At 37.1% G+C, this 144,179-nt stretch overlaps 1 protein-coding gene across 2 annotated transcripts; it reads left to right on the top strand.

Moving 5' to 3' along the window:
- Positions 1-77,546: 77,546 nt before the first annotated feature.
- Positions 77,547-132,596, top strand: STAM2 (signal transducing adaptor molecule 2). Of its 2 annotated transcripts, none has more exons than XM_057745438.1 (14): positions 77,547-77,748; positions 101,074-101,158; positions 102,138-102,213; positions 102,323-102,421; positions 103,339-103,485; positions 105,044-105,113; positions 105,724-105,910; positions 112,618-112,712; positions 114,671-114,753; positions 114,885-114,972; positions 115,964-116,018; positions 125,397-125,550; positions 128,361-128,530; positions 129,971-132,596. In XM_057745438.1, exons 1-14 carry the CDS (start codon positions 77,709-77,711, stop codon positions 130,200-130,202), a joined length of 1,581 nt encoding a protein of 526 aa, XP_057601421.1. In that variant the 5' UTR covers positions 77,547-77,708; the 3' UTR covers positions 130,203-132,596. The 2 variants fall into 2 exon arrangements, with proteins under 2 accessions (XP_057601421.1, XP_057601422.1); XM_057745439.1 differs by having other exon boundaries at positions 77,571-77,748; positions 114,674-114,753.
- Positions 132,597-144,179: the final 11,583 nt, after the last annotated feature.

Genomic DNA, 144,179 nt, shown 5'->3' with positions numbered 1-144,179 from the left:
ACACTTTTTTAAAATTAATTAATTAATTAATTTACTTTATTGGCTGTGTTGGGTCTTCATTGCTGCACACAGTCTTTCTCTAGTTGTGGCGAGTAGGGGCTACTCTTCGTTGTGGTGTGTGGGCTCCTTATTGTGGTGGCCTCTCTTGTTGTGGAGCATGGGCTCTAGGCACATGGGCTTCAGCAGTTGTGGCACATGGTATCAGTAGTTGTGGCTCATGGGCTCTAGAGCGCAGGCTCAATAGCTGTGGCACATGGGCTTAGTTGCTCTGTGGCATGTGGTGTCTTCCTGGGGCAGGGATCAAACCCGTATACCCTGCATTGGTAGGCAGATTCTTAACCACTGCACCACCTAGGAAGTCCTGCATGGGCTTCTCATTGTGGGGGCTTTTCTTGTTGTGGAGCATGGGCTCTAGGCACCCAGGCATCGGTAGTTGCGGCCCGCGGGCTCTAGGACACACGGGATTCAGTATTTGCGGCACGCATGCTCAGTAGTTGTGGCTCATGGGCTCTAGAACGCAGACAGTAGTTGTGGCACACAAGCTTAGTTGCACCACAGCATGTGGGATCTTCCCGGACCAGGGGTTGAACCTGTGTCCCCTGCATTGGCAGGCAGATTCTTAACCACCGAGCCACCATGGAAGTCCCCATTCATTTGTTGATGGGCATTTAGTTTGCTTCCATGTCTTGGCTATTGTAAATAGTGTTGCAATGAACATTATTGGGGTGCGTGTATCTTCATGAATTAGAGTTTTTGTCTTTTCCAGATATCGCCCAGGAGTGGGACTGCTGGATCATATGGTAACTCTATTTTTAGTTTTTTAAGGAACTCCATACTGTTTTCCATAGTGGCTGCACCAATTTACATTCCCACAATGTAGGAGGGTTCCCTTTTCTCCACACCCGCTCCAGCATTTATTAGTTGTAGACTTTTTGATGATGGCCATTCTGACTGGTGTGAGTTGATATCTCACTGTGGTTTTGATTTGCATTTCTCTAATAATTACTGATGTTGAGAATCTTTTCGTGTGCCTGTTGGCCATCTGTATGTAAATAGACTTTATTCTTAAAAGTAGTTTTAGATTTACAGAAAAATTGAGCAGAAAGTACATAGTTTCCTTGTATCCCCTGCCCGCACACATGCTATTCTTTTTCAATTATCTTCACAGCATCTTCATAAAATAGATGAACCTCTTAATCCCTATACTATTTTTTGAGAAAACATGGCACAGAATTACGGTACAGAATTTTGAGAATCAAAGCTTTGGTTTAAAGCAGTAAAACTGAAAATTGAGTTAATGTTTCCTAAGCTTCAGCCACTCAAGTTCCACCTCACAGATTCAGTGATATTCACATTTCATGGTTACTTTATCAGTGTAGTGCTTTTCTTTAAACCTATTCACCTTTTTACTTAAATGAATTTGTTTATAAAAACTCATTGAATTTTACCCTTTAAATATGTACAGTCTACTGTACATAAATCATAACACAATAAATTCAACGAAAGAGAGAAGATGAAATTCCCAAATATTTTCTTTCAAAAATCATATTGCTAGTTATAAATTAGTGGTGACTTCTTAGTTTTTAACCCTTCAGTGTATTTTTAAAAGAACTTTATGTTCTAACTCTTATCTATTAACAATTTTTGCTTGCAAATGTAATCTAATTCCTTCGGAGAACAGGAGAAAATAGGTATTAGTGTGAATCAGAAAATCAAAAGCTATTGTATTATAAGAATTTAAAAATTATCTTCCAAGAAGAAATGCATTCATTTAAATAGAGACTCTGTCTATTCCATAATTAGGAAGGCAATTGTAAAAATCGATGCAGAACTTAACAATTAAGAGTAAGTTTGCACATGCCTACCACCTGAATCAATTCATAGAAGTACGCCTGTCACAGTTCGGGAATAATGATTTCCTTCAGCATTCCCAGCAGTTTTTCTGCTACAATACTACCGATTGACGGTGTCCACAACGTGGCACTTTCCCGTGGTTATAAGGAATCATTTTAAAGGCTTTGACATAGACCAGGCAGAACATGAGTTAGCCCCAGTATCCTCATCCACTACCTGTCATTTCACCTCATCTTCTCCCACTTATGGTGATAACTCATTTATAGACAAAGCAACTGAAGCTAGGAAAATCAGGGGTCTACCTAATTTACGCAGCCTGAAGGAAAGCCAGGACCCCTCCTTCTATCCCAGCACTCTTTGTGGTTTACCACAGGACCTCTCCAACCTTCAAACTGAGATCATCAAACAATAGGTCATAGACATTAAGGGAAACAGGAGATTAAAACAAAAGTTAGAATATTCTCTTGCAAACGAGCACCAACATAAAAAACTGAGAAGTGTCTTCTCAAACAGTTACCCTATGGACAGCAAGAATGGAGACCAGTGTTTCCCAAAGTCTAGGACATATACACAGATGATTTGGATGGTACATAAATACAAGTACATAGACAACCATAGTGAGGAAGTCACTCTGTTCTGAATTCTATTTTAATCTTTCTGATTATGTCAGAAGAAAAATCATTCTCAAGAGAGAACAGGCATCACACTCAAGGCATTTATCAAGCTGGCACTTAACTGATTAATTGTGTGTGTGTGTGTGTGTGTGTGTGTGTGTGTGTGTGTGTGTGTGTTAGTCTGATCAGGCTGCTATAACAAAATACCATGGACTGGGTGGCTTAAACAACAAGGACTTATTTCTCACAGTTCTGTAGGCTGGGAGGTCCAAGATCAAGCTGCCGGCAGATTTGGTTCTTGGTGAGAGCTTTCTGGCTTGCAGAAAGGTACCTTCTAGATGTATCCTCACATGGCAGGGAGGGTGGGAGAGAGACAGAGAGTGAAAAAGAGGGCGAGCAGGAGAGCACAAGCCCTGGTCTCTTCCTCTTCTTATAAGAACAATGATCCTACCTGGGGGCTCTACCTTCCTGACCTCATCAAAGGTCCCACATCCAGGTATCATCACATTGAGGGTGAGGGCTTCAACAAATGATTTTTTGGGGGACACAAACATTCAATCCATACCATTATATTTTATGGTTACTTTCTATTTATAACAAGTGATTTAAAAGGTTCTTTTTATGGTAGGTGCATACCATTTACCATTTAAATAAACTTATTTAACTAAAAAAGTGAAGTGATTTAAAGAAAACTAAAATAAATAATAGTTCTGATGGCATATGAATATGTCAAAAATGTGAAAGTTGTGTGGGAGTGGCTGCAGTTTGAGAAACACTGGCAAAAGTAAATGAAATTGACATTGGTTTCTGCTATGTGTTTAGTATTCTCCCAAGCATTAAGCATTTGTGATGAAGTTGGGAAAATCGGACAATTAAAACCCAAACTAACTATAAGCGTTTTTTCCTTCTGGAAAATTTTTTACTGGGGGAGGTATCATAACTTATGTTAGTGAGAAAATAAATGTCTGTGCTGTTCATTTCCACAAGCAGAGACTAGTGAGAGAGAAGAAAAAGGAAAGAAGGGAATTTCATCCTTTGGCAACGTTTCTGTGCTTCTAGAGAGAAGGGCAGGAAGCAAATCAACCATTGTTAGGCAGAGTCTGTTAGTGGCTCTGGATATGAACAGTGGAGAAGGAGCCAACGAGGGAAGGAAAGATTAATCGCCTTCCAGTTAATGGGAGGACCCTGATTGTAGGAGCCCCAGAAAATGAATGGAGCAGGGAAAAAAGATATGGCTGCATCTTTCCATTACCCTCAACATACAAACACTTTGGTTTTTTGCTGCTGTTTATCAGGGTGGAGGGTAGTTTGGGGAGGGAGGGGAGGTTAGAGAATGATTGGAGAATGCCTGTCATACCCTATTTATGTATTTATCCAGTCAACAAATGTACTGATCACCCTTTATGGACAAAATGCAAGTGCCAGGCCCTGGCACAGCAGAGGGCAGAGAAAAATAGTCCTGATATCACAGAACTTGCAGCCAAGTAGAAGAATGGCTGTTAAAAACAAACAAACACTGACATATATGAATGCCATGGAAAAAAAGACAAAAAAGTTGGGTTCCGTGAGACAGTGAATAAGGGCTTTCTCGGGTCCTGCCTGCTCACCACTTCAAATCCAAATGGTCTCACTTCCTGTTCAGTGACTGCTGTGGTAACAAGTCCTACAAGAGTGCAATTCAACGGCTCCTCACCCAGGCCCATGCTGCTGGCATCCAGGCTCCTGCCCTGAAGCTTCCCTGGTTGCATGGTGTGGCCTGACTTTGGGAATCTACTCAACATTCATACAGGTGCAACCCAGAGTGTGGGGACCACTGCACACGTGCCTCCACCTTCCTGAAGTCCACTGGCAGGATAGCTTACGACACATTTCATGAGGTTTCTCAGAAGGTCGTGTGAGATTGGGCACCCAGTGGCTCATAACAGTGGCCAACTCCATTACACAGCCTTACATCGTCTCTTCCTCATTCCGTCATTCACCTCCCCCCAGTGGCGTCCTGAACTGGCTCCTACAGGTTGGCGAGAACTGATTGTTAAGTTTCAGATATTTTGCCATTTGGTAGGTAAATAGAGGCATTATTTAAAATTAAATTATATAAACTTAAGATTAAATTATATTAAAAACAAATCTAATAACTATTCAAAATGTGTCACTTCCTAACAATTTTATTCTATTTTATTATTATCTGCGCTCTCCAGGATATTTACATGTATTCTATCTGTTCAGTGGAAAGGCTATGAGGTATGTTATGTTGGATCCCTTGCCACAGGGCACATCATTCAGTGATGCTATTTTAGTAGCTTGATATCAGCCATGAAGGAAATATCTATATCACAAAAATATGTAAATGCTACAAATTAGGATTTGTTTTGCTGATTGTCTAGACTTAAGAAAATGATGGAGAAAATATTAATAATGTAGATTAAACTTAGAAGTATGTCATGTTTCTAGCAATTACATTGTGAATGACACAAAAAATTGTGTTCTAAACCATTATTCAATTCAGCAAAAAAGTCACTCACATCATTTATGAATAAGTAAAGTTGACACACATCTTCCTAGTTTTATTTTCATCCTCCTTGTTCATGCAAATGAATCAACTTTTATATTGCAACTGTACTTTTTTGTCAGTCTCAGACATAGGTTGGCTATGGTTATAAGATTTCAGCAAAAATCAATTAAAGCATTTTGTGAAAATCAGTCCGCTATATGGCATTTACCATGAAGAGCACTGTATATTTTATTTATATTTTGGAAACTATGTACCATACATTATTTAAGTCAATTAAAATGTGTAATAAACCTTTGTACATGTATATGTATGCATATGTTTTTCCTGGAGAGCTGGATGTTAAACATTCATCAGCACCCCATCCTTTCTTATTCACATAAAAGTCTTTATTTTAGACTCTGCTTTGGGAGGAACCAAAGATAAGGCCATTGCAATCAGGTGTGGCTCTAGAAAGCAGACCCTCAGAATGGGAATTTTAAGGTAGATCACTTAACAATAAGATGGCAACTGGCACCCTGTTGCTGGTAGTGTGTTGATGAACTCTGGCGTGCAGTAGCATCACAATCACTAAGACTGTTACTTGTGGTGATGGGATGAAATAAACATGAAAGAAGCAGTGGGTTGTGTGGTAAGTGTAACACCCGAGCAGTATGGGGATCTGGCAATTATAAGGGTTGTTTTCTTGGGTTGGTTTCTTGAAGTTTTCCTGGTTCTACCCATTTGCTAGAGCTTTATTTACAGCTTAGAGGGCCAAAGGTGTAGGAGAGTCCAGTGATCAGCAGCCTCACCTCTTTTCAAGATTGCACTATATTAAAAATAAGTGTTGTTTCAGAGACTTTTAAACATTATAGCATTGAGCTGCCAGCCAAATCTTTTTCAACCAAATGCTCTACAGGAACCAATGGGTACATAGCCAGAAGGTTCTGAGATGCAGTTCATAAGATTCCCAGAAGGTTCTGGGTAATCAAGCAACTCATTGCCCACAGCAGTGGTCAACTCAATCCTGTATCCTGTGCTGGCTTGCCCTTCTTCTTTCTTTCACTCCCCTTTCCTCACTCACACAAAAGCCTTTGTCTCAGGCTCTGCTTTGTGGGGAAACTTGAGCTAAAAAGACATGGGTCTTACTTAGATTGGAAATTAGAAACATATCAACAAAAACCTGAAAGATCAGGTGAGGAAGGCTGAGGGAGTAAAGGAGGTGTCCAAGTTAAGCAAATAGCTTATGTGAAAGTCCTGAAGTGGGAAAGAGCTTGATCTATTCCAGGTGTGGAAAGAAGACCAGTGAGGCTGGAGGAGAGAAAGCAACTGGGGAGAATGCATGAGATGAAGCTGGAGAGTGGGCAGGACCTTGTATTTCTCTCTCACTAGAAATTTCTTTGTCACTAGAAAAACCTCAGTCCACTAAGGTGCCTCCTTTTTTCTCCTTCATTTCTATTTGCAATGTATTCAAAATTAGAGTTGCGATGAGAGCAAAACAGTGAAAATGAAGAAATCCTAGTTCATTTTTTTTTAAACTCTTTATTGGAATATATTTGCTTTACACTCTTGTACCCGTCTCTGAGGTACACCAAAGTCAATCAGCTGCTGGGAAAACTGGACAGCTACATGTAAAAGAATGAAATTAGAACACTTCCTAACACCATACACAAAAATAAACTCAAAATGGATTAAAGACCTACATGTAAGGCCAGACACTATAAAACTCCTAGAGGAAAACATAGGCAGAACACTCTATGACATACATCAAAGCAAGATCCTTTTTGACCCACCTCCTAGAATAATGGAAATAAAATCAAGAATAAACAAATGGAACCTAATGAAACCTAGTTCATTTTTTGGCTCTTCCATTGACTTAATGTGTTACTTTGGACAAATTATAAAAGCTCTACTTTAAAGGGTATGGAGACAATAAAAATCACATGGATAAATGCTCTATGTAAAATACATGATATTACTATTAACATCACAAGTTATGAAGCCTGGGAGGTCAAGGACACAGTCCATGTGTCAGAGATAAATGAAGTAAAACCTGAAAGCATTGTCCAGGGCCAAAAAGGACAGTTCTAGGAAGCCCTACCTTTGCTCACAGCAAAATCACAGAATTAGTGATAGAATTTGGAAACAAACATTCATGATCAAGTGTCTGCTCAGAGCTGAAGGAACCCCAGCCCAAGGCCAGAGGAATGGAAAGCCTTTGACTTCTTCATATTGATAAAGCCAGAATATGTTATAGAACAAGAATATCCCCCCATGGAATGAAATTATCTGTTGTCAGTGATATGAGAAATGGCATAGAGAAAAAAAAATCAGCATTTATAATGCTCTCTCTCTCTTTTTTTCTTTTGTTACTTAAAATACTATTTTGAGTATTTATTGAAATATAATTGCTTTACAATGTTGTGTCAGTTTTTGCTGTACAACAAAGTGAATGAGCTGTATTTATACATATATCCCCATATCCCCTCCCTCCCACGACTCCTTCCTACCCTCCCTATCCCAGCAGATGTAGAGCACTGACATATATAATGCTCTTTTTAAAGCAGTTCCCACCTACACAATACCTTTTAAGCAATTGGTAATTGTGGCCTCCAGCATATACTATGGTGGTTTCACTTTATTTTTGAAAGCCTGCTTTTCTGGCTCATATTTCAGTAGTAGAAATTTATGTGGCCTGAAATATGATGCCAACTAGTACTACCAGGAAGTAGGTCTGTTTCAGAAGCTATCTCATACCCTCAGTGGATATTAAACTCTATGAGGATAAATCATGTGTTCATCTCTTTGTTCCCAGAACTTAGCTTCAAATAGAGTCTGATACTTAGTAAGTCCTCAATGAATATTTGTGGAATGATCTGGGCACTCACATACATTCAGCCTCATCTCCTGCATTCCTTGCCTTGTACTTTTCCTTTAAGCAACAAAGTGTGTAGTTCTCAGTCCTTTGGCCTTGCCTATACTATAACGTTTGCCTTAAATATCCTTCTTCTTCCATCTTCGCCCCTCATCCCTTTGGTTCTACTGCTCATACCAGGCCTTGAAGACATAGTTCAGGGTTGACCAGAAGCCCTTGCTGAGGTTCTCTTCCCCTATGTTCCCTCTACAACTTCTCCACATTGAACTGCCTATTTGTTTCTCTCAAGCTAGTCTGTGGGCCTCTCCCAAACAAAGAACATTTTATTAGCATGGAGTCTGGTACATAGGAAGTGGCCAATAAATGCTGTGGAGTCCAATTAAATTAACTACACAGAAGTTCTTATTACTCCCACCAAGTTCCTAAGAAACTTCCGCAAAATGTTTAACACAAAAGCTCAGCATCCTCTGGACAAGATATTTACTCACTATTGAGCTGTGTTGTTGGTAGGATGACTGGGTACTCCTAAGAGGGGTAATTACTGACACCCTGGCCAGTATGGTAGTTGCTAGTCTTCAAATACGTGGCTATTTAAATTTTTAATTAAAATAATTAAATTTAAATTAAAATTAAAATTTAGTTCCTTAGTTACTCTAACTACATTTTAAGTGCTTAGTAGTAGCTAGTGGCTATTGGATAGACAGCTCAGAATAAACATTTCCATCAATGCAGAATGTTTTGGGGCAGCACTGGTCTAGCCTGTAAGACCCAAAGAAAATAAAAAGCACAACATGCAGTAATTGTTTAGAAAACAATTCGAGGTCATTTTGTAGACCTAATGCCCAATACTGTTTTTCAAAGCGTGTATTAGAAAGTCATTTCTGGCTTCATAAATAGCCCAGGTGCTAAAGCTAGTTTCAGAAAAAAAGCCTAAGGATTATGTTTATAAAACACTGAACCAAGATGACTGTGGGACAAATTTAAATTGTTCCCAAGGCAATAACTTGGGAACTTGGTTACTTAAGCATACTCTGCAACCGAGCATCAACAGTACCCCATATCTTTGTTTCTGATGTCCAAAATCTGAAATTCCATAAATTCACGTAAGAAGCATTTTACAAATCTAGTGGGCTCCTTAAACTGCCTGTCACATAGAGGATACTTAAATACATGTGGGCTGAATGAAAAACTTTTGGGGGAAACAATCCTGATTCATATATCCAGATGTCCTTTGGAATTAAACACAAAGATGTGTAACATGTGACGACTCCTGAGTTGTTTTTGGAAATTCTTTACTGCTCAACTACTTTGTGGGCCAGAACACTATTGAATTTGGCAACACTAAAACTGAAAGCAGAGTCAAACCCCTGGTCTACTTGGAAGCAGTGAGAGGAAGTCTTAGCCACATACTGTCCCTGTCATGATAACAATAAAAAAAATCATAAAGAATACCTTTATATTCAATGACTGTAAAAGACTGGAGGAACAATCTTAAAAATCTAAGAAGATTCTGCATCTGAGATGCTTGCAAAGTGTATTGAAGTTCCTGCTGCTCTTTAAAGAAAGTAAACATGGAAACTGTAGGCCATTAAATATGGGTATTGTTTATAAAAGGCAAACAAACAAAACAAAAAACAAACAACCCCCACCCCCACCCCTGAACTTCATTCAGCAGACCTATATTAAAAGAAAAGATACTGGCTAAACATCAAAAGATTGGCAGATGAATATAATTTCTATGTTGTAAGTTAAAACAAAATGTTTAAAGGTATATATGTAACATTTTGGGGTGATTCTCCACTTTAATCAACTCTCTTTGATTAGTTGATACACAACCAGTCCTAACTCAACTATAGCTGAAAAGCTGTCATCCACTTACACCAACAGCAATGCAAATTAGAGTTCCTTGCTCAGCAAGTGACTGGCATATAATAAAAACTCAAAACATCAGCTAGTATTAACACTATCAGCATTTGATGTCAACTAGGACTAGTAACTGCTGGGACCTGACTTTGACAAATAAGTGCCAAATGACAATTATTAACCACCCCAAATTAATTCAAACTGGATGCAGATCTCAGATTCTTGCCAAAATATAATGGTGCTAATTAGATCATTGGCTTTTCCCTCATTCAATATTAAGGTCTAGGAAAGCTTTGATTGAGCAGAGGAAGGCTTTTTTTTTTTAAAAGAAATCTCATAAAATCTAGTGTGGGCTGGTCTACATTAGATCCTGGAAGAGTTAATAGGGAGGGAAAAAAACCTCCTGAAATAAGTGACTTCAGTCAGAAGCTACAGTCCAGGCATGTTTTTGTAAGAATGCTGTTATAAGGACAATGTGTCTCATTACTGCCTCTCCCTCCAGTCCATTTTTAATTATTGATGTCACTCTTTCCTTCCCTCTCTGCACAAACAAATATCACATTTAAACATTAAGAAGGCTACAGAGACAGTGACTGAATGGAAGGAAGAATGAATGATTTAAAGAAACAGATTTCTAAACCTGGTTAGCCCCTGAGCTACAACTTACTCCCTCACTTTTCTCATGGGCAGGATATTGGGAACTTTGTCATGTCAGAACACTAAACACTATTCACCCCACTGAAGTCAACTCTAAGGACCACAGCAGAGAAGAGAAGCAAAAAAGAAATGTGTATATTGGTGGGTGTGTCCCTGGGTCATCAGCCTCACCTCCCTTCTTTGTCTCATTTTACCCAATAATTCTCTACACATTTTCTTACAGAGTTGGAGCTAGAGTTCATCCTTAAGTGTATGACAACATTATCAATATACGTTTTCCCTGGGGCACGTAATGGGATATTCTAGCCTTTGTATGCACGTCTGGTATTGAGGAAAATGGTAAGAACTTTGTATATGTGTGATATTGATGGACCCTTGAGGTCCTGTGTCACTTTTTTCTTAAAGCAGAAAGCTATCATACAAGAGTTTACCAGAAGATTAGATCTCTAGATCAAACACTTAAATTTTTCAGACATTTGCACTCAAACTTCAAATCAGATGCACAGCAACATCACAGAGGAGGCTCTGCCTGGAATCTGCCGGCCACACTTAGGCACATACATAAACTTGTGGGTGCTCTGGCAGGTCTCAGAGAACACAGGGAAGTGAATGAACCCATCAACTAACTAGGCCAGCTTCCTGGGCTCCTGACTCTTCTGACTTTCTATGCCACAGCCTAACACCTGACTACACACTGTGTCCCCAACTGGGAGTGCATGTGCTTGAGGGTCTCTTACACAGACAGACTGTAAGATTTTTGGAGGCAAGACCATGTCTTATACTTGGTTAATATCCTCTTTTGCGCCCAGCGCAAAATTCAACAAGAGATTGCTAGGTTCTAGAGGAAAACATATCAAATGCACAGAGATGACTGTCATGCTGAATTCAAACAACACTAAAGTCCTTCTTGGCTCAGGTTACCAGCTCTATCACCTTCACAGAGTTTTGATTGGCCCATTGGGGAAGTCTCTCTGCTTCTCCCTCAGACATTGTATTTATGTTTATAATACAAATGACTATAATGTAAAGTGAAGCTAATTCTATAAATTTCCACCACTGCCAGAGTCTGACCCATTTCCACACATTTTATTATTACCTGGGCCAGATGCCAGTGGTGCCAACTGAAAGACCCCAGTCTGACCAGGAGGAGTTAAGCCAGCTCGGATATGGCCCAGTGGCCTCTTTAATGAAATGTCTATGAATAGAGTGAGGGTGAGAAAGCTGGCAGTGGAGAGCTTAACCAAGCTTTTAGGGTCTCAGGATCAAAAACTTAATGCCAGATAATATTCTAAAGATATTGTAACCAGAATTAGAGGATTAATGTTACTTTTTAACCTGGAGAAGCTCAAGCAAACCTGTTCAGCCTCACCCTGATTCTTGAAAATAATAGCTAATATTTATTGGACATTAAGCTATACGTGCTAGTGCTTGAGATACGTATCTCTTGGAAACTTTCTAAACTTTGTGTGTTAGGTACTACTTTTAGTCTCATTTGACAAATAGGAAATAGATGCAAAGATTAATTAATAATATCCCCATGCCACATGGCTGGTTAGTAATGGAGCTGGCACTCAGACTCAGGCAGTCTGACACTATGGTTGGTCCCCCTGACAGTGAGCTGTTTTGCCTCCTTGATGTGCTGCTTCCAGTGAATACAAAGGACTCTCATTTTTCTCTCTTCTGTTACCAGGGCTGTCAATATTCTCTGTAAGGGGCACTTTCAAATGGTTTTGGTTCTTCTACACTTAGCTGAACTTCCTAGCCTCTCGGAATTCCTTGCCATAGCCTGAAGATGGAGGGGGGAGCTGTTCAAAGACCTTGGCCCGTTTACAGGGCACCGCTCATGTGCTTATAATTATTACGGATATAAAAGGGGCCTGGGACAATGGGCTCCTGCCCTCCAGTTATATACAGCCTTGCAAACACAAGTTTCCTCTCATAACTGGAGGACAAGCCAATATATAATCATGTGACAGCATGACCTAGTTGCCTAGGAGAATGGGAGAGTAAGTGGAATAGGGAAATATAAAAAGATTGCCAGGCGGCATTAAGAACCCATTTAAGGTTCGTGTTCGTGTATTCAGAATGAAACCAGTCAGCATGGTGATGGTTTTCTAGCCCTGCTGAGCTATGTGAGTGCAGCTGCACCACAGGTGGAGAGTTAGAACTGTACCTGGATTGGGGTTTTGCTCAGTATCATAAGTAAGAGTTGAAATATATTTAAGGGAGTGATAGTAATGGTTGATCACGGAGGTCACTTATACCAGGTATAGAGGGAAGACATGAGGGATGTGGAGACAGTGAAAAGGTGTCAATAGATTGCAGATCGCAGTGGCTATGAGGATTATTGGAGTCAGGGTATGGGAGGGGCAGCATGAGTCCTGCAGACATGAGTGCTGTGGAAAATCAGAAAAGGTATGATTCATATGGGCCAGAATAGTTGGGGGGAGCTTTCTTTGAGGGTAGTGGGGTTTAGTCTGAGAATAAAGGACAGAGAAGAACTCAAGTTGATTAGACAAAGGATAGAAGATAGAATATTTCAAATTGAGGGCATATCTGAGCAAGGGTATGAGGCCTGGTCTATGAATAATGGATTTAGGAAACAGCAAGGAAATCAGCTTTACTAGGATATAAAGTTTGGGTTGGAGAGTTGGTAGGGCATAAATTTTGATAATCAGTGTTGCAAGAAAATGACTCAGATACAGGATGTACAAGGACTATTTCCATCTTCCAAATATTCCAAAACAAATCTGTACATTTTATTCCTTTGCTTGCAGTGAGTGTGAATAAGGTCTCTGCAATTTAAGTGGACAATATTGCCCCTGTTTGAAAACCTTGTCACACTTTATCAGTAACTTTTCCCCCTGTTTTTAACACCTTCTATTGGCTCCATATGGTGAATTTATGTGTTTGCCTGACAGTGTTCCGTTGAATAATTTAGTGCAGCTAGAGTTGACTGAGGCAAGGATTCAATATACATTTCAAAGCTTCTAAAAACTTAACCAAAAATGTCCAACTACATAGATTTACAGGGCTTCCCTGGTGGCGCAGTGGTTAAGAATCTGCCTGCCAATGCAGGGGACATGGGTTCAAGCCCTGGTCCAGGAAGATCCCACATGCCTCAGAGCAACTAAGCCCGTGAGCCATAAATACGAAGCCTGTGTGCCTAGAGCCCGTGCTCCACAAGAGAAGCTACTGCAGTAAGAAGCCCGCACACTGCAATGAAGAGTAGCCCCTGCTCTCTGCAACTAGAAAAAACCCATGCGCAGCAACAGCAACTCAATGCAGCCAAAAAATAAAAAATAAATAAATTAATTAAAAAAATAAAAATAAAATAGTTTTTAAAAAAAATAGATTTACACAATGACCTAGAGATAGTGATTGCCACTGCCAGTTAAAAACAACCAAACACAAATGATTAAACTTTATATAACTAAAACCAATTCTTCATGTTCCACATCATTCATTCATTCATTCATTCAATATTTTTGAGCACCAACTGTAAACCAAGAACCATGGTAGGTAATGGGGATACAAGAATTAAAAAACACCCCTTTCATATACCCTGAGGAAACCATAATCCAAAAAGAAACATGTGCCACAATGTTCATTGCAGCACTATTTACAATAGCTAGGACATGGAAGCAACCTAAATGCCCATCAACAGGCGAATGGATAAAGAAGATGTGGCACATATATACAGTGGAATATTATGCAGCCATAAAAAGAATGAAATTTAGTTATATGTAGTGAGGTGGATGGACCTAGAGTCTGTCATACAGAGCGAAGTAAGCCAGAAAGAGAAAAACAAATACCATATGCTAACTCATATATATGGAATCTAAAAAATCTGGTACTGATGAACCCAGTGACAGGGCAAGAATAAAGATGCAGTTATAGAGAATGGATTTGAGGACACGGGGCAGCGGGGGGGGAAACTGGGACAAAGTGAGAGAATAGTATTGACATATATACACTACCAAATGTACAGATAGCTAGTAGGAAACTGCTGCATAAAATAGGGAGATCAACTCGATGATGGGTGATGACTTAGAGGGATGGGATAGGGAGGGTGAGAGGGATTCGAGGGAGGGAGGGGATATGGGGATATATGTATAAATACAGATGATTCACTTTGTTGTACAGCAAAAACTGGCACAACAATGTAAAGCAATTATATTCCAATAAAGATTTTTTAAATGAAAAAAACAAAAAACAAAAAACCACAGCCCTTCCCAGGCTAGTGAGCAAGACAAGTGAAAAAGATACTAAGTGCTATGATAGCAGCAAACACAGGAGCAAATAGGAAAAGTTTGCTTACCTGGAAGCAGATGGGAAGCCAAGAAAGATGTCTGAGAAGCACTGGCATCTGAGCTAAGCTTTAAAATTCCAGCAGCAATTATTTAACCAGCTACAAAGCAGCAGAGTGGGTTTCTGGTGGAGGAAGCTGCAAATGCAAAGGCTCAAGTGAGAGAAAAGCTCAACAGAGAGAGTTAAGAGAGCTCCTGAGTAACTCAGTATCTTGGAGGATCAAGTCGGGGATAGTCAGAGAGATGAGCAAGCAGGTTTAAAAGATCATATGTGTTCTGCAGCAGAGGTAACTTGGAGTCATTAATCAAATTTAAGCAAAGGAAACAATTTACAATAGCCAAGACATGGAAGCAACATGTGTCCATCAACAGATGAGTGGATAAATAAGATGTCATATATATACGCTATGGAATATTACTCAGTTGTAAAAAAGAATGAAATATTGCCAGTTGCAGCAACATGGATGGACCTAGAGATTATTCTACTAAGTGAAGTAAGTCTGAAAGAGAAAGACAAAAACCATGATATAATTTATATGTAGAATCTAAAAAATGATACAAATGAATTTATTTATGAAACAGAAACAGGCTCACAGACATAGAAAACAAACTTATGGTTACCAAAGGGGAAGGATGGGGAGGGATGAATTAGGAGTCTGGGATTAATAAATACAAACTATTATATATAAAATTGATAAACAAGGCCCTATGGTATAGCACAGGAAACTATACACAATATCCTGTGTGATAATGTGATAAACCATAACAGAAAAAGAATCTGAAAAAGAATAGATATATACATATAACTGAATCACTTTGCTGAACACCAGAAACTAACACAACATTGTAAATCAACTATACTTAAATATATATATATATATATATATATATATATACAAAATAAAAATAACAATAAATTTTAAGCAAAGGAAGGACACTTTAGAATATGAAATAGAAAGGTCATTCTTCTGACAGGGTGAAAGTTTGGGGCAAGGAAATTAGTTAAGACACTTTCGTAGTCATTCAGTTGAGAATTGAGAGGGCCTTGAACAAATGGGGATGGAGAGGAGCAAATCAATATGACAATTGCTTAGGAAAGAAAGTCTGTTAAGTTTGGTGAATGATAACATAAAAACTAATGGAGAAAAGGTACCAAGTGATATTTTCTATCTTCCAAAGATCTCACTGGGGTATAAAGCCCATCTTTTCCTTACACATATCACTCTAAAAGTGTGAAATTCAAGTAAAAAGTTCAGTCATGAAACTTCTCTTTTATCCATGGGGTCATGAGTTTCCCTGGGTTTGGGCATTGGGTTTGTAGTCTCTGTAGGAAAGTTTGGACAGACTGTCTTTTAAAAAAGGTCTAAATTTATTTGTTAAAGTTATCCTATTTATGATAATTAAAAATAAATTGCCAGTGATCTTTTATATCTTTATTTGCTTTCCATTCGTCAGATCTTCAAAATGCTTTGTGGCCAGAACTAGCAGTCCACCTATACTAAGTAGCTCAGGTATCTTCGTCACCTTCAACAGGATGGAAAAAGAAGAAAGAGCTGAGCTTTCTAACATGTGTTTGATATAATGAAATCACATTTGTCCTCAAAACAGGAATATTGTTGCTTTTTTTATGGTTTGATTTTTTTTAACTAAAAATTCATCCAGATGTGCTTAGATTCCAAATGACAAAAGACATTCATTTCAACCTCTTCAAGTGAAGTGGAGTCACTGTTTGAAGAAAAGATTACAGGATTATGTCTGTGAAGTCTTTTCCACTGGGAACTGAGTGGCAGTTTGGTGGTGACCAAGTGGTTCCACCACATGGCTGGGTCATACCACCCCCACCTTAAACCTAGGGTGGAGCTGACACAGACGGGGTTGACGGGTGGGAAGGAATCACGGGCGAGACAAGGGAAAAGAACAATCTCTCATCTTAAAGAAAGAAAACTTTCCCAGTGCCAACTTTTAAGTTTACAGAGACAACGTGAGATGCGCAGCTGTGAGAAAGGCTGCTTACTTCTCCTGTCACAGTTGCTAGTTGAGTCCTGCCAACTCATCTACTCCTTGTCTGGCTTTTCTCTGCAAACCCCAGGCAAGATGCTGCAGTGCCTGACTGGGAGAGTGATCTCTGTCCCAATGCTGAAGGATGACCAAAATAAACATAGAAAACCAAATCATTGTTTTCGGACTGAAACTCCCACTTTGTTCATTTCAGGCTTCTGGCTTCCTTTTGGAACCACTCTCTTGAGATGCCCAGATGTGGCCTTCTGAGTCTCCTTGTATGAACTTGTTTTTTAAAGTGATATATGCCATCTGTTTGCGAATCTAATAATAGTACTTATTACTGGCTGCAGCTGGAGGATGAATAGAAGTCCAGTACAGGAAAAGAAGATAAAGAACAAACTTAGCTGCATCTAGTGAGGAATTGAAGTTGCTTTAAAATGTATGCTTATAATTCCTTGCCTGATCTGTGATTTGAAAGTTTTAGTATTGTTGTCATAATTTTTCACATGTGGAAAGGACTGGTTAAGTAAGTCTGGAATAAAATTTAAAACTATATTAGGGCCCATAGAAAAATTTTTTTAAACTATTGTTGACCCTTCAATTCTTCCACAGAGTTTTCACTTAAAGTCTAAAGTTGTTGTCTATGCTTCATCCCACTATATTAGGCTAAGAATTATGGTACTTAAGCCTTCCCCAGCTGTTGGGAGAATAGAAAAGCTATGGTCCAGCTGTATCAGTTAGAATACTTTTGGTTGCAAGTAACAGAAAACCATCTCAAATTGGCTTAAGAAAAAAGTAAAATTTATTGGATTATATAACAGATAAGCCTAAGGAGTATCCAGCTTCAGGCATGGCTTGATCAAGATGCTCAAACAATGATGTATGGAATCTTTCTCTCTCTCCAAGTCATAGATCTGCTTTTCTTTTCTTTCATCTGTGTGGTATAAAGATGACTATCAGTAGTCCAAGGCTTGGCAACATCAATAGAAAGAGATCCTATTTCTATATAATCCTTTCACCAATTTTAGGCAAGGCTCTCTTTGGCCTGACTTAGGTCATGTGCCCATTCTTGAACCAACCACACTGGTCAAGGGCTTGAAATGTGGCTAACCTGCTCTCACTGGAGCTGAGCGGGCCTGCTCCACTCAAATCGCAAGGATAGTTAGAGAAGGTGCATGGTTCCCCAAAGGAAAATTGGGTCATTAATACCAAGATGGGAATGGATGCTGCAGCAGGCAGTGTTGGCTGCCTATCCAAAATCCACTTTCCTGGTCTTCCCTGCTAACTGAACCCTGGTTATGTTTAGGTATTTACTCCCCTTCATGAAAAGGTGGGCCCAGGAAAGAGGTAAGGAGTTGGGGATCTGGCCTAGCACACAGTGTCAGAGTCTACGCAGGATGAGGAATGTGTCCTGTTCACAGAACAATACTAACAGCATGTCACAGCCCAAAAGTAGTGAGGTTGGCATCCACGAAAGAATGGGTGGTGATAACTTATGAGAGATTGGTTACATTCAGAGGAATTGATCTAAAAAGTAATATGGTACAAGTAATTGGGGCCAGGTTTCTCATTGTCAGAGAAGGGAGTTAAAGCAAAGGAGAAAAATAGTGAACCTGTGGTGTTTGGATTAGAATTGGAGGTATTTTGTGAATTCATGTTTTTCAACTTATATAGATACAGACAGAAATAAATATAGATGAAATACATGTGTGTGTACACATTTGTATAGCCTAGCTCTGTTCATAGAGAGGCCTGGGAACAGTAATACCCCAGGCAAAGAACAAACTTAATGTTCAGGTTTTATCTTCTGAATACCATTCTCCAAGAAGAGGAACGAAGGTTCCTTATCAATGGCTGATTCCCAGGCGAGGAAAGTACAAGATGAACCTGGGATATCTTGTAGTCCCCAAAAGTAAGAAAATGCTCCAAAAATGGATGAGAGCATTTTGAAGGGACACAGGGACCAACGTTAAAGGGGTCCAAATGGCCAAATCTGTAACAATTTGAGCAACGAAATAAATAACCTTAGTAATGAATTACAGCCCATTGAATAAAATAAGAATTCGCGTGCATACTCCTACAAATAAACAAACAAGGAAGAAGAGACAGTTCTCCTGAACCATTAGCAGAATTCCAACTAATAAATGTAGAAGGAATGGTGAAAACAGAAAATCACCATTTGACAAACATTGCAGTAATAATTGTTTCAGGCAAGAGTCATCAATCAATGCTAAAACAAAACAAAACTATAATAAACCTTTTGCTTACATAGTCTCAAAGTATCTCCCCATAAGTAAGTAACTTAGTAAATATAAATAACTTTACAGAGGAGAAACCTGGCAGACACCACCTGAATCAAGTAATTAAAGTTAAAATTATCCAGGCAGAACATGGGGGTAACAGGTAAGTAAAATGGGTAAAAGGGGTGAAAAGGTACAAACTTCCATTTATAAGTTCTGGGGATGTAATGTACAGCATGGTGACTGCAGTTAATAATACTGTCATGTATATTTGAAAGTTGCTAAGATAGTAGATGTTAAAATTTCTCATCACACACACACACACACGAAAATTACAGGGAGTTCCTTGGTTGCCTAGTGGTCAGGATTCCGGGCTTTCACTGCCATGGCCTAGGTTCAATCCCTGGTCGGGGAACTGAGATCCCACAAGCCGCGTGGCACGGTCAAAAAAAAAACTGCAAACATACATGGTGATTGATGTTAACTAGACTTGTTGTGGTGACTGCTTCATATCATAATGATTTGATATGTGTGTATATACATATATCTCTCAAATCATTATGATGTATACCTGAAACTAATATGTTATATGTTAAATATATCTCAATTTTTTTTAAAAGTTAAAATCACCAGTAATGGGGCAAATCGACATCATAGGTCTCTGATATGATGCACCAAGAAGGACACTACAGCACTTCTGTAGCACTTGGTCCAAAATACACAACATAAACCTACTCATGGGGAAATATCACACAAACCAAAATTAAGGGATATCTGAAAAATAATTGGGCAGGACTCCTCAGAAATGTCAAGGTCAGGAAAATAAAAATTATGGAGTCAAAGATTAAGGGAGGGGCTTCCTTGATGGCGCAGTGGTTAAGAATCCACCTGCCAATGCAGGGGACATGGATTCGATCCCTGATCCAGGAAGATCCCACATGCCACGGAGCCACTAAACCCCTGCACCACAACTATTGAGCCTGCACTTTAGAGCCCGTGAGCCACAACTATTGAGCCCGTGTGCTGCAACAACTGAAGCCCACGCACCTAGAGCCCATGCTCCACAACAAGAGAAGCCATGGCAATGAGGAGCCCACGCACCACAACAAAGAGTAGCCCCAACCTGCCACAACTAGAGAAAGCCTGTGTGCAGCAACAAAGACCCAACACAGCCAATAAATAAATAAACAAACAAATAAATAAATAAAATTTTTAAAAAAAGAATCCACCTGCCAATGCAGGGGACATGGATTTGAGCCCTGATCTGGGAAGATCCCACATGCCTCAGAGCAACTAAGCCCGTGAGCCACAACTACTGAGCCCAAGTGCCACAACTACTGAAACCCACACACCTACACCTAGAGCCCAGGCTCCACAACAAGAGAAACCACTACAATGAGAAGCCCACACACCGCAATAAAGAGTAGCCCCTGCTCTCCGCAACTAGAGAAAGCCCACGCAGCAACAAAGACCCAATGCAACCAATAAAAAATAAATAAATAAATTTATTTTTAAAAAAAGATTATAGGAGACTCTGGACTGAATCTTGGACCAGAAAAGCTTCATTAGTAGGACAACTGGTAAGTTTGAATAAGATCTACAGATGATCTTGGGTATACTGAATTAAGTAAAACCTATTATTAAAATTCATTTTATCTGTTTCTTTTTACCTTTTTAATGTGATTTCTGGAAATTTTTAAATTACATATATGGCTCCCATTATATTTCTTTTTTTTTCTTTAAGAACTTTTATTGAGATACAATTGACACACAATAAACTGCGTATATTTAAAATGCACAGTTTGATTTTTTTTTCTTATTAGTAATGTATATATGGCAATCCCAATCTCTCAATTAATTCCCCCCAACCCCCCGGCTTTCCCCACTTGGCGTCCATATGTTTGTTCTCTACATCTTCGTCTCTGTTTCTGCCTTGCAAACCAGTTGATTTGTACCATTTTTCTATATTCCGCACCATTATATTTCTATTGATCAGCACTGATCTAGATCTTTAACGTCCTCCTGGTACTCAAGAGTCACCCACTCTGAACACCTCCTAGTAACCCTACTGACTTCAGTGGCCAGGAATCAGTCCCTGTGAATGCACTCTGGGGGCCTGTACTGGGCCTAATGGTTGAGTCAGTCCTCAGCAAGGCAGCAGGGTAGAATGCCTCAGTAGTGAGGAATCAGTCTCACTTAGTGGCCCTTGGAGTCATTTATCCTCTTTGCTGTTATTCTTGACGTGCTCATCTAGAAAAAGGGTGAAACATCAGTGGGACTTACCACTGCACAAATGCAGTCAGATGGCCAGGATTCTTGCTCATTTTTCTGCTGCTTGTCCCAGTTAGTACTGTCATAATGGGATAAGCAGTCTTGGACAACAATTAAAAAGTTATTACACCAGAACCTTAGGAGCATGTGTTCCACCAAAATGGTAAGAGCAAGGGGTGGTTCAGGTTATTTCCCCAAAGAATGGAAAGCACTGCTGGTATACCTTAAATAATGTACCAGCACATATGGGGTTAACATTCTTTTTTGTGCCTTTGGTGAACACACTCTCCATGACAGGTCTGAAAGCCAAATTGTTGTGATCCTCAGAAGTAAAAGCTTTCTAGATTTTATCATTTTGACAGGTGAGGCACATCTGCTACAATCAACAATTCCTTAGGACGTTAGTCTCACTACACACGTGATTTAGAAGCATGTCTCCTTTTTCATTAAATTAATTTATTAGGATTCAAATGTCAGTTTGCTGAACAAAGGTTCTGGCAATGTCTATGATATGCTATGAGATTCTTACATAAAAAGGTAGTTTTAGAGGAAGAAAACACTGGTCTAGCTGCTCAGCTGCCAGTACTTCCAGAAAATTTCTTTGTGCTGTTTTTATCCAGGAACTAAAGGAGCAGCTAAAGAAGCATATTGTTTATATTGTAATTATGTCACACTTTACATGCACTCATACAGGTCAATTAAAAGATATCCACCACAGTGATTTCTGTACAACATGGTACAAAAATAAAATATATTTTAGAAGAATCCCAAAGTTATAACATTCACACAGATCTTAGTTTGCCTGAGCCTTTCTGCGTTAACCAGCAGTACTGAGTCCACATGTCAGGGCATGAGAAGTTATAAACCAAGACACAACTCTTCCTCGAGTTTCAATGGTTGTAGGGATGGAGGAAATCTCTCTGGGGAAGGGGCTGATAAGCTCATCTAAGCATCAAGAAAGACCAGCCAAATCAATCACAAAGGAAAAGGAGAATCTCGATTAAGAAAATGGGAGTGCAGGTTTAGAAAAAAAAATTGGGATTCTTCAGATGTTCACATCATTAACTCTGAAGAATTCTATTTTCATTGTCAAAAAGTTGTCATGAGTATTCATTGAGTTTATGGTGTTATTAGTTTGCTTCAACATCTAAAGGGCCTTTGAAACATGTTTGTCTGTTGCACGTGTTTGAGGAGCTTGATTAAAAAAACAAAAAATAAAACAATCACAAACTGGAGAGTTTTTGATCACTGACATGAGGTGTGTCTTCAAAGTGTTTTCTGTGTACTTGAACATTATGATTGAGTTGACTGACCCTGTACTCAATTTCATCATTAGATCAGGTCACTTGACGAAAGGCTTTGGACTGTATTAAAGTGTTGTGTCATGGCCTACATATTATCCAACTTACACCTAGCTCTCTTCTGGACAGAGGGAAAAACCACTTATGGTTTTCATTTGAAATTTTTCAGAAATCAGATTATCCAGATTTCGAAGCTAGTGATGACCAGCTAAAGGCATCATCTTGGAATTCATAAGTATTTACCCTTCTACTTCTACCTAAATTCACGTCATGCATTCCTATTAGCCAAAAACCTGAGCAGAAATCCCCAGAGAAATTTCTCCCATCTTTGTGCTCCAATAAAAACCTATCTATCTCACAATTTCACTGCCACAATGAAAGTTGTGCATAATGTTTTTCCCATAGCAGCTGCCAAAAGTCTCTCCTCTGTTTAATCGAATCTGGAGAGTCCTCCTGCTCCTGCCCTTTCTGTCCTTTGGCACCATGGATACAGATTGCCCTAGAACCATGACTGCCAGACCTCCCTAGGATCCTGGCTGAGTTCAACAGTAATGGAAGCTCCAAGCACAGCAAAGTCACGGGGCCAGGGCTCCACAGGTGACGTTCACAGTGTATAAAGCCATTCTCTAAACATAATCTCATTTTGGTCCAGAGGGTATGGAACAGATTGGTTTCTTTTTTGTGTGTTTCTCTATAACCAGGATCTATATGATCTGATGAAATCCAAAGAGACAATTTTGCCTCATGGGATTTCTTTTAAATGGGGTTTGCTGGGAGGTACGCCAGATGAAGTCCTTTCTTCCACAGTGGATTCAGGGCAGGCAGCAGCAAGCTGACCTTTCCCACCCTTTTCATTCACACAGTTCTAAGAAGAGAACCTACTTTTGTTCCTGGTGCTCATTCAGCCTCAGTCTCTGCTGAGCCTACCAATGAGTGTTAATAATGGTGGCCAGCATTTAAGGTCTGGACATGGGAACACAACTGAGTAGATGGATTCATTTCAGGAGCTAGACTACGAAGAAAGCATCTGATAGAACATGGAGGAAGCAATTCACAAAGCTAAACAATAGCCTGGGGGAGTTAGAGCTTCAAGTTTGGAAACTTCTCTATTAAAGCCTTTTCATATCACATCAATCGACTCATTAAATTTGCCTCAAATTTTATTTGCTACAATTAGAATAGCATAACAAAGACAGATGTTTATTTAAAATTTTCTACAATTGATACGTTTACCTTAAAATACTCAAAAAGACTTGCAGACATTTAAAATTCTATGTTGAATCAGGGTAAAAACTTTGAGACGCTCATGGTTCATTTCATTTGTTCCCACCCTACCACAAGGATGTGTTTAATAAAGAATAGCTATAAATCAATCATCTTTTAAGGAAGGTGACTTTGGAGCCCAGCAAGCTGACATAATTTGCTTTAGGTCAGGCGAACAGTATGATGGCTAGCACTAGAACACCGTCAGGCAAGGTGGAGTGACTGAGTGCATGGGTTTTCACACCAGCCTTGTTAAGTTCAGCTGGCTTACCTTAGGTGATCTACTTAACTTCTCTCTGCCTCAATTTCCCCTTTCTAAAACACGGCTAATAGGAGTTTCTCGCTTAGAGGTTTGCTGTAAAGACTGGACGAGCTATCGTATGTCACGTACCTAGAACAATCCTTGATATGTGCTACGTATTTATTCAACATAAAATGCAATGGGATGGTAAAGACCTTCTGTTTTGCTCCTTATCTACTTATATGATCTTAAAAAAATATTTCTTAGTAACTAATGTGCACAACATTCCTGGGGTGTTGGGTAACTACTGGAGACCCAGGGTAGGATCCAGCTGCTTGTCAGGCAGCATAACTGTGGAGTTGTGACTTATAAAGCCCACTGCATAGTTCCCCAGGCCCACCACCAGAACACACTGCTCACCATAATTACAACAGGCTTTTCATCACCTGGTGTTAATGAGTATCATTGCATCCTTTGATCAGTGTTCTTGCTTCCAAAGATGGAGTCGTAGTTTTGAAATTTTAATTTAAAAGGAAAACAAGCTCTTTGTCTACTGAGCATATATATTATGTAAATGTGACAATTATAGAGCTATAAAGAAGCACACATACATGTTTAATGTGCAAATTAGGTGTGAGAGGGAGCTCTATGGCAACATACAAGGGTCCAAACCTCCTGTTTCAAAACTCCTAACAGAAACTAATGAAATATTTATGTTAGGAGGGCATAGACATCGCATTCACATCTGTATATTCTACCATGAACAGGCAATTTACACACAAATTCACACCCACATATCCATATATCTATATATAAAATATATGATACTTATTCCTGCTTCATTTGTTCTGGACGATGAAAAATAGTCCTTCAAATGAAACATGGAGGAAAAAACTGTGGAATTACTAGGTCATAGTTGAAGAGTATAATCAGGCCCTGGATCATAAACCTAAATTCCAGGTTGTACATATCCTTATCTTCCCACCTAATTTATGTAGATGCGGTTTTGTTTGGTAACTACAATGGTATTTTTGAAGCAATATAAAAAACGTTCAGAGGTGGGTGGGGTATATACATACGTGTCTAATTCAGGAAATCTGGCATGCCACTGCAGGCCACCTCCTTGCTATGAGAGGTATGAATGCTGGGAATTTCCAAGTGCTCTGTGCTTCCTCTCTGACATCCCTGGAGGAGGGGAGGTGTCCAAGTACTCAATAAGGGAAAGCACACATTCCATTGTTCTCATGTTTTCCATGAACGGATGAGTGGATGAGACTTTCAGCCTCTCCCCACCTCCTCACTCACTCTACCTTCTAGAGAAATGACTTGTCTCATTGGTGACTTTTGGCTGCGCCGGGCTCACCCCTTCTGGGATTTCTTGAGGAGCCAGCCTGGCCATGTGACTCTTGCATTCTGGTTTGTCTCCATGATGTGATAACCTTAGCAGGCAGCTTTCTGCAGGAGGAAAGTTCAACCTCTGGGGAAGGTGGGGCATGGGATTGTTAGCAATCGCTTTGGTTACAGATCTAAAGCAGAGGTGCAAATCAGTAATAAAACTGACACTTCTAAAGCTGACATTTTAATCTTCACCTTATCTCTGTGCCTTCGTTCTTACACAGTTTGAATTTAGTCATCTCTGTTTGGACACCTAAAAGGCCCAATACTGCAAAATAAGGAGTTAGGATCATGAAAGTTGCACATGTGCTGCCTCCCTCACCCCTCAATCATTCTGTCACATAGCACCCCTGACCAAAGAGCTGTTGGGTTAAGCAGTGAAGAGAATATAGAACCAATAGAGGAATCCCAGGAAACAGAAGGCCATTGATTCATGGTGAGGAATAGAGGTAATTTTGACTGTGTCTCTGAATGATGCCACCCAAATTCCCTTTGACCTGGTGGAACTTGGCCAAAATACAGTGATGGAAGGACCCATAAAATTTTGAGGGAACTAAACTACCCTTTTGGGAGCCTGATCAAAAACCCATACTATAGATACCGATGGAAAGACTCTCCCAAGTAAATCAGAGGTCTTCCAACAAACATGCCTTCCAGTACTCATGCCTGCGTGTACTTCCTTCTCTTGAATTCTACTGGTTATCACAGAGTAAGCAGGATCCAGTGAAAGTGATGCTGCATGGCTTCCAAGGCTGGACCAACTTCCACCTTGGTCTCTTAGAATGTTCACTCCAGGGAAAGACTGTTATCACAAAAGAACTCTGATTTCCCTGAGACCTTCAAACTATCATGAAACCCAAGCGAGCCACATAGAGGGGCCATGTGAATTGATATTCTCAAGGAGCCTTCAGCTTTAAGCACTCTCAGTCCAGGCACCAAACACGAAGGAAAAAAACTCCCTTGGACTTCCAGTTGAGTCCTCAGAAAACTCCAGCTCCAGCCAACATCTAACTTTAACTGCATAGTGACCCCAAATTAGAATCACCCAGCTGAACCCAGTAAATCCACAGAATTAGGAGACACAAGAATAAATTATTTTAAAAATCATCGATTACTTGGGTAGTCATCTACAGCCTCCACAATATGAGGTATGAAATTGTTTGTAGTAATATCTTTGAGCTACTAAAGCCAGAAGGGATTGTAATGAAGTAGCATCCATGTTTTACCCAATGGATAAGTTTGGATTCTGAGCATGATGTTACTCTTCTCTCCAAAAGGAGCAAAAACAAACAAACCGAAAAACCCACCCTTCTCATCAGAAAACAAAGGGCTCTCATCATGGACCAGCAAATAGAGGAATTCCTGGGAAAGTATGTAACTTGTGGAAAGTATTTTCAGGGAATCTTTGAAAGTTCAAACAATTTTTTAAGAAAAAGAAATATAACTCTTTAAATCCAATACATAAAATGAATTTGGCACAATTCCAGATGGAAACTGAAAACAAGTCTGTAAAAGGTTGTAAGGCTCTGATATAAGAAAAGAATACCCTACCACAGGCCACATTGGAATAGGAAGTAAGCAAAAGAAAGATGCAGGGCATACCATTGAGTTCAAGAGCTTAAGGTTTGGAATCACATGTCTAGATCTGAACCTTGTTACTGCCACTCACCAATGGTATGATCTTGGTCTAGTAACTTAGTCTCTCTGAGTTTATAATCTTAGTACCTAAATAGAAAACTATAAATGAGTATTAAATGAGATGATAAATGCAAAATGCTTACTATCATGCCTAGAATATAGTAGGTTCTTAATACAAAGTAGCAATTATATCACACTCTAATGATTTGAGTTGTTTTGTATATTTTTGCTTGAATAACACAAGAGTCTATTCATCTAAGTGCTTTCACCAGTTTCTTACTGAGGGACAAACTAGAAATTTACATCATAGCTTCACTGTATAATCTTTGTGGACTGTTACATGAAATTATAAATAAAATATATTAGTTAATGTTACTGAAATAAGAAATTCCTGAAAGTTCAGTGATTTAATGTGATAATTTATTTCTTGCTCACCCAGTGCCCCAAAATAGGTACTTCTTATTGATGCACAACACTTCTCCAACTGATGATTCAGGAATCCAGGCTTGTTCCACTTTGTTATTTCGCCATCTTCAATGTAAGACCTCCAAGGGCACTTAGATGAACCAGACAGGGAAAGATTATAGAATACTATTATATATGGGAGGCTTCTAGAGATCAGGCTTGGTTCCACTTCCATTCGCTTTTCCATTAACTAGAAATCAGAAACATGGCTAAACCTAAGTGCAACGGAGCTAGTGGTCTAGCTAAGTGCCCAGGACATTTGATAATTAGATAGTAGTCTCTGCCTCATAAAGTATAGAACCAAAATGACAAATAACTGACATGAACAATAAAAAAGGATAATATATTCTACTGCAAATTGTATATACTTTTTTCCCCTGGTGGGTGGGTGTTCAGTCACTTTCTACTAACACTAACCTTTTTATTTCTAATATAAAGAACACTCTAGATCAAAATGTAGATTCGTAGTCCTGAGCTGACTATCATTATCAAGATTCTGGTGCCCTGAGCAGAAAAAAGACAGGTAACACTTTTAACAGACTGTTGTTTTAACAAGACTTATTTATGTTCAGGTGTCCTAATACATTGCATAAATACCCATGTTAAGGGCCACCCAAGTTTTTATGGAAAAAAAATCCTAAGTATATTTTTCTTCTTGTTTTATTCATTAGTATACCTCCTGAGCAACTAATTTATTGGGATTGGGATTCCATGCATATTTGAGTAGCCATTCATTAGTTCATTATTCTTTTATTAATTTGTTAATTTGCTCATATGAAGTCTCATGAAAGTGTATTGAATTTGATGTTTCACTGACTACATGATGCAGTGACTTCCAGTTTAAAACTTCATGTCTTTGTCTGGAAACACTCAGGCAAACTTAAGATTCTTTCATCCTATTTCTACCTCCTTGAGGGTAACCTAAAACCTCAAGACATCACATATGTAATATCCTGGCATGGAGTAGGAAGATGTGCTTGTCCTTGTGGGTCTTCCTTGAGTTGTTCATTTCACAAGTCTGTTCATTGGCCTCAGTGACTTAAGGGTTCTAGGGACCCTTTTCTGCTGGCTTCTGGGTCCAGTAAGGTCACTCTGTACCCTCCACCCATCACTGAGCCTCTCGAAGTCAGCTGATTACCCTCAGGCTCATCCACTTCAACAGTTACTCTGCCATTCATGTGGCACAGGAGGCTTTCCTGGAATATAGCCTGGGAGGTTTGCAAACTCCCAGGCTATATTCCAGGAAGCCATGTAATAGTAATTCTGCTCCAAGAGTCAACACTTGCCCAATTTATTCTGAGTTTCTCTCTTCAGCCAGCCACCCCCACTTTACATTTCAGAACTTGGCCCAGGACCTTAGACTCTTTCTCAAAGACAATCCATGGCAAACCTTAGTCATGTTCACTCAGCTTTTTTCCCACCACTAGAAGGGGAAAAATGAACTGCCTGTTCTATTTGTGAAGAGATTATTTTTGCCATCATGATGACTTATTTGCCACTCTGGTCTTTTATATAAAGTATTTCTTTTATATAGACTATTCTCTCTCAAACCTGGCTCTTGATCTTCAAATCAAGTTTTTAGAATTAAAAACAATCCACAAAGACAACGCTTCTTTCTGATTCTGTTTCACACAACTCAGAAGTGCTTTAATTTCAGACTACTGCCTTTGTTACGAATTTTTAAAGTATTCTTAAAAGCTTAAAGCCTGGAATTTCACCAATATCTCTCTCTGTGTCACCCCAATCTGGAGGAGAGTGCATATAGAATGTTCTTGGTGCTGCTTGAATGATGTGGAAAGGGCAGGGGTAAATGAGGTGTTTTTTTTTCCCTAATACGTGATTTAATATCAAAATATTTTTCTGCTGCAGAATTATAAAAGATTAATTCATTTTTATAAGCTACAGTTATTGAAAAGAATGAAATAGTATGGAATTATCCATACTATGGGAACTGTCCTGAAAAATTGCAATTGCATGGTTGCCATAAGCTGCATTGTACACGTGTGAGTATTGAGGGAATTCACTGTTTGGGAAAGACCACCAGGGGTCAGAGAAAGCTGTGTAGTTAGCCACTTGGTTACTGCCAGCATATAGCCATGCCAGTCGACAGATGGGCCTTTGCACTCTCTTTAAATTCCATAAAGCAATAAGTTTGTATATGTTAAGTATCATCTCACTAATATTGAATCAATGGTTCTCATATTTATGGCTCAGAAAAATCATCCAGGGAGCTTATTTTAAAATGTATCTTCTTAAGGTGGAAGCAGGGAGGTAGGATGAATTGGGAGGTTGGGACTGACATATATACATTACTATGTATAAAATAGATAACTAATGAGAACCTGCACAGCGAACTCTACTCTGTGCGACCTAAATGGGAAGGAAATCCAAAAACAAGGGGATATATGTATACATACAGCTGATTCACTTTGCTGTACAGTAGAAACTAACACAATATTGTAAAGCAACTATACTCCAATAAAAAGATTTAAAAAAACCCAAAATTTATCTCGTTAAAAAAATTTAGACTCCTGAATTCCATCTCCAGAGATTTATTGAATAAGCCAGGGATGAGACCCACTATGCGGTTTTAACAGATACCCAAGTGATCCCAATTCAGGTGGTCCTCAGACCACATCTTGAGAAACATTATCTCAACTCAGGGAAAGAAAAAGCCCATTCACTCAGCTGCTTTGTATCATATCTGGGACTCCCCTAAACCAGCATCACCAATCACCGCCCACACATGGGTGGCAATGATCCTATGGCTTACCAGGGCTCACTTAGAGCGCCTATCTGCTAGGGAAGGTGGGTGCCCACCCACAATCTCCCATGTAGAATCAGCATCTCAGCACCACCTGTGACTCCAGGATTTGCTTGACATTTTGGCCATCCGGACACAAACACACACAGCAGGTAGTGATAAGATTGCCAAATAAACCGCCTAGACAGCAGCAAGCTTTTGTTCAGCATTCAGCCAGATTTTGTGCCTTGACAATGAGTTATTTTTAGGAATCTGGTTTTCTTCCCATAGGAAGATACTGTCTCTTAATTCGTTCTTTAAAAACTAGTTGTTATATGTGAAATACTCTTGCTGCTACCAAACTCCCCTGAACATTACACTGGGTTCATTTAAATAGAAGATATGATAGGAAGATTATATTTGTCTTCATGAATAAAAGCAGAATAGTGAAGCCATTTATCATTTATCAATGGTGATTTATCATTGTTCAGATTTGTTGTTTTTGTTGCTAGCATTTTTTAAAGGATCAAAATTCACTAGAACAACCTCATAAAATACAGATCTTTCTCCTCATTTACAGCACCAATAACCCCAAAGATATTCAAAGGGCTTTTTATCGTAGTCTAAAGGTGCTACACTTACAAACATTCATCCAGGTGGAACAGACAGAGAACGTTCAAGTTCACTGCGCTGATTCAAATCAGGGGTAGTAATTGGAACCAGGAGAGCTTGTAGGTAAAATATTGGACTGGAATGAAATGTAAAATCTTACAGAGCTTTGTGAAAACACAGTGGTGCTTATTTCAAAGTGCCATACTGGGAGAGGAATTATTTACCATCGCAAGTTACAAATAATGAGGTGAAACAAAACGGGAAGATGTAGGGAGCCTATCTGACTTCCTAGCAGTGAGACTTATTTAATAGTGAGGTATGTTCTGATAAGAAAAAAAAATCCATATCAAATGAAGCATTGAAAACCAGCCTGGGCACTGCACTAAAAAATGTAGTGTGAAATCCTTTCCAAAGGGGAAATACATGGACTAACCCTCAATGCTCCATCTCATTTCAGCATTTTAGGACACAATGTTCCTAAAGAAATTGTTTCTTCCTAATTATATGTCAGCACAGGAAACTACTTAATGCAAAAATTTTCAAAAATTAATTGTAAAATTGCTGTGGTATATAATGAAGGTGGATGTGGTAGAAAACATCTAAGTAATTTAGGCTCAATAGGCGTCCATAATGAGTCACTGGGCTTTTCTGCTGTTAGACTCCACCTCACTGTCCATAATTTCTTTCAGCCTTGTCTCAGTTCCTAGGCTAATTCAAACATCCTGCCCTCTCAACTCCTTCCCCTGCCCCCAGTCTGATGCAACTTTTTTTTTTTAACATACAATAAACTACATATATTTAAAGTGTACAATTTGATTTTTTTCCTTATTAGTAATGTATATATGGCAATCCCAATCTCCCAGTTCATCCCACCCCAACCCCCCACCCCATGCTTTCCCCATTTGGTGTCCATATGTTTGTTCTCTACATCTGTGTCTCTATTTCTGCCTTGCGAACCGGTTGATTTGTACCATTTTTCTATATTCCACATATGTGTGTTAATATATGATATTTGTTTTTCTCTCTCTCACTCACTTCACTCTATATGACAGTCTCTAGGGCCATCCATCTCTCTACAAATGTCCCAAATTCATTCCTTTTTTATGGCTGAGTAATATTCCATCGTATGTATGTACCACATCTTCTTTATCCATTCATCTGTTGATGGACATTTAGGTTGCTTCCATGACCTGGCTATTGTAAATAGTATTGCAGTGAATATTGGGGTGCATGTGTCTTTTTGAATTATGGTTTTCTTTGGGTATATGCCCAGTAGCGGGATTGCTGGATCATATGGTATCTCTATTTTTAGTTTTTCAAGGAACCTCCATACTGTTCTCCATAGTGGCTGTACCAATTTACATTCCCACCAACAGTGCAAGAGCATTCCCTTTTCTCCACACCCTCTCCAGCATTTACTGTTTGTAGATTTTCTGATGATGTTCATTCTAACCAGTGTGAGATGATACCTCATTGTAGTTTTGATTTGCATTTCTCTAATAATTAGTGACGTTGAGCAGCTCTTCATGTGCCTCTTGGCCATCTGTATGTCTTCTTTGGAGAAATGCCTATTTAGGTCTTCTGCCCATTTTTTGATTGGGTTTGTTTTTTTCATATTGAGTTGCATGAACTGTTTATATATTTTGGAGATTAACCCTTTGTCTGTTGATTCGTTTGCAAATATTTTCTCCCATTCTGAGGGTTGTCTTCTCATCTTGCTTATAGTTTCCTTTGCTGTGCAGAAACTTTGAAGTTTCATTAGGTCCCACTTATTTATTTTTGTTTTTATTTCCATTACTCTAGGAGGTGGGTCAGAAAAGATCTTGCTGTGATTTATGTCAAAGAGTGTTCTTCCTATGTTTTTCTCTAGGAGTTTTATAGTGTCTGGCCTTACATTTAGGTCTTTAATCCATTTTGAGTTCATTTTTGTGTATGGTGATGGGGATTGTTCTAATTTCATTCTTTTACATGTAGCTGTCCAGTTTTCCCAGCACCACTTACTGAAGAGGCTGTCTTTTCTCCATTGTATATCCTTGCCTCCTCTGTCATAGATTAGTTGACCATAGTTTATCTCTGGGCTTTCTATCCTGTTCCATTGATCTATATTTCTGTTTTTGTGCCAGTACCATACTGTCTTGATTACCATAGCTTTGTAGTATAGTCTGAAGTCAAGGAGTTTGATTCCTCCAGCTCCATTTTTTTCCCTCAAGATTGCTTTGGCTATTTGGGGTCTTCTGTGTCTCCTTACAAATTTTAGGATTTTTTGTTCTAGTTCTGATGGAACTTAATATTATTAGGCTGGTGGTCTTGAGACTCGGTGACTACTACTACACCCAGGGGTTTGTTGTCCAGATTCTTGGATTCCTGTTCACTGTTCCTTATTGCCATAAGTGGACAACCATGATCACATGTGCCTTATGCCCTAGTCCCAAGTAATGACATCTACTTTTGCTGGCTCTTCCAGATGTTATCACCCTTGGCCCCGGGGCCTTGAACTTATGGGCTAAGTGCTAAACTCTTCCCCCAGTGTCTCCCAAGGCCCTTCTTAAAAGACAATGTACTGTTTCTTTGCAAGAACACCACTTTACTATACCAGAGCAAGGGCCTATTAGGGTACAGTTACAAACATCTAGATCCAACTCTGTAAAGTGGTCTCCATGATCCTTTGTTTTAAATATATTTGCCCACGTCTTTTCAGATTTAGGTCCTGTTCTGCTTTACTAGTCAACAAATCTGGCTTATCCTAATTTCATTTTATATCTCTGCTCTAAGCTCACCTGGATACTGAAGAAATAAATAGTGGATTTACCATGTTCTTAAGGTTCAGTCAAGACTTCAAGTACACTTTACCCAAAATCTTTTACACCATCAGATCCTATCTTGTCTCCAGTGTTCTAACAAGACTGCTCTGTTCTAACTCTGACTCATCCCTTTCTCTGATTCTCCTCTTACTTTGTTATCTCTTCCTCATTTGGATGCCCAGAACCCACCTGTCTTTCACTGGCACCCAATCTCTCCTGGCTGTTTAAAGTATGACTGCCAAAATAGCATATGTAAGCACAAAAATTTCCAAGCCACAATATGAGATACAAGTGTGAGACAAGCAAACTTGAGAGTTAGATGGGAGGAAGGCATCTCTGTGTCTGCACCCCCCCCCCACCGAATTAATTTAGGCCTAAAAAGTCTAGTATAGACCAGAACTTAATTTAATTGGATTTGTCTCAAATATAGATGCTCAAGAAGAAAAATGCAAATGGCCATTTATTACAGTAATGAAACTACACAAAATGCTAACATGCAGGGCTAACAGGGATGAGGGGAAATGAGTGCTTTCATGTAAAGATTAATGGAAATGTCAAGCAGTATGCATTTTGGGGAAAGTAACTTGGCAATATGTATTGAAATTTAAAAGATGCTTACCTTTGACCCAATAATCTCATTTTAACAAATATTTATTGAATGCCTCATCTGTGTTAGGTGCAAGGAAAACCATATTGAGAAAAATGGACAAGTTCTGCCCCTCATGGAGCAAGTACTCATGAAGGAGATAGATAAAGTAATTAAATTACCAAGGAGATGAATGTTACTAAACCACAACTGTGATGCGTGTTATGAAGGAAGTGTACATGATACACATACACAGGGGACCTGATCACGCCTACAGGGCAAGAAAGGCCTCCCTGAGGAAGGAAGATCAAAGAATGAATAGGAGATCACTCGATAAAAGGACAGTAGGAGTTAACTGGGTAAAAAGAAGGGAGAATATTTTAGAGAGAACAGCATGTAGAATAATTTCTTCAATCTATTCATTTTTCACCATGCCCATTCCTACCACCTTAGTCCAACAAGCCAAGCTCATTAGGGTCTTTGCAGTCTTTGTTCTATTTGCCTGGAGTACTATTCCCCATGATCTCTACATGGATGGCTACCTTTTTATTCAAATCTCAACCTTAAGAGAGGCGTTTCTACAGAGGTCTTCCCTGTCCACGCAATAAGGAGGATCCGGTTAGTCATTCTCTCTTATATCAGCTTCAATTTATTCTCAACATAGAAATGAACAATTATCACTATCTGATAAACTGTCTTGTTTATTTTGTGTTTTGTGTGTGTGTGTGTATGTCTTCTCCTACTTTACCCATCTAGAATGTAAGCTCCATTAGAAACAAAAATCTTGCTTGTCTTTCCCAGAGTCTTAATATGAACAAATAAAGATGTTCCGTAGATGGAGAGAACGTGGGAGAACACTGGAGGAACTGAAAGAAGGCTGGTGTGGCTGAAAGGCAGGAAGTGAGGAGGGAAGGTCAGTCTGGTTATAGATGGAAACTTGATTAGAGTGGGGCAAGAGTAGGTGATAGAACTCATTTGGAAGATATTACAATGTCAAGAGAGGGTAGTAACATGAATTAGTTGGGTGGCAGTGGAGATAGGGAGAAATGGATGGATTGAAGAAACATTTAGGAGTAAAACCATGTTTGGTGATGAATTATAAATGGGCAGTTATCCTATTGTGCAAAATTTGGGGTGGTAGTACCATTGAAATAAAATAGAAATTACTGGGGAGGACTGGGTTTGATGGAATTATGAGTTTGGCTTTAGATAAAATGAGTTTGTGGCAGTAGGAGTCTAAGGTTATGAAAAGAGGTATGGAGTAGAAAAATAAAATAAAAGTAATCTAAAAAGTAATAAACTTGTTGCAATATACACTGTTCTGGAATCCAGAGAGTAAGGGTGAAGTTATAAATATAGGTGCCATTCCTGTATACATGGTAATTAAAGCCTTGGTCATTGAATAGGCTGTCTAGAGGTAAAATATAATATGCAAAGAAAAGAGTACCTAGACTAAGCTTGAGGAGGTTGCATGGAGGAAGAGGTGGTGGTGAGGTAGACTGAGAAGGAACAACAAAAGAGGTAGGAGGAAAAGTAGAGAACCTTCTAAGGAACAGAGAGATTGCCCAAGAATGTGCTAAGGAAAAGAAATGTCTCATTGGCTCCAAAATCATGCTGGTTATGGTGACCTTAGCAAGAAATATATGGAGAAATATATCTTACATACATGGGACACAACCACATAAAGCTACATGATATTCCCTGAAATAGTGTTTTCATTAGTGTAAAAGAAAAACATCTATATATATATATATTTTTTTTAAATCTATATTAACAATTTAAATACCAATGGAAAATATCTACCTAGATTATGATACACCCATACACTGGAATGCAACAGTTATTGAAAGTAAGGAAATCTATGTATGATGATATAGAAAGATGTCCAGATATATAAGGGGAAAACCTATGTTACAGATCAATATAGCTAGCCTGATCCATTTTTGTAAAACCTGTGTAGATAGACAGATTGAATAATATAGCTGTATGAAAGGGAAAATTGAAAAGAATTTGTAGCACCAAACTGTAAACAGTGGGTTCTTCTTGGACTACTAATAAATGGTGGGAGCAGAAGGACAGGGATGGGATGAAACTTAAATGATAGGATTGAATTTTTTTTGTGTGTATCTCAATTTTAAAAAATAATTGGTGATGTGCTAAACCTCCCTTTCACTTTGTGATGTAAAAAGATATTTTATAAAAATCTAAACCAATATAAAAGCTGAATCTATAAAATAATTGCTTCCAGAAGTATGTCAGAGAAATGTATAATGTCACATAGGCCAAGAAAGTTCAACTGATATATTCACTAACTGGAGTCTCTTCTAAAGTACAAAACAATTATTTTGTGATTTTACGTCAAATGCTGGACACACCCAACGTGGTGGCCTTCCTTAATAAATATTTCTTTACCTAACACGAATTACCATATTTGTACAAACTTATCATACATCTATGCTCAGTATGCACCTCCTTGGATTAAATAGTTTTGTTCAGCTTATTTTTAAAATTAATGAATAGATTCTATTTTAAAGGAAGCAATTATGAAGAATAGTCCAATATTCATGGTCTTATTAATTTTCCTTTTCTTTGGCATATGTATGGTGTGTGTATATCTGCGGGTTTTGGGGGGACAGATAAATATACAAATGTACATTATATATCTATTTATATTGTGTTGAACCTTGAACAACATGGGTCTGAACTACATGGGTCCACTTATACATGAATTTTTTCAATAGATGCATACTATAGTACCATAAAAATAATGTTTATTCTTCCCTGTTGGGGGCTAAAATATCATGTGCAAACTGTGACTGTTTTTAAAAAATCTTTATATGCTTTAGTCCCAAACAGAATTCTCAATATTTACTTATTCATATAAGTAATAAGTAATTCATATACATAAATACATATTACAAAGCTTAGGCAAATGTGATATATAAGATAGTTTAAGAAGTTTCGTTTAAGGACTTCCCTGGTGGCACAGTTGTTAAGAATCTGCCTGCCAATGCTAAGGGGACATGGGTTTGATCCCTGGTCCAGGAAGATCCCACATGCTGAGGAACAGCTAAGCCCGTGTGCCACAACTACTGAACCTATGCTCTACAGCCCGTGAGCCACAACTACTGAGCCCACGTGCCACAACTACTGAAGCCCACATGCCACAATTACTGAAGCCCACATGCCTAGAGCCTGTGCTCCACAACAAGAGAAGCCACCACAATGAGAAGCCTGCACACTGCAACAAAGAGTAGCTCCTGTTTGCTGCAACTAGAGAAGGCCCGCCTGCAGCAACGAAGACCCAATGCAGCCAATAAATAAATAAATAAATAGAAGTTTCTTTTAACATTTAAGCCCCTTAATTTTAATAAAAAGGAATATGTCACTAATGGTATATTGCTATTTACTGTTTTAATTAATATAATTCAAAAATCAGGATGAATGAATTACAGAACATTCTTAAAATGCTATACAGGCATTCTAAATATATTAAAAAATATTTTCCATAAGCTGCATTTAGTATCATAAGTGGATCATTTGCAAAATGTGTAAAACAGCCTTGATCAAAGTCTACTAAATTTGTGCACTTTGTAACTTAAGAGTAACTTATTAACTTGAGTCACTCTCCATAGTTAAAGCATCTACAAGGTGAAACAAAAAGGAAGCAAGAAAGAACTTTAATGATAGAGAAGTTAAATTTTTTTTCTCATTTCTGTATAATTCACTAAGACTCCATCCGTCTCTATCATGTGATGCTTATACTTTGGATATAAATATAATTTATAATCAAAGTGCACAGAAGCGCACACACAGAGTAATTGAAGTTTTAAAAAGACACAAAAGTAAATATTGATTTCTGATAACACGTAATACCTAAGAATCATCTTGAATATATGAATATAATTGTTTTATTAGGTATCCTTACACTGTAGCTCTTGCAAGCCAAACTACTATTTCAAGCACAAAATCTCAAACATGCTTTTGTAAAATTCTGAAATGTTTAGAAACTCAATACTAAAGCCTAATTTTAAACGTCTTAATATGCCTGTGAGATACTGAGCTGAAACACTAATGAAATTTCTCTTCCATCGCCCTGCCTTTAGGCAATGTCTAGCTAATCATCCCAAAGCCAAGAGATGTTATTTTATTTTTAAATGTCATGATGATTTCACAATCTCCCTTGTAATCTATTCCTGTATTTAAAGTTCTTTTTTCTCAGGAAGCCCTTCTCTAGGGTAAACTAGAAGGAAACAGTAAAACAGACCTAAAAGGACTTTAAAATATTCATTCTTCTTTTATAAACAAAACAGATATTCTCTTAGGGAATTTCACTGCCCTAAGCCAATTAAGAGAGAGTCACCTTCATCAGGTAGATCAAAGTTTTATAAGACTGCACCTCTGGGACAGCCCTTTCCTCTGTGAATGCAAACTTGGCTCACAGTTGCTTGAGAGCCAGGCAGTCATCCCAAGGAACTTTCCTAGAGAGAATCCCAAGGGTGTTCCAAGTTTGCCGCATCTCCCTTGGCTGGGCTCAAGCATCTGCCCTCTCAGGCTTTTCCTGCCTCTTTTGGTCTCTCCTACACCTTCACCATGATCACAGAGATCTCATTACCATAGAAAACAAACAAAAGAAAACACCCTGCAAGTGAAAAACATTATAAAATTTTAATGTCTTGTTTATACTGTCCCCAGGTATGCCCCCAAACTTTCACATTTCTGCTCTGTGTCACTCCTTCCACTACTGACTACCTGATGTACATTTATAAACCCTTGGAATTGGGAATTATTTCTAGAGGGCCCCATTCTATCCCAATCAGATAGACAAACCCCAGCAAACTCAATTACCATTTATTATCATATTAATATACCACCACTCTTATATTTGCAATTTTAAAAAAACACTTTCCTGAGATAAGATCTTATCATAAAAACACTTGGTAAGCCAGAGGGGAAGATTATTTTTGTTCAGAAAGGTGGGTCTCAATATTTTACTCATGGCAATGAGAAACTAAGGAAAGAAAGCATTATCTTTGTAAAAAGCATTAATCTGTCCATGGAAAATGCTAATATGTAACATATACGGAGAGCTATTTGTTACACTTAGTGTGCATTTCATTCCTTTTTAACTTCTGGTTTAGTGTTAATTCCTATTACTTTTATTTCTCAGTGCTAATAAAATTGATGGTGAAAATCTGACAAAGAAAACAGATGGTCCTCCTACAACCCATCAAATCTCTTTATATGTCTTGTTTCCTGAATCCTACATATTTCATTGTTTGATGTAACTGACGGCTTATATCATGGACACAATAGAAATGCCAGATTAATTTTTACTGGAAGGGCATTCTCTCATACTTATGTTAATTATTCATTATAACTTAGAGTAGTCAGATGACAGATTTCTCAGCTGCAGATCAGTAGAATATCTGAGTTCTAGCCCCAGATTTACTATTCAAAAGCCAGGGCAAACCACTCAATATCTCTTAATCATATTCTAATTCAGTAGGTCTATGGTGGTGATTCTGCATTTCTAACAAACTCATTTGATGATGATGCTGGTTCTCAGACCACACTTAGAGCAGCAAGACCTTAGGATATCTGACTCATGTGTATAGATAAAACCAGTTGCACTTATTACACAGTACAACTGCATGGGTAAAATATTAAGTGAGAAAATGTTTGGGAAGTAAAGAACTATGTAAATGGGACATTTTATTAAGATAGTAGCACCTTGCTTTTGAAACAAACTCAATGTGAAAATCTAACTTTGCAAAATAGATCAATAATTAAGAAACAATGAGGGCTTCCTAGGTGGCTCAGTGGTTGAGAATCAGCCTGCCAATGCAGGGGACACGAGTTCAATCTCTGCTCCAGGAAGATCCCACATGCCGCGGAGCAACTAAGCCAGTGCACCACAACTATTGAGCCTGTGCTTTAGAGCCCGTGAGCCACAACAATTGAGCCCATGTGCTGCAACTACTGAAGCCCATGCACCTAGAGCCCGTGCTCTGCAACAAGAGAAGCCACAGCAATGAGGAGCCCACACACCACAACAAAGGGTAGCACCCACTCACTGCAACTAAAAAGAAAGCCCATGCACAGCAAAAAAGACCCAACACAGCCAATAAAATAAATAAATAAATAACCTTTTTAAAAAAATATAAAAAAAAGGAACAATGTACTTTTCTTGATGATTCTTTGCTTTATAAGAAATGTGAAGATGATATTTCTTCAGTTATTGTATCCACTAATGTATTTAAAGTGATCAACATTTTAAAATTATATTTAATGCATAGCTTCTCATGAGCACAAATGTCTCATAAAGCTCTATGCCAATAATTTACCATAAACATAAATCATATCTCCAGTCAGATTCTATTTAATACCTAGATTCAGTGTCTGTCTGTCTGATCTAAAGTCCTAACAGAACTCAATTCAAAGAACTAATCTGACTGTTTTTTTTTCTGCAAATGATGGCAGATGAATGGCAGCTGTAGCATTTTGTGTATGTGAAGAGAGTGTGCATTTATTATTGGATTGAAAGAATTAACACTGGCCAGAGCAGTTAATGTACCACACTAGAAATAATTAATAATTTCTATTTTAGAAAAATAAAAGATTTTAGTGACTCACCAAGGCAATAACTCTTTGTTAATCTGCAAAATTTCTTTATATCAATTTTAAGCCTATATGTAGTCCAATACAGAACTTATAGTAAGATATTAAAAACAAATAGTTCATATATGCAGTTTATTGTATGTCAATTGTATCTCAATAAAAGTTCTTAAAAAAAAAATAGTTCAAGGACTTCCCTGGTGGCGCAAGGGTTACAAATATGTCTGCCAATGCAGGGGACATAGGAAGATCCCACACGCTGTGGAGCAACTAAACCCAAGCACCACAACTACTGAGCCTGCGCTCTACAGCCCACGAGCCACAACTATTGAGCCCTCATGCCACAACCACTGAAGGCTGCTCACCTAGAGCCCATGCTCTGCAACAAAAGAAGCCACAGCAATAAGCCCACACACTGCAATGAAGAGTAGCCCCCGCTCGCCACAACTAGAGAAAGCCTGCGGCAGCAATGAACACCCAACACAGCCAATAAATAAATAAATAAAAATAAATATTAAAAAATTTTTAAATAAATAGTTCAAAATTTGTGAACTGCATGAAGCCCAAATCTAGGCTGATGAAGAAAACAAAAAAGAGAGCACTGAGTGAGTTTAAGAGTGTGTGTGTGTGTGTGTGTGTGTGTGTGTGTGTGTGTGTGTGTGTCTGTTAATGTGTGGACTGATTTTTGCCAGGCACTGTAGGTCTTACAAAGTTACACTGAGGCAATAAATCAATGGAAACAGTACACGGATCACTAAGACTGGTAAGCAGAGAAACTGGAATAAAACTACAGATGTCTTTGATATTGAGGACCAGGAATTGGCATGAAGTATTTATTAAGCTATATCTAAAAATTATACCATCAGTTTGAGTGATATTGTGATTTGGCCTCGGGACAGAAAAACCAAAATAAAAGTAAAAATAAACCCAGTTCTTATTAAATTATTGTATAGTGAAGAAAAGAAATGGTTCCCACAAGTTGTAATTTAAAGAAGAAAAATACATACAGTACATCTTTGCTGCCCTAATTGATCTGAATAGCAATAGCCTGGCACTTTCATCTTATTCCCTTTCCCAGTAAGTAATTGATCAGTTGGAAACATTTTGTAAAACATGGTCTTTTCTTTTTCTGATGTTAATGGCTTCTTGTTTATATGACTGTATGTGGCATTGATTATAAGGACATTTGTTGGATTCTAGTTTTATACTCACACATTTATAGGAACACAGCAAGGATTAGGAGATACTCTATATATTTTCTCAGTTTACTGAGTAGTAAAACCAGGAACAAAGAAATGAGAGAAGTCAGAGATTAGATGCCAATGTAGTGGTTTTGACTGAATCCAGTTCAGGAAGACAGTTAACTGCTTCCAAAAGTATTAAATGAGTCTTGACCATAAAATGTATTTGAGCCATATTTACTAGATATTGAAAACTGCTTGAGGTACACGTATGTTCAGTGAATAGCAGCACTATTCACAGTAGCCAAAAGGAGAAAATAGCCCAAATATCCATCAATAGGTGAATGAATAAACAAACTGCGGTATGTATATACAGTGGAATATTATTCAGCCAGAAAAAAAGAAGTGAAATACTAGTACATGCTACAATGTGGATAAACCTCAAAAGTATTATAAGTGAAAGAAACTAGATGAAAAAGGTCACAATTTTATATGAAATGTTCAAAATAGATAAATCCATAGACACAGAAAGCAGATTAGTGATTAACAGTGGTAGGGAGAGGAGACAATTAGGACTGATGGCTTAACAAGAGGGGTGAACATATTTTAGAACTAAGAGGCAGTGGTTGTACAACATTATGAATATACTAAACGCACTAAATTGTTCACTCTAAAATGCATAATTTTATGTTATGTGAATTTCACTTCTATAAAAACCATTTGAGAACAAACAAAAGTAAGAGTAATTGATTATCACTCAGTGCCTAGTCAGCAGAAAGCCTGAATGACAGTAGGTGTTCAACAAACATTCACTGAGCAATGAGTGAATAAAAAGATTATAATTTCTTGCTAGATGGTCTGTTTTCGGAAAGCCATCTTTCAGATTTTTAGATTTCTTCCCCCTTCTAGAAACAGTGGAACCAGAAAATAGCATTAAAACCATAGAATTTAGAAGGAGAAATGTTAGATGACAGGATGTCTAACCTGGTTACTTTATGAGGCGCACAAGTGTGTCTCACTTTAATTAGATAACACGGCCAGCTAGTCTCATAGACCAGAACCTGAGGCCCCAGACTTCTACTTCTCTCTTTGCTACTCCTCACTGCTTCAGCCAAGACCCAAGATCCCTGAGAAGGGTGGAGGAGGAAAGAGTTGGCCTGACAACGGCTGTAATGAAGTGAGTTTCCTCTGTGGATCAGGACTCAGGCCATATTTGGGTGTGGAGGGAACACAGCTGTACTAAAAAGAGGAAAAGCAAAGCGGGTGGTAAATAAATTATCAAAAGTATTAAATGCAAATATCCCAACAGTGGTTGCAATTCTATTCCCAGTGAGCAAATATTTAGAATTGTAACTCTTTTTCATAAGGGAGTTTAATATTGCTTAAAAGGAAAAAGGAGGAGGTAGGTCCTACTCAAAGCCAAGGAAAATAAATACATGTACACCTCATATAAATTTATTAGAATTATTTGAAATTCTATAAAATTTTAGGATAAAGATCTATTTCAGAGAAAATTTGGCTAAGAATAGTACTTATTATACTCTTGTATTTTGTAATAAGGCGATTTGCTTGAAAGTGAGTTCTTTTTTGATTGCTATCCTTAAAGAATTCCCATTTTTAAAAAGGCAACATGAGGCTTTTCTTATAAGATAATTCAGTGACAATAGAAATTGTAATTAAAAGGAATACGAGACTTTTTTTTAATGCTAAAAAAGAAGTGAACTGAGCTTGTAAATTGTAAGGGGTGTGTGTGTGTGTTAAAGTTCAGTGCTGATGGAAATGTGCCAAGGACTGTAATACTAAGAAGTGGCTTACAGCCAAGTGCCTTTCGTTTTAGAGAAGGCGAGCGCAAGCCAGAGAATGCTCTCAGTACTGGTGGGAGATTATTTGAAATTGAGGGGGTCAGCGTATTTGATGCCCAGGAGCAAAGAGAAACAATGGTTCTCTGATACTTAGGATAGTAATCCCAGCAGAGAAGCCCCATCACCTTTTGTTTCTTTCAGGCAGAAGTGTCTCCAGGTTTTGGCTTAATCTTGGGAGTACTCTAACTTGGAGAAATCATGATATCCTTGGTAGTATGCTGCAAGGCAACCCATGCTTTCTTTGCAAACTCCTTCTTCTATAAACAGACATTATAGAAGGTGGAATTCTATGACTTGATCCTTGTTCAAAGCATCTTGTAAACCATAGCAGCAATAACACTGCAAAATCACTAAGATGAATGCACATTTCTTGTCAGTATACTTATGTATGTTTAATTCTCTTAATTTTCTTTTTTCTTTTGATATCTTTCTTTTTCTTAATATAAAGTCAATTGATTCCATTTTCTGTTTCTTCAAGTCCTCCTTTCCCCTCTACTCTCATTATTAGAATACTTTTCCAGGCCTGATCCTGTAATTGTACATACAATATTTCTTATCCTGGCACATTCCAACCTTAAATATCAAGATCAAAGTTAAAGTCCTGTTTTCAGGATTTTTTTTTTTCATGTCATAAATACTCAGCACAAATCTGACGTTTTCCTAGGCCTAATGCCTATGTTATTTTTTTTCTTTATTTGTATCATTTATAGTCCTGTTTCTATGACTTTCTTTACTGATCTGACCCTCCAATATCTTTTTTTTCCACTGAGAAAAATTTTTACTATTAAAGATTCTTTTGATAGTGCTGTAAAACTCACAGTTTAGTGATTTACATATACTTCTAATTTAGTGATATTATTTGAATTCATCAATTTTTAACATTTAGTTTACCTCCTATTTCTGCAAATTCAGCTCTTATACAGAGCCAGATCTCTGTGTTGCTCAGGGAGCAGTCACCTAAGTCTTTGGGCATTACAGAACAAACACATCAATATCTCTTAGTAGCTACTCATGTCTAGACTTTGCTCCAGAATCTCCTTAGTACTTCAGCTGAGCCTGAAGTCTCCAGTGGGATAAGCTAAGTTCTCTATTGCAGATACTTTTCTGACTCACAATAAACAAGAAAATGTTGGGTGGAAAGATGCCATGACAGCAGAAACAAATATTAGTGGGGAATACTGGAAAAGCAGCCTCTTATAGGCAACAAGGTCAGGAAACAATTAACAATAAGAGGGCAAAACACCACAGACTCACTGTACTTAGAGAGGCTGCTGGGTTCTGCACATGCCTTGTGTTTAGCTTAGATGTGTGGTGAGGCCCTTAATATGCTCAGGGAAACTCCTGAATTTTTTTTTTTTAATCGAAAACTTTAGATGTGAGCATTTCAATGAAGGATAACAAAAACACTTTGGATCTGCAGAAATTCTTTTCTACCAAGAGCTCAAATTACTCTAATACACATTACAGACAAGGACAGGTTAATAAGAGGAAAACCGAGAAGCCTAGAGAAGTAATTGAGTTGACAAAGCAAGTCAGTGGCCAAGATGGAACTAAAATTTAGGTCTTTACATATTTCAGAGAGTTCACAATTATTTGATGAATGTAGAAATATAAAAGTGGAACATAAAACTAATTGGCTAGACGGAGATTCAGAATAAATGCTTTCCACTACTGTTTAGTGCCTACAATACAGGAAAAATAGAATCTGACATATTTCATAAATATTTGGTATTAAGATTTTTATTTAAAAGATTTTATAAAACCATAATGCATTAACAAGATACAAAAGTTTATAAAGCATAACAGCCTTTTTATATTTAAAAAATAAATTTATCATGGTGTTTGTCATATCATTTTATGAAGAGTATTACATAGCTTGTTGAAGCCAAGAAAATCCTATGTGTTTTTTTATAACCATAAAGTACATTAGTTTATTAGGTCAACATTACAAACCAATGCCCAATGTCCAAACATAAAGTTCCCATTTCAATTACATATACTAACTCAAGAATCTGTGAAGACCTTCAAATTTCCCTATGTTCTAAAACAGGGGTTGGCAAATTGCTTATGAAAAGGGCCAGGTAGTAAATATTTTAGGCTTTGCAGGCCTTACAATCTCTGTTTCAAACTCTCAAAGCAGCCATAGATAATATGTAAACAGATAAGTACAACTGTGTTCTAATAAAGCTTTATTTATGGATACTGATATTTGAATTTCATATAATTTTCACATGCTATGAAATATTGGTCTTTGATTTCTTTCTCCAACCATTTGAAAATGCAGAAACCATTCTAAGCTCCAGGATAAATAAAAAACAGAAGTAGGCCAGTTTTGACCCATGTGCCATAGTTTGCCAACCCCTGCTCCAAAATATGTGTTTTTAATACTTATTTAAACTTTTGGCTGAACATTCTCTCAATGACAATGCCACAAAAGTATAATGAAAATGACAACCTTATATAGAATTACTCTAAGAGGCTAATAGAGGAAAAGAACTGAAATTTAAGATAGTAATAACATTTATAGAGAAGAGAATGAGACATTTATGTCATTATGTAAATGTATAACATAAGATAATCTTTACTTAATTAATATAAATAGCCAACTGTTTGAGCAAATTACTAATTCAGTGTAAATGAGCTGGCTGTATAACTGGTTACTTGGCATTCAGTTACTCTGAACATGTTTAATTTCATTTTATTTTTGGTTAAGAATTAAACACATAAAATTTAATATTTTTAAACAAATCCTTTGGGGAACCATTGGCTTCTTAAAAATTATAATAAAAAGGTAAAATAACTGTAAGTGAAAGAACCCTAAATTACTGCCACTTATTCAAATTTTAATTACCTAAAATGGGGCCATGTCTTCTGAAGTATATATTTCATTAAAATTTAACTTGCTTAGTGAAATTTCCAATTATTAACTAATTCAATCATTCTATGCTTGACCCACGATTAGCTGGGAAATTATTTGGTATTTTGTTAGACTTTTAGAGGTTACCGGTTATTACATTTGTGATTTATCAAAATCTGATATTTATTGCTACTTTTACATTATTCCCAGAAAATGCTAGAACCTTAGAGCACTTTTCCAATATTTTGTTTCTCCTAATATACAATCATCATGTATTTTTCTGCATATTATAGGGACCAGAAGTCTTTATGATTACTGTTTATGCAGTAAATACTCATTTATATTTACCCAAACATTTAAATCTCATTGCTTTCACCGCTATTTACATCTCCAATTGCGATCATTTTTTTCTACCCAAAGAATACCCTGTAGTAGTCCCTTTCGTGTAGATGTGCTTATGACTAATTCTCTCATTTTTTGTCTGAAAATGTCTTTATTTCCCCTTAATTATGGAAGAATGCTTTCACTATATATTCTAGTTTGGTTATTATTTTCTTTCAGTGCCTTGAAGTTATTATACCATTGCCTTCTGCCTTCCATTGTTTCTATTTAGACGTTAGCTGTTGGCTCTTAGTCTAGTTATTTCTCCTTTGAAAGCAATCTGTCTTATCCTCTGGCTGCTGGCTCCACACTCCTGGGTAATTAAAAATTTTTTTTCTCTTTATCTTTCCTTTTCATAAATTTTTCTGTAATGGACCTGGTTATGCATTTATTTTGGTTTATCCTGTTCAGAGTTTGTAGGAAGTTTTGAATTTTAAACTTATCTTCCATCAGTTTTTGGACAATTCTCAGCTATTACCTCTTCCAATATTTCTTCTTCTTAGTCTCTCTCCTCTACTTCTGGGATTCAATTATATATATATGTTTTTTTCCCCCACAAATCAAACTTTATGATTCTTACCCTTTCACCTATAATTTCCATCCTTTTGACCCTTTGAGCTTTATTCTCAATAGTCTCTTTTGTTCTAATGTGTCTAATCTGAATTTTAATTCCAGCTATTCATTTTTCATTTCCAGGATTACATTTGGTAACATTTTCAAGAATTTTTTGTTCTATATCTCCAAAAGTTTTCAATATTGTCTTTTACCTTCTTGAACACAGTAAACAAATTTATTTTAAAGCCTATTTCTGATCAATTTAATGGACCCTAGGGCCTGTTTCTGTTCTCTATTGTTTCTGCTGGTTCTCAATTATGTTGTTGTGTTTCCTTGGGTACCTGGTTATTTTTTATTCTGTGCTAGACATTGTACTTGAAAACACTTACAGAGGGGACTTGCTCAAGATGGTGGAATAGGAGAATGCTGAGTCCTCTCCCCATGAACATGTCAAAAATACAACTATGTGGAACAATTCTCACTGAAAACAAACTGGAGACTGGAAGAAAGACTCTTATACAACCAAGGCTGTAGGAAAGGTCCACACAGGGTCAGGTAGGAATGGAAAAAAAGCAATCAGGTTAGGACCTGAACCCCTGGAAGGAGACACAAAGAGGAGAAGGATTACACAGGTTCAGAGATCCTCCCTGGGAAGTGAACAGTTAGAATCACATATTGGGCACCTCAGCTCCAGGGTTTGACACCAGGAAGATGAGTCCCCTTAACTGGTTTGAAAACTAGTGAGCTTAATAGGAGGACTATAAGAAACCCAGGCTCTACTCTCAAATAGTGCACACATGCTTGCTTACTTCCAAGAACAAGGCAGAGGAAGCAGACTGAAATAGCCCAGGACTTGTGCCAGTTCCCCACAACCACCCCAGCAAACATCCCAGCCCACTACACCACCTGCTCTGGCACCTCTAGCTCTGGCGCAGCTCCACACTAGGGAGAAGGCTGCTGTTTGCCAAGGAGAGTATGCAGTTGGCAGGACAAAGTTGGCTTGGACCCAGCATGGCATCCAAACAGGGTGAAGGTGGTCATTACTGGTGTCTGCAGAGGTGACAAATACAGAGCAGCCTCAAGCTCTGACTGGTGTGCTAGGACTGGTAGTGCATGCCCTGGTCCACACTGAATGCCCACTCTGGTCCTTTTTGCTCCAGTGCTGCTTCCCTCCAGGGTGAAGATACCATTGCTGAGGGAGGGAAGAATGCACAGAGGGAACAAAACCAGCTTGGATCCAAACTTCAGGGTTTCTGCTTCAGCACCTTGGGACCTGACCACTTCCCTGATAGGGCAGTGACAGCCACTGAACATAGGAGAAGGCACATCTCACACCTGGCTTTGGCTCTAACCCCTCCATCTCCAGCACCACCTCCCACCAAGGTGATCGCTGCCAGCACACAAGGAGGAAGACATGGCCAGTGCTCATTTCAGATCCAGCTGTCCCACTAAAGTCACCAGACACACACAGACTGCATAGGGATGCTCCCACACAAGGATATACCTTCAAGACTCAGACAGGTAACTGTTTCACCTAATTTCATAGAAAGAGAGAAAATTAAGGAAAATGAGAAGACAGATGGATTTGTTTCAATTGAAAGAACAAGAGATAACCCCTAAAGAAAAAATGACTAAGGAAACAGATAAATAATTTACAAAATAAAGAGTTCAAAACATTAGTAATAAGAATATTAACCGAACTAGGGAAAGAAATAGATGAACACAGTGAGAATTTTAACAAGAAACTAGAAAAGAGTAGAATATAGAATAACTGAAATGAAAAACACACTAGAATGAATTAGATACAGACTAGCTGTACAGAAGGACATATAAGTGATCTGAAGATGGAATAATGAAAATCACCTAATCAGAATAGCAAAAAGAAAAACAAATTTTTAAAAAGAGAAACATTTAAGGGACCTCTAGAACAATCAAGCATACTAACATTCACATTATAGGGGTTCCAGAAGGAGAAGAGAAAGAGAAAGGGATTGAAAATGTATTTGATGACTATGTGGCTGAAAACTTCCCAAACCCGAAGAAGGAAACAGATATATAGGTAGAGAAAGCATATAGAGTCCCAAACAAGATGAATCCAAAGAGACATACACCAAGATATATCATAATTAAAACAGCAAAAGTTAAAGAGAGAATACTAAACACCAAGAGAAAACAAAGAGTCACATACATGGGATCCCCCCATAATGCTATCTCCTGCAGAAGCTTTGAAGGCCAGAAGGGAGTGACATGGTATATTTAAAGTGCTGAAAGGGAAAAAGCTACAAGCTAGGAAATTCTACCCAGCAAGATTATCATTCAGAACTGAAAGAGAGATAAAGAACTTTTCAAACATGCAAAAACCAAAAGAGATCATCAATATTAAACCAACCCTAAGAGAAATGTTAAAGGGTCTTCTTTAAGTGGAAAAGAAAAGGCTACAACAGAAGTAAAAATTTATAGAAAAGGAAAAATCCCACTAGTACAGGCAAATATATAGTAAAGGGTGTGGATCAACCACTTAAATAAGAAAGTATAAAGATTAAAAGACAAAAATTATAAAATCAACTATAACAACAACAAACAGTTAAGGGACGAACATGCAGATACAAAGTATGACATCAAAAACACAAAAAGTGGGGGACGGGAGTAAAAAATGTAGATCATTCAGAACGTGTTTGAACTTAAATGACTATTAATTTAAAACAAGTAGAATAGTTATAGGTCTACATAGATGAACCCCATGGTAACCACAAATCAAAAAACCTACAACAGATACACAAAAACTAGAGAGAGAGGCCCAGAAGCATACCACCAAAGAAAATCATCAGATCACAAGGGAGGAAACTAGAAGAAGAAAAGAAGAGAAAACTACAAAAACAACCAGAAAACAAGTAATAAGATGGCAATAAGTACATACCTATTAATAACCACTTTAAATGTCAATGGACTAAATGCTCCAACAAAAGACATAGGGTGGCTGATTGGATAAAAAAAAACAACACCCATATGCAGCTTACAGGAGACTCACTTCAGAACTAAAGACACACACAGACTAAAAGTGAGGTGATGTAAAAAGATATTCCATACAAATGAAAATGACAAGAAAGCTAACGTACCAGTATTCACATCAGACAAAGCAGACTTTAAAACACAGTCTATAACAAAAGACAAAGAAGGGCATTATACAATGAGAAAGGGATAAATATAAGGAGAGATTGTATTTAACAAATATGTGCATTAATATATATGCATCTAATATATAAGCACTAAATATAAAAAGTACATATTAACAAATATAAAGAAAGAAATTGACAATAATACCATAATAATTGAGAAATTTAACACCTCATTTACATCAATGGACAGATAATCCAGAAAGAAAATCAATAAGGACACAGTGGTCTTAAATGATACAATAGACCAGTTGGACTTAATAGATACCTGCAGGACATTACATCCAAAAACAGTACAATATACATTCTTTTCAAGTGTACATGGAACATTCTCCAAACAGATCACATGCTAGGCCACAAAACAAGCGTCAACAAATTTAAGAGGATAGAAATTAGATCAAGCAATTGTTCTAACCACAATGGTATGAAACTAGGAATCAATTACAGGAAGAAAAATGGGAAAAACACAAACACGTGGAGATTAAACAACATGCTACTAAAAACCGGTGGGTCAATGAAGAAATCAAAGAGGAAGTCAGGAAATACCTCCAGACAAATGAAAATAAAAGCACAACTTTCCAAAATATATAAGCCTATGCAAAAGCAATCCTAAGAGGAAAGTTTACAGTGATACAGGCCCACATCAAGAAACAGGAAAAATCTCAAACAACTTAACATACCATCTAAAGATATCAGGAAAAGAAGAACAAAGCCCAAAGTCAGCAGAAGGAAAGAAATAATAAAGTTCAGAAAATAAATAAATAAAATAGAGGACCCCCTCCCCTCCAAAATAGAAAACATCAATGAAATCAAGAGCTGTTTTTTTGAAATGCTAAACAAAATTAATGTCTTTAGCCATGCTCAAGAAAGAAAGAGAGAGGACCCAAATAAACAAAATAAGAAATGAAAGAGAAGAAATTACAACTGATATCACAGACATAAAAAAATCATAAGGGAATACTAAGAACAGTTACATGTCAACAAATTGGATAACCTGGAAGAAATGCATAGATTTCTGAAAATATACAATCTCCCAAGCCTGAATCAGGAAGAAACAGACAATATGACCAGATTGATTACCAGTAACCAAATTGAGTCAGTAATCAAAAAACTCTCAACAAACAATAACCCAGGACTAGACAGCTTCACAGAGGAATTCTACCAAACATATAAAAAAGAGCTAATACCTGTTCTTCTGAAACTATTCCAAAAAAATTGAAGAGAAGGGAACACTCCCAAATTCATTCTACAAAGCCACAATTACCCTGATACCCAAACCAGACCAAGACACTACAAAAAAAAAAAAAAAGAACAGAAAATTACAGGCCGATATCTCTGATGAATATAGATGCAAAACACCTCAACAAAATATTGGCAAACTGAATTCAACAACATATAAAAAGGATCACACACCATGAGCAAGGGGGATTTATTACAGGAATACAAGGATGATTCAATATCTTCAAATCAATCAATGTGATACACCACATTAACAAAAAGACAGATAAAACTCACACGATCATCTCAATTGATGCTGGAAAAACTTTTGACAAAATTCAACATCTATTCATGATAAAAACTCTCATCAAAGTTGTTAAACAGGAGTATATTCCAACATAATAAAGGCTATATATGACAGACCCACAGCTAACATAATACTCAATGGTGAAAAGCTGAAAGATTTTCCTCTAAAATCAGGAACATGACAAGGATGCTCATTCTCGCCACTTCTACTTAACACAGTATTGGAAGTCCTGGCCACAGCAATCAGAGAAGAAAAAGAAGTAAAACGCATCCAAATTGGAAGAGGGGAAATAAAACTGTCACTGTTGCAGATGACATGATCCTATATACAGAAAACTCTAAAGTCTCCTCCCAAAAGCTATTATTAGAACTAATAAATGAATTTAGTAAAGTTGCAGGATACAAGATTAAGATACAGAAATCTGTTGCTTTTCTATACATTAATAATGAACTATCAGAAAGAGAAAGCAAGAAAACAAACTAGCTTAAAATCATATTAAAAAGAATAAAATAATTAGGAATAAACTTAACCAAGGAGGTGAAATACTTATACCCTGAAAACTATAAGACATTGATGAAGACAACTGAAGGTGATACAAAGAAATGGAAATATATCCCATTTTCATGGATTGGAAAAATTAATATCATTAAAATGGTCACACAGCCCAAAGAAATCTACAGATTTAATGCAATCCATATCAAAATACCCATAACATTTTTCACAGAAGTGGAACAAACAATTTAAAATTTATATGGAAACACAATAGATACAATAGATTGAATAGCCAAACAAATTTTGAGAAGAAAGAACAAAGCTGGAGGTATTATGCTCCCAAACTTCAGACTGTATTACAAAGCTATTAACCATCTGTTCCCACACAAAGTTATCACAATATTATTGACCACATTTCTTATGCCATGTATTACATTCCCATGACTTATTTATTATATAACTGGAGATTTGTACCTTTAAATTCCTACACATATTTCTTTCACCCCACCTACCTTCTTTCCTTCTGCCAACCACCCATTTGTATGCTGTATCTATGAGTCTGTTTTCACTTAATTTTTAATTTTGCATCTTCTTTATCCATTCATTTGTCAATGGACACTTACATTGCTTCCATATCTTGGCTATTGTAAATAATGCTGCAATGAACATTAGAGTATATATACATTTTCCAGTTACTGTTATGGTTTTCTTCAAGCAAATACCCAGCCGTGAAATGGCTGGATCATATGGTATCTCTATTTTTAATTTTTAAGGAAACTCCATACTGTTTTCCATAGTGGTTGCACCACTTTACAATCCCACTGACAGTGCATGAGGTTTTTTTTTTCTCCATATCCTTGCCAACACTTGTTATTTGTTATCTTTTTGATGTTAGCCATTCTGACAGATGTGAGGTCGTTTTAGTTTTAATTTGCATTTTCCTGATGATTAGTGCTGTTGAGTATCTTTTCATGTGTCTGTTGGTTATCTGCATGTCTTCTTCAGAAAAATGTCTGTTCAGGTCCTCTGCCCATTGTTTAATTGGGTTGTGTGTGGGGTTTTTTTTAAGTTGTGTTTCTTTGTATATTTTGGATGTTAACCCCATGGTAGATATGTAATTTGTGAATATATTCTCCCACAAGTAGGCTGCTTTTTCATTTTATTGATAATTTCCTTCATTGTACAAAAGCTTTTTAGTTTGATAAAGTTCCATTTTTTATTTTTGCTTTTGTTTCCCTTGCCCAAGGAGACATATCCAAAAAAAACATTGCTAAGACTGTAAGAAACTGTACTGCCTATATTTATTTTCTACTAGGAGTGTTATGGTTTCTAGTCTTGCATTTAGGTCTTTAGTCCATTTTGAGTTTATTTTTGTATATGGTATGAAAAAATAGCTACATGATTCTTTTGTATGTAGCTGTCCAGTTTTCCCAACACCTTTGTTGAACAGGCTGTCTTTTCCCCATTGTATACTCTTACCTCCTTTGTCATAGGTTAATTGACCATTTAAGTGTGGGATTATTTCTGAGCTCTCAATTCTGTTCTACTGAACTATGTGTCTGTATTTGTGCCAGTACCATACTGCTTTGATTACTTTGGCTTTAAGTATAGTTTGAATCAGGGAATGTAACGGCTTCAGCTTTGTGCTTCTTTCTCAAGATTGTTTTGGCCATTTGGGATCTTTTGTGTTTCCATACAAATTTTTGAATTACTTGTTCTATTTTTGTGAAAAATACTATTGATATTTTGATAGGGATTGCATTGAATCCTGAGGAGAAATGAGAAAAAGAACATAACACAAACACAAACAATATGGTAGAGAAACAGGGCTTTGTACATGTAATGATTTATTACACGATGAAAGTGGGGAAAGGAAGAATTACACAATGAATTATCAGGGATAATTGCTGAATAATTTAAAAAAACAATGTAATTGCTTCTGACCCAATACCAAAATGAATTCTCAGGATCAGAGTTAATGGTAGAAATAAACCATAATAATCTAAGAGAAAGTTGGTCTAGATATTTTTCTGAACTATCAATAGGAAATTCAAAGAAAATATCACAAAATATTAAATGTATTTTCTTCTTTCTTTTATTTTCTATTTATTTTTTTAATCTTCTTTTAAAATACACAAATACATATATAGTGTATATATAGTGTATATGTATATATATAGTATATACATATAGTGTGTGTGTGTATATATATATAAATAATACATCATTTCCATACAACTCAATGGTGAAAAAAAACCTAATTAAAAAATGAGCAGAAGACTTAAATAGATATTTTTTTCAAAGAAGACATACACATGGCCAACAGGCACATGAAAAGATGCTCAACATCACTAATTATTAGAGGTATGCAAATCAAAACTACAGTGAGGGATCACCTCACACTGGTCAGAATGGCTATCATCAAAAAGTCTATAAATAATAAGTTCAGGAGAAGACGTGAAGAAAAGGAAACCCTTCTACACTGTTGGCAGGAACATAAATTGATGCAACCACTATGGAAAACAGTATGGAGTTTCCTTTAAAACAACTACAAATAGAGCTACCATATGATCCAGCAATTCCACTCCTGGGTATATATCTGAAAAAAACAAAAATTCTAATTCAAAAAGATACACAAGCATCCAGTGTTCATGGCAGTGCTATTTACAATAGCCAAGACACAGAAACAACCCAAGTGCCCATCAACAGAGAAAGAAGATGTGGTATATATACATAATGGAATATTACTTAGCCATTAAAAAAAATGAAATATCGCCATTTGCAACATGGAAGGACTCGGAGATTATCATACTAAGTGAAGGAAGTCAGACAGAGAAAGACAAATACCATATGCTATCGTTTATAGGCAGACTCAAAAAAGATGATACACATGAACTTATTTACAAAACAGAAAACAGGCTCACAGACTTAGAGAGTGAAATTTTCCCCCTGGGGGGGAAAGTAGGGGTGGGGGGGAATAGATTGACATGTACACGCTGCTGTACTTTAAAAAAAGGGTTTTTTGGCAAAGAAAATAATGCCTGGAAATTCCTATATCCTGGCAACACACCTCTATTTTCCCAAATAAAGTTACTGCTTACATGTCTTTTATCTGATTTCAACTGGAATATTTTCATGGTGATTATTAGGAGAGACAAAGTGGCACCTGAAATCAGGATTTAACAGCAGAGCTAAGCAAATTGTGAAATTTATACTCCGCTGTAGTTTCCACACATACTTCCTGATTCCCTTTCTCTCCTTTTATAGTGTACGCCTCCTTGACCTCACATCCATTTTAGACTTCATGCTCTCTGTTTTGGAGAACCTCTGATAAATGAATTCACATTAAGATGCCAGAGACCTGAAGTTTTACATCCAGAAATCTTTGTAATTTTAAAATAGCAGTCCCCTCCCATGGAAAACAATATAACTTCAGGCTTATATGGTGAACATATTTCAGGTAAAATTTTGGCACATAAGTTCTGCTTAAAAAGTTAATTAGTTCATCACCCCAGATAATAAAAGAATCACAATTAAGCAATAAACCTAACTATTAAATGTGTAATTTGATATAGCTGTTAAATGATTAAATAAGAAAATACTATCTTCCTAGAAATAAAGATAGCACAGAGAGATGGTTAAAAGTAGAAAGAAAAAAAATTATCATGGTACATTGCCAACACTTTTTCCCCTTAGCAATCAAGAACAAGGTAAAAACAGGTATAAAGGCATGATCACTGAGTGAAGTGTCTTCCCACTTATTCATTAGGAAGAGAGGAGACAACAATGTTGAATTTCTCAAGAAAATCAAATCAGTTGAATCCCAAGGAGTGGATATGGGGGAGAAAATAAATTAGGTTAGTGATCTGTGTTTTCCACTCTGGTGTGTGAAATGGTTTTACACTCTGGTTTTATTTTGAATGTCCATGATTACCAACAAAGTTTTAACATCTTTTCATACATTTGTGAGCCATTTTTGATTCATCTTGGTGAAATTTCTGCTTCTTTCTGTGGGCCACTTTTCTATTGGAGCATTTGTATTTTTCTTATTTAGTCACAGGAATTCTTTAAACATTTTGGACTATTCCTTTGTTGGTTATATATGTTGAAATTATCTTCTCCCAGTTTATGGTCTATCTTTTCACTCTCCTAATATGTCTTTTGATGAAGAAAAGTTCTAAATTTGAATGTAGTTGGTTCATTATTTTTTATACTTCTCTGTTTTGAGAAATCTTTTCCCACTATAATGGTATTATCCAACACTGTCTTCTAAAAGCTTTATTGTATTGCTTTTCTGTGAGGTGTGTTATCCATCTCTTCTGCCTGTGTGGTGGGAGGTAGGGGATGTAATTTCATCCCCCTCTTCTATAGTTATGCAATTGTTCTAGCACTATTTATTGCAAGGCCAATACATTTCTTTGCTCAACTGCAAGATTTGATCATCTCAGTCAAGTATCAAATATCTATATTTGGGCTTTCAATTCTGCTCACTGTTCTTTTTGCCTGTCACTGTGCAAATACCACATCATTTAAAATACTCTAACTTTATTAATTAATTTTATAACCGGTAGGTCAAATTGTTCCACTTGCATTCATCTTCTTCAGGAGGGTTTTGGTTACTACTGATCTTTGCTCTTCCAATTAAAATTTTAGGATTAGTTTGCCCAAATTCAGCAAAAAAGTACTCTGAAATGCTGATTGGAATTTTATTACACCTACAGAGCAGTTTTAGGAGAAAAGACATCATTAAAATATTGAATCTTTTATCAATTAACATGGCTTCTCTCTAATAGTTTAGGGGTTTTTAATATATTTAAATAAAATTTTATGAATTTATCTTATAGATTTTTAACTGTAATATTTATTGCTAGGTACTTAATATTTTTGATGCTGTTATAATAAAATTTTTTTAATTTCCCCCAAATGTGATTTATTTATTTATATTTTTATGCAGGAACAAAGAACACATTAATAATCACAACATAAGTAACTCTTTTAACATTTAACTAATTTCATCATGTAGCTACACATATATAAATATTAAAACCATGTCTATATTATTAAAAAAAAAAAAACTAAAGTGTTTAAATAACCCTACCTGTGGTTTTTATCACTGAGCAACAAATATCTTAGGTTGGTATTTTATATATATAATGAATTTTTAAAATTCATTTTTGAACCATTTGTTGATGGTTTATGCAAATGCAATGTACTGATATTGATGTATTTGGCAATATACTATATTTTGAAATTAATTCTAATAATTAATCCATAGATTACTATGAGTTCTATTACTTTGGAACAATCACATTACCTGCAAAATAATGGACTTTTTGTTTCTTCCTTTTCGTCTCTTTTTCTTTATGCCTTTCTGTGTCTAGGATACCCAGCACACTATTGAATGAAACAGTTATTGTGGCTATCCTTGCCGTTGCCTGATGTCAAGCGTAAGCTTTCACTGTTTCACAAATAAAAATTTGATGTTTTATTTTATGCACACCCTTTGTCAAATATAGAAAGTTCCGTTTCTAGTTTTCTAACAGTTTTATCACAAATAAATGGTTTTATCAAATGCATTCTGTGCATTTATGAAGATAATCATATGATTTTTCTCCATTAAATTGTTAAAGTGGTAAATTAAATCTTGTATTCCTGAAGTTAAACCCAATTTTGTGAGGATGTATTATCTTTTTTAGCTGTATTTGATTTGCTAATAATCTTAGGGGTTTTGCATTTCAATTCACGAATGGTATTGACTTGTAAATTTTCTTTCTCACACTGTCTTTTAAGTTTTTATTTAATTTGCTTTTTTTTTTCTTCCTAGCTTCTACTTAATTTGCTTTTTTTTTCCCTTCCTAGCTTCTTTGGTGATTTCAGACTTTTTTTCTTTTCAAATATGAACTTTCAACAATGTTCATAATCGGTATGTCTTGCTGATTTTTTCCAGTTGTTTTATCAGTTTCTGAAAGATCTAACTGTAATTGTGTTAAAAATCTTCAACTATAATTGCTGAATTGCCTATTTCTCCCTTTTATTTTTTTCAACTTTTGTTTATGAATTACACATATGTTAGGCTGCTTGATATTATTCCCGTTCTTTTTATTTTTAACTCTTTTTTCCTCTCTTCTTCAGACTGAATAATTTCCATTGATCTGTCTCCAAGTTCACTCTTTCCCCTGTCATTTCCATTCTGCTTTAAGTGACTCAATGAAATTTTTATTTCACATATTGACTTCTTCAGTTCTAGAATTTATATTTTATTTATTTTTATACTTTCTATTTCTCTGCTGAATTTCTTATCCTTTCATTCCAATGATATCTTCCTTTACCTCACTGAGCATAGTTAAAATAACTGCTTCAAAGTCTTTGGTATTTCCAACATCTGGGTCATCTGGGATCATCCTTCATTGATTATCTTTTCTCTTACATTTCTTTAATTCTTTGAATGTCAAGAAAATTTGGATCGTATCCTGGATATTGTCAATGTTGTGCTGTGAGATTCAGGACTCTGGATTCTTTCATATTTCTCCAGAGAGTGCTGAGGTTTTGTCATAGCAGTCTACTAATTGGTCAGACTTAAACAGCAAGCTCTTTCTCACCTAGAGTGGCTGGAAGCTCAAATCTCAGTTCAGATCTATCTATTTTAGGGGAACTGCTTGCAGTTTGCCATATGTAGGTGTTGTTCAGAGGTCAGCCTTAGGCAGAGTTTATTCACATGAATTTGGGGTCCCCTTCTTAGGCTCTCTCTTTTCCAGGATTTTGGTCTCATTCTCTGGAAGCCCTTGTTACCTGGGGTTCTGTCTCCTGGCTGCTCAGGACAGAAGGATGGTGGACTTTCTGTGAGGCTCTAGCTGCTCAACATATGCTTCATCTGAACTTACCCCTGGAGCCAAGCTGTGAAAGAACAGGAAATTCACTCCGGGCTGTTCATGTTTTCCAAATTATAATTTCTCTCCCCAATTTGCTGCCTTTTGTTCACTCTGCAGAGCTCTCAGGTAGTTAGTTTTTATATTTTGTTATTTGGTTGGAGTTTCAGTCTGTTAGGAGTTCATTCCTTGGTGCTGGGAGAGAAACTTTCCCATATCTTGTTACCAAGTCCTGTTTTAAGAAGAAATGTTAGCTACATAGACACACAATGTAGTGATGACTGACAGAAGTAAAATATGGCCTGGCACAGCACTATGCAGTGCCACAGCTGGCCAACTGAGTCACTGTCTTTTTAGGCTTGTTCCTAAAGGCAAGAATGACTGTGAATAAACTGGGGATGATTCTGTCATAAGTCTTTCAGATGTCCCTTACAGCATGGTTTATTGTAAATCACTGACTTTCAGTATGGAGAACTAATTCCTCTGAGACAGCCCAGAAATTCTGGCTTTTTCATGGTCATCATGGTCACTGACAGATTTATAACGTTTCAGCAACAATTTCCCAGGGTAGACATCACTTTAATAGTGCTTTACAGGTAGCAGAGGTCATTTACCTCAGAGACCCTTCAAAAGCATTCATCGGTATATTTTTGTTTTGAAGGATAGAAGGGTGAATTGCCTGAAGGCTGTACAAATCACTGTGGTTAATGTGTGGTGGGATAACCAAGGCCCCCAGGAGTACTAATAGCATGTTAGAAGGCATCTAATGACAGACTCTATAGGATGTTGGACATATATTTAAATACCAAACTTGTCAGAAACATTTTTTTTCATTGTTCCAATGTTTACTAACGAAGTCATCTCAGTAAAACTTGGCAAGTCTGAAAATGTTCCAAGATCCTCAAATTGGCCTGTACATCTTGTAATGATAGTTACGGGTAAGAGATGATGTTCATGATTGTAAAGAAGGTTGTGCCCTTTAGATCTCAAATCTTGTTGTGGTCGGGTTTTTTTTTTCTTTCAAACAGGTAGCGCATATCATATTTAAGTATTTTAAAGGAGTGTTTCTCAAAATGCCGCCCAATAACCTCCTGTATTAAAATCTCCTGAGCTGTTGCTAGAAATGCAAATTCCTAACCTTACTTCAGCCCTAGAGAATGAAAATCACAAGTAGGGAGGGTAGGAGAGATGGGACCCTTCAATTTGTATTTTTTTGTCAAGCTCCCCCAGGTGAGTCTCGTGCACATGAAAGAAAACAACTACATTAGATACTCAGAAGGATATTCTTCAGCATAAAGGTGCCAGTAAAATGCTGTAACAAATTCTGAGAATGTTTTTCTTTTTATCTAACACATTCACTGTGTACCTCCTAAGTACAGAACACCATGCTAGCTGCTGGTGGGATATAGAGATGAATAAAGTATAGAGGTTCCTGTCCTGCTAAGGGAAGAGCCCAGTGCCCGGAATAGCTTGATTAGAAAAAAAGCAAAAGGTTCTAATTGGAGTGTGATTTGGGATGAATGTGCCTCTAGTCTTAATGAGTTTCTCAAGATGTCTGGATATATATAAAAAAAGAAGTCAAGTTAATGAGGGACCACATTATAGATCCATCTCAGAGACTGCTATAAAGTCTGAGGTCCACAAAAAGAATGGAATTCCAAAAGGTATTTCTTTTAATTCAAAGACTAGTTTACTTATTTACTTTTAAAGTTATATATATATATATTTTTCAGATTATTTTCCATTATAGGTTCCAAAAGTTATTTTAAAACAAATTTCCTCAGTGTCTCTGCCAGGTTCCGAGAAGCAGATTCATTCAACTGGTTGACTGGGAGAATGCATTCTTGAGACACTGTAAGGGAGTGAGGGTAGCAGAAGAAGGCAGGGGAAGAAGGCAGACAAATGTGTAGTTCAGAAGAAGTCTAGTCTCGGCCTTGCCTGCCCCTACATGAAGCATTCATGCAAGAGTGGGCACATGCCACAGAGGCCTGCCGCACACCTGCACAGGGACTGACAGCCAGGAGCCACCACCCGCAGCCTCGCAGCCCGCCTAACCATCTCCTGTCAGCGAAGTGCAATCCTCCCCCAAAGGGTGCAGCTGTGAGCAAGTAGCAGCCAATATCTGCGTTGGCTGGGGATGGGTACGCTGCCCAGGAAGGAGATCAGGGAGAACACCAAAAGCATCTGTTATGCTTATCCAGTACCTGAAATGATTCTTCCTCTGTGCTGCACTGACTCTACTACTTAGGCTCTGCAGTCAGAGTGCCTGGGTTCAAACCTTAGCTTCATCTCTTATTTGCCATCTTACTTGAGGCCTATCTGTGCCTCAAGTATTCTCATCTTTAAAATGTAATTTATAAAGTTAACTATTAGAAGACTGTGAGGAGATAGTGAGATAACCCTCGCCAAGTATTTTGCACAGTGCCTGGCATATAGTAAGCACTCAGTCATTTCAGCAACATTAGCTATTATTTTCATTCCCTCACTATACTCCTTATTAAGACCTTGATTACTTTGTGTCTAGGATTTTCCATCAGCTTCCTGTCTGGTTTCTCTGCCTCAGACACTGCCTCCTCCTCCATCAAAGCACGCTCAACAGACACACACCTTTTTCAAACTCTCCTACACACATAAGCACAAATGAGTGCTCTTCTTACAAAGTTCTTTGCCCCATATTATCTCTCTGCTCAAAACTCCATTACCTCCATGACAGAAATCCCCATTTTTAGCCCGCAATTCAAGTTGCTTCACAACTTGGCTCTTCATTGCATTTACAGTTTTATCTGTCTCTATTCTTTTACACCAGTGGCTCTCAAAATTTGATCTCATGATGGCTTTTCCTTCTTAACAGTAGGTTATACCTATTGATATTTACCATATTTGAAATTAAAACTGAGGAACATTGAAAAGATTTACTTATTGATTCAGTAAAAATAACAATAAGCACATTACGTTATGAGTAACAGTTTTATGAAAAGAAATGTATTTTCCAAATTAAACACATTGTTTGAAAAGAATATCACTTTTTCATTGTTGCAAATCTCTTTAGTCTCTGGCTTAATAGAAGACAGCTGCATTCTGATATCTGTTTCTGCATTTGATATGTTGCTTTGGTTCAAGTTTATGAAGAAAATCTGGCCTCATGCAGATATGTAGCTGAAAAGGGAGAAGTGTTTTAAAAGCTTTACAGATAATTGTAGATATTCCTCTGTGATACAATACTAACATTCTGAAAGATTAGCTGCAATGAGGAATCTGAAGCGATATCAACAGTCTTTTCATACTTGGTTATATTAGAGTCCATTGGGCTATTGCACTCTGAGATTTTTTTTTAAGCTCTTTATTGGAATATAATTGCTTTACACTGTTGTGCCAGTTTTTGCTGTACAATAAAGTGAATCAGCTGTATTTATATATATGTCCCCATAACCCCTCCATCCCACAACTCCTTCCCACCCTCCCCATCCCAGCCCTCTAAGTCATCACCCATCATTGAGCTGATCTCCCTGTGTTAGGCAGCAACTTCCCACTAGCTATCTGTTTTACAGTTGGTAGTGTATATATGTCTATGCTACTCTCTCACTTCGTCCCAGCTTCCCCTTTGCCCCCCACCCTGTGTCCTCAAGTCCATTCTCTACATCTGCATCTTTATTCTTGCCCTGTTACTGGGTTCATCAGTACCATTTTTTTAGATTCCACATATGAGTTGGCATACAGTATTTGTTTTTCTCTTTCTGGCTTACTTCACTCTGTATGACACACTCTAGGTCCATCCACACCTCACTACAAATAACTTAATTTCATTCCTTTTTATGGCTGAGTAATACTCCATTGTATATATGTACCACATCTTCTTTATCCATTCATCTGTTGATGGGTATTTAGGTTGCTTCCATGTCCTGGCTATTGTAAATAGTGCTGCAATGAACATTGTGGTACATGTTTCTTTTTGGATTATGGTTTTCTCTGGGTATATGCCCAGTAGTGGAATTGCTGGGTCATGTGGTAGGTCTGTTTTTAGTTTTTTAAGGAACATCCATACTGTTTTCCATAGTGGCTGTACCAATTTACATTCCCACCAACAGTGCAGGAGGGTTCTCTTTTGAGAAGACCTTTTACTTGCGCATGATTTTGATCTCTCAGACTCCCTGAAATGTCTCAGGCTCCCCAGGGTTCCTCACCCTGCACTCTGAGACCAAGTTCTAAATAAACCCTTTGCATTTTGCATCTCTTGTTTTTAAAACGTATCCAGGATGTTGGTTTTTATTATGGTAGTGTGGGGCCCACAGATCAGGAGACGATTGCCGTTGGAAAGATAGTTTGTTACTTAACAGTTCCCAAGAGGAGGGGGCACGCCATGCCATGCAGGGCCGCAGGAAGCAGCAGGGTCAGTCAGGAGGCAAGACAAGCGAGACGAAAGCATGGGGAAAAGGCTTTATTGTGGTTTTCATGGACAGGAATGGATGAGGCAGGGTAAGCAGCTGAGCAAATTTACTATCGATTGGATGGTTTGAATAATTTCTGTGGGCTCTGGGCTACAGGTGCGGTCTCCTGTTGTCTGGTACCTGGCCCTGGGGTGATTTAGGGGAGGCAGATAGTGTCCTGTCCTGAATGAACCTGATGAAAGGACGCTGAAGGGGATATAGATGAGGGATTGATTGGTTTGAATATCAAAGCAGTGCTTGTGCTTGCAGGCAAGTAGTTTGCTATCCCTAGGAATTAGCTACCCCTGAGAGGGGCAGTCTCTTCTTGGATCTGAAAGGTCCCAAGATGTCAAAGCATCATAAAGTATAAAATAAAAAACACAATTAATACACCCCTTTGGTTTACTTGCTTTCCCATATATACCAGAAGTTCCTGACCCCACGCTTTTTATTAATTCTGTTAATCCCCATATTGTTTTTACCCATTTGCACTCTTCTCACCCATCAAGACTGAGCTCAAAGTTCCTCTCTACTTTGAAGCCTTCACTGACTAATAATTCAGTATTTAACCAATCATACATTCTTTTGCAACACCACTTGAAATATTGTCCTATGTTGTTATTTAACTTTCCTTGGGTATAAGCTCAATCTCTCCAACTGGATTAACAATTTCTTGAGGTCAGCAATCTCATTTTATACTTTTTAAGATTGCTCATATCTTCCAGAGTGTCTACCTTTACTTGCCTGCAGCCACTACCCAGGAAAGAGCCTCTAGCATCCTTGCTCTGTCCTGTCTCAAGCAAGCTTGCCAGCATCTCCTCATCTTCCCTGCTCCTGAATTTCTGGCAAGTCTCCTTTCCGTAGTCCTTCTCTTCGGACTGGACGGATGTCTGTATTGTTCCTTTACTGCTGCCCTTGCCACTACTCAACTAGTCTGCACTTGTTTCTCAGATCACATTTGCTTCTAGTCATTCTGGCTCATCTATACTTCCTGGGTTTTTCCCTCAACTTTTCAAGTTGTAGGAAGGGAGAAACAAACACAAGGCTTGGCTTATTGTAGACCTTGTACAGACATGTGTGGAACTATGGCTTTAAAGCCTTTTGAGTCACACTGTTCTCAGTGATTTGAAATTTTTTATACATGATTTGTGCCATCAAAACAATCAACACTTTAAAGAGCCTCTTCTGTGCTCCCCTCTCCTTGTGTCTTAAAAACTTTAAGGTAATTCATGAAAAATATCTAAACACTTTGTTTTTATGGTCCTGTATGTACTGCTGGGAAGCCATCTCAACCTTTGATTTGCCTGAGTCCTATTTGAAAGATTATTATGAAACAACTATTAACATCTCATGAATGTCATATAACTAAAAACAATGTCAACTACAAGATTATGATGGAGTATTTGGGAACTACATTTTCCTTTCTTTAGCTCTAACTCAATATCACAACTTGGTATATACTTACAGACAGACTAGGTATAGTTAGTAAACCAAAAAAAAAAAATTGAAAGTATTTAGAAACTAACTATAGAAAGATGTATTTTTTGTTTGTCTTTGTTTAAACCTCTAGATCCTTTTACGAATACAAAGGTCATGAACATTTTATTTTCTAATGGGGGCAAGAATAGGGAACATGTGCTGAGTGTTAGAGTGGTAAAGCCATTCATTTGTTACACTTAGGGTTTTGTTTTGACATTTCTCTAATAAGTGATATGCCTACATTCTGCTAATATGCTAATGAATTGGGGAAGCAAAGGTTATTTCATATTAAGTGGAATATGGAAGATGTTAATCTTATGACTGACTAAAGGTTAGTCCTAAAACAGCAATTTGGTAGTGTATTAAGACTCCCATACAGGGTATTTAGAAGAATAGAGCAATTTATTTGATTTTTGTGTGATATTAGTTTTCAGCACCTAAGATTTGACTTTTAAACCATGGGGATGTTTTTGGAAGAATATTGTCCTCTATTTTCTCCTGACAACTCATTATGGATATATAATCTACAAATTGATCTTAATCTTCTTTGGAACTACTTAACTCTGAGGACTTTACCAGCCTAAATTTAAAAAAAGAAGTGTCTCAAGTTTATTGTCCACTGTATTACACATATTTTGTCAAATTATGCTCATTAAATGTACCTCTTATAAACTACAAAGAAATCTTACCCATTTATATAATATATTAATATTTAGTTAAGAGGTGCATTATCACTTTATTAATTTCCTTCATGGTTTTACATGTTTTTAAAATGAAGATTATAGGGCTTCCTAGGTGGCGCAGTGGTTAAGAATCTGCCTGACAATGCAGAGGTCACGGGTTCAATCCCAGCTCCAGGAAGATCCCACATGCCACGGAGCAACTAAGCCCGTGTGCCAAAAAAAAAAAAAAAGAACAATAAAATGAAGATTATAATGCTTAATTTTTACTAAATTTTTATAAGCAAGTGAAATACATGACAGTGTTTTTGAAAAATAATGCCATATATACATGAACTACAGTTTATGAACTCTGATCATATTCCTTCTTAACATTTATCTTTCTTAAGTTATAGCCTTACTCATTTGGCTGCTTTTCAGATGGTAGACCTCATATAGTTTATCACTCTGGTGATTCCTCTCTGGATATTTTCGAGAGTCATTATATTCGTGAAGTGCCATATAACCAGAACCAGAAAACATATTTTCATAGCTTTTAGAGTATGGTTTTGTAAAAAAAAAGTAAGTAGATGTTTTCTGCATTGTTTCTAAATGTCTCCTCTATTTAAAAATCTTAACTACCTTACAAAGTGGAGGGTCATCCACCACTACATTTGCTTGTCTGTAAGGTCAACGTCACTTGCTATTTATGGCACTTGTATTTCAGTATCCAATTATGTTTAAATTTATTATTCAACTTACTGAATAAAGCGATTAAGCGTAGTAGAGTGACAGGCAGAAATAGTAAAATGTCCCCCTCCCTCCTCAAAAAACTCCTTTCAATTCTTGCCCCTGATCTTTTCCTATAGTGATTGCACTGGTATCTCTAGGAGGGAGACCCACAGTAAGCTTGGATCTGCCCTCCTTTGTTATATTGACCTGATGATAATTGCAACTTCTGCCTCTATTTTTTTTAAATTGGGCCCATCATCTTTACAGAATTCCCTTTTATTTCTAGTCCAATGACTTCAGCTACTGAAATAACCTACATTATTTAAAATGTGCTAGTTCATACCTGCGTTTATACATTTGCCCTGAATTTCCCTCCCAGATTAAGTGGGGGCTTGGTGAGAGCCAGGGCTGGGTTAACGTGTGAGGGTAACAGAATTTGATGTCCAGGAAGATCTGAAACACAGAACTGACAGCAAAGCTGGAGCAAGCCTGGCAGAGAGCTGAACTGATATGATTCCCGAATTTGCTTGTTGCTAACTGAAGGAGCAGTTAGAAGGGACACAGCAGAGAGGAGGGTGCTGGGAATGAGGCACACACTGAAATCAGAGACACTACGTGCAATAAGCAGGCTCATAAGAGAAAGCAGGAGGGAGACGCCAAGAAAGATTCCTCAAGGGGCTTAAGGATTGCCACAGGGCTTCCAGTAGGGCTCCTGAGGCCCGGCCTGTGGGTGGAATCAAGTGGTTCAGGACACTGAGACTGTTCAGGTGCATTTGTCCAGCCAACAGCTGTCTGCACATCTGCTGAGCCAGGCGCACGTAATACAATGAATACTAAGTTGTAGCTCTTAGCACATTAGACAGGTATTATTTTATATTACATACAACTTTTTTGGTGCAAACAAAAAAGCTTTTTAGGGCATCTTGTCTCTATGCTTAATCTGGATCTATAAAATATCTTATTAAAAACATGAATATACTTGTGGACAATATGGTGAATCCCTGCAACAAATGTGGTTTCTTGTTCTTTATATAAATCTTTGACATGTCCTTGAACTGACAATTACCTTTGACTAGAAAGAACAGATAAACTTTGACTAAAGTAAGAACTAGATAAGACATTTGGGAAAAAGCAACCTAAGCTGCATGCATGCTGGCTTAGAAGGCATGTATTATTTATGCCCAAGAAAGGGGTCTTAGAATTTCGAAGTTAGTTTCCTAAAGCTATTGGTTCATGCTCAATATCCTCAAGAAATTACTGGAAACCAAAAATGAAAATATAATCCTACCTGGTATATCTCTACTTGGAATATTTCACTTCAAGTAAGACTACAGTGATTATGGAAAGGATCAAAAAAGGGAACCCAAACTGGACAAAAGACAAAGATAGTTTTTGTTTTTAATATTTCTTTTTTATTTAAAAAAAGAAAGATTTTAAAAATATAGGATCTTTAGGAGAATATAATAATAATAAATTCTGAATACTAAAATTAGGCTGCACCCTTTAAAGCTAAAAGAGGTAAATTTTAGAATAACTAACAACGACTACTCCACATACCGAGTGAAGTATGTCAGACAGAGAAAGACAAATGTCATATGATTTTGCTTACATGTGGAATCTAAAAAAGGGTATAAATGAACTTATTTACAAAACGGAAGTAGAGTCACAGATGTAGAAAACAAACTTATGGTTACCAGGGGGTGGGGGGGAGGGATAAACTGGGAGATTGAGATTGACACACACACACGCTACTATATAGAAAATAGATAACTAATAAGCACCTACTGTATAGCACAGGGAACTCCACTCAATATTCTGTAATGGCCTGCTTGGGAAAAGAATCTTAAAAAAGAGTGGATATATGTATATATATAACTGATTCACTCTGCTGTACACCTGAAACTAACACAACGTTGTAAATCAACTATACTCCAATAAAAATTAAAAAAACAAAACAAAACTGACTACTTCACAGCAAGCATAAATTGTGGCTGTATATTGCCTGAAAGCAACATTGTAAATCTCAAGTGCATGTTGAGATTTTACCTGTTTTTAGTGCCCAGCCGGGATAACTGCTCTTCTGACCATATCTGTGCAGAGAATCATGAACTTCTGGTCATTGTAGCCATAATAAACATTGTTGGATGACCAGCACAAATGAAATTAAGTATAAATAAAAGATAGTATTTAATCTTTACATTAAAACTAAAAAAGAGATAATTTGTTACATTCTCGTGATGAGGAATAAGTACATGTTAATTTTTAAAACAGCACATCCTGGTTTATTGACATTCACTGGCAAAATGAATTAGTCAACATATACTTTTTATTAAACAATGTAGGATTATATACAAATTTGGTATATTATAATGATGTATTATAATATACCATATTATAATATACCATATTCATATTACTTTTTAAGGTAGGTAGATAGAAAGGGCAATGTTTTAAACTGGCCAAACTGGGTCCCTGAAATTTCTTTCAATATTTGCACCTGTATTTTGCAGCAAAGGCTATTTCTGTTGATAGGAAGTGAAGCAATGTCGCCACCTACTGTACAGGGTATGGTAATGACAATGAAAAAAGGAAAAGTAAGTAATTCTCCAGTTTTAAGTGAATTATGAAGTAAAAAGCTAATTTTTGGTGTAATTACATTATACTACTCTTCAACTGTATTTTCAGTAAAGTGTTACTGAATAGAATCAACCGAATCTGCTGAGAGTCCTGTGAAGCTAGGCCTTTCTGGCCATGCGCTTTTAAGATAAACCTCCTCTTAGTATTTTTCTTTAAAAAACATACACACATGTGCACACACAGAATTTCCTGAATTTGTACATCTTTTTTTCTTCTCCAACCCTTTTAACACGATATTTAATGTTATCATCATTTGTTTATCTCTTACTTTTCCAGGTTATCTTTTTCTTTTTTTAAAGCTTAATAAATTTTTTCTAGTGACATATTTTTATTTTTAAAATTTATGTTTGTTTATCTATTTATTTATATACAGTATATTTGACCATGTTATCTTTTTCACAAGCTGATTTCCAAAATTATTTTTTTTCTATACTGCCCATACAGTTTCTCTTTATTTTGCTAAGGATTTGACTTATCTGATTTGTGTGAGTTTAGTTCAAGATAAAATTTCTTAATTACATTCCAAACACCAAAATTTGTTAGGCTAACTACCCTCAACTAGGCAACTAAAATATTTTAAATAGCTACATACCAAAATACCATTGGTCTATATTCCACCAGCACTTGGTATTTCCCTTTTTCCTAGTCTCTTCCATTAATCAATAATTTTCATAAATCTCTCTCCCCTTATGAATATAAACTCATTTGAGGACAGTAATTATATCATTTTCATGCCCCCCCATCATTAACTCTTGCCCCTACCAGTAGTATTTTGCAAATGGTAGGCACCCAATATTTAATTAAATTAAATTGGAAAAATGTAATGTACCTGAAAAAATGCTTTTATTCATTGTGCAGGAGTGGGGAGGATAAAGTAACACAAAGGTAGAAAAGAAAAAGTTACGTATTTTATTATTGGATATTTGGGTACTTCTTTCAGCCAACTTGGTGGTGGGAATTGGAAGGTGAGAAGAATGTATCAGAGGTAAAGGAAAGGTAATGAATCAAACATAGGGTTACTCAGTGTGTCTTAGTTCATGCTGCTAAAACAAAATATTAGAGAGTAGGTGGCTTATAAACAACAACAAGAAACTTACTCCTCACAGTTCAGGAGGCTGGAAGTCTGAGATCTGGGTGCTAGCGTGTCAGGTTCTGGGAGGATCTTCTTTTCTGGGTTGCAGACTGCTTACTTATGGTATCCTCACATAGCAGAAAGAGGGTACGCTAGGCTCTCTGGCCTCTTCTTACAAGCGTACTGGTCTCATTAATGAGGGCCACACTCTCATGACCTAATTACCTGCTAGCGGCCCCACTTCCACATATCATCACAGTGGGGGCTACATTTCAACATATGAATTTGGGGGAGACACATTCAGTCCATAATGCAGTGTTTACATATTTTAAGTAATGGGCTAATTGCTTTGGAGGGGTATAGAATCAAAACCCACACAGAGCCTTACACTATTCCTGGGGAGTTACAACTACTGTACAAGATAGGTCAGAGGAATATTAAGTGCTGAGTAGTGCAGTGTTGATCATCTGCTCAATAAAAATTTCAGAGAAGTGAAAGACATGAATTGGATCAACTGAGGAATGCTTCTTGAGAAGATGGGTGTTGAGTTGGGTCTTAAATTTACAGATGTGAAAAATGAAAAGAGATAAAAGATGAAGATAGGTGAAAGAAGAAAGCATGCATTTTTGGAAAGAGAAGTATCATGAGACAATACAGACAAAAGACACCTCTGCTTCCTTCAGCTGATTTTCACAGTGTTGGCTAGTGCTAGCTCTGTCTTAAATGCTAGCCACTAGACACATGCGGCTATTTAAGTTTAATTAAAATGAAATAAAATTTCAGTCATTTTCAAGTGATCAATAGCCACGGATGCCTAGTAGCTACTGTACTGAACAATGCAAATATAAAACACATCTATCGTTGCAAAAAATTCTTTTGTAAATGTGCTACTGAGCACATATTATATGAAAAGCTCTCATGATCCCATTTAATCTTCATAGAAAACTTATGAAGTATATACTTACAAATAAGAAAACTGAGGTTCCTAGAACTTTACTATTTTTCCAGAGTTACATAGTGGCAAGGCTGTGATTTGAAATTTCATCTGACTTCAAAAACTGATGCTTTCGGACTTCCCTAGTGGCACAGTGGTTAAGAATCTGCCTGCTAATGTAGGGGACATGGGTTCGATCCCTGGTTTGTCTGGAAGATCCCACATGCCGCGGAGCAAATAAGCCTGCATGCCACAACTACTGAGCCCGCGTGCTGCAACTACTGAAGCCTGTTCACCTAGAGCCTGGCTCTCGCATGTTGGTCCAAAACATTGTAGTGCCAATGATAGAAAAGGGAGAGAAAAAGAGAGCCAACTTCCAGTTTCTGGTCCAGAACCTCAGGAGCTTAAGAGCTGTCACTCTGGTCCACACAATAAGAAAAAAAGTGAACTGAAAAACAACAACTCTTCTTAGCTCCATCAGAGAACTGAGGTCACAGGGCAAATTGCTACACCCAAAACTGGAGAGACAGACAGGCAGATACAAAGAATCACAACTTACCAGAGCAGAAGCCTCTGCCAGAACAAGCGCTGGGGTAGGAAAACCTCAACTATAATTGATGAGCTGCTGGAGGCTCACAAGTCTGAGAGGTAAATACTTCAGGACAACCCAGCAATAGGGAGCCCCCACCGCCCCCCATTTTTGTAAGTTTTACCTCTAGGAACCCTATCAGGTTCCCATAGTGAAGACTGGAGAAAATCCCCTTGTGCTTCTGGCAGGGAGAGAAGGAAAGTAGCCCAGAGCACTCTATTCTTTGTAAGGAGGCCTGACCGCAAGAGAAACTATTTTACCAGATTCTAACCAACTAGGCTTTTACCAGAGCCGAACTAACCAGGGTTTCACCAGAGCCTAACCAATCTGGCAGAAGGGAAACACTCAACTCCAGCCCCCCTAGCCCTCCTATGTCACCTAAGAGGGGAAGGGGTAAACCTGAGAAGTACTTGTTTACCCAGTCACAGCCCAAAGACAGAAGGTCAGCAAAGACAGACCCAGTCATAGGACTGTAGAACACATTCCCTCCCCCAACACCTCACCACATCAGTGGGGCTCCTGTGTAATAACAGGAGACTACAAATGAAAGACCTACATATCTCAGAGTTTATTTAAGAAGTCTCACAGGAACCCAAAGACAATAGCAGAGACAAAAACAAGGACACCAGAAGAAATTAAGTCTCTGACACCTACAGCTACAGCAAATGGTAAACACAGCTTAACACCTAGCCAGATAAACAAGCAATTAGAAGTAGACTCAGATTTGTCAGGGATGTTAGATTTATCATACAAGGAATTTAGATGAACTATGATTAATATGCTAAGGCACTAATGGGAAAAGCAGACAACATGCAAGAACAAGTGGGTAACGTAGGTAGAGAGATGGAAGCTCTAAGAAAGAATGAAAAGGAAATGCTAAAAATCAAAAACACTGTAATGGAAATGAAGAATGACTTTAATGGACTTGTCAGACTGGACATGGCCAAAGAATCTGTGAGCTTGAAGAAATGGCTGACATCCCTGCTATGTCTGAATCTAGTTCTGATGCTTGCTCTTCAAACTGCTTTGTTTTGGTTTTTGTCTTTTAGTATGCCTTGTGAATTTTGGTTGAAAGCCAGACATGCTAAAAGGAACTGAGGAGAACAGGCCCTTTGTGTGAGGTTTTACGTTTACCTGGCTAGGGGTTAGGCTGCACTCTACACAAGACTAAACGAGAAACTCTGCAGTGGGGTCCAGCAATCTGTGTTCTTAACAAGCCCTCCAGGTGGTTCTGATGCCAAATGTTGAGAACTATCTCTATAGCATCACAATGACTAAGATCATGGTAAACTGGGGTTGGATACAAGTAGAAGGGCAAGTACCGGCTTCTATAATAGCTCTAGCATTTGAGAGAGGCAAAGACAATTATAAAAACTGTGGAACTGGATGGCTGTTGTTAATTACTCTTCAGGAAGTGTGCTTCAGGGAGGAAATAACAAGCTCAGGTTAGCCAGCTCTCTACTCAAGGCACAACATGAAGGCTAGGTTCTTCTATGGCAGTCTTTAAAGAGAATGTCAGAATCAGGTTGCCTTGGGGCTTCCCTGGTGGCGCAGTGGTTAAGAATCCACCTGCCAATGCAGGGGACACAGGTTCGAGCCCTGGCCTGGGAAGATCCCACATGCCATGGAGCAACCAAGCCTGTGTGCCACAATTGCTGAGCCTGTGCTCTAGAGCCTGCAAGCCACAACTATTGAGCCCACGTGCCACAACTACTGAAGCCCACGTGCCTAGAACCTGTGCTTCTGCCTCCGGAACAAGAGAAGCCACCACAATGAGAAGCCCGCACACCACAAAGAAGAGTAGTCCCCACTCTTCTCAACTAGAGAAAGCCCACACACATCAATGAAGACCCAATGCAGCCAATAAATAAATAAATAAATTTATTTAAAAAAAAAGAATCAGGTTGCCTTTGAGAAATGGTTGATTATAAGACTGCAGCAGAGAATATACAAGATAAGCCTACATCATCTTACAGTACCAGAAAGTAAAGAAATGCTAAAAAAAAAAAATAGTGACACATCAAAGGGACACAGAAGTCTACTGAAAGAGCTCCCAATGGCCAAAGCTGGAATACTTTGAGCAAAAGCAAACAAGACAACACCAACAAAATGTATTATTGGATTACAACCCAAAGTATAAAATAAATATACATGAGTTCATACTGATAGAAATAATTTAATAATAAGTAATATTAGGAGAGAAGAGACACATTTTCCTTATAGAAGAACTCCAATAATATACTTAGATACTCCCCTCTACAGAAGATGAAGCTTAATGCCCTCCCTTCCCCTTGAGGATGTGACCTGCTTCCTAAGAAAAGAGTAGGGAAAGGGAAAAAGTATTAACTTTTAAGTGGAGGAACTTGGCAAATGCTACGCTTACCAAGTGCTAAAAATTACCATCACCAGATATCATGTACCCCTACGATGATGTGATGAGGACACTCCACTTCTGTGATACTGTTTCCAAAACTCCACAACACCCGTATAAGCATGAGAAAGACATCAGAGTAAGTTAGATTCAGGGGCAGTCCACAGAATATCTGGTCAGCACTCCTCAAGACTGTTAAGGTCATAAAAAATAAGGAAAGACTGAGAAACCGTCATAAACCAGAAGAGACTAGGAAGACGTGACAACCTAATGAACTGTGATACTCTGGTATGCAGAAAAGGGTTAACACAGCAGGCCTGAGACTGCTATCCTTAGAAAGGACTGCTTGCCACACCACTATATATAAAATAAATCAACAATAAGGATTTACTGTATAGTGCAGGTTACTATATTCAATATATTGTCATAACCTATAATGGAAAAGAATCTGAAGTTGTACACCTGAAACTAACACAGTATTGTAAATCAATTATAGTTAAGTTAATAAAAAAGTGACTAGAGAAAGTGAAAGTAAGTGAAATCAGAAAGAGAAAGACAAATACCATATGATACCACTTGTATGTGGAATCTAAAATGTGAGACAAATGAACCTATCTTATGAAACAGAAACAGAATCAGGGACATAGAGAATAGAGTGGTGGTTGCCATGGGGGGCGAGTGTGGGGAGGGAAGGATTGGGAGTTTGGGGTGAGCAGGTGCAAACTGGTATACATAGAATGGATAAACAACAAGGTCCTACTGTATAGCACAGGGAACTATATTCAAAACCCTATGATAAACCATAATGGAAAACAATATGAAAAAAGAGTGTATATATATGTATAACTGAGTCACTGTTGTACAGCAGTAATTATCATGACATTGTATTTCAACTACACTTCAATAAAAAATAAAATTTAAAAAAAAGGAAAGGTCTACTGGCAAGGTTGGCCATTGACTGGCATTTGGGAACTTAGATTTTGGGAGAGTTTCCACAATTTCCCTGAATAGAATGGCTCATGGTGCCTAAACTGTTTGCATAAACAATGTAGTTTATGCTGAACATCTGCTTTCCTTCTAAGAGTCTGGAAATATGGGTGCAGGTTAGGTAGAGGGTGCTGTGTGACTAGCCTCCAATAAAAACCCTGGGCATTGAATCTGCAATACGCTTACCTGGTAGATGACACTTTACATGTGCTGTGAGGATTTAAGCATGCCCTGTGTGTCTCGCCTGAGAGAGGACTCTTGGAAGCTTGCACCTCCAGACTTTACCCTATGTGCCTTTTCCCTTTGCTGATTGTTTTGTATCCTTTAGTTGTAATAAAAAATAGTCATGAGGATGACTATATGCTGAATCCTATGAGTCGCAGTGAATTATTGAACCTGGGGGTGATCTTGGGGATACCTGGAACACGTGGACTGGATCCTGGAAAAAAAAAAAAAAAGAGAGACCATTAATGTAATCATTGGTAAAATCCAAATAAATCTGGGGTTTAGTCAACAGCAACGAACTACTGTTAGTTTGTTAGTTTTGACAAATGTACTATGGAAATGTAAGATGTTAACAATGGCAGAAAGGGGTGAGGGGTAAACGAGGCCTCTCTGTACTATCTTTGTAACTTGCTTGTAAATCTAAAATTATTCCAAAATAAAGTTTATTTTAAAAACACTCAAACCAAATGCTTTGGAACATATAAAATGCAACCACCTTTCTGAACTATTCCATGTATAAAGATTCTCTCTTCTTTGCATCGTCTTCATACCAGAGGTTGTAAAATGGTTTTGTTTGGCCCATTATTAAAAATGTTGAATTAATTCTTAACATTAAAAAAAACGTTGAAAAATTGGACGCTCTAGTAGGGCTCACACTTCAACAAATGCCTTAAGTTTACTGGTAGCTGCCATGCACTGTTTGGTTGGATTTGAAAGGTATTTATTAAGCACCTGTTATTTGCTGGACACTATTTTAGATGCTGCGGATACAGCAGTGAACAAAAATAATCATGGAGTTTATAGTCTAAAGAGGAGAGACAGAAAACATAAGTAAATTCTATATTGGAGAGTGATAAACGCTATAGAAAAATAAAACAGGGTTGAGGGTTTGGGAGCGTGTGGGTGGGAAGGGTGCTCGCACTTTCACACTCATTTCAATACCTGGCTGGCTCCGATGGGAATTTGAGTTTGAGACCCCAATTATATAGCAGGTACTGTCATGTATATGCTATACACTGTCTCCATAAAACTGTCAGCCACTTGAAGGCAGGGAGTGTGACTCATTCGTTTTTGGGTTCCCAGAGTCGAGCAGTGTTTTCAGGGCAAAAGCACGATGGAAAGCGAAAAGTTAGGAGTCCCCACAGAGCCACTGTTACTTTGGCCACTGCTTTCCAGGGTGGTTATTCCGGAGGGTTTAGGAGCCAAGGACAGCGTAACCCGTAAGCGCCAGGGGCGGAGCCAGACTCTCCGCCGACTCTCCAAGCCTGCGAGGCTCCATCCGTTTCCAGGGCAACGGGACTGTGACGGGAACGCAGCCGCCGGCCCTCGGCCGCGGGGGTCTTAGCCCACAGCTTAGAAAGGAACTAAATTGGAGAGAACCGGACCATCTGAACCAGCAGCCCTATGCGAAGAATCCCAGACGACCGCGCCCCCTGCAGAGCGGCCGCCAGCACAGCAGCTTCCGGGCCTCCGGCGTCGCCCAGTTCTAGGCGCGACGACTTCCGCCCCTGAAGGTCCCCCGCTCCGTGGCTTGCTGGGGTCCTAGCGATGGAAAGGTGGCCACGGCGGCCGCCTGACCCATCGGACTAGGCGTCCGGACTAGGGCTGCCGCCTCCTCTCAGCGGGCGGCGGCGACAGGGCTCTGAGAAGATTCTGGCGGCTGGGGGGACCTCAGCCCGGGAGGAGAGTTGGGGGCGGAGCGCGGACTCGGAGTTGGCCCGTCAGGCGGGAGCGGGGCAGGTGCGGTGGCGGAAGTGCCGGGCGCGATCGGAGCCGAGCCGTCTAGGAAGGCGCGGCCGCCGGTCCCCCAGCCCGGAGCAGCTGCCGAGCCTCAGCCTGACCGCGGAGACTAGGGCTTGGGCGCCGGCGAGATGCCTCTGTTCACCGCTAACCCTTTCGAGCAAGAAGTGGGTGAGTGCTGGACCCGGGCCTCAGGCCCCGGGCCGTTGTTTGTTGTGCTAGAAAGTGGGCGGTTGCGACTCCGGAGACTGGAGCACAGGGAGAGGAGGGGGCGGCGCCGCCGCTGCCTGGCAGCCAGGATTTTCCTGGGGGTAACCTCGGCGCATTCCTAACAGCCTGGGGAGTGTCTCCAGCCCACCTGAGGTTGGCGACCCCCAAAGAGGACAGTTCCTTTCGCCAGGCGCAGGCGTAGGGAGGAGCCTGGGGCTCTCTGGAGACTGGACTAATTGAGCAGTTGCGGAGTTGATGACACAAACTTCCAGCTCCCTCCAGAGCTGGTTGAGTCTAGTGTCCCCCCTGCCTCCACTCCCCCGCCCCGCGCTTAAAAATGATGTAGCAGACCCTGCTGTCTGGGGCGGCTTAATACTTAGAGACTTCAGCTTGCCCCCTTCAATAAGAAGAACCTATTTTACTTCGCTTATATATGGATGCGTCCGAGCGCTGATAACACGGATTAAGGATTTATTTACGGTAGTTGGAAGTGTTACTCTTTCCATGGGTGTGGCAAGTGCTGTTAAGGTGTTCTATCTTAGGGTATGAAAAGGAAAACCCCAGGATTTCAAAATAGTCCAGAACACCTGATGTTTTACTTGTTGGGGGGTCGTCAGAGACTATGGAGTGAGAAAAAGATGGACTGGGTATGAGAACGTACTTGTGGCATTAGAAAAACAGTAAACCAGGCTGGCTAAAGTAAGTAAATGTTTTTGTAGCAGTAGTTACCTCTAGGTAGAGTTTTAGGATGTAGTAGAATGAAAAAACGCATGGCTGAAAATTGCTAGTCATACAGAATATTGCACATCACAGGATATTGCACTTGTTTCATAGTTACAATTTTCTAATTATGGGGAAATTCTAGAAAGCGCCATATTTTGGTATATTATGTGATTCCAAAAGCGTGTTCAAAAGTCAAGTATGGTGTATCAGTTCCTTTCATTCCCAGAGAGCTAAAATCTTTATATGTCTTGACCTTTAGATAGTCTTCAAATACATATTTCCATAATTTCATTCAACTTTTTTCTTAGTAGTTTAACGTTGGTGACTGCTTTAAATCTTGGAAGCATATTGTTGAGGCTCACAGCCTCAGCTTTTGAAATACCTAATGATGTCTTCTTTTGTTGCAATGAGACCTGCACTTTTTAGTGTTGTTGTGAAGACTTTAATTTTGTCATACTGAAAAAAAAAAGGAACAAAAGGCAAAACAGAATAAGACAAATAATTTTCAAACTTAAAAACCGTGAAACTCTTCAAGGGAGATCTTTCGTGAAAGCCAATATTTTCTGATTGAAAATTTCTCTGGTAAAAGTAAGCCACGCTGCTTTTCTAAACCTCCCCCTCAGTGGCTCCTGAGGTTCCTACATGGTTTAGTGGATCACAGTTTAGTACCACTGTAATAGAAGAAGCACTGCTGTTAAGACAAAAAAGCGCCAAAATACTGTGTATAGATTATTTCATGGATAATGCCATTAGTCAAAGCTTCAAGTACTTATTTGTTAACTCAAGTATGATGGACTGAGGTCAATATCCAAAAGGCAGTTTAAAGATAAAATAGAAAGTTTGATTGTAACCTCTTTTAGGCAAGTGGTTGGAATTAATAGAAAAAGTGCCGTGAAATACTAAGGATTTCAAATTGACTTTATACCTCTATCGTAGAAGAGGAATTATATATTGCATTTTTCAAAACTAAAGACACTTTTAATTTGAAATACAGTGGTTAAGTAACATGACAACCAAGTCTTTGTTTAACTTGAGATGCCCACAGGAATGTTCCTTTGCAATGTCATTGCCCTTTTTGCTTACTCTCTTTGATTCAGTCAAGTTTTTATTAACATTTTTTTTTTGTCATAGCTTTGTTTACCTTTCATTAAACAAACAGGCAATGAGTGATTACTGTGCGTCAGACATTGTGTTAAGTTCTGGGGACACAAATTTAATAAATAAACTGGTTTCCCTCAAGAAACTCTCAGTCTAATGGATAACTCATACACACATAAAAAGATGATTGTAAAATAGTGTGAAAAATACGATACTGGAAATACAGGAGATGCTTTACATTCTCCCTTTATTTAAAACAGTCATCTTCCCTGAAGAGAAGACAAGGACCTTCAGGCACACACTTCATCTGTGAAGGTGTTCACACTATCCTCTCTTTCTCCCTGCTTTCCTGATAGCACTTACACCTGCAGGGAGTAGCCATCTCTTACTGTATGTATGGTATGGTCATTTTATAATTAACTGTAAAGCTGAAATTACATTCCTTTGGTGGGTGCAGTCTCATCAGAAGGTGAACAGTGTTTCTGACATCATTCATGTGGGGAAGAAATCCTTTTTTCAGACCCTGAGACTGAGAAAAGGCTGTAGCGAGTCAAGGTGTCTAGGAAGGCACTCATAAGTTGATGGTGGTATATGACTTGTCAGATGGTAGCAGGCCAAAAGGTAGGAGGTAAGGAACTCTGGCAAGTTCCTGTTTTTTTCTTGAAGTCAGAATCTGCAAATCTTGAAGGGTATGCTAGGTATGGTAGCATTAGAGCTCTTTAAATATTTATTGGATTTCTTCTAATCTGGATTTATTATTTGTTTTGTTGAATAAAATTCCTTTGAAGCTGTGCTGAGAAAAAAAAAAGAGAAAATATCCACACACATGCCCCCTCACCCCAGCCCTGATTCTTATCTTGAAGGGGAGTGCAGGTTTCCTAAGGTAGAGCCTGGATGAGGCAACCTTTTTAGGGGATTCCAAGGAGAAAGTAAAACATGAGGGACAGAGCCACAGTAGGAAGATTTAGTGGTAGTGTTAAAAGGGCAGATGTCATTTCCTTACATCCTGTACTGATTTTTCCAGTCTCATGATGTTGGTTCCGAGTCATGACTGTCTCTTCTGCTCCCTAACTCCAGTTCTTATTTGCATATCCTTTTTCTCCTTACCCTAGCCAGGCAGTCTTTCTTGCCATTTACTATTCACTGATAGATTTTTGCTTTTTTCAACAACACTGTCTCCTTCTTTAAAGATATAATTACTTGTGTTCCACAAAGCTGAACTCAAATTCTACCTCTACAGAAACTCTTCTGACACAGTGGATTGAAGTATTATGAACTTTATCTCAAAAGGAGACTTTCCAAGTAAAATTTGAATGCATATATTGCTATGTCTTTGGCTTATGTTGTGTTCAAATAACTTGACAGTGAGGCAACTTGGAGTTTTCGGTCATGGAATTTTTTTCTCTAATGAAATCTTACAAGAAATCCAAACATAAAAATAGATATTGATAGCACTCTGATAGTACAAATTTACTTTATATGTTTAAATGTATTGCATTTACATAGTTATTATTAAGGCAATTCATGGACACATGAGGTTGCAAAAAACTAAAATTAAAAAAATACTTGGTTTTAGGTGAGAATGATAGCGATAACAGCCATTTTTTTTCTATACTTTCTTTTGCTTACATGGTACCAAAAATCCTAATATCTAGTCCTAATTAAAATAGTTACAAATTTTAATTGATATATTTTGTAATATTTTAAATGATGAAAATTTTTAGCATAAAGTACAGAATATAACATAAACTCCAGCTCCTGTCAGTCACCTCTGTCAAGTCCTAACATTTTGCCATACTTTATTCTTTTTTTTAATAAGAAAACATTCAAGATACAGTGGAAATTATTACTTATATTTATTAGCTGCCTGCTACTGTTCTTTTTCCTCTCTTCGCAGAGTTAAACACCCTCTAAATAGATAAAAAGTCTATTTTATAATCTATGCTTACCTACAAATATATTATATGTATTGTTTTACATATTTTTAAACTTCGTAAAAAATAATATTCTTTGTAGTCATTTGCAACCTGTCATTCAGTATTTTTTTGTGAGAGTTATTCATGTTGATGTCTGTAGCTCTAGTTCGTCAATTTTAAGAGCTGTGTGATATTCTTTTTTTTTAATTTATTTTTATTTACTTATTTAATTTATTTATTGGCTGTGTTGGGTCTTCGTTGCTGCACACAGGCTTTCTCTAGTTGTTGCGAGCGGGAGCTACTCTTCTTTGTGGTGCACAGGCTCCTCACTGTAGTGGCTTCTCTTGTTGTGGAGCACGGGCCCTAGGCGTGTGGGCTTCAGTAGTTGTGGCACATGGGCTCAGTAGTTTGGCTCACGGGCTCTAGAGCACAGGCTCAGTAGTTGTGGTGCACGGGTTTAGTTGCTCCGTAGCATGTGGAATCTTCCTAGGGCAGGGCTTGAACCCGTGTCCCCGGCATTGGTAGGCAGATTCTTTACCACTGCGCCACCTAGGAAGTCCAGCTGTGTGATATTCTACATTTTTTAAACCCATTCTCCTATGAATGGACATGAAGTTATTTTACAGTTTTTTGCTATTATGAACAACACTGCAGTGAAAGTTCCTATCCATGATTTCTTCTTCATAAGGGCGAGAGATTCTCCAGTGATTGTATCTTGAAGAGGAATTCTTTATTAAAAGTGTGTATAGTGCAACGTTGCAAAATGTAAATAATAACAGAATTGTTCTTCCAAGTATTTGTGGGAGATTTTACTCCCACCAGCTGTGAAGTGAAGTCCCTGTTGTTCCACATTCTCTCTGACAGTAGGTATTGTCAGATTTTAAAATTTATACCAATTTGATGTGTATGAAATAGGGCATTATTTTCAATTCATTTCAACTTCATTGCAGTTGAACATCTTTTCATATATCTCTTGGTTAGTCTGTTTTCTTTTTGTATAAATTGCCTGCTCATCACTTTCATGTACTTATTATTCTGTTGGATTATTTTTTCTCATTAATTTTGTAAAGTTCTACATGCATTCTCTACTAATCTTTTGTTATTTATGTAAATTGCAAATATATATCCCAGTCTGTTGCTTCTTTTTGTTTCTGATGTCTTTCATTATTAAGAAAATTGAAGTTTTGATTTTGTAATATTGCCTTTCTCCCTTGATTTTATTTTTTCTTGTTCAAGAAAAGCTTTCTCTCTGCCTCGAGTCTATAAGGATCTTGTCATGTTTTCTTTTGAAAGTTTTACTGAAGTTTTGATTTTCACAGTTAGGTCTTTAGTCCACCTGGACTTGGTCTTTTTTTTTTTTTTAAATAAATTTATTTATTTATTTATTTATTGGCTGTGTTGGGTCTTCGTTGCTGCTGCATGGGCTTTCTCTAGTTGCGGAGAGTGGGGGCTACTCTTCATTGTGGTGCACAGGCTCCTCATTGCGGTGGCTTCTCTTGTGTGGAGCACGGGCTCTAGGCTCGCAGGCTTCAGTAGTTGTGGCACGTGGGCTCAATAGTTATGGCTGGCGGGTTCTAGAGTGCAGGCTCAGTAGTTGTGGCACACGGGCTTAGTTGCTCTGCGGCATGTGGGATACTCCCGGACCAGGGATTGAACCTGTGTCCCCTGCACTGGCAGGCAGATTCTTAACCACTGTGCCACCAGGGAAACCTGGACTTGCTCTTTATATAAAGTCTAAGGAGGGATTTGATTGGATAGTCAGTTCACAATAGACAATTATCAATTGTCTAATCACCATTTATTGAATTGTCTGTCCTTCCCCCACTAGTTTGGAGCACTTTCTCCTTCATATAGTAAACCCCTTTCTTTGTATGAGGCCTGTGTCTGTGCTTTCTGTTCTACACTGTTCTTTTATCTATCCTGTACCAATACTACATTCTAAAGTCAGTGGCCTTTATAGGTGGTAGGGCAAACCCCCGTCTTGTTTTTCTTCATTTTGATAGTCTTAGCTGTTTTTGGCCTTTTTTCTTTCATATGGGTTTATTATCAGAATAGTAAAATCTTAAAAGGGAGTTTCTTTTATGTTCTTTTAGGATTTGAGAAGACGTAGTTTATACTTTTGATTCATATGAACTGGGGATTTAATAGTTAATAATATACTTTATTTCCTGATAATAATAATTAGTTCTAAGCTTTCTTAGATTATATAGTTGACCCTTGAACAACTCGGGGGGTTGGGGTGCCAACCCCCTGCACAATTGAAAATCCATGTATTAACTTGACTCCCCCATAACTTAACAGCTAATAGCCTACTGTTGACTGGAGCCTTACCTATAACACAGTCTGTTAAAATGTTTTGCATGTTATATGTATACCTACATGTATTTTATACATTCATGGCATACTTTTTCCTTAATTTTTTTTTGTATTTCTGGGCTAACCAGTTTGTCTGCAGGTTTTTTCAGATTGTTACAAAACAAACCTCCAAAAATTTTTTCCAATATACTTATTCAAAAAAAAATCTGTATATTAAGTGGATCTGTGCAGTTCAAACCCGTGTTATTCAAGGGTCAACAGTAATTTTAAAGTTAGGTAAGAGGGCAAGAGGATGCTTTTTTTATAAGTAAATATATACATAATACTACTGTCACTTGAGGTGGAAGGCTGAAGGGAAAGAACTTTTTTTTTAATATTATTGTCTCATTAGGCTCTGTAACTTTACTTGATAGTGAATAAATGTTTGTATTTAGTATAGGGATTGAGCCTAAGAAGGTCTATATGATAGACATCAGGCATTGTCCCCTGAAAATTATTGACATTTTGAAGCTGCCACCTACTTATTTTTAGCTCATAGTACTTCAATTTCATGTCAAAAATTTGTTGGCATATGGTGGTGTAGTTTTAAGCCATTTTAGTGGCATCTCACTGTGGCTTTAATATGTATTATCTGATCTTTAATGTAGTTATTCACTAAATTAATGTCCTCTTTTTTGAAATATCTGTTTAAGTCTTTCATTCATTTTTCTTTTCGCCTAATTTTGACAACTCCCCTTCTAAGCATGGCAGCCATTTTAATTTCCATTTTACAATTGAGAACATGGATTCAGATCTGAGTGAGAGCTGAGGTGAACTACTTAGCAACCTTAAGCTAGTATGTAAGTTTCAGAGCTGGGATAGAGAAGGTGGGTCTTCAGTGTTAATGATGATGTGTGTATTCCACATGTGCATAATGATTTCCTCAGTCTGCAGAGGTTATATGATCATCTCCCTAACCTAACTGCTTTTGTTGGCATGTTAGTGGCTACTCTGGAGATTCATTTTTCCTTTCCCCAGCTATTAGTAAGTGTCTTGCACGTGAAGCTTCCAGATAGGTCTGTTAAAATAGAAATTATACTTACTACATTTATACTTCTGCCCTGTTCCCTAATGTAAGGATGTTTGTAGAAATGAGCATGCCTGTTCTGTGGAGTTGGGAGGGGGTGTGGCTCTCAATGAACAGGATTACAGAGGGTATTTTGGGAATATCAGACAAGAAGAAAGTGAACTAGTAGGAAGGTAAAGGCTGGCCCTAGACCTTTTCCCTTTTAAGTAGAGTAAATATTGGAAGGCAGTAAAAGATAATTTTGATTTTTTTTTTCCTTTTTCCTATCTGCCCAACTCTCTAAACTCTTCCTAGTCCCCCCCACAAATGTTGGTGGTGACATGTGAAATGAAAAAAGAGTAGCAATCACTTTTCTGTATTCCACCAGAGCAAGAAGTTCTTAAATATGTGTATTGTATTATTAGATGATGTAGTAAATGGAGTTAAGCATGGCATTCTGTCTGACCCTTTCCTTATAAACAAGAGTTGATCTTGCATTTGTCCTATTTAGTATGTTTAAAATGTTCCTGCATAGAGAAACTGAAAACTAACTTGTTGAAAGAGTTAATTTAGCAGTTTTGAACAAAAATTGTGCCCAAGAGGCAGTTTAATAGAAAATATACTCTTAGCCAGATGCCTGTTGAAATCCCGCTTTAACTATTTACTAGCTGTATGATCTTGTGCTAGTTACTTTTCTGTATCTCAGTTTTCTCATCTATAAAATGGGGAATCCCCATTGGATTCAGTGTAGGTAATTTAGCATATGTAAAAAACTTTGAAACTATTACTTGTTATTGTTTCTTAATTAAATTGTTATCTGTCATTTATTACTCAGAGCCGTAAGTAGGTTTTCATTTGAGGAGATAACAAGTAGTGTATTGAAGTAGAATTTATATTACTGCTTTCCCCAGGGTAAACTGAAGAGTTGCATCAATAAAAGTTTTACCCAGGGAAATCAAAACAGTGAATGGGGAGGAGGATTAAAAGAGAGAAAGTATGTTAAACCCAAGTACTCTAAAATGCTAAGTGTGATTGTTGTCATTGGAGTTAGAGAAGCACATGAAATGCTTATAATCTATCAGTTTGAAGTATTGGGCATTTAAATATTGTAAGCTAACTTTACACACGAATTGTGTGGTCTAGAAATTTAATAACAAGTATGTATTATTTTAGTAGTGTAAACTTGTATGACTTATAAACTAGAAAAAAATGGCTGTCCTGTCCTATATTTTCAAATAATTATTTAGTTTATAATGAATTGGCACAGAGAAAGAACACTTTCATATCTTCAGTAAAAGCTGTCAGCTGTGGTTTCCTGTTAGATACCAAAATGAAGTCTACTTATTTACTTGCTTTCCATTTTCTAGTTTATTTTTGCTTTCAAAAAAAAAAAACTTTTGCCAGTTTTTTCCTGTTCTTCTGTTTTAATTTTAATGTATAAAAATAATTGTTTAAAATTAATACATAAAAAGCAGTTTTTTCCCTTAAGATCTACCATTGCTCATAGTCATATATACAATATATCAAGATATTGATATATAGTATCCTAATTATAATGAAATTTTGTATTGCCTTCTGTTATAGTGTTAATTACACATATGTCGTGATTGTTAATGTCCATGTGATTGGCTGTTATGTTTGGTCTAATACAAATACATTGTATTCAGAGAACACACTGAGTATATTGTCCTAGATTATTTCTAGGTGTTGGTAATTTTGTGCACATTTAAAGAAATATTTAAACTCTGCTTTAATGTACAGGCAGTCTTCACTTTACATAATTCCAGTATACATGAATTTAGTTACTATGTGTTAATTAACAGCAGTTCCCCAACAAGTTTGTAATACCCTGAGCATGGAACCCAACCAAGCCTGCTTAGATTTTGAACTACAGTACTATGAGCTAATAATGAGTGGTGTTTTAAACCATTAATTTGCAGTAATTTGTTACATAGAAAGTTTAAAAAACTAATATACTGAGACTCTGTTCAGTTTTCTTAGATCTTTTTTCTCTGTTCTTCAAATTTGATAACTTTTATTGACTTTTCTTCGTGTTGACTGTTTCTGCAGTCTTCAATCTGTTTTAAGTCCATCCAGTGAAATATTTTAGTTGAAACGTTGTACCTTTCAGTTCTAGGTATTCCATTTCTATAGTTTCTGTTTTTCTGCTGAGCACTCATCATCTACTTACTTATTATGACCATTGTTTGCTTTAAGTTCTTGAAAAAAATATATAATACCTACTTTAAAGTTTTTTTGATAGCATAATTTGCATTATGCTATCTTTTTTATTCATTACTTTTATCTTGATTGTGGGACACTTTTTTGCACATCTAGTGATTTTTTTTTTTATATTATGCTGGTCATTGTAGTTAATCTTTGTAAGGAGGCTAGGTTATGTTTTCTTCCTTTAAAAGACTGTTGCGTTTTGTTCTGTCAGGTAGTTATATTATTGGAGGATCTTTTAGGTTTTTGTCAGGCTTGGTTTTCTTTATGAAGTAGGGCTAGTTTGATATTGTACTAAATTCTAGGGTACCTTTACTCCTGAGGTGTGATAGCCTTTTGGGGGTTTCAGCTGATAGCCTGAAATGTTTTCTCTACTCTAGCTGGGTGGAGTATTAGTCTGCTTGGGCTGCCATAGCGAAATACCGTAGACTATGTAGCTAAGCAACAGAAATTTGTTTTCTCACAGTTTCACCAACTGGAAGTCCAAGATCAAGGTCCCAGGAGGGTTGGTATTTGGTGAGGGCTCTCCCCTTAGGTTGCAGATGGCTGCTTTCTCACTGTGTCCTCACGTGACCTCATTTTTGTGCATGTGAGGAAGGACAGTGAGCTTTCTGGTGTCTGTTCTTAGGAGGACACTAATCCTCTTGGATCAGGGCTCTAACCATATGACCTCATTTAACCTTAATTACTTCTTTAGAGTCTAGTCTCCAACTTCAGCAATGCTGGGAGTTAGGGCTTCAAGGTGTGAATTTTGTGGGGACACAGATATTCAGTCCATAACAGGCAGGAACTTCAAAAGACTCCTTGCATTACATAACCTTTTGGCCTCATAGTAGGTGATCTGTACTAGACCTCATAGAGCCTCACTCTGTGTGGGTGTGGGTGTGTATAGCACAGCTTTTGACCAGTGAGGACCCACAGTGAAATCCCTGTGCTCAGAAATCTGGTCTCTGTCTCCTAGCTGCTTTATTTGGGCTAGTCCTCCTTGTGTTGGGACAGGAAAGTGTTTCCAGGCAGAACAGTGTGGCCATCGTGAGGCTCACTTCATATTTCCCTTCCCTCAAGGATCTCAGGTGTGTATTGCTTGTTACTCATCTCCTGAACACAGTTGCCTTGGTGTAATTTGGCCTGTTTTATACTTGGTTTTGGTAGAATAGCAAATCTGATACCAGATATTCTGCCACGGTTGAAAGCAGACCAGTCATGAGTTTTTATTTTCAAACATAGTAGGAAGAGCTTTGAAGATCTCTTTGGGGCATTCTTGTTTTATATAGTTAATGTATTTTTTTTTATTACTGATGGAGCCTTTTTTATTAAAAGTTTTATGGGTAGACTTGAATTCTTTTTAGTGCTGTGTATTGAACATAATGGACTATGTAGAGGATCTTTTGTTCCTTATCGGTATTGATGGACTGATTCTTTATGATATTGTTAGAATCTTTCTGAAGCATTTCATTGTGTATTTGAAGCTCTCTATAAACAGTAATCAAAACCTGGTGATGAAATGTTATGACTTATACCCACCAAACCCTGGAAATTTAGCATTTAGGCCCCAGGAGGGCTCTTTTCACTCTCTTCCCCCCTATGCATTTGACACAGGATAATGTGAGATATGGCCCCAACACTGGGCAAAGTGACATGCTATAAAAGAATGGTTCCTTAATTATAATATTTAAAATTTTTCCAGGAGTTCAGAATACTCCTAAGTACATAATTTAACTGTCATTTCGTTCATTTGAAAAATGAAATCCTTTTTGGCAGGCCATTATAAAGTCTTTAGATTTTATACTTTTTAAAAAAGAGTAATTGTGAGTCCTATATTTGTAGAAAGTAAATTATGCTGGATGAAGTATTTAAATCAGGATTTTTCCATTTTCTGTAAAAATTAGATCAAGTAAAAAAAATTCTGTTTAGATATTTTTTAAATTGTTGGAAGGGTTTGAGGGGTATTGAAGAGGCCTCGCGTTTAATTATGTATCCCATGGCCAAAATTGAAAAAACAATGATTAAAAGTTGAGTTCTAGCAGAACTAGGTTGGTTATTGGATGGTCCAAAATCAGACTCAGTTGCATGCGGGGGGGGGGGGGGTGTGAGTGTTTGGGTTTTTTTTTTTTTAATGTATTTATTTATTTTTGGCTGCATTGGGTGTCCATTGCTGCATGCGGGCTTTCTCTAGTTGTGGTGAGCGGGGGCTACTCATCATTTTGGTGTGGGGGCTTCTCAGTGCGGGTGGCTTCTCTTGTTGTGGAGCATGGGCTCTAGGCACTTGGGCTTCAGTAGTTGCAGCATGCGGGGCTCAGTTGTTGTGGTGCACGGGCTTAGGTACTCCGCAGCATGTGGGATCTTCCCGGACCAGGGCTTGAACCCATATCCCCTGCGTTGCAGGTGGATTCTTAACCACTGCGCCACCAGGGAAGCCCTGAGTGTGTGTGTTTGTACTCATACACATGTATACTGACAAAATTTGGTAATTGATGATGCTGGCTTCTCAGATCAAAGAGAAAAGGATAGATTCTTAGATATTGGAACTACTGAAAATAATTTATAAAAATACTTTTCTATCCCTGCCTCACCCAGTGTGCCAAATGAAATTCCAGAAAAACTAAGGATTTACCTGTAAAAGAGAAATAATATATATACTGAAAAATATATGGGTGAATATTTAATCTCAGGTAGTAATAACACTGCTAAATGACATTAAAGAAAGAATGATCGAACTGTACAGCAAAAAAAAAATCCCATCCATCATAAGCAGAAAGAAGAGTTGAGCATGAAGCTGGCAAGTCATATGTAATATATGTGATTTGCTCTTCAGACTCCAGATGAAAAGTTAGTCGCCTGTATATCACTGTACAAGGCATTCCCTTCCCCACTTACTTGCCTGTTGAAACTCCCAGAGGTATTGCCATTTCTCTTTAGTAAACAAGCAGAGAACTGGAACCTTCCTCTTAAGCCCCCTAGTGCTGTTACCTTTTGTTGCCACATGGTGTCGCTATTGAAGCTTGATCCTGTGCCAGCCCGTTGATGTCTGCTCAGCAGTGAAGCTCTTACTAGTCCAGAAATTTGCACAGACTTCACTAGGGCCACGTGAAGCCTATTAAAGGCTATTAGAGTTCATATAATGAGAAGCTCTGCTTGTTTCCCACTTTACAGCCGTTGTACCAGGCTTATAGGATATAAAGGAGCAAGCAGCATCATTCTTTCATTCATTCAACAGATATTTACTCAGCACCTGCTGTGTGCGCTGAACACTGTTTCGTGCATTGGAAAAAATAAAAGTGAACAAAACAAAAAATTCCTGCCATAGTGGAGTCTATGTTCCTTCTGAGAATTGGGTGAAGGGAGAGTAGCAGTGGCAGAGACAGACAATAGATAATCGTCTTTGTGCTATGACACATCTACAGACAGGCCTATGCATGAAATCCTGACCTCTTTTAATTATTTTGCATTTAATCTATGTGGGATATAAATACGAATGATAGCAGTAAGTGTATCAAGGAAGAGAGGCTGAGTACTTGATGTATTTAAAATTATAGTTTGCTGATGACTTCTCACTAGCTTGTATAGGCGCTTTGTGGCCACACTGTATATAGTGGTGCATCATGCAGTTATTAAAAATCTTGGTATAGACATATACTTATGAACATGAATAGATGCTTATGATAAGTGGAAATGCAGGTTAGAAAGTGATACTTTTAGTATAATCATAATATTATTGGAAAATACTTTTTCTCTAGCCCTGAGGTCTCCTTCCTGAGTAAGGAGTTCTGTTAGTGTCACCCTGAGTCTGCCCCTACTTCCTTATTCACTCCATCCCAGGTGTAATGACTTATCTGATTGGTAAATTTGGGAGTAACTGGCCCTGCTGATGCCCTTCGTCTGCATAGGAGCTAGCTAGTCTATTCATAGCCATTGAGCGATTCCTTCATGGAATAAGTTGTGCAGGGGCTCACCCCTTCAGGGAGAGGTCTGCTTCTGTCTAGTGCTAACACATCCACTTCTGGGGCTCACTGTTAGCAAGGCCATTTGTCCAGCACACCTAATGCTTCTGTTAGTAATGACAGTGATATTTTATTCTTTGTTTTGTTTCTCAGCTTGTTCACTTGGCAAGGAAGTGGTAATCATTTTTTGGGTGCTCTTTTTGGACACCTTATACTTAAAAGCCTATTTTATTTCTTTTTACATGTATTTTTTTATTTTTCCATATATATAAGAAAGTCTGGGAAAATACACATCATAGTTTTCCAAGAAGTTGGTAGCATTAGAAGATTTTTCCTTTCTTTTTTTTCTTATCTGTACTTTTGAATTCACTGGAACTATTAGATATGTAATTAAGACATAGTTAAGCATTTTAAACCTCTGAAAAATATAGCCCAGTCTGACTTTCCCTGTTAAAAAATGAGTCATCTTTGTACATGGGAAGAAGCTGGACCTGAGTAGGTATGTTTCCACCTACAGAGCTTGAGTCTAGAACTTATGGTAGGCAAAAATATATTACTTTTCTAAAGTCTCTGACTTGTCATTTCATCACATATGTCAAAATAATTACCTTTTATCCTTAAATTGTGTTAGGCAGTTTGCATGGTTTTTAGAAGTTTGTTACAGAATTTAAAGTCAACTGGATTCTGTATTTTTCTTTCCTACTTGCAAAGTATAGCTGTTTGCTAATAAGCCTGTTTATTTTTTGGCTTCTTTTACTATTCCTTGCCTTTAATAACTACTCTAGATTCTTACCATCCCTTCTGCTTATCATATGATATAGTACCCTTATATGTATATAGTACCCAGGCTTGTCTATATTTGAAATTATAGGATATATTTATTAAAAGGGGAAAAGACATAAAGAAAATGTTTCTAAAGTACTAGCTTTTATATCCCCACTGCTCTATACTAGTAGGGATATACTAGTAGTACTACTGCTCTATATTGTCTTGATATTGAAATTGTAAAAATCAGAGTAAAAATGCTACCTAATTAAATTATTATAGTTTGATCATGTTTTTTAAAAATTTACGTTTTAATTTTTATTTTGATCATGAAATATTTCAGACCACAAAAAAAGATACTGAGAATAAAATAAAGAATTTCTGGATATTCACTTTACAACTTAATAAACAAAACTTTACAAATACAGTTAAGTCCCTGCATACATCATTTTAATTCCCCACCCAGCTCCAGTTTGGTGTTTATTATTCTCATACATGTGTTAATATATTTACTACCTATATATGTATATCTAAAAAGTATAGTGTACTTTGAAATGTTTTTTTGAAACAAAGTTTTAACTTTATATGAAACATTCATGTATTGCTAGTAAGAAAGTAAAATGATACAGCTGCTTTGGAAAGCTGTTCACCATTTCCTAAAAAAATTAAACAGTTACTATACAACTCAGCAGTTCTCTTAGGTACATGCCAAAGAGATATGAAAACATATATCCACACAAAAACTTGTACACAGATGTTTATAGCAGCATTGCATTATTCATATTAGTCAAAAAGTTAAAAACAAAATAAAACAAACACCCACCCAAATGTTCATCAGGTGGTGAACGGATGAATAAAATGAGGTGTGTCAGTACAGTGAAATATTATTCAACAGTGTAAAAAGAAATGAAGTACTGACACATGCTTCAGTATGGATGAACCTTGAAAACATACTAAGTAAAAGAAGCTAGTCACAGAAGACCGTATATTGTATGATTCCATTTATGTTATATGTAAAGTCCTAAAAAGAACCTATAGAAACAGAGTAAATTAGTGGCTGTCTAGGGGGGAGAATGGGCTGTGATTGCCCATGGTTATGGATTTATTTTTAAGATGATGAAAATGTTCTAAAATTAGATAGTGGTGATATTTGCACAATTCTGTGAATATACAAAAAACATTGAATTATACTCTTTAAATGGTGAATTATATTGGGATGCAAATTATATCTCAGTAAAGCTGTTTTAAAAGTTCATGTGAATGTTATATATTCTATTAGCTTTTTAAATTCAGCATGAGCCAAACAAATCATCATTTTGAGATTTATAGGCTTTTTGGACAACTCACTTCTTTATGACTCATTTTCACATTCTATTGTATGAATTTAGTGTATTTTCTTAATCCATTTTCCTTTAGCTCTTTAAAAACTGCTTCAGTGAACAGTTTACGCCATGTTTCCTTATAACACATTTTTAGGGTTTCTTTGAAATTAGAATTTGATAGAATTATTGATCATTTTAAATTTATTTAGTATTTAATTATTTAGAAGACATTTTATTGGTGTGCCTCAGCACATTGAATTCATTAATTATACAGTTTAAAAATTGAAATTAGATAGGATTAAGATGGCGGAGTAGGAGGACATGCACTCACTCCCTCTTGCAAGAGCACTGGAATTACAACTAACTGCTGAACAATCATTGAGAGAAACACTGGAACTCACCAAAAAAAAGACACCCCACATCCAGAGGCAAAGGAGAAGCCGCAGTGAGATGGTAGGAGCGGCACAATCGCGTTAAAATCAAATCCCATAAATGCTGGGTGGGTGACTCACAAACTGGAGAACAGTTATACTGCAGGGGTCCACCCACTAAAGTGAGGGTTCTGAGCCCCAAGTCAGGCTTCCCAACCTGGGAGTCCAGCAACGGGAAGAGGAATCCCCAGAGAATCAGACTCTGAAAGCCAGCGGGATTTGATTGCAGGACCTCCACAGGACTGGTGGAAACAGAGACTCCACTCTTGGAGGGCACACAAAAATATGTGCTCACCAGGACCCAGGGGGAAGGAGCAGTGACCCCACAGGAGACTGAACCAGACCCACCTGCTGCTGTTGGAGGGTTGCCTGCAGAGGTGGGAGGGCAGCTGTGGCTCACCGAGGAGGCAGGGGCACTGGCAGCAGGGGTTTTGAGAAGTGCTTATTGGTGTGAGCCCTCCCAGAGTCCACCATTAGCCCCACCAAAGAGCCTGTGGGCTCCAGAGCTAGGTGGCCTCAGGCCAAACAACTAACAAGGTGTGAACACAGCCCTACCCATTAGCAGACAAGCAGATTAAAGCTTTACTGAGCTCCGCCCACCCAGCCCTACCCACCATCAGTCCCTCTCATCAGGAAGCACACAGGAGGCTCCCAGATAGCTTCCTCCACAAGAGGGCAGACATCAGTATCAAGCAATATCAGCAATATTTTGTCTTGCAGAACTGAAAACCACAGCCACAGAAAGATAGAGAAAATGAAAAAGCAGAGGACTTTGTACCAGATGAAGGGACAGGATAAAGCCCCAGAAAAACAACTAAATGAAGAGGAGATAGGCACCCTTACAGAAAAAGAACTCAGAATAATGATAGTGAAGATGATCCAGGACTTTGAAAAAAGACTGGATGCAAAGATCAAAAAGTTTACCAAAGACCTAGAAGAATTAAAGAGCAAACAAACAGAGATATGCAACACAATAACTGAAATGAAAAATACACTAGGAGGAACCAATAGCAGGTTAACTGAGGCAGAAGGGCGAATAAGTGACCTGGAAGACACAATGGTGATCATCACTGATGCAGAAAAGAATAAAGAAAAAAGAATGAAAAGAAGTGAAGACAGCCTAAGATACCTCTGGGACAATGTTAAACGCACCAACATTTGCATTATAGGGGTCCCAGAAGGAGACGAGAGAGAGAAAGGACCTGAGAAAATACTGGAAGAGATTATAGTTAAAACTTCCCTAACATGGGAAAGGAAATAGTTACCCAAGTCCAGGAAGTGCAGAGAGTCCCAGGCAGGATAAATTCAAGCAGAAACATGCCAAGACATATAGTAGTCAAATTGACAAAAATTAAAGACAGAGAAAAGTTACTAAAAGCAACAAGGGAAAAACGACAAATAACATACAAGGGAACTCCCATAAGGTTAACAGCTGATTTCTCAGCAGAAACTCTGCAAGCCAGAAGAGAGTGGCATGATATATTTGAAGTGATGAAAGGGAAGAACCTACAACCAAGAATACTCTACCCAGCAAGGATCTCATTCAGATTCGATGGGGAAATCAAAAGCTTTACAGACAAGCAACAGCTAAGAGAATTCAGCACCACCAAACCAGTCCTACAACAAATGCTAAAGGAACTTCTCTAAGCAGGAAACAGAAGAGAAGGACCTACAAAAACAAAACAATTAAGAAAATGGTAATAGGAACATACATATCGATAATTACCTTGAATGTAAATGGACTAAAGGCACCAACCAGAAGACACAAACTGGCTGAATGGATACAAAAACAAGACCCATATATATGCTGTCTCGAAGAGACTCACTTCAGACCTAGGCACACATACAGACTGAAAGTGAGGGGATGGAAAAAGATATTTCATGCAAATGAAAATCAAAAGAAAGCTGGAGTAGCAATACTCATATCAGATAAAATAGACTTTAAAATAAAAAATGTTACAAGAGACAAGAAAGGATATTACGTAAAGATCAAGGGATCAATCCAAGAAGAGGAGATAACAATTATAAATATATATGAACCCAGTATAGGAGCACCTCAATACTTAAGGAAAATGCTAACAACTATGAAAGAGGAAATGCAAGGCAGAAATAGAGACACAGGTGTAGAGAACAAACACATGGACACCAAGTGGGGAAAGCTGGGAGGGTTGGGGGGGGATGAATTGGGAGATTGAGCTACCAAATTGTACACTCTAAATATATGCTGTTTATTGTCTGTTAACTGTATCTCAATAAAAGTTCTTTCTTTCTTTCTTTATTATTTTTTTGGGGGTACACCAAGTTCAATCATCCGTTCCCATGCAAATATCCCCGTATTCCCTCCCTTCCTCGACTCCCCCCCCCCCTGGAGTCCCCCCCACCCTCCCCGCCCCAGTCCTCCAAGGCATCTTCCATCCTCGAGTTGGACTCCCTTTGCCATACAACAACTTCCCACTATCTATTTTCAATAAAAGTTCTTAAAAAAAAATTGAAATTAGTAATAGTACTCATTGTCTGAAATTTTTCTGTACTACTTTTATATTTGGTGAAAGAAAAGGTGAGACTTCTTAATCCTAACTAATGTGCCTTTCTTGGTATTTTTATTTTATTTTATTTTATTTTAATTGAAGTATAGTTAATGTACAATATTGTTAGTTTCAGGAGTACTACATAGTGATTTGACATGAAATGATCACCATAATAATAAGTCTAGTAACCATCTGTGCCCATATCAAGTTATTACACCATTATTACAATATTCCTAATGCTTATTTTTATCTCTGTGGTTTTTTTTATTTTAAAACTGAAGTTTTAAAATATTCCCATCACCTATTCCCACCCCCACCTTGCTAAATCCCTCCCTTCTGACAACCACCCATTTGTTGAGTCTGTTTGGATTTGTTTCGTTTTGTTTTGTTTTTTAGATTCTACGTATGAATGAGATCATGCGGTCTTTGTCTCTATTTGACTTATTTCACTTAGCATAATATCCTTTATATCCATACGTGTTGTCACAAATGACAATATTTCATTTTTTAGTGGCTGAATAATATTCCATTATGTACATATATATCTTCATACATCTTTATGGATACACACCACATCTTTATCCATTCATCTTTTGCTGGGCGCTTTAAGTTGCTTCTATATCTTGGCTGTTATAAATAATGCTGCAGTGAACATTGAAGTGCGTATATCTTTTAGAATTATTGTTTTTATTTTCTTTGGGTAAATACCCAGAGTGAAATTGCTGGATCACATGACAGTTCTATTTTTAATTTTTTTGAGGAACCTCCATACTGTTTTCCATGGTGGCTCACCAGTTTGCAGTCTCACCAACAGTGCATAAGACTTCACTTTTCTCCACATCCTTGTGAACACGTTATTGTTGTCTTTTTCGTGATAGCCATTCTGACAAGTGCGAGGTGGTATCTCATTGTGGTTTTGATATGCACTTCCCTGATGATTAGCAATGTTGAGCATTTTTTTCATGTGTCTGTTGGCCATCTGTTAGTCTTCTTTGGAAAAATATTCATTTCCTGTGCTCATTTTTTAAGTTGAGTTGATGGCTTTTTTCAGTGTTGAGTTTATGGATTCTTGGTGTATTTTGGATATTAATTCCTTATCAGATATATCATTAGCGAATATCTTCTCCCATTCAGTAGGCAACCTTTTTGTTTTGTTGGTAGTTTCCTTCACTGTATCAAAGCTTTTTAAGTTTGATGTAGTCCTATTCGTTTATTTTTGCTTTTATTTCCCTTGCCTGAAGAGACATATCCAAAGAATACTGCTAAGACTAATGTCAAAGAGCATATTGCCTGTGTTTTTTCCTAGGAGTTTTATGGTTTCAGGTCTTACATTTAAGACTTTAATCCATTTTGAGTTTATTTTTGTATATGGTGTGGGAAAATAATCCAGTTTTATTCTTTTGCACGTGGCTCTCCAGTTTCCCCAATACCATTATTGGAGACTTTATTTCCCCATTGCATATTCTTCCCTCCTTTGTCATAAATTCATTGATCATGTAAGTGTAGGTTCATTTCTTGGCTCTCTGTTCTGTTTCATTGATCCATGTGTCTGTTTTTATGTCAGGACCATACTGTTTTGATTACTACAGCTTTTTAGTAGTTTGAAATCAGCTAGTGTGATATTTCTAGCTTTGCTCTTCTTTCTCAAGGTTATTTTGGCTATTTTGGGTCTTTTGTGGTTAAGTACAAATTTTAGAATTATTTGTTTTAATTCTGTGAAAAATGCCATTGGTATTTTGCTAGGAATTACATTGAATCTGTAAATTGCCTTGGTTAGTATGGTCATTTTAACAATATTAATTCTTCCAGTCCAAGAGCATAGGATATCTTTCCATTTGTTTGTGTTGTGTTCAACTTCTTTCATCAGTGTCTTATAGTTTTCTAACTGTAAGTCTTTTACCTTGATGGTCTAGGACTTTTATTCTTCTTAATGCAACTGTAAGTGGGATTATTTTCTTGATTTTTCTTTCTGATAGTTTGTTGTTAGTGTATAGAAAAGCAACATATGGTATATCATTTGCAAACAGTGACAGTTTTACTTTTCCATTCCAATTTGGATTCCTTTTATTTTTTTTTCTTGTCTGATTGCTTTGGGTAGGACTTCCAATACTGTGTTGAATAAAAGTGGCAAGAGTGAGCACCCTTGTCTTGTTTCTGATCTTAGAAGAAATACTTCCAGCTTTTCACCATTGAGTATGAGGTTGGCTCTGGGTTTTTCATATACGGTCATTATTACTTTCATATATGGTGTGTTTTCTCTATACCCATTTTATTGAGTTTTTTTATCACAAATGGATTTTGAATTTTGTCAAAAGCTGTTTCTATTAAGATGCTTATATGATTTTTATTCACTTTGTTAATTGACATATCACATTAATTGATTTGTGGATGTTGAACTATCCTTGCATCACTAGGATAAATCCCACTTGATTGTGGTGTATGAGCCTTTTACTGTATTGAGGAATTTGGCTTGCTAATTTTTTTTTGAGGATTTTTGCATCTATGCTTATTAGTGATATTGGCCTTTAATTTTCTTTTGTGTGTGTGTGTGTGATTTCTTTGTCTGGTGTTGGTATCAGGATGATGCTGGCCTGGTGGAATGAGTTTGGAAGCATTCGTTCCTCTTCGATTTTTCTTTTTTTATTCAGTTTTTTGAAATAGCTTGAGAAGAGTAGATTAACATTGCTCTTCATTAAATGTTTGGTAGATTGGCCTGTGAAGCTCTCTGGTCCTGGACTTTGGTTTCTTGGGAGGTTTATATATATATGTATATATGTGTGTGTGTGTGTATGTATATATATATTACTGATTCACTTTTATTACTGGTAGTTGGTCTGTTTGTGTTTTCTGTTTCTTCCTTATTAAGTCCTGGGCAATTTTGCATTCTAGGAATTTATCTATTTCTCCTAGGTTGTCCATTTTATTGACATACAGTTGTTCATAGTAATTTCTTATGATCCTTTGTATTTCTGTGTTGTCAGTCATAACTTCTCTCATGTCTGATTTTATTTATTTGGGCCCTCTCTTGTTGAGTCTGTCTAAAGTTTTATTAATTCATCTTTTCAAAGAACTAGCTCTTAGTTTAATTGATATTTTCTTATTTTTTAGGCTCTTTTTCATTTATTTGTGCTCTGATCTTTATTTTTTTCTGTTACCTTTGTGTTTTGTTGGTTCTTCTTTTTCTAGTTCCTTTAGGTGTAAGTTTCGGTTATTTATTTGAAAGTTGTCTTATTTCCTGAGCCTGACTTGTATTGCTGTAAAGTTCGCTCTCAGAACAGCTTTTACTGTGTCCCATAAATTTTGGATCGTTATATATCCAGTTTCTTTTGTCTCCAGGTACTTTTTAAATTTTTTCTTTGATTTTTTCCCAGTGGTTCATGGTTATTTAGTAACATATTGTTTAGCCTCCATGTGTTTCTGTTCTTTGTAATTTTTTTCTTGTAGTTGATTTCTAGTCTTATAACATTGTGATCAGAGAAAGATGCTTGGTATGATTTCATTCTTCTTAAATTTTTTGAGAGTTGTTATGCGACCTAGCATATGAGAATATCCCATGTGCACTCAAAAAGAATGTGTATTCTGCTGTTTTTGGATGAAATATTTTATATGTATCTGTTCCATCTGCTTTATTGTGTCATTTAGGCCACTGTTCCCTTATTGATTTTTTGTCTGGATAATCTGTCCATTGATGTAAGTGGGGTTATAAAGTCCCTTGCTATTATTATAATACTGTCACTGTTTCGCTTTATGTTTGTCAATACTTGCTTTATGTATTTAGGTGTTTGAATGTTGTGTACATAATTTACAATTGTTGTATCTTCTGTTGAATTGATCCCCCTATCATTATGTAACATCTGTCATTGTCTCTTGTTACAGTCTGTTTTAAAGTCTGTTTTACAATCTGACATAAGTGTTGCTACCCCAGCTCTTTTTTTGTTTCTATTTGTGTGGAATACATACCTTTTTCCATCCCCTCACTTTCAGTTGGTGTGTATCTTTCCATCTAAAATGAGTTGCTGGTATGCAGCATGTGTATGAGTCTTGCTTTTGTATTTATTCTGCCACCCTTTGTCTTTTGATTGGAGTATTTAGTCCATGTACGTTTAAAGAAATTATTGATAGGTATGTATTTACTGCCATTTTGTGAGTTTTCTCGTTGTTATTGTAGTTCTTTGTTCCTTTTTCCTTTAATCTCTCCCCTTGTGATTTGATGACCATATTTAGTGTTATATTTAGATTCTTTTCTCTTTTTTGTATGTGTATCTATTGTAGGTTTTTGATTCGTGGTTAGCATGAAGTTTATAAATATCAACATATTGATGTATATTTCAACAGATACATGTATAATCATATATATATTTTGACTTGATGACTTCTTAAGTTCAAAAACATTCTAACCATCTTACATTTAATCTCTACACACACGTTTAATTTTTTTATGTCATATTTTGAAATTTTTCATTTTTTTTGTTTCCCTTAACTACTCTTGTGGTTATAGAAGAATTTACGACTTTTGTCTTTTAACCTTCCTGCTACCTTTGTAAGTAGCTACTCTACTGCCTTTACTGTATGTTTGCCTTTACTAGGGAGATTTTTTCCTTTTATAATTTTCATATTTCTAGTTGTGGTCTTTTCTGCTTAGAGAAGTCTCTTTAACATTTCTTATAAAGCCAGCTTAGTGGTACTGAACTCTTTCAGCTTTTGTTTGTTTGTGAAACTTCTCTCTCCTTCAGATCTGAGTGATATCTTGTCTGGGTAGAGTATTCTTGTTTGTAGGTTTTTTCCTATAATCACTTTGAAAATATTGTGCCATTTTCTTCTGGCTTGTAGAGTTTCTGCCAAAAAGTCAGCTAATCGTCTTATAGGAGTTTCCTTGTGTGGAAGTGGTTGCTTTTCTCTTGTTGCTTTTATGTCTTTCTTGGTATTTATTGTTATGTAAGACATCCTTATTTCTGTGTGTGCTTATCTTTTATAGAAAAGGCCACAAATGAGTACAACACTACAGAAGATTGGAGTCTTATTATGGACATATGTGACAAAGTTGGAAGCACTCCTAATGGGTAAGATGCCCAGTCATGCCCACTGAATGTCTAGGAGCTTAATAATCTGTGTCTCTTATCCTGACGTAACTTTGGAAGGAAAATGGGATTTTTACTATTTCCTTTTGGGGGATAAAAGTAAAGACATGCTGGTGGCTGGATTTATGTGATTAGCCTCATCCTGAAAGAACAAATGGAGAAGAATTAACTGAAAACTTGAAATATTAAAATGCATAGTTAAAGTCTTGATACAATAGGGACACATGTTAACAATGAATAGGCTTATTTAGGGAATTCCCCTGTGACTTAAACATGTTTAATAATGAAGTAGATATATATATTAACATAATACATAATATACTGAAAACACCTTTCAATAATGAATACATAAATGTAATAAATCATAATGAAAAAGTGAATATAAATAATGGTGCTTTGGGGATGGAATAGAGCAGTCACCTGAACTGATTATACATTAGAAGTTTAGAGACTGATGAAAGCATTTGTTTTAGCATTACAGCTTTTCAAAGTATATTCATGTGTGTTTATACTTAAATCTTTTGAGACTATATCTTGCTAGTTTTTTTTCCCACAAGATAAGAATTTGCTATCTGAAAGCCAAGTCTGTCTTGAAGAAATGAAAAGATAATTTATATGATATTATTCTCGTTTTGACTAACCTTTTTTGAAATGATTTGGCTCTTGATTTTTGATTTTGGAATGTACCTTTGCAGCAAGCTTTCTTCTTTTTCTTTCTTTCTTTCTTTCTTTCTTTCTTTCTTTCTTTAAGTTCTACGAGTCTGAGCAAAAGGTTGTGTAAGATCATTTCATAGATTTATACCCTTAATGAAGTGAAGTTTGCAGGTGTATACATAAGGTATTCTACTACCAAATAACTTTAAATTTAAAGATAAATGTAAAGTTATTTGGTAGTAGAATATCTTATATTTTTAATGCTTGAATTGAAATTCTGAATACTTAAACTTCTTCATTTTTTTAGAGCAAAAGATTGCCTAAAAGCCATAATGAAAAGGGTAAATCATAAGGTTCCTCATGTTGCTCTGCAGGCGTTAACTGTAAGTGAAAGTCATGTCATTATTTGACCCAAATTTTAAATGTGTATTTATTTCAGTTAAGTAAGATAATATCTCAAATTTGTATATTGATTTTTATTTTAATTAATAGCTTCTTGGGGCTTGTGTGGCAAACTGTGGAAAGATATTTCATTTAGAAGTATGTTCCCGTGATTTTGCAACAGAAGTACGTGCTGTGATAAAAAATAAGGTAAAGTCTAAAAAGAGAAGATATTTAAGTCATTAAAAAATACATATGCTGTGTTATTTTAACTATGTATAGCATTAATAGAGTTGTATAGTAAGTGAAATCATTTTACATAAATTTGAAATGAAAAAAGCTTTCTGTTCTAAAATTTGTTTTCATTTGCATCACCAAAAACTGTTTTCCTCCCCAAAGCATGTATGTTAGCAATAACAGCTGATCTTTATTGAGGGTTAGCAGTTACTGCTTTAAGCATTTTATGTATGTTATCTTTTTTGAAGCTCTTAACAACCCTTAGAAGTTAGATTCCCTTGTCATTCCTATTTTATACATTCAGAAAATGAGACTTAAGAGAAGTTAAGTAACTTGTCTAAGGCTATGCAGCTACTAAGTGGCATAGCTGTTGTTCAGGTCCAGGTTTCTGTGACTCCAGAATCCAGATTAACTGCCATTCTGTCCTGATTCCCATTAGAGATGGTGAGCAAAGGGGATCTTTATTTTAGAGCAGGCTGGAGGGGGTCTTCATAATGGGGTTGTTATTGATTTATTTGGAGTAGAAGCTCTGAAGCACTATCCTCGTGCTGTTAGTGGCAGAAATCTCAGAATTTTAGTTTAGTTGATATAAAAAGCTTAATCTAATATTGAGAATATTAAGAAAACAAAAGAAACAACCTCTGAATATAACAGATTCGTTGTCATTGTATAAAGACACAAACATTGATGTTCAAAAAGGATAATTTTCCAGGAAACAACTATATATTAAAATGGAAATAGGCATTTATCAAGTGCTTATCTAGGCTAAGGATTGCTGGACTTTTTCTGATATTCACAAAATTAGAGAATTTTGGTGGTAATTCTCTTTGTTAAATAATTCAAGTACTTATTTTAACCATGTTTTTTTTTCTTTGCCTTTTCTTGAAAAGGCTCATCCAAAAGTATGTGAAAAACTGAAATCTTTAATGGTGGAGTGGTCAGAAGAATTTCAGAAGGACCCTCAGTTTAGCCTAATATCTGCAACTATTAAATCTATGAAAGAAGAAGGGATTACTTTTCCTCCAGCAGGTTCTCAGGTAAGAGATTCATTCAGACTCATGGTTGACCCTGTGGTGTTTTGAAGGTATATACCTTGTGTAGAAGCCAGGTAAGGTCTATGTTAGTCATCATTACTCCCCTCCACTCTACGTGAGTCTGTCTAGTGTACTGCCTTATAGTGAGTGGACATTGTAATTGTCTAGTGAATTACTTCTACATATGAGAGCTTTGAGAAATAAATCATCCATAAATAATCTGTTTAATGCTACTGTGAATCTAGAGTCATGCAAAAGGCATAGATGTGTGAGAGAGCCCTTATGTTCAAGAAATTTATAGTCAGTTTGAAGGGCAGCTATATACATGTGAAAAATAACTAATTTTAAGTGACAAATATGAATGAGGGGTACACAAGTTAGATGCCAGGAGGGAGTGGTAACTGCAGACTGGGATGGTGAAGAAGGGGAAGAGTAGAATTTTTAGGCTGGAATGTATTTCAGTATGTAGAGAGGAGTAAAGAGGTTGTCAAGGGAGCAGTGAAATGAGCCAGTTCATGGACTTGAGAAAACTCAAGACCTGTTTGTTGAAGAGTGAATATACAGGGAGTGAATGGTTTAGTTTACATATAAGGTGAGTTGAACTATAAAACCAAAAATTTATTTGGGGATGTAGGGGGTAGCTTTAGTAGAACAGAGGTGGAGTCAGGGATAGTGAGTAACAGAATAGGTTGTTTATTTTGGTCTGTGGGAGAAAAACACCCTATCTTGGCTTTTGCTCTCAGTGCTTCTTGTTTTCCAGGATGTGAGCTAGGGAAAGAAACTAAGAGAAGTACTGTATATTTTTTTTTATTTTAGACTGAAGACACCAAAAGAACTTTTATAGCTGTCCAGGCCTAAGGGTTCAAGGTAGAATTTTGAGATAAAAATCTTATTAAGTAATAAAAAGCTAGCATTTTCTTGCTCTGTGCTTTCTGCAGGTCATTCTCAAAAATCTGTGTTAAAGAACCAGTTGATGGTTCAGAATCCTAGACATCTCTGTCTTCCATGCCTTTAAATTTAAGCATGACCTTCCTTAGTCCTCTGCTATGCCTGAAGAGCCACCATCATTCAAACACATGAGTAGTAAAAGGGGGCTTAACATGTATGCCTAGAGCTGCATCTGTTGTCTGCATCCTCGTTCCTCTTCTCTTCAGTCGTTATCATGGCTTCTTGCTGCTACTTCTCGTGTAGCCCTGCGTCTCCAGCAGTGTAGCACCTCTCACTCAATTAGAGACCTAGGATCACTTGAGATCAGGAAGTGCAATCAGGAAAGATTCATACTTAAGTGCTTTCTGTATGCCAGGTTCTGTGTCAGATACTAAGATTTATGCAAAATGTTAAACCAGTTTGTGCCCTTTGTGATTTTTAATGTTTTCTTGAAAATTCTGATATTCTGTTGTAGTATTTGAAAACAACTACCTAAAATTATTGTAAAGACCTTCACTTCTAAGTGAAACTCATTAGTTACATCATTTTTTTTTTAATTAGCATGTGCGAGTAGTCATAGAGCTTGTGTTTGCTTTGAAAGGGTACTTGTGTTCATTTTACTCATACATTACAGACTGTCTCAGCTGCTGCCAAGAATGGTACGTCATCAAACAAAAACAAAGAAGATGAAGATATAGCTAAAGGTAAAGAAAGGATCAAGTGTGTGTAGCTCAGTGTTTCTGATCTTTGCAGAACAACTTACTGAAATAAAAATTATAATAAAACTGGGTTTACTTTTAGTATTTTAACCTAAAATCTAAAAACCAGTGGAGTCTGAAAAGTCAGGGAAACAGTTGACATAATATAAGATTAATTGAATTCATAATCCTTGTCAGTAATATGTATTTAATGTCCTACCTTTGAAGAGATTACATTTTACCTTTTCTTTAATGCCAAAGTTATGAGTCAAGCACAGAAATATGTTCATGACTTGTCCTATATGGAAAGCTACCCAAATTATAATGTCACAATCTGTTTGCTATAAAAATAATAGCTGCTATATATGACAGACTGTGATAATAAGGAATGAGCAAAAACTTTATTTTAAAAAATGTCATGGTTCTCTGCACTGTCCCCTCTTCCCCTTCCTGTCCCCACAAAAGCAAATTGTTTAGCATTTAGCTGGACAAATAAAATACTCACTTGGTTTATTCTTATGAAATAGTACACTATGCAATATTTCTTTTTAAACTTTTAAAAAATCAGAATTAATTCTGGCTGTCTTGTTTTTTGCATTTTAATTTTTCAAACTAGCTATTGAATTATCACTGCAAGAGCAGAAGCAGCAACACACAGAAACAAAATCCTTATATCCATCTGCAGAAATTCAGTCAAATAATAAAGTTGCAAGGAAAGTGAGAGCTTTATATGATTTTGAAGCTGTTGAGGACAATGAACTCACCTTTAAACATGGTGAAATTATTATTGTTTTGGATGACAGGTATGTTTTAAATATTTCTGGAATATTTTGAAGTTATTAAGTATAATACCCTTAATTTAGAATGCTAGATATTCAGCTTTTGACTTTGGTGTATACTAGAACCTTTTCTACCTTAGTTATTTTTTTTCTAAAATTAGGTTGGGTAGTGTGAATTTCTTATTCTTTTGTTAAATTTGGTAATAAGGTATTCTTTATATCTTGGATTAAAAATGTATTAAATTATATTGTTTATTATCACAATTGGGAAACAAATATTCAGCCATCTGAATGCATTTATACGTTGGGAGCTGTATATACCAAAATTACTGGCCAAAAAAACCCCAAACTTTAGGAAGAGATGTAGCTATATTACCTTTGATCAGTGCAACCAAAAACTGTGCTGGGTTCCTCCCCAGTTCTTAATCTGCTACTGCCTCTCCCTCATTAACGTTGAATAAATCTGTCTGTATTAGGGCCTAATTCTGTTTTACTTTGCTTTGAAAAGAAGTTGATGAAATTTAGCAAGAGTAAGACCTAACAGCTTGTTGCAATGAAGAGAGATTGCAAATGTATTATTTAGTATCCATTATAAATAACTTAGGATACATTAGTATATTTTTAAATGGGTAGATACACAAAATGGTTTTACTTTGCTACAGTAAGTATTTATTGAGAAAATGTTATGTAAATATGATGTATTTATAATAAAAAATGAATGAGGACACAGTTCTTTCTTCATAAACCTAGAGTAAAGTAAGGGAGTTAAAATTACAGGTAATTATGTGAATGCCAGAAAAGGTAATGTTGTGGTCCAGAAGAAAGCAGTGTCACACCTGGTACAAGCATATAGGAAAGAAGGCTTATCCAGAGGGTCCATTTCAGGTGAAGCTTGATTGATTTTGACAGGACAGGAAAATTTTTGCAAGAAGTTGAGAATAGGAAAATGAAGGTCTCTCGAACAGTCAGTGTGTTCAGTTAGAAAATAATCATTTTTTTTCTTTAAGAGGGTTTTTTTTTCTTTTTCAAATACTCATTTGGAGTGGAGCACTTGATCCCTGAAGGAAAATAAATAGATATGAAGGTGAAGAGGTAGTGTGAAGTCTGAACACTGACAGTCTGAAATGTCAGGCTTCTGAGTGTAGTTTTAGTTAGAATGTTTATAAAAGAACTTAGGTTTACACATCTGATACCCTTATACAGTATAAAATTCAGGACACTTATAAAATAAATAGAAACACAAAACTACAAAATGACTAGTTTTCTTCTAAGATTCAAGTTTTGAACATTATTTTTATGCAATAAGAAAACTTTCCAAATAAATTGCTGCTCACAAGGTAAATGCAGTACTGATCAGTGGCACATGTACATCATCATTTATCTTCAGCAGGTCTGTACTGCTCACTGCTGTGATAACTCAATTTTCCTCTAATTTTTTCTTTTGTGATTGTTGTGATTCCGTCATACGTACCATATCCCTTGACATCATTTGGTGTTCGTGCGGTATCATATATCTATTAGGGTCTGCAGGCTTGCTATGAGTAAAGGGTTATGTTATTGTGGTGCACGTGTCTTTTCGTTGATGTCTAATTAAATCACAAATTCATTAAATAACTTGGACTCATATGAAACTATTTTCAGTTGAGACTTGTCACTGCAAAAGAGAACTTTTTTTCTGTGTAACTACTGAGAGAATTCAACATGAATATGATGGAATATGTAGGTTGATTGCTGTCATTTTGATGTTAGGAGGCCCCAATCTTAAAATTGCCATAGATGTGCTCATCAGCACATACAAGTTAAATGTTGTCATTCTGGGTGATCGGTTATCACTGGCAAGATTTTAAACACAAATGCAAACTTGGGTACTAAAGTTAAATGGCAGTCTTAGATTAAAAGGAGGTCATCTAGCAGATGCAGAGAATGGACTGGAGGACATGGGGTTGGGGGTGGGAGGGCGAAGGGGAAGCTGGGACAAAGTGAGAGAGTAGCATAGACATATATACTCTACCAACTATAAAATAGACAGCCAGTGGGAAGTTGCTGTATAACAAAGGGAGATCAACTCGATGATGGGTGATGCCTTAGAGGGCCAGGACAGGGAGGGGGGGAGGGAGACGCGGGAGGGAGGGGTTATAGGGATATATGTATAAATACTGCTGATTCACTTTGGTGTACCTCAGAAACTGGTACAAGAGTGTGAAGCAATTATATTGCAATAAAGAGCTAAAAGAAAAAAAAAAAGTCACCTAGATGATCCAGAATATGACTGTATGCATTGTTTTTACATTGCTATTGAAATGAAAGTACACAATTTAAGACTTTACATATAGAACTTGAAGTCCCTTGAAAATACATTATTCTTAGACTTCAGTTTAAGAAACACTGAGCTGATAAACAAGATGCATATTTCTTATTAACAGGTATACCAAAAAAGCTTCTCGTCTTTTCTGTTTTTAGCTTTATCTTACCACTGCTTGTTTGTTCTGTGTGTACCATGTCAAATAATCAAGTGGAATTCTTGTAGTTCCAAAAATGCCATGTGATTAGACCTCAGTGGCATTGTACATTTGGTTCTCTCTGCCTGGAAAGCCCTGTCAAAAGAGACAAACACTTTTAGAAAAGAAAAGGAACTTTACTTTGCAGGAATGTTTGCAAGGGAGTCCAGGCTTTAGAAGGACTGGCTCCCCAAATTGAAAAATAAAACAGGTATTTTGAGGAAAAGACCCAGGTTTACTATTTGTATGATTGTTGTAGAAGTAGCACTTTGCTCACATAATTAACATATGCATAAAAGGCATCACTTATCTTCAGCCATTCTCATTGCAAAAGTCAGCAAAAAGTTGTTTCAGTTAAGTCAGTAGTTTAAAGAAGAGGCTTAGGTTTTCTTTTTTTTTTGAGACCTAAAATGAGACAGGATAACTTTGTTTTTTAAGTGTGCAAAGTTTTTTTTGTTTCTTTGTACTTTTATTTTCTTGCTTATCCATAATGGCAACAGGACAAATGTCATTTTTATTTCCGCAGCCCTAACTTTCTTTCCCTCCTGGCAATTGCCTACTTAACCTTCAAAACCACATATCAGATTTTCCATCCTCTGAGAAGCCTTTCAACCCTTCTCTGCCTTTAGTTCCCATAGAGTGAGACGTTCCTTCTCTGTGCTGCTAACGCTCCCTGAACATGTGATAGCATTTCTCATACTGCATTGTAGTTACTTCTTTACATGTCTCTCCTGCTAGATGAGTTGATTCTGAAGGGGGTTATCACTTTCCTGGGTGGGAGGAGAAAAATTCCAGAAGGTAAAACAAGGTAACATGTTATTAGTTGGTAGGGGAGGGTTGAAAAATACTGCACTAGATTTTAAATTTCTTGAGGGTAGAAACTGTGTCTTAATTATCTTTGTAACTTCAGTGCTTAGTTTGCTGTCATCGTCGGCTCTTTGGTAAGCTTTCATAAGTGTTAAGTGACCAATCAATTTATTGAAGGTAAAGTTTTTGTCTCTTACAGTTACATCAGTTTTCACTCATCTGCGACTTATTTTCTTAATATAAAAGGCTCTAAAGATAAAGGCAGCATTTAATTTTCCCTTAATTATTAAACGGTTTATCTAAAATTACAGTGCTGTGCTACCTTAATTTAGGAATTTTAAATTGAACAATATTTTGTGCCATTAACATTCCATAGAATCAACAGGTTGTCAGTGGAGAGACTATAAAGCTGGATTAGGGCCGGGAAGGAGTCATTGTGGTAGTGATTGGGAGAGAAATTATCCTACGTTAATTAGTGGGATCACAAAGGAAGGCTGCCCATAAAATTGTTGATAGGTTCAAATAAAATCCATGTATCCATTTCACAGATTTGAGTTCTCTGGTTTTATATAAAAATTCCTCTAAATTTAGAGCAAACTAGTGGTTTCCAGTGGGGAGAGGGAAGGGGAAAGGGGCAAGATAGCAGTAGGGGACTAAGAGGTACAAGCTAAGCTACTATGTATAAAATAAATAAGATACAAGGATATATATATATATATATATATATATATATATATATAGTAGAACACAGAGTATAGCCAATATTTTATAATAACTACAAATGGAATATAACCTTTAAAAACTGTGACCGACTATACTGTACACCTGAAACATATATAATATTGTAGTACATTAAAAAAATTGTACAACTATAACGCATAAATAAATAAATATTACCCTAAAAAAACAATTCTTTTAAGTTCTGCTTCCCTTTTTAAAATGGAAAGTTCAACTTAAAAAAAATGCATGTTAAGAGAGAATTTTTCTTCTTTTATAGGTATCAGTAGACATGATATCTGAGAATTGTCAGTACATCAGTTATTTTCTAGCTTCAAAAATTGGGGTAATGTTTAGCTCTTTTATATCTTTGTGGTACTTTTTAAATGAAGTGATGTTTTAGAATCACAGAAGTTAATTCATCCTGAAGTTCATTTTTAAGAATACCTGCTCAGACTCACAGATATGTACAACAAACTAGTGGTTACCAGTGGTTGGGGCAGGAGGGCAGTAGGGGTGGGGGAGTAGGAGGTACAAACTCTTGGGTGTAAGATAAGCTACATGGATGTATTGTACAGCATGGAGAATAGAGCCAGTATTTTGTAGTAACTATAATTGGAATGTAACCTTTAAAAATTACATAAAATTTTTTGAATTAAAAAAAAAGAATGCCTGCTTAATAAGTCAAATTTTTGGAAAGGAATAGACAAAATTACCATTTCCAGATTCTGTGATTGTCCATTTACAAGGTTCAAGACAATCAATGATCAAACAGTTAAAACTGTTAAGAGTTCATCAGGTTGTTAGATATAAGCTCAGTATACAAAACAGTGATATGCTTTAATCACAACTATTTAGAAAATGTAATAATAAACAATGTCATTCTCAATAGTCACAAAAATTATAAATGATCGAGAAATAAATAAAACTAACAAAGATATGTAAGGACTGTATATAAAAAATTATAAAATTCTTTGGAAGATATAAAGGAATATAAATAATATATTTATATAAATGTAAATGGAGAGAGATACCATGTTTATGGTGAAGAAACCTTAATATTGTAAAGATTTAATTTTTCCAATGTTAATGCATAAACAGTGCATTTCCAATTAAAAGCCCAGTAAGACTTTTTTTCAGAGAACTTGAAAACATTTTAATTTTAACATCAATATGGAAATGTGCAGGTATACAGTAACATAGAGAAGGTACTTTCCCTGCCAAGTGTTAAGGCACATTAACAAGCTGTAGTAGACTATTGCAACAGGATGGAATCTAGAAATAGGCTCATGAACAGATAGCAGCTTGGTGTTTGAAAGATAGGCTATCATAAATCAGTAGAAAAAATGATGTACTATTAAGTAAATTTTGCTGGGATGAATGGCTTTTTATGCAGTGTAAATAAAATTTGATTCAGCTTCACACAGTACATAAAATTTCATTCCAAATAAAGACCTAAATGTGGGAGAGGAGTATAAAGGAAAACCCGAAACTATTAAACAAGTATATAGGAAAATAGGAGTTCAAGGATAGAGAAAGATTTCCTTTTAAAAAAATGGTAAACCATAAGAGGTTGCTAAATTTGATTATAGAAACAGAAAACAACATGCAATAAAAGAAAACGATAAACATATCTCAAAAGACAGAGACAGTTTGAAAGAAGGTGTTTGCATAATGCAGACAAACAAATGCTATTCAGAATATGTACAGAGCTCCTACACATCCATGAAAAGAGACAAATGCCTGAGTGGAAAAAGAAAAGTGGACAGAAGATGTGAATGAGCAGTTTACAGAAGCAGCATTCTGGATTCTCAGAAGTGCAAATGAGCACAGCAGTGAGAGTTGATTTCTCCTGTGTGATATCAAGGGTTGATTGGACAGTTAACACACGTGAGCAAAAATGACATTCTCACATGCTGCTGATGGAAAGGAGGATGGTGAATTGCCACAACCACTTTAGGGAACATTTGGCAATACTAGTAAAATGGGAAATGCTTATGTTCTGTGGCCCTACAAGTCCATGTCTGTGAATAAGCCTAGAGAATTGTTGCATGTGTGCCCTAAAATCTAGGATGATTATTATCCCAATCTTTATAAGGATGAAAGACTGCAAATAACCTAAACGTCTGCCTGTATAGGGATGGGCAAATCAAATATGCCACGTTTGTGTCATGGATCTTTAAAAGGAATAAGCAAGATCTGAAAGTATTAACATAAAATTTGAAAGATCTATGATGATTAACATATCTATAGAGTTGGCTATAAATGTCTATAGCTATATTGGCTATATTTATATCTATAGAACTTACTACACAGATATAGTAAATGAGTCAAAAATACACTTGAAGGAAGGTGACATACCATCTTGATGGTGATGGTATGAAGGATGGATGTGAGTTTGGGACTTCGGGATATTGATAAAGGAAACTTCAATGTTACCTATAATGTTTTGTTTTGTTTTTTAAAGCCCAGAATCAAATATGACCAGTTCCTGATTGGTTCTAAATTTAAGTATGGGAGTATGGATATTTATTTTATTTGTGCTTTTTTTATAGCTCTTATTAAGTTTAAGAAGAACTACATTAAAACATAGTGGGATTTTAACTGGTATTTTCAAAGTAGGCTAAATTTAATTTTTATCTTAATTACTCTTAACACTAGTATACTGAAATGTAGAGTAACAAATAACATTTTTTACTGTATTTTCAGTGATGCCAATTGGTGGAAAGGAGAAAATCACAGAGGAATAGGACTCTTCCCATCTAATTTTGTAACAGCTAATTTAAACATAGAACCTGAGGCAGGTAAGTTAAATCTATTGAAGTTTTTTAAACTTGAATTGTATGGTTCAGTTTGAAATATAAAGCAGATTGTCATTTAACTCTTGTTTTAAATCATTTATTTATAGGCAATACAGTTTAACCTACTTCTTACCAAATTAAGGTGTTAACTTATCCAGGTCAATTCCAAGAGTTATTTCCTTATCATTATGTTTTAAACCCTTTAAGTGCTAATGTATATAGGTACATTTAAGGCATAAAATAAGTTATGCTTGGCCATTAAATATTTAAATCAATGTAATTATGGTTTAAGAGGCAGTTTGTGTTTGTTCAGTACAAAAAATGTTTTATTCATCACTGAAGCACAGTATCAAAGCGGGTAGGTGGTGGGGTAGGGGTTGGGGGAACCAGTTGACAGGTGCTGAGTGTGATTACCGGGGTTAGGAGTACTCTCAGTTTTAGACTTTTCTTCTCCTTGATTTGATCCTAGGGAACTCAGAACAATAGCAAAGTAATATAATCCAGACAGTAGGTCCCTAGTTCAGATCTTCTGACCTTAACTCAGTTTTGTAGCCATTGACAGTTCCCCACAGCTGCTGCCAGCCATGCAGAGAAAGCTTCCCTTTGTTAGGCAGGCAGAGAGTTGGGGGGCGCTCAGTGTGAAGAATAGCTGATGAGAATATTCACAATAGTGAAGATTAGAGATAAGGTTGCTTGGTGGTGGTGAAGCACTCATTTATCAGGTGTTATGCAGAATCTTCTCTTTGCACTATTTCGTTTAATTTTCATAAATCTGTGAGATAGGTACTTTTGTTATGTGGCTAGTAGGTGACAGAACCAGATTCTAAAGTCAGCCAGTCTGCCATTAGAATTTACTTGTACTGACTCACTGCTGGATGTACTGCTTCTAATGTTTATAGTTCTAGAGAAAGAACTTATCATGAAAGCTCTCTGCACTGTGTGTAACATCATTTTTGTGTGGGTAGAGTGATGCATTCAGTTAAAATGAAGTTGAGAGAGATGAATACTGAGTACTCTGCCACAGTTAATACTTTTTATTCCTCTAGTGTGACTAAGAAGGTATGAAAATTGGACACACTAGTTTTAATAACTTGATAGACCACGCTCAGGGAATCCTATACTGTAGTGATTTCCCCTTGGCATAGGCTGGAGAGATTGAGCTGCAATTTTAAAAGTAAAAAAATATTCCAGGTTTTCAGTAAATCCTCATGTTATGCTGAGCTCTGCTCCTTAGGGCATATTTGAAAGTTAGCCAAATATTTGAAATAACTGTTGGGACTTAAAAGTTCTTTGGTTATATAGGTTTTGATTATAATTTTTTTTTACTAAAATTTACTTTATTAAAATACAGTGCATTATAGCAGTACTCCAGTGAGCAAATAGTTTTTTGCATATGTACATTTGTAAGTTATTTTTCAACCTTCTTTTTTCTGTGAAAGGTTTTTGTTTTCTGTTGCTTTAACCATTACAGAACTAGGTTGAAATCAAGTCTCTTTTTTTGTACATATAGAAAATAATTTTTTATAGCAAGGAAAGAGTGTAGAAGGAGTTCATAGATTTAACTCTGAAATTAGCTAATTATATAATACTCTGTCTACTCTCATATATATATTTACCCTAGTGAGAACACTCAGTTTTCAGGAAAGTGTCTGTGATAACAGTTCCCATGAATATTGCTTACTTGTTCCTCTAGAATGTGAAGTTCCATCAAGGCAGGGTTTCTTGTCTGTTTTATTCACTGGTGTATTTCCAGTGTCTAGAACAATGCCTGGCACATAGCACGGGCTAAATAGTTGTGGCATGAATGAATATATGTAATAATGTATATTGTTTATGAAATGTGATGATTGTTTAAAGGGTTTTTTTTTTTTCCTTATGGATAATCACAGGCTACTTATAAACTAATAACTAAAATACCAAAGTAAATACTGAGGAACTTAAAGTTTACTTTCTTTCCGTAGCAGCTGTGGACAAATTGAATGTAATTGATGAGGAGGATGAGGAAATTAAGAAATCAGAGCCCGAGTCTGTTTATATAGATGAGGTAGAGTCCTTCTTTTGTTTAATGGTTAAACTGTCAAGACTTTTAAAATGTATTATCCTTGAGAATGCTTGGAAAGAGTAATTTTTATTATCATTGAAATTAAAACTATAAAGTGTCCTATTAATTTTTAGGATAAAATGGATAGAGCCCTGCAGGTACTGCAGAGTATAGATCCAACAGATTCAAAACCAGACTCCCAAGACCTCTTGGATTTAGAAGGTACTAAGTGAATACTAGCGATTACTTTAATGTCATTTAATGTTTTATCTATTTATAATACCTTAAATTTCTTTTGCCTTGGGTTGCTTCCAGAGTTTAAAAATCTCTGGTGGGAAATAGACTAGAATAGTAAAACTGTAAACATAGTACTTAGAAGATGTTGCTATAAAACTGCCTGTCCTATTCAGTGAAGAAGTCTTTGCTTTTCTGTAATCCTGCTAGTGAAATTTGCAGTCCAAAAAAGGACAGAATTAGAAATAACAACATATTAAATTGAGTCAAAATGTTAGAAATTCTTATTCCTGTTTTAATTTCTCTTGTATCATAATTTTAAAGGTCAAAATTATACATGATCTTTGTTAACCTTGTAATGTAGTTATTTGTTGCATGCTGGTGTGTCTTTTTAGTCTCTAAGAAATTTGAAGCAATTAAAACAAATTTTTTTATGTCTTTTTTAATTCATTGGGAGAAAAATCTCTGTGATAAATGGATAAATATTCTTAAATTTTTTGAGAAGAAAGCCTGGTTATGAATATAGAATATTGTGCTATTGTATCAATGTTTACATTTGGAGATGTACAAAATGTTTTATTTTGAAATGGCTTAAATAAATGAAAAATGTTCATATATAATATGTACATAATTACATATACACTGTGACTCATATTCACTTTACTTTAGCTAGTAATAGTTCTCTAGGTATTTTTAAGATTTTTGAGGTAACTCCAAATTTCAGTCTGTAAACTTAGTACTTCCAGAGAACATGGTGGGATTTCTGTTCTGATTTTGACTTTGCCTTGGTCACATGATATTAATATTGGTGCTGAATAGTATTAAAGTTTGGCCTTTTATAGTCCTTTCTCTAGCATAAACTTAAGTCTCTTTGTATTTTGCATGGTGTTGCATATTGGTGCTCTATTGTTAAAAATTGTTGAAATTGGTTTAAACTGGTTTTTAGTTTCCATATTTTAAAATATTTTTGTATTTACAGATATCTGCCAACAGATGGGTCCAATGATAGATGAAAAACTTGAAGAGATTGATAGGTGAGATTCTTCATACAGGAAATAACAAGTATAGTTTTCTTAGGTTTACTTGTTTTGGGCAGAACTTTAAGCTAGGGAGTTTTTGTGAAACTGTTCCAGTCTTTTGAAACTGTTTCTCAGTTTCCAAAACTCTTACAAACTAATAGCAGAATGGTGCTTTTGATTTTGGTAGCAGTTTTTTTCATGGCAATATATTATACGTAGAATGATGAACTCCTGATGCAGTCTTCTGGAGTTGAGGGATAATGAGTCATGAAGAATAAAACACAAAAATGAGAATAGGGATCTTATGCAAACATTGTTTTGTTACATAATGAGAAGTAGTATTTGTAAAACTTTCAGATGAAATTTCCTTTGTGTTTGTAATGCTAAATCCAGTGTATACACCTTCTCTTCTCATTTTTCTTCCTGGTATTTCTGTTTCTCTCTTGTCCTTTTAATTTCATTATCCCATCTAGTGTTATGCTTCCTTAGAAATAGCTGCACTAAAGGATAGACTGTCAGGGTTTTGAGCTTTTAACTTCGTTTTGCTCCTTCTTTTATTCCTCAGAGCTTTCTATCAGAAGTCAGAGGGGGCAGCCATAGTGAGTGGCAGACAAGGGAGAAGGCTTTAGTGTTCCACCATCCTCCCTTTCTGTTTTCTGAACTTGTGTACAAAACAGAACAAGAAGAACAGGAAGTACTTTACTTCTTATCTGCCTTTACCAGAGTAGTAGCAGCAAGATTTTTTCTAGTCGCTGAAGATTATAATCTTTGTTCCTTGGGACATTTTTTTTGTAACTTTGTTGTATTTTCTACAAAAATGAAAAATAAATCCCAGTTGCAGTAAATGAAATGATGGTGGTAATTCTATCATATTTTATTGGTCTTATTCTGGAGAAAGCATTGAATATCTACTTATACATCTGTTACTTTGGCTTCATTGCAGGCATGTTAATAGTCAATGAATAATCAAATGGGGAAGATTAAAAAGAAAAAAAGTATTATCTTAGGGGCGGCTAGGAGTACAATTATTATAAACCTTTCTGAAGCCTAAAAATAGTCTATATCTTTTAGCCCAGCAATACTAAATAGGGATATATGCGAAGTTAGCTCTTAGAGTGTTCTTCACAGTGTTGTTTATAATAAGAAACCTGAAAGTAACTAAAATGTCTTTCAACGTGAGGTTGGTTTAAAAAAAAAATCTACATCCACACATTCTACGATAAAAAGCATTGTTGATAAATATCTATTGACATGGAAAGAGGTCATGCTATTTAGTGAAAAAAGCTGAAGATATGACAGTATAAATTATTTTTGTTGATAAAAAAGAATATCTTCAGAGAAAAAGGTCTAGAACAATTAAACATTTTAGAGTGATGTTCTCTGATATGAGTTAATTTTTTTGAGTGAAAGCTCACCTGTTAACCAGTTCTCTCTTCAATTTCAGTTTCTGAATAGGACAGCTGGCATTTTCCATTCCATGCCAACTGACTGCAGATGCAGCTCCTGTTCTGGAAAATGTTTGCTGTTCTTCAATAAATTTTTATTAACTATTTACCCTTGTCTAGCATTCAGAGATGAATAAAATATTGTTTCTTCCGTTGAATGGATCATCATCAGTTTGTTTTTTCCTTATAAGAAAAACAACTTTACTCTTAGAATTTTAAATTGTACATTTCATTTCTGTCTGTTATTGTACAGAATGAGATTTTGCAGCATTTATCACACTACAAAATTATATTGGGTAAACATCATGTAAATTGACAAAAACAAATGTAGATAGAGTTATTGAAGAGAGATTCATGGCCTGAACTTAACTATGTTCCAGGCTGTTCTAACCTTCTTTCCTACTACCTTCCAAAAACCATTTTCAAGCACCTCAATTAAATTGCCCTTTTCATTCTTCCCTTGTGTACCCTTCTCATTCCTTTTGCTTGTCTTAATTCATACCGTCCCACTGACCTTAGTTTTCCCTTCTTGTTTAGCTTATCCATTCTTCCTCAGGTGCCAGCTTAAGTCCCAGCTTCTCCCTAAAGTCTTTTCAGTCAAATTATAACCCTTTCCTCTAAACTCTTCTGTCCCCTGCCTATTTCATTTTTTTTAAGAACTTTTATTGAGATACATTTAACAGACAATAAACTGCATATGTTTAGAGTGTACAATTTGGTATCCCAATCTCCCAATTAATTCCCCCCCAACTCTCCCTGCTTTTCCCACTTGGTGTCCATGTTTGTTCTCTACATCTGGGTCTGTGTTTCTGCCTTGCAAACTGGTTGATTTGTACCATTTTTCTATAGTCTGCATGTATGTGTTAATATGCGATACTTGTTTTTCTCTTTCTGACTCACTTCACTCTGTATGACAGTCTCCAGGTCCATCCATGTCTCTACAAATGTCCCAGTTTCCTTGCTTTTTACAGCTGAGTAATATTCCATTATATATATGTACCACATCTTTTTTACCCATTCATCTGTTGATGGACATTTAGGTTGCTTCCATGTCCTGGCTTTTGTAAATAGTGCTGCAGTGAACATTGGAGTGCATGTGTCTTTTTGAATTATGGTGTTCTCTGGGTATATGCCCAGCAGTGGGATTGCTGGGTCATATGGTAACTCTATTTTTAGTTTTGCAAGGAACCTCCATCCTGTTCTCCATAGTGGCTGTATCAATTTACATTCCCACCAGCAGTGCAAGAGCATTCCCTTTTCTCCACACCCTCTCCAGCATTTACTGTTTGTGGATTTTCTCATGATGCCCATTCTAACCAGTGTGAGGTTATATCTCATTGTAGTTTTGATTTGCATTTCTCTAATAATTAGTGATGTTGAGCAGCTTTTCATGTGCCTCTTGGCCATCCGCGTGTCTTCTTTGGAGAAATGTCTATTTAGGTCTTCTGCCCATTTTTTGAGTGGGTTGTTTGTTTTTTTGATATTGAGCTGGATGAACCGTTTATATATTTCAGAGATTAATCCTTTATCTGTTGATTCGTTTGCAAATATTTTCTCCCATTCTGAAGGTTGTCTTCTCATCTTGCTTATACTTTCCTTTGCTGTGCAGAAGCTTTGAAGTTTCATTAGGTCCCACTTATTTATTTTTGTTTTTATTTCCATTACTCTAGTGGGTGGATCAAAAAAGATCTTGCTGTGATTTATGTCAAAGAGTGTTCTTCCTATGTTTTCCTCTAGGAGTTTTATAGTGTCTGGCCTTACATGTAGGTCTTTAATCCATTTGGAGTTTATATTTGTGTATGGTGTTAAGGAGTGTTCTAATTTCATTCTTTTTCATGTAGCTGTCCAGTTTTCCCAGCACCACTTATTGAAGAGGCAGCCTTTTCTCCATTGTATATCCTTGCCTCCTTTGTCATAGATTAGTTGACCGTAGTTTATCTCTGGGCTTTCTATCCTGTTCTATCGATCTATATTTCTGTTTTTGTGCCAGTACCATACTGTCTCGATCACTGTAGCCTTGTAATATAGCCTGAAGTCAGGAAGCCTGATTCTTACCAACTCCGTCTTTCTTTCTCAAGATTGCTTTGGCTATTCGGGGTCTTTTGCATTTCCATACAAATCATAAGATTTCTTGTTCTAGTTCTGTGAAAAATGCCATTGGTGATTTGATAGGGATTGCATTGAATCTGTGAATTGTTTTGGGTAGTACAGTCATTTTCACATTGTTGATTCTTCTAATCCAAGAACATGATATGTATCTCCATCTGTTTGTATTGTCTTTGATTTCTTTCATCAGTGTCTTATAGTTTCCTGCGTACAGGTCTTTTGCCTCCTTAGGCAGGTTTATTCCTAGGTATTTTATTCTTTTTGTTGCAATGGTGAATGGGATTGTTTCCTTAATTTCTCTTTCTGATCTTTCATTGTTAGTGTATAGCAATGCAAGAGATTTCTGTGTGTTAATGTTATATCCTGCAACTTTACTGAATTCATTGATTAGCTCAAGTAGTTTTCTGGTGGCATCTTTAGGATTTTCTATGTATAATATCATGTCATCTGTGAACAGTGACAGTTTTACTTCTTCTTTTCCAATTTGGATTCCTTTGATTTCTTTTTCTTCTCTGATTGCTGTGGCAAGAACTTCCAAAACTATGTTGAATAGTAGTGGAGAGAGTGGACATCCTTGTCTTGTTCCTCATCTTAGAGGGAATGCTTCCAGTTTTTCCCCATTGAGAATGATGTTTGTTGTGGGTTTGTCGTATATGGCCTTTATTATGTTGAGGTAGGTTCCCTCTGTGCCCACCTTTTGGAGAGTTTTTATCATAAATGGGTGTTGAATTTTGTGAAAAGCTTTTTCTGCATCTATGTAGATGATCATTTGGTTTTTATCCTTCAATTTGTTAATATGGTGTATCACATTGATTGATTTGCGTATATTGAAGAATCCTTGCATTCCAGGGATAAACCGCACTTGATCATGGTGGATGATTGTTTTAATGTGCTGTTCAATTCTGTTGGCTAGTATTTTGTTGAGGATTTTTGCATCTAAATTCATCAGTGATATTGGTCTGTAGTTTTCTTTCTTTCTTTTTTTTTTTGTAGTATCTTTGTCTGGTTTTGGTATCAGGGTGATGGTGGCCTCATAAAATGAGTTTGGGAGTGTTCCTTCCTCTGCAATATTTTGGAAGAGCTTGAGAAGGATGGGTGTTGGCTCTTCTCTAAATGTTTGGTAAAATTCACCTGTGAATCCATCTGGTCCTGGACTTTTGTTTGTTGGGAGATTTTTAATCCTAGTTTCAATTTCATGACTTGTGATTGGTTTGTTCATATTTTCTATTTCTTCCTGATTCAGTCTTGGAATGTTATACCTTTCTAAGAATCTGTCCATTTCCTCCAGGTTGTCCATTTTAATGGCATATAGTTGCTTGTAGTAGTCTCTTATGGTGCTTTTTATTTCTGTGGTGTCTGTTGTAGCTTCTCCTGTTTCATTTCTACTTTTATTGATTTGAGTCCTCTCCCTCTTTTTCTTGATGAGTCTTGCTAGAGGTTTATTGATTTTATTTATCTTCTCAAAGAAGCAGCTTTTAGTTTTATTGATTTTTGCTATTGTTTTCTTTGTTTCTATTTCATTTATTTCTGCTCTGATCTTTATGATTTCTCTCCGTCTACTAACTGTGGGTTTTGTTTGCTCTTCTTTCTCTAGTTTCTTTAGGTGTAAGGTTAGATTGTTTATTTGGGATTTTTCTTGTTTCTTGAGGTAGGATTGTATCGCTATAAACTTCTCTCTTAGAAACACCTTTGCTGCATCCCATAGGTTTTGGATCGTTGTGTTTTCATTGTCATTTGTCTCTAGGTATTTTTGGATTTCCTCTTTGATTTCTTCAGTGATCTCTTGTTTATTTAGTAGCGTTTTGTTTAGCCTCCATGTGTTTGTGTTTTTTACAGTTTTTTTCCTGTAATTGATTTCTAATCTCATAGCGTTGTGGTCGGGAAAGACGCTTGATACAATTTCAATTTTCTTGAATTTAGCAACGCTTGATTTATGACCCAAAATGTGATCTATCCTGGAGAATGTTCCATGTGCACTTGAGAAGAACGTGTAATCTGCTGTTTTGGCATGTAATGTCCTATAGATATCTATTAAATCAGGCTGATTTATTGTATCATTTAAAGCTTATGTTTCCTTATGAATTTTCTGTGTGGATGATCTGTCCATTGGTGTAAGTGGGGTGTTAAAGTCCCCCACTATGATTGTGTTACTGTCGATTTCCTCTTTCAGAGTTGTTAGCATTTGCCTTATGTATTGTGGTGCTTCTATATTGGGTGCATATAATTGTTACCTCCTCTTCTTGGATTGATCCCTTGATCTTTACGTAATATCCTTTCTTGTCTCTTGTAACATTTTTTATTTTAAAGTCTATTTTATCTGATATGAGTATTGCTACTCCAGCTTTCTTTTGATTTCCATTTGCATGAAATATCTTTTTCCATCCCCTCACTTTCAGTCTGTATGTGTGCCTAGGTCTGAAGTGAGTCTCTTCGAGACAGCATATATATGGGTCTTGTTTTTGTATCCATTCAGCCAGTTTGTGTCTTCTGGTTGGTGCCTTTAGTCCATTTACATTCAAGGTAATTATCGATATGTATGTTCCTATTACCATTTTCTTAATTGTTTTGTTTTTGTTTTTGTAGGTCCTTTTCTTCTTTTATGTTTCCTGCTTAGAGAAGTTCCTTTAGCATTTGTTGTAGGACTGGTTTGGTGGTGCTGAATTCTCTTAGCTGTTGCTTGTCTGTAAAGCTTTTGATTTCCCCATCGAATCTGAATGAGATCCTTGCTGGGTAGAGTATTCTTGGTTGTAGGTTCTTCCCTTTCATCACTTCAAATATATCGTGCCACTCTCTTCTGGCTTGCAGAGTTTCTGCTGAGAAATCAGCTGTTAACCTTATGGGAGTTCCCTTGTATGTTATTTGTCGTTTTTCCCTTGTTGCTTTTAGTAACTTTTCTCTGTCTTTAATTTTTGTCAATTTGACTACTATATGTCTTGGCATGTTTCTGCTTGAATTTATCCTGCCTGGGACTCTCTGCACTTCCTGGACTTGGGTAACTATTTCCTTTCCCATGTTAGGGAAGTTTTAACTATAATCTCTTCCAGTATTTTCTCAGGTCCTTTCTCTCTCTCATTCTCCTTCTGGGACCCCTAGAATGCGAATGTTGGTGTGTTTAACATTGTCCCAGAGGTCTCTTAGGCTGTCTACAGTTCTTTTCATTCTTTTTTCTTTATTCTTTTCTGCATCAGTGATGATCACCATTGTGTCTTCCAGGTCACTTATTCGCCCTTCTGCCTCAGTTAATCTGCTATTGGTTCCTTCTAGTGTATTTTTCATTTCAGTTATTGTGTTGCGTATCTCTGTTTGCTCTTTAATTCTTCTAGGTCTTTGGTAAACTTTTCGATCTTTGCATCCAGTCTTTTTTCAAAGTCCTGGATCATCTTCTCCATCATTATTCTGAATTCTTTTTCTGTAAGGGTGCCTATCTCCTCTTCATTTAGTTGTTTTTCTGGGGTTTTAGCTTGTCCCTTCATCTGGTACAAAGTCTTTTGCCTTTTCATTTTCTCTATGTTTCTGTGGCAGTGGTTTTCAGTTCCACAAGTTGAAATACTGCTGATAGTGCTTGATACTGCTGTCTCTCCTCTTGCGGCAGAAGCTATCTAGGAGGCTCCTAGGTGCTTCCTGATGAGAGGGACTGATGGTGGGTAGGGCTGGGTGGGCGGAGCTCAGTAAGACTTTAATCCGATTTGGTGGGCAGAGCTCAGTAAAACTTTAATCTGCTTGTCTGCCAGTGGGTGGGGCTGTGTTCCCACCTTGTTGGTTGTTTGGCTTGAGGCTGCCTAGCACTGGAGCTTACAGGCTCTTTGGTGGGGCTAATGGCAGACTTTGGGAGGGCTCTCACGTGAGCACTTCCCAGAGACCCTGCCACCAGTGCCCCGTCTCCTCGGTGAGCCACAGCTGCCCCCCACCTCTGCAGGCAGCCCTCCAACACCAGCAAGTAGGTCTGGTTCAGTCTCCTGTGGGGTCACTGCTCTTTCCCCCTGGGTCCTGGTGAGCACACTTTTTGTGTGCCCTCCAAGATTGGAGTCTCTGTTTCTCCCAGTCTTGTGGAGGTCCTGCAATCAAATCCCGCTGGCTTTCAGAGTCTGATTCTCTGGGGAATCCTCCTCCCGTTGCTGGACTCCCAGGTTGGGAAGCCTGATGTGGGGCTCAGAACCTTCACTTTAGTGGGTGGACTTCTGCAGTATAACTGTTCTCCAGTTTGTGAATCACCCACCCAGCATTTATGGGATTTGATTTTAACGCGATCACGCCCCTCCTACCGTCTCATTGTGGCTTCTCCTTTGTCTCTGGATGTAGGGTGTCTTTTTTGGTGAGTTCCAGTGTCTTTCTGTTGATGATGGTTCAGCAGTTAGTTGTACTTCCGGTGCTATTGCAAGAGGGAGTGAGTGCACATTCTCCTACTCCACCATCTTGATCTTCTCCCCTACCTATTTCATTTAATTTTGCATTCAATTATATGCTGTCTTACATAATTTACTATTTTTCACCTTCTTAGCCTTTTCTCCCTAATAGCTTCCAGTCTTTCTGAAGGAGAGAACCACACCTTGCACCTAGTTTCTCTATCCCAGGATAGTGTTGGGCACCTTTAGTAAAAATTTGTTGTTGTTTTGGGATTATGTCTCAAATCCTTGAAGATGATCTCAGATGTGCACAGTCATCCTGCCCTTCCATGTTGTCCTGGTGTTCCATCAGTGTAGTGGGTTATGTGGACCAGTTGCCTGTGGTTAATTCTTAGTCACACGTTTGTTAGCATGGACACGAATTTCTGAAGCTTCCTGTGTGTTTTACAACTGGTATTTCTGAAAACAGAGTTTGGCCTTCTTTGTAGTCACACATGTGAAAGCGGAAACAGCAGTTTTTGTTTGTTTCAGGCATAACAGTCTGTGATAGAGGAAAGGTGACAGGTCCTGATAGGACTCAGTCCAGGTCATATATCTGGTAGCCCTGTGTCTGGCTGCCTGCTTTTGCCTCTTGTCTCTTGAGTCTCTCTCTGTATGTATTTAAAAAGCTACATTTAATAAACAGACTTGTGGGTGCTTTAGGCCAGATAAAGTGGCCGTTCAACTTTTATGAACTTGTCAGTTACAAAGGGAGTTCTTTGTTCCCAGAGTAAGAGGCAAAACTGTACCAAGTCAAGAAGATTTGCTTTGGAGTTCCTTGGGCAGATTTGAAGATGCAAATTTGAAGATGTTCTTATTTGGACCTGGTTTCACTCACTTTTTCAGAAGGAACCAACGAACAAGCTGTAGAGACTAGTATATATATATATATATATATTATATATATATATATATTGTTTTCCTTTGTATTTTCAAGGATAATTATTAATTTTTTTTATTTGATCCTTTCATGACTATAAGCAAATGAAAATGTGTGATTTTGTGAATGTGCTTTTATATCAGTCATCTTGTACTTCATAGCAGGCTCTGGGCTTTGCCTGTGTACTGCTTCTACTAAGATTTTTAATTAAGGCTTGGACTCTTCCTAAATTTAGAAATTACTCTTCTTTGTAATAGAATTTTCAACAGAGACCTGTAACAGAAGAAACAAAATTCTCCTAGCACCAAAATTATGAATTGATTGCATTTTATGTGGTGTGGAAAGGAGTTCCCCTAATATTATGAAGTCATATCAGCCTAGACAGTACATGAATTAAATAATTCCTCCTCCCATTTTCCCTTTTTGAATAATTTTTTTCATAGTATATAAAGAACCTTTTAAAATATGAGTAGAAAACGTGGTAAATTTTTAAAAATAATTTATGTTGCTAAAAATTAAAAATATGCTTAAAATGCTTAAAAACTTTGAAGAGTATTAAAGTGCTTTCCTTCTATATTAGGAAGCATTCAGAATTGTCTGAATTGAATGTAAAAGTCTTGGAAGCTCTGGAACTATATAACAAGTTGATGAATGAAACACCTGTCTATTCAGTCTATTCAAAGATCCATCATCCAGCACTTTACCCACCTTCATCAGCTGGAGTTCCAATGCAGGTGAGCATGTTTTTTGAGGACATTTTTCAAAATTTAAGAAAAGTTTTAAATTTAAGAAAAGAAAGCTTTAAAGCGTAGTATTAAAATTTCTGTGGTCCATGAATAACATTATAAAAATTCATCTTTGTCAAAAAATGTTGGCTAAACAATTAGTGTTCACTAGGACAATTAGACACTAACATTTCGCAAATATACTTTAGTTCATTTATAACATAATGAAAAGACTATTAAATATATGAAAGTAGTTCTGTTCTTCATAAGCTTTTATAAATATAAAGCATAAATCCTTTATGAAAGTATAAGTCCTTTATGAAAGTATAAATCCTTTATGAAAGTATAAAGTATCAATCCTTTGATTTAGGGCAGTGCCTGGTATGTCAGAAGTTTTCCAGATGAGGTACTGATGCAGGCAAAATTTAACATTTCTTTTAAATTTCTGTTGATTTCTTTGACTCATGTGATTATTAAAAGGCTTCGCTGAAGAACTCATTTTGTCCTCAGATCATGCTTTTATCAATATCCAGTATCCTGAAGCCTTTTTCAAATTTTAGTCAGCAGTTGAATTCAGAATGAGCTTAGATGAACAAATTTCATGTTAATTTACAAAAACTGGTATGTAAAGAAGTGTGTGAAGGAGACACCAAGGAGAAAAGATTGAATGTGGATGCATAATTTAGATGACTTCACACAACATAATTGTTAAGTAAAAAAGAGAATAGTTACTATGGTAACTGTCACATCAGACAAGATGCATTTATCAAATATGCCATGCCCCAGACTTTTGAAAATGATGAAAGAGTCATTATATATGAGGATAGAAAGGATTTCTGGGTGCAAAAGACAGCTGGAGTTTATTCATTATTGCCTCTGTTTTCAAAGAGCTTGCTGTTGCTGCTCTGAACATGGAACAAAATAGAAATGTCTGCTCCGTTGTGTTATAGGACTGTATGTTGTATTTACTTTATGTGTTTCTGTAAAGGGTTATTTATCATTCCTATGTCAGGTTTTTGTGTTTAGGTACATACTATTTACAATCTGTGTTTTGCTAAGCATAACTCCTTTCTTTAAAAAGCTAACTTTCTGTCTAGTTTGATTCTTCACATAATGCTATCTATACTATTCATGCATAATAACATTTGAAATATTCAAAGTTCCTATTCTAATTTTAAAAAAAAAGTTCATACTAGAAAAATTTAGAGTAATATACCATTAGTTGCATCTGTGAAGGCCCACCACTCAGGAATCCTAACCTGCACAAGAGGTCCACTCACACTGTCTCAGCCTGTTGTCAGTGGGCTGTTATATGTCTGCTAAGGAGGTAATATGACTGTATTTATTAATGTAGTAGTTGATTTGGCATCTCTAGGATTCTAAATTTTCATGTCATTGGTCTTTGCTTTAAAAATAGCTTAGTTTAAAACTTATGGTTACCAAGGGGGAAAGGGTAGGGGAGAGGGATAAATTGGGAGATTGGAATTGACATATACACACTACTATATATAAAATAGATAACTAAGTAGAACCTATTGAATAGCACAGGGAACTCTACTTAATACTCTGTAATGACCTATATAGGAATAGAAGCTAAAAAAGAGTAGATATATGTAAATGTATAACTGATTCACTTTGCTGTACAGCAGAAACTAATACAACATTGTAAATACAACAGTAAATTACTGTACTCCAGTAAAAATTAATTTTAAAAAAAAGCTCAGTTAAAACTGGAGCAATTGATATTTATTAAACATGGCTTGTTTTGAATGCCATATTTGGTAAGCAGGTGGGTAAATCCTGTCCTTAAAGAGATGTTACCCTGGAAATTAAGTAGGGCACATATAAATATCCACAGAGACTTGGACCATTTTGCTATTTCTTAAGGATACATCTCCTTTACCAATAGTTCATCTTTCCTTTTGTCCCATCTGGCCTGCAGGCAGGATGAAGGAGGCATTGCCAGAGAGGGTCTGCACTCTGCCTTAATACCATTTATTCTTCAACTTTTAAGTTTAATTCTTAAGAAGAAGTTGAATAAGTCACCCTGAGATGGGGGTGAAGAAGGTCACCTCTCTGATGGTGACTTGAAGTGATGCTGTACTGTCCTTCAAGGGAGTATATAGTTTTCTCTGCCTCTTCAGCAAGACATGTGACTTAGTAATAGGCAACCTGGATGGATTCCAACCTGTTACTTAAAAATACACCACCTCCCTTCCTTTCAACCCCCTGCAAGATAAAAGAACAAGCAAGTAAATCATAAATTTCCATAGAGTTGGCACTGTGAGTTGGAAGCACTCCACTTTTTAAACTAGTGTGGATAGATCGGTAGAATTAGATTGCTCCTCAAAGAATAACATTTTATTTCAATTAAGTCTTTATAAATTTATTTATTTGTTTATTCATTTTATTGGTTGTGTTGCGTCTTCGTTGCTGCACACAGGCTTTCTCTAGTTGCAGCAAGCGGGGGCTACTCTTCGTTGTGGTGCGTAGGCTTCCCATTGCGGTGGCCTCTCTTGTTGCAGAGCACGGGCTCTAGGCGTGTGGGCTTCATTAGTTGCAGCACATGGGCTCAATAGTTGTGGCTCACGAGCTCTAGAGCGCAGGCTCGATAGTTGTGACGCACGGGCTTAGTTGCTCTGCGGCATGTGGTATCTTCCTGGAGCAGGGATTGAACCCATGTCCCCTGCATTTGCAGGTGGATTCTTACCCACTGCGCCACCTAGGAAATCCTCAATTAAGTCTTTTAAAGTTTTAAATGTATTGCTAGGTAGCTGTTTGGGAGATCAATGAGTCAACTTTTTCTCTTTGGTTAATAGACATATCCAGTTCAACCACATGGTGCAAACTATATGGGTCAAGGTATTCACCAAGTCACTGTTGCCCAAAGCTACAGCCTAGGACCAGATCAAATTGGTCCACTGCGATCGCTGCCTCCAAATGTGAATTCCTCAGTGACAACACAGCCTGCTCAAACTTCGTACTTAAGGTAAGTTTTTGGGAGCTATGTTAATTTTGTAATTATACACATTAGATTTTCACAGACTTTCAGAATGAGAATAATTAGGCCCTTCTCTTCATAATAATAGTGCCTTCTTTTGCTGTTGAGATGAAGTTATAAAACTGCCCATTAAAGATCCCATGAAATCAGAATGCTGCCATCTTAGTTTTGTAACCCATACTGAGATGGTGCCCAGATCTGGCTTATTATCCGGGTCCCTCGGACAAAATAAAGCTAACTGTCCCTTACAGGAGCCAAGCCAGTGATATACTTAGCACGGTGCTGTAATCACCCTAGTAAAGTAGTCCCAGACATATTTTAGGAGCATGTACTCCTAAAAATCAGAAAACTTTTGTTACTTTGACTCTTAAAGAGAAGTGTGTTTGAGCTGTGGAATTTGTAGTCTCATTTTTTATACTAACACTTCTATTCTGAAAAACATGTTTACATCTTGCCTTCTGTTAACTTTGCTTAACCACACAAAATGTTCATTCAGTATAGTCATGTGTAATGATCTGTCAGGTCTCTTCCCACTCTTAAATTCCATGAGTATAAATTTTAGATATTATCTGGAAATTAAATAGATCTGTTTGTATTGGTGTTTAATTCAGTTAAAATGTAAAAATTTTGTTAACCTGGATGACCCTAGGAATTACAGAGAGAAAAACTGGAGGAGTGTAGACATGAATTCTATATTGAAGCAGTGTATTTGGTGCAATTAAAAATCATATTTTTTAAAAGATATGCTATAGCAATTACAGGAACAAATAGAAGTCCTACAATTTGGTGTGACTTTTCAACTTAATGGGGTTTTGGGGGTGTTTTGTTTTCGTATAATGTTAATAAGTAAACTATAGGTCAGGACTGTTTTGAGGGTAGATTCAGGACCCTACATGGTTTGCATATTCTCCCTGCCTTTATTATTTTTATGTAGGGAATCAGGTTAAGCTATCAGGGACAGCTTTGAAAGTGCGCTACCAAAGGAAAGTACAAAGAGTGAGTGAGGAAGAGTGGTCATCTCTGTGCTGATTGAGAGAAGAGGGAGGGGAGAAAATGAGCCAAGGGTGCACTTGAGCTGGGGTTTTGTTCTCACTGAAGCTGGCCAAGGACACCAGTGTCAGAAACAATTTTCATCTCCTCAAAAGATTTCTAAATGTTTTCCATGAGAGAGTTTGGAGAAAACAAAATTAGATAGGCCTTATAATCCTGTATTTTACTTCTTTTTAAGTACTTTCTTCTTCCCAGATGTAAAAATTACATTAACAATGTTGAATAGCTGGAGTAGTTAAATCATAATTGGAACAGTAGAGGTATATAAACTTAAAAAGATGGAAAAGACAGTTTTATTTTCTCATGATGATTGATCTCTGACTATAACGTAGATAATGCAAAGTAAATGTGGTTTTTTTTTTTAAATTTTGTTTGTAGCACTGGACAAGACACTGTTTCCAATCCTACTTATATGAACCAGAACTCTAACCTCCAATCAGCTACTGGTGCTGCTGCTTACACACAGCAGGTGGGGATGTCTGTGGATATGTCATCTTACCACAACACTACTTCCAATTTGCCGCAGTTGGCAGGCTTTCCGGTGGCAGTTCCAGCTCATTCAGTTGCACAGCAGCAAACAAATTACCATCAGCAGCAACCTCTCCTTTAAAAACAAACCAAGCATTTTCTTGAAAGCCTTCATAAGTGTACGACTCAATCCTTGTGATTCTAATCTGAAAATATTAAAAGAAGAAAAAAATTTTTTCTCAGCTCAAAGGGCCCATGAATAAATAAAGCACAAAAACATATCTCACTCTGAGGCCATAAAAGGTTTTTTTCAGTCCCAACTTGTTTGAAGTCAAACTTTTGATGAGAGGCAGCTTCAAGTTGCTTCCAGTTAGTTTTTTCTTACTTTCAGATCTCTCTACACAAATCTGGACAACCAATAAGTAGCCTTATGACACTAAACAACATGAGATAGGCGTGTATAAATAAATGACCATACCCCTAAGGTATCATGATAATTGGGAGAGCACTGAAACCTTTAAGTACTTTTTGTCTGCTTTTTTTTTTCCAGTTTCCCACACACCATTATTTTAAAAGGCGAACATGTTTTTGTGTGAGCATTTAGCTTCCCTACATATTTCCTTTAAATTGCAGTTGTGTTTGCAGTACTCTCAGTTTTACTCTCAGTGATGTGTTGAATAATAATTAGCATATAATTGTCTACAGAAGCAAGAGAACTTTGGGAGGAACAGAAACGTTTTCTGTTGTTATCAATGAAGACCATGTAAATGCAGGCGTGTGATAAAGCCTTTAGCCATTCCCCCAGTCATGCTAACAGTGGGCTGAGGAATGCCCCACAAAACATTTCCATTCCCTGGAAAAAAATTTCTTTTCCTACAAGGGTCTTTGGCATTTAGAATTGCCACTTTGATCTTTTCAAGTGATTTTGACCATTCTCTAATGAAGGTATGGTCTGTTTGTTTGTTTTTTGTTTTGTTTTCCTGTAGCGTGGTTTGCAGAGATGCTGCATTTCCTTTTTACAGAGTATATGTGAATTAGAGATATGAGACATTCCTAATAATTTGATGTGTTGTATACCAAGTGTGCATGATGTGTGTTTTTATTGATGTGTTGTTCCTTTAAAGAGGTGATTTGAGTACCATTGGTATGCCAGACTGTTGAAAATTTTGGCCATTCCTTTCAGAAGTAATCCTGAGCCTGTGGAATAATAACAGGCAGCGGATTTATAGGGAAGCCATCAAGACAATTTTCCTGAAGTGAGTTTTAAGTGAGTTTATAGTGCTAATAGATTCCACATACTTTAGGAGTTAGGTAGCAAACCAATAGGGATTGTTTTCTTTCCTAAAAATTTGCACACTGCTGCATCATCTACCAACTTTGTAGATAGCACAACATACAAATACATATGCTTACAGATACATGGAATTTAGACTGGGAAAAGCAATGGACGTAAGTTTAGTTTTTAAAAAGTTAACTTGCAGGAATTCCCTGGTGGTCCAGTGGTTAGAACTTGGCACTTTCCCTGCTGAGACCCAGGTTTGATCCCTGGTCGGGGAACTAAGATCCTACAAGCTGCCAAAAAAAAAAAAAGTTTACTTGCATGGAAGCAAGATTTCTATATTGTTTTTTAAAGCCCTTAATCTTTCTACTAAGAATCCATTGGAAGATAGTGCTCTGGAAATTTTTGTCATTTATCTAGTTACAGAAATATGATCATAAAATGTTACTTTTTCAGAGAAACTGTATCCTGGAACAAAATAGTCTTATATATACTACCTGGTCTACATTTAAAGGGAAAAACAAGCAGTATTATTTGAAAGCCCAATTTCTGTCATTGCCTTATTTCAGATACAAGTAACTGGAAAGAAACTTAATCTTTCATGTCTCTGTTCTGTTTTTTATCCAGTATTTTCCTCCCATGTGAATTCAGTTATATACTTATAAAAAATTCTAAAATGGCACCTTACTTTTTTGGAAATGAATCTTCTATTCTTTAAAGAAAACAAAACATAAAAAACATTTACAAAGCTGCTCTTGATAATAATTAATGTTTGCATATATATGGAAAATCTTATGTTTTTCCCCAAAACAATATTTAATAAACAGTTATTTTAATGTTTGTGTAAATAATTCATGTATAATTGTGATCTGAGTTGTAAAAGCTTAATTCTGCATAAGTCTGAACTAGAATAAATACTGTACACCCACTAAATCGGGATCTGCCATGTAAGTTCACCTACTGTAGTTGTGGAGTGATATAACAGTGCAACGTGTATATAGTGTATATTGACATTTATCTGTGAAATTTTATACATCCAGAAGTTTCTTCTCCCTTTTAAATTAAAAATAATTTTATTTTGCCATCCTGTAGTGAATTTTGTGTGGCAGATTGTTGATAGTATAAAAATGTTATTAAATCTGTGTACTGAGATGATATTTTTGGTGTTAATAAGAAATACAGGGTTGTTATTTTTCTTTTTCATGATCTTTTGGATTGTATTTAAGACCTGTTTCTAATTAAATGTTTTCTGCCAGAGGAATTGTCTAACATCAGATTTCTACATTAGATTCATACTTACTGTTTTATAAAAAATAAAAATAACTTCTGCTTTTTCATATGATATCTTGGTACATTAGAAAGAGTTCCTGAAAATTTATAATAAAATTAATTTTCACCAATGTAGGAAAAATTTCCCCTGGATGTTAAATTATATGGAGGGTGGGATATGCTCTTATAGTTTGGAAAATGTATGGTCTACCAGTAATTGTCTTTGTAATTTGGTAATTTGTTTATAAAATTACCTGAACATTAAATAAGTATAACATTTATCAACTAGGAGTTGACACTTGACTATATAACAAATTTCACTGTATATTTCTGAAGTTATGACGTTTCATTATCCAAATTTTTTAAAAATTGATTTTAGATGTTAAAAAAAATTATGATTTACATTTAAAAAAGCAAGTTTTTCGTAGTAAAAATTTTAAGTATCAAAGCCCCTTCTAGGAGAGAGGGTTTATTGAATTGTCATTAAGATGAGAAAGCTGAAGTTATTTTTGTAAGTAATAAATTTAATATAGCACCAATCTGTCTTGTTTTGTTTCTGTGAAAAGGCATTTTTCTTATTTACTTACATCAATTTTAGTCAAGAGGTAAAGGGAGGACTCATTTCTAGGGATTTGATATTTTTTGTTGTTAATTTGTTTCTTTTGAAGATTAAAAATTTATTTTTTAAATAATGTTTTCTGCAGAAGAATTATTCTAATTTTACCAAGCCAAATTTGAGTTTGCACTTTTAAAAAACCTAATTGTGTGAAAAAGAGAAATTAGGTTGCTTATGTAGAGTAGCAAGATGAATAGTGTCCTCCGAAAATTCACGTTCACCCAGAATGTCAGAATGTGACCTTATTTGGAAAAGTCTGCAGATGTAATTAGGTAAGGATCTTGAGATGAGATCATCCTGGATTTAGGGTGGCTCTGAATCCAATGACAGGTGTCCTTATAAAAAGAGAGAGACAGTGAGCAAGTCATGTGAAAATGGAGGCAGAGACTGGAATTATTCTGCAACAAGTCAGGGACTGCCTGGAGCCACCAGAGCTGAAGGAGGCAAGGAAAGATTCTTCCCTAGAGACTGCAGAGGGAACATGGCCCTGCTAACAGCTTGATTTCAAATGTCTAGTCTCTAAAACGTAGAAGAAATTAATGTTTTAAGCCACTATGTTTGAGGTACTTTGTTATGGCAGCACTGGGAAACTAATGAACTTGGATAAAAGTATACAGTGAAATCTGAATACCAAAGCATTCTGAACTTTTACAAGATTGGTTAAAATTGTCACAAGAGTTCTGAGACAAATGTTTGTAGTCCAGTAGCAGTCTTTTATTATCTTTTCCAAACTGTAATGAAATTGCATGGATAAATGAAACTAAGACCCCTGATAATCTCATAATCCCATTTTTAGTGATTTTTTTTTTAAATCTACATTTCAATAATTGCTTTCTTCATGCCAGAGGTGTTAACAAGATTGTAAGCTTATACATTTACTCTTCACTCTTCTACCCATCTTGAGTAGAGGGTATTGAATGAAAGGAGAAATGTTCAAAGACAAACAGGCACAGAAGAAGAAACCAGAAGACTGCACTGGATATTCTCCAGAAAGGCTACTGAAGAATGGAGTTGTTTTTATTTTATACCATTTAATATACTAATGAGGAAAAGAAAGACTTTCCAATACCTTTGCAGCAAGTCAGTGACCACTACTAATTTACATGTGGTCTAGGAAGCCTGCTACCTTAAAAAAAAAAAGAAAATTGAGGTGAAATCATAAAACATAAAATTAGCCATTTTGAAATAAATGAACAGTGGCATTTAGTACATTTACAATGTTGTACAACCACCACTCCCAATTAGACCTTTTGTGTCTCTCTCTTTTCATTTAGCATTAAGTTTTTGAGGTGCATCTCCACATACCATAGTGTATGAGGTTCATATACCACAGTTTATTCATTCATCTGTTGATGGATATTTGGCCTGTTTCCACCTTTTTGCTATGGTAAATAGTACTGCTAGGGACATGTGTGTACATGTTATTTGAGTACCAATTTTCAGTGCTTTTGGATCTATACATAAGAGTGGACGGACTTACCTGGTGGCACAGTGGTTAAGAATCTGCCTGCCAATGCAGGGGACATGGGTTCGATCCCTGGGCCGGGAAGATCCCACATGCTGCAGAGCAACAGCCCATGTGCCACCATTACTGAAGCCCATGCACCTAGAGCCCTTGCTCCACAAGAGATGCCACCACCCTGAGAAGCCTGCACACCCTGTTGCTGCAACTAGAGGAAGCCCGTGTGCAGCAACGAAGAGCCAATGCAGCCAATAAATAAATAAATTTAGTTTTTATTAAAGTGGAACTATTGGGTCATGTGGTAATTCTATATTTAATTTTTTGAGGAACTGCCAAACTTCCACGCCCCCACCAACAGTACATGAGGGTTCCAATTTCTCTACATCCTCACCAACGCTTATTTCCTATTTTAAAAAGTTATAGCTATCCTGGTAGATGTGAGGTGGTACCTCATTCTGGTTTATATTTGTGTTTCCCTAATTACTAATGACATTGAGCATCTTTTCATGTGCTTGGCCATTTGTATATCTTCTTTGGAAAAATATCTATGTGAGCCCTATGCCCATTTTTTAATTGGATTGTTTGTTATTGAGTTGTAAGAATTCTTTATATATTATAGATACTAGACTTAATAATAGAAGACTTGGATCTAGTTTCTTTCATTCTGTGGATTTTCTTTTCAATTTCTTGATGATGTTCTTTGATGCACAAAAGTTTTTAATTTTGATGGAGTTCTTTGTATCTATTATTTCTTTTGTTGCTTGTGCTTTTGGTGTCATGTCTGAGAGTTCATTACTAAATCCAAGGCCATGAAGATTTTCTCCTGTTTTCTTCTAAGAGTTTTATGGTTTTAACTGTTACAATTAGGTCATTTATCCACGTTGATTTAATTTTTGTACATGATGTGAGGTAGGACTCCAACTTGATTCTTTTGCATATGGGTATCCAGTTGTCCCAACACTATTTGTTGAAGAGACTGTTCTTTCACCAGCTCCTTTCTGACACTGCTATAACATATTCTAATGGTAGTCAGTTCTAGATTCTAAGCCCTTATGCATCAACTGCATAGCCGTACAGTTTGCAGTTCTAAAAGGTGTCAGCCTTGTCCTCATCTGATCACTTCTGTCACATACCTGAAGGGGAGTCAGTGCTATCTTGTCAGGATATAGCTCCCAGCAGTGAACAGATAGCCCATGAACAGACATGTTGGGTGTCAATGTAGAGGTGGTTTTTAGCTGTCACATAATTTTTTTTTCCCTCCAAGTAACGTCAAACAAGTGTTGTGAAAAGTTCATTGTCTAAATTTTTAAAGTGGGGCATAGAACCCCAGACAAAAATAATCTTTATCATATTTCTTTCCTGGGAAACCCTCCCCCAGGGATTTTCACCTGCATGTCTTTGGTCAAAACTGTGTCAAAAGGCTACCCTTAACAGCAAGTGAGTCTGGGAAAGTAGTTTGCTTTCCAGCCTCTATACAGGGAAGGCAAGGGAGATGACTGGAAATGAATGTAGTGGGAGCCGTTCTGTAGTACCTGCCACAGAGACAGGCCTGTCCACGTGTGTTTACAACCTGGTGTTACTGTTTGTGTGCCTGGTAAATAAATTCAGATTCAAATTGCTCTGTTGCTGTCCCATGGTCAAATAAACTCTTGTTCAGATTCTCTAATACAAGCATACCATGGTTTTTAGTCAATAAAGGCTAGAATTAATATATTTATATCTGACTTGATTATTAAAACTGGGACTTTTTTTTAACCTCCGCAGAGACAAGAGAAGGCCCTGGAAGTGGAGATGGAGATTAAAGCTTTAAGCTGCTCCTGTCCCTTCTGACTGTTTTGAAACAGGTGAAAAAATGACAGGTTTATGAGCATTAGTTAATTAATTAATTAATATAATCACATAGCTACTATATGCTGGGGATGCCAAGAACTGAATTTCCAAGGCTGAGTTGTTTGTGGCTTCACCATGCACTAGCTGGTTGTATAACATCAGATGTTGCACGTTGACTTGATTGAAAACCATTTTCATATACATTGTCATTGCCTCCTCATTAGGTAGGCAAAGAGGTTAAATTATCTTCACAAGGTCACACAGCTAGTTAAGTGGCAAAGTTGGCATTATGAACCAGTCTATCTGATGCTTACGTACGTGCCCTTTCCCCACTACACTAGTGTGACTATTACCTAGAAATTATTTGTATGTTAAGGTTGTCAGGTAATACCTTTCTTTCCCACAAATCACTGAGATTGATGGGGTCCCAAAGGGCCCACATGGGTCTAAAATGCCTTCAGTTGTGAGACTGCTCATGTAAAGAAGAGCATACAAGCGGCTGGATCTACTTACTGTGTACCTTGAAGAACAATTAGGTCTGTCACACGGGTGGGCTGGTGAGACCAGAGTTTGATGCAAACAGACTTTCTGAGACTGTGACAGGGTTCCGTATTTGCTCAGTAGAAAACAGTGAATTTCAAGGAATTACTCTGAGGAAGACAGCAGGTGACAACTAGCTGAGACTGATTTGAACTAGGAGAGTAGTTCTGCGTCAAAGCCTGGGGACCCAGCGTCCACATAACATAGGCTGGTTTCTCCAAGAACCAAAGTTGCTGAGAAAAATCGTTCAACCTAAGCTTGGAGTTCTGTTACATTCTCAGTAAGGGCCAAACTCTTTAAAAATCACATATTAGGTAGGGTCTTCATGATTTCACCCTTGTCAGTCCTTCTGACCTCTTCCACTTTCTCACATACGTGCTAGATTCCAACCCCCAAGCCCAAAATTCCTCAGGTGCTAATTTTGCTCTTTTGTGCCTGTGTTTGGCCCTATTGTTTTTCTCTGCGTGAAATGCTTTTGATCACCTAATAAATTGTCTTTTTTTTAAGTGTCAGCCCAAATTTCACTGATTCTGGCTCCCAGACCTTGCTGCACTTCTGTGGGTAGCATCTTGTAACTCTCTTATACTAGTTGCCACGTTGCATTGAAATGATCTGTGTCATATGAATCTGTCTATGTGTCAGATACTATAATTTGACTCATTCATTGTGCATTTCCATCCATCTTATTAATATTCCTCGATATGGAAATCAGTAAACAAGGTAATAGCACTTGCCTTCCCAGACTCCTTTGCAGCCATGGGCGACCTAATGACACGGTTTTAGTCAATGAGATATAGGTCAAAGTTCCTGGGGAGGGCTTTCTAGGATGAAAGAAACAACTTGGAAAGGAAAGGCTTTTGGCTGTTTCCCCTTCTGGCTTATGAGGCAAATGCGATGTTAAGAGATAAAGCAACCACATTATGGCCGTGAGGAAGAAAGTTATGATGGCTCAGGGAGGTGAAAGATACCTGGCTTTGATGGCACCTTCGAGAGCTATACCAGTTCTAGACTATTTTCCTCTGGACTTCTTCATATGTGAAAAAAAACATCTTTTTCTGTTGTTAACCCTATTTGTCTAGGTTACTGTTGGTAGGGTTTTGCTGTTTGCATCTGAAAGCATTCCTACCCCCCACTAGATGTACAAAATTCTTCAGAACGTGGAGTTGTGTTTCACTCATTGGTGTATGCCCAGGGCCTAGCGTAGGCACATACAATATGGAATGAAGAATAAAAGTTGAATTTAGCAGAGAGCTGCATAGCACCTCACAATGCCTGGCATTCAGTAAATGTGAGTTTTCTTCAACCTTTTCTTATCCTTGTGCTTGTTGTGTATCATAATCATTCCATTTTAACGTGTGAAATCATGTTTATTTTATAGTGGATGGGCACGTATTGTGGGATTTCATTTTATTCCCTTAAAGCTATTCAACCAATGATGCATCTTAAACTCCAAGTTGTCTTAGAATCCAGGGAATATGGCATTATTTTAATTATCAAGAGACAAAGGGGGCTAGGGTGCTGTCTCATTGTCAAGAAGGCCAATAGCTTTTTTGGGGGGGGGGCACACCCATGTGGCATGCAGCATCTTAGTTTCCTGGCCAGGGATTGAGGGTCTTAACCACTGGACCACCAGGGAAGTCCCAAGAAGACCAATAGCTCTTAAAACAACAATAGCAACAAAAAAACAAACAAAAACTTAGTGTCTCCATTGCTCACCAAGTAACACTCATGGATACTCCAGAATAGCACACTCCTTTTCTCCAGTCTGAGCCCAGGGATTACAGCAGAGCAGAAGCACAGTGAACATTTCTTTCTGACTCATGGCAGGAAATAGTACATCACAGACCCTTGCTATGGGCTGGAGGAGGAGTGAGTGGTTATGAAAAATAAATAAAGAGTCACCTAGAAGGTTGAAAGGTCACAGTCAGATAATTTGGGCAGGTGACATTCACAAGGGACATAGCAAGAGGATATGGGGATTAAGGAAAAAGCAAATTCTATGTAATGGTCCTAACAATATGGGATATTCCACTTGCATGTCCCAGGCTTACATGTTTATACTGGTTATGAACCACTGCTAGAGATTCATTCACGTTCTCTGCCAACTTTGAATCTCTTTAAGCCCAAGTTCTTCACCGGGGACAGAAAAGTGGGAAAACTAGTATTTGAATATTATTTGGAATTTAATTAACATCATTCAGCACCTTAACTCGAACTTTTAGAAGAATACTTCCTTTCAACGTTATACAAAGAACTAGCTTTATGACAACCACTCAAAAATGGCAGAATGAAGATGATGAAGGATAGAGGTGATCAGATTTTACACCTGTTTACTTCAGTAAGTTATCCTTCAGGTGGAGGGTTGTATTGTTTGTAGTTTTTTACTCTTGCCCCCCTCCTAGAAGGGGCTTGTACATATTTGCCCACGCTCTTGACTTCTGGAGTAATATGTCTCCATTCAGTGATTTCAGTATTGGTTGTATGTCATGCATTGGCCAATGGGATATAAGCAGATGCAAAAAATGCCCACATCAAAGCAGCAGCTTAAAGAGGCATCACAAAATTCCTGTAGCTCTCTGTTTCTACCCTCTTCAGAGCTAGTATGTCTTGGCTTGGGGCTGCTTCTTTAGCCTGGGCTGGGGAATAGGAAGACAAGAGGAACAGAGCCACCTGCTGGACCAGAACCATGGGCTCCATGGTGTTACAACACCACTAAGATTTTAGGGTTGTTTGTTACCAAAGCAAAGATGACAAATATGCCTGGTGAAAGAAATAGTTAAAAACTTAAATTAGCTAATAGCATCTCAATATAATTCCCCACTTATAAGATGTGTGAGTCATCTTCACAGTAATTATACTTCAATGTTAAATTTAAAATATTTACTTCCATTACCATCCGAATCATTTGTACCCTTTAAAATTGTACCCAGAGGGAAAAAAAAAATTGTACCCAGAGAATAGCATTTTCACTGGGTTTTATAGCATATAAGCTTTTTTAGGGTTAAGAAAGTGGATTTTTTTCCAATTTCTGAAACTATTACAATCTTTCATATCCTGAAGGTCCATGGCTTTATGTGACATTTGAACAGATTTTCAAAGTTTGAACCAGAGCATTAGGGGAGAGGGGGAGGAGAAGAGGTAATTCTGGAGAAATTCTTTAGAACAAGACAAAGTAGACCCTCCCAAGACAAAAACTCAGAAAATTTACACTGCAATTGTTATGACATAAATGTAAAATGTTAATTACACAAACCTATAAATACAATTGAGCACATGTGCTACTGTTGTGATTTTGTATGCTCCTAGCTTAACTCCTACAAACAATATTCTCCTAGATGCATGGACCCTAGACAAAGTGTGCTGTGATTTAATTTATGTCATTTTTTTTTAACAGCGCCTCAGACAGGATTTCAACTGTAGGAAGAACTTTGCAAAATGTATTTATTAAGTGACAATAAAGTTTATTAAGAGTATTTGTAGCTGAAAAAGTGATTCAGCAGCATTGAATATTTTAGGAGGGAAAGCAGAGTGTAAGAGTGGTCACTTGCTCTTGAGCCAGTCGTTCTCCTGAGCTCAGATGCCTAATTTGCTAAAAGTGGTGTTTGTTCTAGATGGTTACTAAATTCCCTTCCAGCTATGAAATTTTAGACTTTTTTAAAAATAAATGGGGAGAAAAAGATGGCGGCGAAGTAGAGAGACGTGGAGTGCATCCCTCTCCACAGATGCATTGGGAATGCACGGAAGGAGGCAGTCATTCCCACAGAGAACCAGCTGAACACCAGCAGACGGCCTCGGACACCGGAAAGGGCTGCGGAGAACCTGACATAGCCGGTAGGGAGGCATCTACGAGGGCTCAAAGAGGGTGAAGCGGCGGAGCTGTGGCAGACGGGAGGGAGTGAGAAACATACGGAGGGTCCGCAGCGCAGCTCAGCGTTCCCGGACCGAGACATCGATCCGCGGCTGAACGGAGGGTCCAGGAGCGGGAGCGTGGGAACCGGAGAGCTGGTTCAGGGGGAGAAACATTGTTGCCGGTAGGGTGACGGACCGAGAGGACAGGAGGGAGGAGGTCCGCGGAGAGGAGTGCCGATCCCTGAGAGCTGCCCGGCCATGATGGCGGCTGGAGGCTGCAGGCTCCCGGGCGGCGGGGAGGAGCCGCGCGCATAGCCTCTCCCTCTCTTTCTGCGCCTCTGCAACAGGCAGCGGAGAGACGCCCTGCGGGGCCACATAAGGCGCTCAGGGATAACAAGTACCCTCAGGCGCTCGGGCGGGGCTAGATTAAAACTCCTTGCAACGCCAGCAGCAGGGAGGCTGCCGAGAGAAAAAAAAAAAACAAACCAGCATCAAAAACAAAAAGAAAAAACCCCGAGAGAGGCCCAACTCTAAGACTTTCTGTGTACGCCTGAGCCACCAGCGCTCTATGCAACAGGCACCTCCAAGCCTGACTGAAGCAACAGTGCGCCACTGCTCACTCCCTCCCAGGAGAAGGAGCCACTATTGCACCCTCTCCCTCCCCACACACCGAGGCTTACAGACGAACAATAAAGGAACCTCTGCTGGTCACAGAATAACGCAAAAAAAAAAAAAAACCCAAGGCAAGGAAAAGGACACTTACAGCTGAGACGCTAAGGAAACAGAAATAGTAGTATCAATACCTATTGAACTGGTCCATTCGGGGATCAGTTCTGGATTTTTTTTTCTTTTTTTTTTTTTTCCTTTCTCTTTTTTTTTTTTTTTTGATTTATTAAATACGATCTTAGCCCTAAGGGATCTACAAGTTTTACAACATAATTTTATAAGGATATTTTTCACTCTTTTTTTTTTTTTTTTTTTTTTTTTTTTTTTTGCCTTTTAAAATACTTCTATATCTAGCTAAGTTTTTGGTAGTACGGACAAAATATCTTTCATACTTTCCTTTCATCCCTTTCTTTTATACACTTCTATTCCTTTCTTTTTCTTTGCATATTTCCAACCACATTACGCTCTTCTGTTCCCCTTTCTTCCAGCCATTTTAAGTGTATTTTATCTTAACATACTTATAAGCAACACTATCGGTCTGCTCAGACTCCTTGCTCTATTCTCCAGATGATGCACTGCCTTGGTATTAATATTAGGCTTTTGTCTTTATCTTAGTTCTTAGTACAGTTGTCTAATTACATTCTGAGAATCTCCATTCTCTCTGGTGGTACTCCAGCTCTTTTCTATATTTGATCCTAGCTTACAAAATCTCCCTGGATTGATGTTTGTATGTGTAGGGTGTTATTTGTTGTTTGTTTGCTTTTGCTTTTGTCTCTGATTCGTTCTGTTTCAGTTGTCAATTTCTGCTGGGTTTCTCTCTGAATATCTGATAGCACACTGGGGTTCTGTCAGGTCTTTCTAGAGCCTTATGTCCTAACGGATTCAATAATTGTGTGTCTTATACATGTATGTGTTTCCTAGACTGAATATTCGTCTAATCCAATACTTGGACATTAGTCTGAGGCTTGGACAGTCTTCTATAAACACCTCTATCACCAGGACAAGCAACCCCAAAAGCTTGGACAACCATGAGGAAACAAAGAAACACCATGCAGGCAAAGGAGCAGGAAAAAAACCCACAAGACCAAATAAATGAGGAGGAAATAGGAAAAATGCCTGAAAAAGAATTTAGAGTAATGATAGTAAAAATGATACAAAATCTCGATAACAAATTAGAGAAAGTACAAGAAACAGTTCATAAGAACTCAGAAAAACAAACAGCAATGGATAACAAAATAACTGAAATTAAAAATACTCTAGATGCTCTAACCAGCAGAATGACTGAGGCAGAAGAACGAATAAGTGAGTTGGAAGATAGAATGGAAGAAATAAACGCCACAGAGCAGGAAAAAGATAAAAAAATAAAAAGACTAGAAGACAGCCTCAGAGACCTCAGTGATAACCTTAAACGTACCAACATTCGAATTATAGGCATCCCAGAAGAAGAAGAAAACAAGAAAGGGTCTGTGAAAATATTTGAAGAGGTTCTAGTGGAAAACTTCCCCAACATGGGAAAGGAAATAATGAACCAAGTCCAAGAAGCACAGAGAGTCCCATACAGAATAAACCCAAGGAGAAATACACCAAGACACATATTAATCAAACTAACGACAATTCAACACAAAGAAAAAATATTAAAAGCAGCAAGAGAAAAGCAACAAACAACATATAAGGGAAAACCCATCAGGATAACAGCTGACCTTTCTACAGAAACTCTGCAGGCCAGAAGGGAATGGCAGGATATACTGAAAGTCCTGAAAGAGAGAAACCTACAGCCAAGAATACTTTACCCAGCAAGAATCTCATTCAGATTTGAGGGAGAAATCAAAAGCTTTCCAGACAAGCAAAAGTTAAGAGAATTCAGCACCACCAAACCAGCCTTACAACAAGTGCTAAAGGAACTTCTCTAAGTAGGAAACACAAGAAAAGGAAAACACCTACAAATACAAACCCAAAACAATTAAGAAAATGGTAATTGGAACACACATGTCAATAATCACTTTAAATGTAAATGGATTAAATGCTCCAACCAAAAGACACAGACTGGCTGAATGGATACAAAAACAAGACCCTTCTATATGCTGCCTACAAGAAACCCACTTCAGACCAAGGGATACATATAGACTGAAAGTGAAGGGATGGAAAAAGATATTCCATGCAAATGGAAGTCAAAAGAAAGCTGGAGTAGCAATACTCATATCAGACAAATTAGACTTGAAAGTAAAGACTATTAAAAGAGACAAGGAAGGGCACTACATAATGATCAAGGGATCCATCCAAGAAGAACATATCACAATGGTAAATATCTATGCCCCCAATATAGGAGCACCTCAATACATAAGGCAAATGCTAACAGCTATAAAAGGGGACATCGACAGTAACACAATTATAGTGGGAGACTTGAACACCCCACTTACATCAATGGACAGATCATCCAAACAGAAAATAAATAAAGACACACAAGCTTTAAATGACACATTAGACCATCTCGACTTCATTGATATTTATAGGACATTCCATCCAAAAACGACAGACTACACTTTCTTCTCAAGTGCACACGGAACATTTTCCAGGATAGATCACATCCTGGGTCACAAATCAAACCTCA

Source organism: Hippopotamus amphibius, chromosome 8, assembly GCF_030028045.1.
Source record: "Hippopotamus amphibius kiboko isolate mHipAmp2 chromosome 8, mHipAmp2.hap2, whole genome shotgun sequence".
NCBI classification, from domain to species: Eukaryota; Metazoa; Chordata; class Mammalia; order Artiodactyla; family Hippopotamidae; genus Hippopotamus; species Hippopotamus amphibius.
The sequence above is the reverse complement of the archived record's forward strand: the minus strand, read 5'-3'. Positions and strand labels throughout refer to the sequence as shown.

Coding starts and splice junctions, on each gene's coding strand:
- STAM2 (XM_057745438.1), top strand. CDS start 77,709: ATGCCTCTGTTCACCGCTAACCCTTTCGAGCAAGAAGTGG. Junction 77,749..101,073: donor CCCTTTCGAGCAAGAAGTGG/GTGAGTGCTGGA, acceptor TATCTTTTATAG/AAAAGGCCACAAATGAGTAC. Junction 102,422..103,338: donor GTGCTGTGATAAAAAATAAG/GTAAAGTCTAAA, acceptor TTTCTTGAAAAG/GCTCATCCAAAAGTATGTGA.